General features: G+C 41.5%; 2 protein-coding genes and 1 pseudogene across 7 annotated transcripts, besides 6 other annotated features; 2 read left to right on the top strand and 1 right to left on the bottom strand.

Annotated features, from left to right (window-relative positions):
* Positions 21,780-21,894, top strand: RNA5SP511 (RNA, 5S ribosomal pseudogene 511; annotated as a pseudogene).
* RAB9B (RAB9B, member RAS oncogene family) lies at positions 40,434-96,367 on the top strand. Of its 3 annotated transcripts, NR_146560.2 has the most exons (7): positions 40,434-40,631; positions 76,705-76,776; positions 77,764-77,867; positions 78,418-78,590; positions 78,693-78,805; positions 79,953-80,010; positions 96,038-96,367. NR_146560.2 is itself a non-coding variant. In NM_016370.4 (3 exons), exon 3 carries the CDS (start codon positions 46,907-46,909, stop codon positions 47,510-47,512), a length of 606 nt encoding a protein of 201 aa, NP_057454.1. In that variant the 5' UTR covers positions 40,434-40,631; positions 45,613-45,686; positions 46,865-46,906; the 3' UTR covers positions 47,513-50,364. The 3 variants fall into 3 exon arrangements, 1 of the variants encoding a protein (NP_057454.1); NR_146558.2 differs by lacking the exons at positions 78,418-78,590; positions 78,693-78,805; NM_016370.4 differs by lacking the exons at positions 76,705-76,776; positions 77,764-77,867; positions 78,418-78,590; ... (1 more) ...; positions 79,953-80,010; positions 96,038-96,367 and adding exons at positions 45,613-45,686; positions 46,865-50,364.
* Positions 64,715-65,914: an enhancer, noted in NCBI's record as "CDK7 strongly-dependent group 2 enhancer chrX:103061708-103062907 (GRCh37/hg19 assembly coordinates)". NCBI's record gives its function as "activates an origin of replication core promoter dependent on BRD2, BRD4, P300/CBP, MED14 and CDK7 cofactors, with strong dependence on CDK7, by STARR-seq in HCT116 cells {active_cell/tissue: HCT116}" and the evidence as "EXISTENCE:reporter gene assay evidence [ECO:0000049][PMID:35650434]".
* Positions 80,072-96,185, bottom strand: PLP1 (proteolipid protein 1). Of its 4 annotated transcripts, NM_001128834.3 has the most exons (8): positions 96,044-96,185; positions 95,692-95,838; positions 86,923-87,109; positions 85,965-86,226; positions 84,725-84,893; positions 84,181-84,254; positions 83,293-83,358; positions 80,072-82,164 (listed from the first exon to the last, which is right to left on the bottom strand). In NM_001128834.3, the coding sequence occupies exons 2-8, from the start codon at positions 95,693-95,695 to the stop codon at positions 82,093-82,095; spliced, it is 834 nt and encodes a 277-aa protein (NP_001122306.1). In that variant the 5' UTR covers positions 95,696-95,838; positions 96,044-96,185; the 3' UTR covers positions 80,072-82,092. The 4 variants fall into 4 exon arrangements, with proteins under 4 accessions (NP_001122306.1, NP_000524.3, NP_955772.1 ...); NM_000533.5 differs by lacking the exon at positions 96,044-96,185 and having other exon boundaries at positions 95,692-95,851; NM_199478.3 differs by lacking the exon at positions 96,044-96,185 and having other exon boundaries at positions 86,070-86,226; positions 95,692-95,851.
* Positions 104,845-105,496: an enhancer, noted in NCBI's record as "OCT4-NANOG-H3K27ac-H3K4me1 hESC enhancer chrX:103022123-103022774 (GRCh37/hg19 assembly coordinates)". NCBI's record gives its function as "activates a minimal SCP1, AML or CMV promoter by ChIP-STARR-seq in naive H9 embryonic stem cells {active_cell/tissue: H9 hESC(naive)}" and the evidence as "EXISTENCE:reporter gene assay evidence [ECO:0000049][PMID:30033119]".
* Positions 106,149-106,800: an enhancer, noted in NCBI's record as "H3K27ac hESC enhancer chrX:103020819-103021470 (GRCh37/hg19 assembly coordinates)". NCBI's record gives its function as "activates a minimal SCP1, AML or CMV promoter by ChIP-STARR-seq in primed H9 embryonic stem cells {active_cell/tissue: H9 hESC(primed)}" and the evidence as "EXISTENCE:reporter gene assay evidence [ECO:0000049][PMID:30033119]".
* Positions 117,699-118,199: an enhancer, noted in NCBI's record as "H3K4me1 hESC enhancer chrX:103009420-103009920 (GRCh37/hg19 assembly coordinates)". NCBI's record gives its function as "activates a minimal SCP1, AML or CMV promoter by ChIP-STARR-seq in naive H9 embryonic stem cells {active_cell/tissue: H9 hESC(naive)}" and the evidence as "EXISTENCE:reporter gene assay evidence [ECO:0000049][PMID:30033119]".
* Positions 129,855-130,392: an enhancer, noted in NCBI's record as "OCT4-NANOG-H3K27ac-H3K4me1 hESC enhancer chrX:102997227-102997764 (GRCh37/hg19 assembly coordinates)". NCBI's record gives its function as "activates a minimal SCP1, AML or CMV promoter by ChIP-STARR-seq in naive and primed H9 embryonic stem cells {active_cell/tissue: H9 hESC(naive and primed)}" and the evidence as "EXISTENCE:reporter gene assay evidence [ECO:0000049][PMID:30033119]".
* Positions 130,393-130,928: an enhancer, noted in NCBI's record as "OCT4-NANOG-H3K27ac-H3K4me1 hESC enhancer chrX:102996691-102997226 (GRCh37/hg19 assembly coordinates)". NCBI's record gives its function as "activates a minimal SCP1, AML or CMV promoter by ChIP-STARR-seq in naive and primed H9 embryonic stem cells {active_cell/tissue: H9 hESC(naive and primed)}" and the evidence as "EXISTENCE:reporter gene assay evidence [ECO:0000049][PMID:30033119]".

Here is a 140,115-nt window from a genome sequence, read left to right as displayed (position 1 = left end):
GTCTCATTGTGGTCTTGATTTGCATTTCTCTGATGGCCAGTGATGGTGAGCATTTTTTCATGTGTTTTTTGGCTGCATAAATGTCTTCTTTTGAGAAGTGTCTGTTCACCTCCTTTGCCCACTTTTTGATGGAGTTCTTTGTTTATTTCTTGTAAATTTGTTTGAGTTCATTGTAGATTCTGGATATTAGCCCTTTGTCAGATGAGTAGGTTGCAAAAATTTTCTCCCATTTTGTAGGTTGCCTATTCGCTCTGATGGTAGTTTCTTTTGCTGTGCAGAAGCTCTTTAGTTTAATTAGATCCCATTTGTCAATTTTGGCTTTTGTTGCCATTGCTTTTGGTGTTTTAGACATGAAGTCCTTGCCCATGCCTATGTCCTGAATGGTAATGCCTAGGTTTTCTTCTAGGGTTTTTATGGTTTTAGGTCTAATGTTTAAGTCTTTATCCATCTTGAATTAATTTTTGTATAAGGTGTAAGGAAGGGATCCAGTTTCAGCTTTCTACATATGGCTAGCCAGTTTTCCCAGCACCATTTATTAAATAGGGAATCCCTTCCCCAGTGCTTGTTTTTCTCAGGTTTGTCAAAGATCAGATAGTTGTAGATATGTGGCGTTATTTCTGAGGGCTCTGCTCTGTTCCATTGATCTATATCTCTGTTTTGGTACCAGTACCATGCTGATTTGGTTACTGTAGCCTTGTAGCATAGTTTGAAGTCAGGTAGCGTGATGTCTCCAGCTTTGTTCTTTTGGCTTAGGATTGACTTGGCGATGCGGGCTCTTTTTTGGTTCCATATGAACTTTAAAGTAGTTTTTTCCAATTCTGTGAAGAAGGTCATTGGTAGCTTGATGGGGATGGCATTGAATCTATAAATTACCTTGGGCAGTATGGCCATTTTCATGATACTGATTCTTCCTACCTATGAGCATGGAATGTTCTTCCATTTGTTTGTATCCTCTTTTATTTCGTTGAGCAGTGGTTTGTAGTTCCCCTTGAAGAGGTCCTTCACATCCCTTGTAAGTTGGATTCTTAGGTATTTTATTCTCTTTGAAGCAATTGTGAATGGGAGTTCACTCATGATTTGGCTCTCTGTTTGTCTGATATTGGTGTATAAGAATGCTTGTGATTTTTGTACATTGATTTTGTATCCTGAGACTTTGCTAAAGTTGCTTATCAGCTTAAGGAGATTTGGGGCTGAGACAATGGGGTTTTCTAGATATACAATCATGTCATCTGCAAAGAGGGACAATTTGACTTCCTCTTTTCCTAATTGAATACCCTTTATTTCCTTCTTCTGCCTAATTGCCCTGGCCAGAACTTCCAACACTATGTTGAATAGGAGTGGTGAGAGAGGGCATCCCTGTCTTGTGCCAGTTTTCAAAGGGAATGCTTCCAGTTTTTGCCCATTCAGTATGATATTGGCTGTGGGTTTGTCATAGATAACTCTTATTATTTTGAGATACGTGCCATCAGTACCTAATTTCTTGCGAGTTTTTAGCATGAAGCATTGTTGAATTTTGTCAAAGGCCTTTTCTGCATCTATTGAGATACTCATGTGATTTTTGTCTTTGGTTCTGTTTATATGCTGGATTACATTTATTGATTTGCGTATATTGAACCAGCCTTGCATCCCAGGGATGAAGCCCACTTGATCATGGTGGATAAGCTTTTTGATGTGCTGCTGGATTCAGTTTGCCAGTATTTTATTGAGGATTTTTGCTTCAATGTTCATCAAGGATATTGGTCTAAAATTCTCTTTTATGGTTGTGTCTCTGCCTGGCTTTGGTATCAGGATGATGCTGGCCTCATAAAATGAGTTAGGGAGGATTCCCTCTTTTTCTATTGATTGGAATAGTTTCAGAAGGAATTGTACCAGGTCCTCCTTGTACCTCTGGTAGAATTCGGCTATGAATCCATCTGGTCCTGGACTCTTTTTGGTTGGTAAGCTATTGATTATTGCCACAATTTCAGCTCCTGTTATTGGTCTATTCAGAGATTCAACTTCTTCCTGGTTTAGTCTTGGGAGGGTGTATGTGTCGAGGAATTTATCCATTTCTTCCAGATTTTCTAGTTTATTTGCGTAGAGATGTTTGTAGTATTCTCTGATGGTAGTTTGTATTTCTGTGGGATTGGTGGTGATATCCCCTTTATCATTTTTTATTGCATCTATTTGATTCTTCTCTCTTTTCTTCTTTATTAGTCTTGCTAGTGGTCTATCAATTTTGTTGATCCTTTCAAAAAACCAGCTACTGGATTCATTAATTTTTTGAAGGGTTTTTTGTGTCTCTATTTCCTTCAGTTCTGCTCTGATTTTAGTTATTTCTTGCCTTCTGCTAGCTTTTGAATGTGTTTGCTCTTGCTTCTCTAGTTCTTTTAATTGTGATGTTAGGGTGTCAATTTTGGATCTTTCCTGCTTTCTCTTGTGGGCATTTAGTGCTATAAATTTCCCTCTACACACTGCTTTGAATGTGTCCCAGAGATTCTGGTATGTTGTGTCTTTGTTCTCGTTGGTTTCAAAGAACTTCTTTATTTCTGCCTTCATTTCGTTATGTACCCAGTAGTCATTCAGGAGCAGGTTGTTCAGTTTCCATGTAGTTGAGCGGTTTTGGGTGAGTTTCTTAATCCTGAGTTCTAGTTTGATTGCACTGTGGTCTGAGAGACAGTTTTTATAATTTCTGTTCTTTTACATTTGCTGAGGAAAGCTTTACTTCCAACTATGTGGTCAATTTTGGAATAGGTGTAGTGTGGTGCTGAAAAAAATGTATATTCTGTTGATTTGGGGTGGAGAGTTCTGTAGATGTCTATTAGGTCTGCTTGGTGCAGAGCTGAGTTCAATTCCTGGGTATCCTTGTTAACTTTCTGTCTCGCTGATCTGTCTAATATTGACAGTGGGGTGTTAAAGTCTCCCATTATTATTGTGTGGGAGTCTAAGTCTCTTTGTAGGTCATTCAGGACTTGCTTTATGAATCTGGGTGCTCCTGTATTGGGTGCATATATATTTAGGATAGTTAGCTCTTCTTGTTGAATTGATCCCTTTACCATTATGTAATGGCCTTCTTTGTCTCTTTTGACCTTTGTTGGTTTAAAGTCTGTTTTATCAGAGACTAGGATTGCAACCCCTGCCTTTTTTTGTTTTCCATTTGCTTGGTAGATCTTCCTCCATCTTTTTATTTTGAGCCTGTGTGTGTCTCTGCACGTGAGATGGGTTTCCTGAATACAGCACACTGATGGACCTTGACTCTATCCAATTTGCCAGTCTGTGTCTTTTAATTGGAGCATTTAGTCCATTTACATTTAAAGTTAATATTGTTATGTGTGAATTTGATCCTGTCATTATGATGTTAGCTGGTTATTTTGCTCGTTAGTTGATGCAGTTTCTTCCTAGTCTCGATGGTCTTTACAATTTGGCATGATTTTGCAGTGGCTGGTACTGGTTGTTCCTTTCCATGTTTAGTGCTTCCTTCAGGACCTCTTTTAGGGCAGGCCTGGTGCTGACAAAATCTCTCAGCATTTGCTTGTCTGTAAAGTATTTTATTTCTCCTTCACTTATGAAGCTTAGTTTGTCTGGATATGAAATTCTGGGTTGAAAATTCTTTTCTTTAAGAATGTTGAATATTCACCCCCGACTCTCTTCTGGCTTGTAGGGTTTCTGCCGAGAGATCCGCTGTTAGTCTGATGGGCTTCCCTTTGTGGGTAACCCGACCTTTCTCTCTGGCTGCCCTTAACATTTTTTCCTTCATTTCCACTTTGGTGAATCTGACAATTATGTGTCTTGGAGTTGTTCTTCTCGAGGAGTATCTTTGTGGCGTTCTCTGTATTTCCTGAATCTGAATGTTGGCCTGCCTTGCTAGATTGGGGAAGTTCTCCTGGATAATATCCTGCAGAGTGTTTTCCAACTTGGTTCCATTCTCCCCGTCACTTTCAAGTACACCAATCAGACATAGATTTGGTCTTTTTACATAGTCCCATATTTCTTGGAGGCTTTGTTCGTTTCTTTTTATTCTTTTTTCTCTAAACTTCCCTTCTCGCTTCATTTCATTCATTTCATCTTCCATCGCTGATACCCTTTCTTCCAGTTGATCGCATCAGCTCCTGAGGCTTCTGCATTCTTCATGTAGTTCTCGAGACTTGGCTTTCAGCTCCATCAGCTCCTTTAAGTACTTCTCTGTATTGGTTATTCTAATTATACATTTGTCTAAATTTTTTTCAAAGTTTTTAACTTCTTTGTCTTTGGTTTGAATTTCCTCCTGTAGCTCGGAGTAGTTTGATCGTCTGAAGACTTATTCTCTCAACTTGTCAAAGTCATCCTCCGTCCAGCTTTGTTCCGTTGCTGGTGAGGAACTGCATTCCTTTGGAGGAGGAGAGGCGCTCTGCTTTTTAGAGTTTCCAGTTTTTCTGCTCTGTTTTTTCCCCATCTTTGTGGTTTTACCTACTTTTGGTCTTTGATGATGGTGATGTATAGATGGGTTTTCGGTGTGGATGTCCTTTCTGTTTGTTAGTTTTCCTTCTAACAGACAGGACCCTCAGCTGCAGGTCTGTTGGAGTTTGCTAGAGGTCCACTCCAGACCCTGTTTGCCTGGGTATCAGCAGCGGTGTCTGCGGAACCGCGGATTTTCATGAACTGCGAATGCTGCTGTCTGATCATTCCTCTGGAAGTTTTGTCTCAGAGGAGTACCCGGCCGTGTGAGGTGTCAGTCTGCCCCTACTGGGGGGTGCCTCCCAGTTAGGCTGCTCGGGGGTCAGGGGTCAGGGACCCACTTGAGGCAGTCTGCCCATTCTCAGATCTCCAGTGCATGCTGGGAGAACCACTGCTCTCTTCAAAGCTGTCAGACAGGGACATTTAAGTCTGCAGAGGTTACTGCTGTCTTTTTGTTTGTGCCCTGCCCCCAGAGGTGGAGCCTACAGAGGCAGGCAGGCCTCCTTGAGCTGTGGTGGGCTCTTCCCTGTTGCTTTGTTTACCTAAGCAAGCCTGGGCAATGGCGGGCGCCGGATTCTAGTGTCTTAACTGTGACCACCCTAAACATTTTACAAACAATTGTCTTGTTTGAATCCTCTTCAAAAAATGATTTATAATCAACTATAAGACTTTAATAAATACTATCAAATACAGGTTTCTAATAACAGAAAAACATACGGAACTCATAAAAAACTTAAAATATTTACAAATATCAAACAGAACCAAAGTTAACAAAATAAACTGAACTAATAAAAAACTGAAAGAATGTTTTTAACTTTTACTTAGAAAGTTAAAACTTTTAACAACTAAGCAAAACATACTCCTATAAACAAAATTTAGAACATATTTATTTCTCTTTGCCTGGTTCCTCTAGAATTCAGAAACTGATTATGAATATTTTTAACTTACAACAATATACTTATTTACATCAATACAACAAAATCCATTTTATTTTACAACAGGACACAATTTTAAAAACTGGTTATTTTACAAGACTTTTACTTGAAAGATGTATTTCCCTTTAAAAAATCAAACTGGATTCACAAAACCAATAAAAGCCCTTTAAAACACTGGCCTCATACCTTGTCTACACAGTCCCCATACAGGGTTCCTAACCTGTGGTAAATAAAAAATATGACTTTCTAACAGGCCCAAGAACCCCATGTTCTTGGGACCTCAAGAAGAAAAGTGTTTACCCAACTCATAAATATTGAAAGATACAAACCCAAGACTAGACACAACTTTAAAAGGTCTTATCTAAAATTCCTCATGGAACAAAATTCCATCAAAACCAATTTTAATTTTAAAAGTCTATATAAAGATAATTATTCTGTGCTGGGCACGGTGGCTCATGCCTGTAATTCTAGCACTTTGGGAGGCCAAGGCGGGCAGATTGCCTGAGCTCAGGAATTCGAGACCAGCCTGGGCAACACGGTGAACCCCATCTCTACTAAAATACAAAAACTTAGCCAGGTGTGGTGGCGTGCGCCTGTAGTCCCAAATATTCAGGAGGCTGAGGAAGGAGAATTGCTTGAACTTGGGAGGCAGAGGTTGCAGTGAGCCGAGATCACGCCACTGCACTCCAGCCTGGACGACAGAGAGAGACTCCATCTCCAAAAAAAAAAAAAAAAAAAAAAAAAAAAAAAATATATATATATATATATATATATATATAATTATTCTTACTACTGTTTATACAAATAATCAAACCAAACATAAGACTAAAGTTTATTTTACAAACAACTCAATTCTATCCTATCATGATTTATTTTTAACAAAAATGAGGACTAAAGAGAAAGAAATTATGTTTCAAATTTTATCATACATTTGTCATTAAATTCTAATAGTTATTTTTAAGTTTTTGCCTACATTTTAAACTAACCCTACTTATTCCTGTGAACCAACCAATGATCTCCAACTATAACTTAAAAAAACAAAAAATAATAAATAATATAAAAACTAAAAACCTGTCTAATTCTAGACAAGTATCCTACAAATCCTACCAAATAATGAAAATAAATAGCATGCCCATAACCCAGAGGTTTATTTATTTAGAAAAACAAGACCAAAGAAACTAACAAAGCCCAAATACACCCAAATCTTAACAGACATAATTATAATCACCAATTGGCCTGGTGTGGTGGCTCACGCTTGTAATCCCAGCACTTTGGGAGGCTGAGGCAGGTGGATCACGAGGTCAGGAGATCAAGACCATCCTGGCTAACATGGTGAAACTCCGTCTCTACTAAAAATACAAAACAAAATTACCCAGGCGTGGTGGCGGGCGCCTGTAGTCCCAGCTACTCAGGAGGCTGAGGCAGGAGAATCGTGTGAACCCGGGAGGCAGAGCTTGCAGTGAGCCGGGATTGCGCCACTGCACTCCAGCCTGGGTGACAGAGTAAGACTCCGTCTCAAAAAAAAAAAAATTATAACCACCAATTATCAAAACATATCAACAGCCTCAAGATTTTTAAACTTGTCCTTACCCATGTTGTCTCATTTTAATACATGTCCTCTAATAACCCAAATTATTTCTTTTTATCTAAAAACTATCAAACTCCAAATAATAATACAAGTGAAATGATGCATAAACACCCCTTTCCTCTAAGAACCCTTAAACCAGCCCCAAGAAAAATCCTAACTACAGTTCCCTACACAACACCCCTCTCCAACAAAAAGTAGCCAAAAAAATTAACGCTCAATCTCCCTAACAACAGTTGAAGTCTCCACTTCTGAGGGAGGACTGAGAGAAGTTAACTAACTTGCCTTAGATAAACAAGAAAAGGGTCCCTAGAGAGCCCCTGACCCACAGGTCAGTGCCTCATCCTCACATAACACAGAAAAGCAGCCTGAAAAAAAAATCATACTACGGACGCCAGTAAGAGAACTAACATAGAAGATTGTGTCTGGAGACATACTCACGGCTACACACATAGGAGAACCTCCAGCCCATTCAGATAAAACCTTACAGAAATCTCTGACTCACTCAGATTAAAAAAAAAAAAAAAAAAAAAAAAAAAAAAAAAAACAAGGCCCAACATAAAAATGCGTTTGTCCTTTATAATCAACAGACTCCCAGGAAAAAGTTTCTTCTCCTTTTATAAACATTAACAAAATAAGCTCCAGTGGGTTCCAGTGTACACTTTCCTTTCCTTTTTAGACTGTAAACCCAGCCTCCATGAATCATCACTTCAACTCCTGATAAGTCCCAGACCAAATTGAAAAACCCTATAAATTGTCACTTCAACTCCTGATTAGCCCCGAACCAAAGTCACAGGCCAAACTGAATCATACTTTCTCCAAGACAACCCACAGACTAAACACATTCCTTCCTTTTCCCAATCCATAGAAACCCCAGACCCAAACCTCATAATGGACAACCCATTCAGGTCCCCCTCTCCACTACAAAAAACTTTCTTCTTTCACTTATTAAACTTTAACTCCAACCTCACCCTTGTGTCCATACTCCTTAATTCTCTTAGGCATGAAACAAAAAACTCTAAATACTATGTCAAACAATAAAACACTACTACATATTTTAATATGTGAATGAAACTACAACACTGATAATCAGGATTTTAATATTTTCCACTGTGGTAGCCCAGAAGAAATATTAGCTCACTAGCTGTTGCTCAGGCACTAGAAGAAAGTTAGCACAAGTCTCAAAGTCAAACCTGTCTTAGTTGGAATCCTGGTTTTACCACTTAATAGCTATGTGATCTTAGGCAATTTACTGAACATTTCTAAGCCTCAATTTCCTCATCTGTAAAATAGTGACAGTAATACCTATCATATGAGGTTATTACGAAGTGTCAATAAGATAATTTGATTCAGTTCAATTTGTGTACTGAATACCTTTTTAAAAATATGTTAAACTGTCTGACATGGTGCTAAGGTACATAATAATATAGTTACCCATTGTTTAATGTTTAACTATTATCGTTCCTAAACCTTGGCCTCATTTTCTAGGAGCTGATAACCAAGGTTTTTGGTTTTGCTTACTTGTTTGTTTTATACCAAAGGAGACCCCCTCACTACCAGATGACGAAAGTCCTTTATAATTGTGTTAAATGGAAAGCCTACCTTTTTGTCACCATCTCACCAAGAGAATCACTCTGGTTGGATTTTTCACCCAGAAAGAATACAAGTGGAAAAGAATTCTTGACCACGTGAGATCATGGAGCAAAAAAAAATTCACCTTTAATAGTAATTTAAAAATTCATATTTAATAATTATGAGTTACCATTTTTTTCATTACAAGGAAAAGATTTTTTAAAAAACATAATGTCCAATATTGGTGTGGATGCAAAAAATGGACACATCCATACATTACATTCTGTTGGTGATTAAATTGATACAAGCATTCTGGAGAACAATTAGGTGACATTCATCAAAAACAACTTACTAAGTCTCTTTGAGTCTCAGTTTTCTTATCTGTGAAATGGGAACAGCCATGTCTACTACACAGGGGTTGCATCAAGAGCTGAGAAAAGTCTGAGATTTTACCCTACTTGCAAGTTAACAAGTCATCTGGTGACAGTTTGATGGATGCTGATAGAAGACATGAGACTCCTGGTGGGGCACAGTGGTTCACACCTGTAATGCCAACACTTTGGGAGGCTGAGGCAAGTGAATCACTTGAGCCCATGAATTCAAGACCAGCCTGAGCAACCTGGCAAAAACTCATATCTACCAAAAATTTAAAAATTTCTGGATGATTTTTTGAACCTTGGAGGTCGAAGCTGCAGTGAGCTGAGATCACACTACTGTACTCCAGCCTGGGCGACAGAATGATACCCTGTCTCAAAAAAAAAAAAAAAACATGAGACTCCTTAGCCAGTGAAGAAAGTTTATTACTCATAGCCATGGAAGTAACCAGAATGTCAGCATTTTTACACTAGTTCCCAGAGCTCCAATTTCCAAAGGACAAAGTAAAGAGGTCCAGATGGCATCTATGTGCATTACAGGATAACATGTTGCATTATAGGAGACGAACCCTGAATTTAGAGAACTTTAATATTTTACAATGGGCAGCAATATGCCTACCCTTTGCTTCAGTGAAAGATATAATCTTTATCGTACTAAACAAAAAGCAGGTCTGCTTTCTGATCCTGATGGAGAAACTAGTTCTACCTTCTAAGGCCATTTGCTATACAAATATTTTTGTAAAGATAATACAAAGCAAAAGACATTCAGCTCCTTGTTTGAAAAAACATGCAGAGACTCAAGAGGATTATGGAGAATTATCTCCCAACAATATGTACTTTTCATTTTTACACAATCTTAGCTTCTGGTAAATTTCCCCATAAGTATACCACTCCATCAGCCTCTCTGACTACTCTGACTGACAGAGACTGGGACTACATCTGTTCAATTTGTATCATAGAACATTTAATTAAGGCTGCCACCAACAAAACAGGATTCCAAGCAGCAGGATAAGGGCAACCTGCAGTCTTGACTTCAACCGTGCCCCTCAGAATTCCAAACCAAATCAGCTAAACAAATCCTATAAACGACCTTAGAAAGCCATAAGTTTCTGTGTTGACCTTTTCCCTTTGCCTAGAGTATTAATACAAGTACAGCAGGATATATTAGTAATTTCACAGTTACTGTTGTCCTTAAGGAGGAATTCTAGGGCAGGTGTATCTTCTATAACAACCCTGGCCAATAAGTTGAACTTTACCCCAATGACTTCCAGGGCCAATGTGGTGCCATTTATCACTTTAGCTAAAGCCAGGGACAAATTTTATACCACAATTTCTAATTGAAAGGCTCTCACTGTAGGGAAAATTACCCACAGGATGCACATAAATAACAAGTCAGTTATCCCTCCAGCAAACTCCTCTGAGTAATCAAATTACTCTCATTTTGGAGCAGTATCTGCAGTGTTCTGAAGGCTACATTATCCACTGGTGGCATTTCCCTAAACACTTGGCTTCTTTTGCCAAAAAGGGTAAACTATCATTAGATTTCAAATACTCTGGAATGCTGAGATTCTTTTCAAGAGCCACAATAGTGTGGCTGGAGTCAGTTGGTTGGACTAGAACAGCAGTACCATAATGTGAAAAAAGTGTCAATAGAGGTGAGGTACCATTGATAGTCTTGAGGTAGGGCCAAAGGTTCGATGTAGCTAATCCAGAAATGGACAGGGCCCTATCCTATGTATTCTCTCTCACCATGAAACAACTAGGTCAACTTTTGGCAGGGATCACAAGTGTGTCATACAGTGGTGTCCTCTGCAATACAAACATCAAGTCCTTTTCTTTGTGCCCAGTCTCTGATGGTACATGTGATACAGGCAGCATTTCTGGCAATCTGGTCAGTGCAGACCTGAATAGCAGCTTGATTACAGTCTCATCAGAGAATGAGCCTTCACATGACATCTACATATGTGACTCTGATAGTGTGGTCAGTAGCTGCAAATAGTTTCCACAGCTTTCAGTCCCAAAGAGGGAAGTCTTTAATCAGTCTGTCTCTAGTTTTCCAAGTGGTAGACCAAACAGCTAGGCCATTGACAACAGTAAAAATATAACAACGTTCATCAAGAATAGTATTGCCAGAGTATGAGAATGACCTTGAGTTCTGTCCTTTAAGTAGAGTGACCGTGCCCATTTTCAGCTCTGTATAGCAGAAGCTGAGGTTGAACAGTTGTCACAGACCAGTGGACACCATTGGTTTCAGATTAGTGTAAATATAAGTGAATCAGGCCCAGGAATTTGGGGAAGCTATGTGAATTGAGGATTCCATGGAACCAGTGGCTTTGCTTCAGATGGCAGAGTGAGGAATAAATTTTCCCCCTTAGGGATAGCTGCCATTCTGTCATGTAAAGCCATGATGCTGCTGGAGCTAGGCTGGCTGCATTCTTGAATTCACCTTTTCTATTTGAAAAGTGAGGCTTGTTGAGTTTTCCTCACCTTATTAGTCATTGAGTCTAAGTTGACTCACCCCAAAGTGGAAATATCAGTCTGGATAGTCACAAGGCCTCCTTGGGTCAGGTGTTCAATTTTGACAAGAGCCCATTAGCAAGCTAATAGCTACTTTTCAAAAGAGGCATGTGTGGTAGCTTTATCAGGGGAACAGTGGGTTCAAAGCCCCAAAAGGTAAGAGGTTGCCTCCCTTCGCCAGATGATCTGATTGGAAAAATAATCAGTCACAGAGACTTGTAGCTTAAAGGGGTCATTAGGATTGTGAGGACCCAAAGATAGACAGCATGTCACAGCTTGCTGAAAAGATTCCAATTCAGCCTTTTGGCTTGGGCCCCACTCAAAGGATACTGATTTGAAGGACAGCTAATATGAAGGACCAAGTAGAATGCCCAAGAGAGACACATACTGTCTTCAATACCCAAAGAGTCAAAGAAGGTTTTTTTCTTTGATGCCTGGGGCCTAGGAAAAAACAGCTTTTTCTTGATTGCCAGAGGGATTAGGCAATGTGAATCTGCCCACATCATCCCAAGAAACTTCATTTGGCAAGTAGATCCCTAAATGTCTTTGGAGTTTATTAGCCTTTCTATTTGCAAAGGTGTGATAACACCAAAGTCAGAGCTATTGAGACTGAGGCGTCTGACTTAGCAACCAAGAGGACATCATCTATATCATGAAAACTATGGACTTCAGAGGGTAGAGACACTCATGCTAAATCCTGACCTATTCACTGGTGTCAAATGGCAGGGAAGTTTAAGTATCCCTAGAGGAAGACTACAAATACATGTTTGAGGTTTTGCTACATGAACACAAACTTTTATTGATCTTTGATACCTCTGATATGGCAAATAAGTCATTGGCAATGTTCAAAACAGCACACTAAGTGCCATAATTCCATGTAATGAATTCAGCTACAGTCACAATGTCTAGAGAGTTGGGGCTATGGGAACAAAAACTGAATCCAATGGGTAACAATTCACTGTAAGCTTCCTGCTCCTGTTAGTCTTTTTCACTGGCCATACAAGACTGGTGTGTTGAAATATTGTATCTTTTACTACCTCTGCTGCCTATAGGTATTAGTCAAGACAATTCCTCTTCTTCCAGGGATTCTATACTGTCTCTGTTGAACTGCACAGTAGGGGAAGAAAGCAATGAAAGTGTCTCACTACCACTTCTCTACATGTAGCTCTTTACAATTTAGAGAATCCCCACTTATGAGACAAAGAAGTACAAGAATATAGTGCATTAATTCCTACTATACATTCAGATGCAGAAACAGCATCATAGTACATTGAATTGGCCTAAAGGGTCCACCTAGAAGCTGACATTACTTTTCTGGCCCCAATGCAAACCCTACTTAAGCCCTATTACCTGAATCTGGGCACATTTTCCTTCTACAGGTTCAGGTTGAATAATGACTTCAGCACCCATATCCAATAAAACCACTAAAGTTCGAGTCCTTCCCCTCCCTCAAATTCCCCAGAATATTCAGATGATTGTGTATGGCCTTTTATCCCCCTTGGAATCAGTCACGTTTCTGTTTTTATTTTTAAAACATTTGAGATTGGGGTGCCTGGGGAGGGATCAGGTGGCATGTAAGGGAAGAGAAGCTGTGTGTCATTCAACAAGGCTTTGCATTAACTTTTAGTTTTTATTGGCATGGCAACTCATGACTCAACCAAATGAATTTCCAATGTTTTCAATTTGTCTAATGCTTTATATTGAGTGGCAAGGCACCAATAACTGACACCATTTATTTTAGCCTCAAGGACACGGACTCAGCAGCCACAGACACAGCAACAGACACATTGCTTTCTGGCTTGGACTGTGAGGTTTACATCCTCTGGCTGACCTAGGCTTCACTTAAACAACAGCAAATTGCCTTAACAAGTCAGCTTTAATCCAGGGCACCTAGAGCATCATTGCCATAACATCTCCTAAGTTTTGGGGCAATTTCAATATTAGAGTGAAGAGAGTTTTCTAAAACAGCAGGGCTGGTCACCAGAATTTATCTAGATTTATTTGGATCAATTTCTCATTCTCCAGTGGATCACCTTCATCAGCATCATGAACCAAATCCAGGCCAATAAGAACCTGACTACTAGTAAATACCTCATCTATGGTTTTCCATGGGAGTTTGGTTGTCTCAAGGAAATCTCTCAGAGAGTACCTAAACTTTCTTATAAGCAGCCAGGTTATAAGGTTGAATTGATAGGCTGAAGGAGCGGTTGATTTGTAAGATGGCCCAGCTATTGCTATTCTTCCTTAACAAGCGTTACATTCCCCACAAACCCAATCTCTAAGTGAAGCAGTCAACATTTTTAAAAAATCACCTGGTTTTGTAGCAGGACAAGCCGCAGACAAAACCCCTCAGACACCGAGTTAAAGAAGGAAGGGCTTTATTCAGCTGGGAGCTTCGGCAAGACTTACATCTCCAACAACCGAGCTCCCCGAGTGAGCAATTTCTGTGCTTTTTAAGGACTCACAACTGTAAGGGGGTCCACGTGAGAGGGTCGTGATCGATTGAGCAAGCAGGGGGTACGTGACTGGGGGCTGCATGCACTGGTAATTAGAACGGAACAGAACAGGACAGGGATTTTCACAATGCTTTCCTATACAATGTCTGTAATCTATAGATAACACAACCGATTAGGTCAGGGGTTGATCTTTAACTACCAGGTCCAGGGTGTGGCACCGGGCTGTCTGCCTGTGGATTTCATTTTGCCTTTTAGTTTTTACTTCTTCTTTCTTTGGAGGCAGAAATTGGGCATAAGACAATATGAGGGGTGGTCTCCTCCCTTAGTTTAGTTTGTACCCACAGTGGTTTTGTAACTGTTGTCTAAAAAAGGCAAGAACTTCTGCCCATCCAGGTTTCATCTTAGTGCTGATGGTTATAGTGGAGTGGGCCTTAGGGTAACCACCAGATTAATGAAGACATCCCTTTTGAGTAGGAGAGTTAGCAACAACCAGACCACTATTCAGGCAGAGGTCTTTAAACTCACTTTCCAATTATCAGCCTATAATCACCTCCCCAATGTCTCATTAACAGGAAGTAAAGTAAAGAACCATGTATTGCCTGGTTGACCATACAATTTGGTCAACAAGTTGCTACTGATTCACATAGATTTGCCCCAAATCCCATTTATTAGCCTATAAGGCCCTCAATCTTCCTCTTCTAGAAAATCTTGTCTCTATCAGCATCATTGCCAACTCATCACCACCTCATCATCAAAACTGTTAAGAACTGTGAATAACTATGAAAATTAGTTTGCCACAGTTTTATAGATGCTGGTAAACTACGTAACAGTCCTAGGGTAGGGACAAAGGACTGTTTATTACTAACGCAATAGCAGTAGTCAGAGTATCAGCATTTCATGTTGGTTTTTCAAGCCTCAGTTCCTACAGGGTAAGAGGAAGAGGGAAAAATGACACTTTCACACTCACTGAGTTGCATTAAAAGGAAAAAAATCTAAGCTTAGGGAACACAAAATTTTTATGCCCATCTTTTGCTCCAGAAGGATTCACTATTTCTATCTTCTAAGGCTATAAGCCTATTGGCCTTTCTTCCTTTGGAAGATACCTTCTCTATCTTGCAAGGTTGTTTCCTATACACATATTAGAGTTATTAAGAAATTATTTTAGGCAGATAGAGAGGATAAGGGGCCCTTGGTAAGATTTTTTTTTCTCCTTTTAAACAAGCTCCAGAAACATTTCTTGTCCCACAAGCTTTGATATGCAAATGCAGGCCATTAGAAACTGAGTCCATCCAATATGGCGATCCCCGCCTTCTTCTTCTTGTCACCACTTGTGCCTAGCATCACAGCCGCCCCCAGATATCCCCACATGTGTAGAACATCATGGCACCCTGCATTGGCATATTAAAAGGCTAGGGTGGGAGGCACAGTTTTTTCGCGGGCTACATGAATGACATATCTAGTCAAACCAATTCCCTGGGCCCTATGTAAATCAGACACCGCCTCCTCCAGCCTCCTAATATAACGAACTGTTTTCTGCCACACTCGGGCTTTCCTCTCTCTGCTTGGAGCTCCCTCCCTCTGTCTCTGTACGGGGAGCCTCTTTCTTCTTTCTTGCCTATTAAACTCTCCACTCCTTAAAACCACTCCACGTGTGTCCGTGTCGTTTTATTTAAATCAGCGTGAGACAAAGGACCCTGGTGTTCCTCCAGTCATCTGAGCCGTATCACAAAAACCCTTGAAAAGATAGTCCAGAACAAAAGGCAATCAGTGTTTTGTTTGTAAGACATGCAGAAACAAGAAAAATTCATGGAGAACTGTCTCCCAACATGATATTTTCAGGGTCAAACAATAAAATGTAAACTATAAGTGCTACACATGTTGTAGTTGCTTGATACATAACATCTAAATCTTAGATAAATTTGCCTCTACAAATGTTTCAAATGGGTATGAGAGAAAGAGAAGTTCTTTTGAATCTATAGAAAATCCATTCTATTTCTGATAGTCAGTTAAAATGTTTTCCTAAAAGAAAAATAGGCAAATTGAACAATTTAGTGTGGTTTTTGCAAAATGTATTTCTAAGAGGTCTGTGTTATAGGATAGGTTATAAAATTGCGAATAATAAAATAAAACAACTTTTTGGTGCCTGTTTCTTGGGACAGGGAGTTGAATGACAAAGCTGTTGGCACCTAAGGAAAATCCCTCTTATCTTATTGAACAGGTAACAAACAAGGATAAAATACATGTGATGTACATGCATGCATTTCATGTAAATAAAGGTTTTTATCAATCTTTTCCCTGCTACTCTAAAGTCACTAAACCTAGGTAATGAGGCTGATTACCTAGGTAAAGGAAAAATGGCATCAAAGATCATAAAGTACAAAAAAGTAAGATATGACCCAAATAAATTCTCATCTGACAGGAAGAGGAAATAAAAAGCTCTTCCACTGCTGCAAATTATTTAAAAGTTAACCTAACATCCCAGTAGCAATGGGCACACCTAGTGCCTAGATCATGGTTTCCAAAACCATTCTCCAACACAAGGAATGAAGGCTCCTTGGATAAAGGGCTGAGTCTATGATTGAGGCAGGAAATATACAAGATGAGCCTGAAGCATCTCAGAGTGTCAAAAAGTAATAAAGCACTCAAAAAATCCCACAATGATGAGGGTATCTCAAAGGGATATAAGAGCCAACTGAAAGAGGTCCCCATAACCAAAGCTGGAGCAATTTAAGCAACAGAATAAAAAGTATTATTGGATTATAACTCTAAGTATAAAGTAAGTAGGTGTTCATACTGCCATAAATAAATGGATGAATAAATAAATAGTCTCCCATGCAGAAGAATCCAAATATTTTATGTAGATACTCTCAAGGAGGTGAACCATAGCTCCCAATTGTCTAAGTGTGGGCTGTGCATAGTGACTTCCTTCCAAACAGTAGAGTACGAAAAGGGGGTAAAATGTATTCCTTTATAGTGAAGAAACCTGACACATAATACCTCAGCCTGGTGATCAAGATTGACATCAACAGGAATAAGCCATGTTGATAGTATGTACCTTTAATATAATGTAATGAAAATGGCATTTACCACTGTGACCTTCTTCCCCAAAACATGTAACCCCAATCTAATCATGAGAAAGACATTGGACACATCCCAATTGAGAGACATTCTACAAAATCCCTTACCAGTACTCGACTATGCTGTCAGCTTCATAAAGAACAAAGAAAATTTGAGAAATATCACAGACAAGAGAAGCCCAACATTTAAACATGACAACTCAATGTATTGTGGTATCTTGAATGAAGTCCTGGAAGAGAAAAACAATATTAGATAAAAACTATAAAAACCTGAATAAAGTATGGATTTTATTTCATAATAATTATCAATATTGGTTCATTAATTGTGACAAATATAACATACTAATGTAAGATGTTAAAATAGGGAAAACTGGTTGCAGAGTATATGGGAACTCTCTGTGCTAGCTTTGCAATTTTTCTGAAAATATAAAACTTTTAAAATAAAAAGCTTACATTTTATTATAACACACTTCATAATCTTGGCTAACAGCAATCCCTCTGCCTGAAATATCCTTCCTATTGTATTTGTCTATTAAAAATTCTACTTATCCTTCAGGGTCTCTCCATGAAGCTTTCCTTGACCTACATAGTCAGACATTCAGACATTTTCATTTCCCTCTTCTCAACCTCCAAAGCACTTTGCTTGTACCTTTCACATGCTAGTCATTATATTCTGCCTTTTACTATAGTTATTTATGTGAATCTCTTAGCTCACCTATTGGCTTGTAAATTTCTGGACGGAAGGGAGTGGGTCTTTAATTCTGCAAACATTTATTTAATTTTCAGTATATGCCAGGCACTCTGTTAGGGCCTGAAGGCTACAAAGATGAGTGAGATTCTCCCTCCTCTTAAGGAACTCACAATCCGAAGGGGGAGGCAGAATGCATACTATTATAATATAAATCACACTCTGGTAGGTGCTGTAGGGAACTAAGGTATTATGTGCCTTTCATGTACCGGGGACTTTACATGCTTTCCTTTATTTAATCCTCACAACAACCTGCATAATAAGCATTACAATTCTGTTTTATAAATGAGGAAGTTAAGACTATGAGAGGCTAAATAACTTGCAGAATATCAGGGATTCAAACCCAGGTGTACTGATGTCCAAAGCCTATACTGTTTTCGTTTTACCATGATTTAACACAATGCCTGGTATCTAGTAGGTGTTCAATAAATATCTGTTGAAAAATGACTAGAGCACTGGTGGTATTCATCAGCCTCAAATTATACATATGAAATATACACAGTATATGGAATAATTTAAAGAGATACAAACAAGAAGTTTACATTTTAGTCCCTACTTGTTAATTCTCCACTGCAATTCTCAACTGATACTTCACTACTCAATCTGGCCTTTTAATTATTGATAACTTACCTTGAAGTCTTCTAGGCTCCTTCATATAAATAACTCAGAATTGCTGAAGAGCTGTGATCCCTTACATCATTAAATAATGGTTTTCCACAGCTATTCCCTTCAACAAAGCTCTGAAGGCTTGGTGAAGTCAACTGAAGAGTTATAAGCAACAGTTAAGCATCCTTTCCTTTACTTTTACTCACTGGACACTCACCTAACAAATATTTATTTAACACCTCATGTGTGGCATATGCTCTACTAAGAGCCATCAGGAAAACAAAATTTGATTAATGGCATGCTTATCAAGCTGTTATTTTAGCTAGTTTTCTGTTTTTTTTTATTGTACTTTAAGTTCTAGGGTACATGTGCACAACGTGCAGGTTTGTTACATATGTATACATGTGCCATGTTGGTGTGCTGCACCTGTTAACCCGTCATTTACATTAGGTATATTTCCCAATGCTACCCCTACCCCCTACCCCCTACCCCGACCCCAGGACAGGCCACCATGTGTGATGTTTCCCACCCTGTGTCCAAGTGTTCTCATTGTTCAATTCCCACCTATGAGTGAGAACATGCGGTGTTTGGTTTTCTGTCCTTGCAATAGTTTGCTGAGAATGATGGTTTCTAGCTTCATCCATGTCCCTACAAAGGACATGAACTCATTCTTTTTATGACTGCATAGTATTCCATGGTGTATATGTGCCACATTTTCTTAATCCAGTCTATCATTGATGGACATTTGGGTTGGTTCCAAGTCTTTGCTATTGTGAATAGCGCCACAATAAACATGCATATGCATGTGTCTTTATAGCAGCATGATTTATAATCCTTTGGGTATATACCCAGTAATGGGATGGCTGGGTCAAATGGTATTTCCAGGTCAAGATCCCTGAGGAATCGCCACACCGTCTTCCACAATGATTGAACTAGTTTACAGTCCTACCAATAATGTAAAAGTGTTCCTATTTCTCCACATCCTCTCCAGCACCTGTTGTTTCCTGACTTGTTAATGATCACCATTCTAACTGGTGTGAGATGCTATCTCATTGTGGTTTTGATTTGCATTTCTCTGATGGCCAGTGATGATGAGCATTTTTTCATGTGTCTTTTGGCTGCATAAAATGTCTTCTTTTGAGAAGTGTCTGTTCATATCCTTCACCCACTTTTTGATGGGGTTGTTTGATTTTTTCTTGTAAATTTGTTTAGGTTCTTTGTAGATTCTGGATATTAGCCCTTTGTCAGATGGGTAGATTGCAAAAATTTTCTCCCATTCTGTAGGTTGCCTATTCACTCTGATGGTAGTTTCTTTTGCTGTGCAGAAGCTCTTTAGTTTAATTAGATCCCATTTGTCAATTTTGACTTTTGTTGCCGTTGCTTTTGGTGTTTTAGTCAAGAAGTCCTTGCCCATGCCTATGTCCTGAATGGCATTGCCTAGGTTTTCTTCTAGGGTTTTCATGGTTTTAGGTCTAACATTTAAGTCTTTAATCCGTCTCGAATTAATTTTTGTATAAGGTGTAAGGAAGGGATCCAGTTTCAGCTTTCTACATATGGTTAGCCAGTTTTCCGAGCACCATTTATTAAATAGGGAATCCTTTCCCCTTTTCTTGTTTTTGTCAGGTTTGTCAAAGATCAGATGTTTGTAGATGTGTGGTATTATTTGTGAGGGCTGTGTTCTGTTCCATTGGTCTATATCTCTGTTTTGGTACCAGTACCATGCTGCTTTGGTTACTGTAGCCTTGTAGTATAGTTTGAAGTCAGGTAGCGTGATGCCTCCAGCTTTGTTCTTTTGGCTTAGGATTTTCTTGGCAATGCGGGCTCTTTTTTGGTTCCATATGAACTTTAAAGTAGTTTTTTCCAATTCTGTGAAGAAAGTCATTGGTAGCTTGATGGGGATGGCATTGAATCTATAAATTACCTTGGGCAGTATGGCCATTTTCAAGATATTGATTCTTCCTGCCCATGAGCATGGAATGTTCTTCCATTTGTTTGTGTCCTCTTTTATTTTGTTGAGCAGTAGTTTGTAGTTCTCCTTGAAGAGGTCCTTCACATCCCTTGTAAGTTGGATTCCTAGGTATTTTATTCTCTTTGAAACAATTGTGAATGGGAGTTCACTCATGATTTGGCTCTCTGTTTGTCTGTTATTGCCGTATAGGAATGCTTGTGATTTTTGCACATGGATTTTGTATCCTGAGACTTTGCTGAAGTTGCTTATCAGCTTAAGGAGATTTGGGGCTGAGACGACGGGGTTTTCTAGATATACGATCATGTCATCTGCAAACAGGGACAATTTGACTTCCTCTTTTCCTAATTGAATACCCTTTATTTCTTTCTCCTGCCTGATTGCCCTGGCCAGAACTTCCAACACTATGTTGAATAGGAGTGGTGAGAGAGGGCATCCCTGTCTTGTGCCAGTTTTCAAAGGGAATGCTTCCAGTTTTTGCCCATTCAGTATGATATTGGCTGTGGGATTGTCATAAATAGCTCTTATTATTTTGAGATACGTCCCATCAATACCTCGTTTATTGAGAGTTTTTAACATGAAGGGCTGTTGAATTTTGTCAAAGGCCTTTTCTGCACCTATTGAGATATTCATGTGATTTTTATCTTTGGTTCTGTTTATATGATGGATTACGTTTATTGATTTGCATATGTTGAATCAGCCTTGCATCCCAGGGATGAAGCCCACTTGATCATGGTGGATAAGCTTTTTGATGTGCTGCTGGATTCGGTTTGCAAGTTCTCTAGTTCTTCTAATTGTGATGTTATGGTATCAGTTTTAGATCTTTCCTGCTTTCTCTTGTGGGCATTTAGTGCTATAAATTTCCCTCTACACACTGCTTTATATGTGTCCCAGAGATTCTGGTATGTTTTGTCTTTGTTCTCATTGGTTTCAAAGAACATGCTAGTTTTCTTTAGACCTTAAAACCCTGCAGTAACAACTTCATTATTCATCAGGGAAATGCAAGTTAAATCTACAACTATATACCACTGCACACTGAATAAAGTGCCTAAAATCAAAAACTGACAAAACCATGTGTTGGCAAGGAAGTGGAAAAACTGGAACTCTCATACACTGCACAAGGGAGTGAAAATTGGAACAACCACCTTGAAGAACTGTTTGGCAGTATCTACTAAAGCTAAGAATACACATATCCAGTGACCCAGCAGTTCCATTCCTGAGTATTTACCTAAAAGAAATGAGTGTATTTGTACCCCAGAAGACAAGTACGAGAAAGTTTATAGTCATACTATTCATGGTAGCCCCCAAATGGAAACAATTCAACAATAGAATGAATAAATAAGTGGCAGTATATCCATGCAATAGAATGGCAGTAAGAATAACTGTCATTCAGGGAGCAACAAATCTCACAAAAATAACAGTAAGAGAAAGAAATCAAACACAAAAGAGTACATGGTATTTTATTCCATTCACACAACGTCCAAAAACAGTCAAAACCAATCGATGCTGTTAGAAATGAGGATTGTGCTGTCTATGGCCATACCACCCTGAACGCATCCAATCTCATCTGATCACAGAAGCTAAGCAGCGTCAGACCTGGTTAGTATTTGGATGGGAGAAATGAGGATTGTGGCAACTCTTAGATGAAGTAGTTAAGGAGCATGGATGGGCACACTAGGGAGCTTCTAGGGTGCTGGTACTGTTCTTTTTCTTGATTTGGTGTGGATTACACAGGTGTGTTCACTTTGTAAAAATGCAATTTGTATGTATGTTTTACTTCAAGAAAAAATAAACCTTACAAACAGAACTCTGCATCATATTTCATTCTTTTAGTAGTGTCTCCTAAGCTTACCTGATTATAAGAATTGCTTGGGGCCTTTGTTTAAAAATGTAAATTTCCAGTCTTTATCCCAGATTTGCTGAATCAGAATCTATGGGCATGGGAGATTGCAGAGAATCATCATTTAAAAAACAATCTTCTAAGCATATTCTTGGTATGAGGCAAGTTTTATAAACCTTGCTCTATAACGTTCAAGAATGCTTTGATTTACTGAAACTTTCGTATCTGCTTCCCAGTGCTGAGTTTTGATATCTAACTACCCAGTGCTTTGTAGGCATAAACTATCTAGAAGGTCCTTTAGAGAGCCTTAATTTCAATCTTCTTCTTTTAGAGTAGGAACAGAGACCCATGTTAATTTTTAACTTACCCAAGATTGTAATAAAAATGTCAAAAAGACATGAGGTGTGGCAAGAAGACTGATTATAGTTTTGTATTCAAAGTGATAAAAGATCCAATTTATGAAGAATGCACGTGCCCCTGAAAAGATCTATGACAGAGAAAGTAATGTCTTACTCCAATATATAAAGAAAGATCAGGGACTGGGGAGAGATTTTCAAATGTCTTGGGAAAGAGAAGTAATCAGAATGACCTATGAAACCAAGTGGTTAACATTAGTATAATAAAGGATTGGAAGCACTGATTGAGATAAATTCATACCATCAATCCAGTTTACACTAAACCAAAAAATTAAAGATATCCATAAAATTGATAGGATTTATGTGAAAGAAATAACAAAAGTCTTGCAAAGTGCACTGAAAGTTGTCATCATTTCCAACCATGCTGTGTCAAGAATGTAAATTAAATTCTTAAAAGACTGGGAACTTGGAAGAGGTTTATGTAAACTCAGCAAATTCCTGATCTTAGAAGAATGAGAAATAAGCGGAATGATTGATGGCATATAAGCCCTGTTTATCTCTCAACATGTCAGAGCAGGATGTGTGTGTGGGGGCTGGGTATTTAATGTATGTTGGGTGGTGGTTATATAAAGAATATTCAAAATAAAGCAAAAGACTCTGAAGAGAAAATAGATCTAGTCTTCTGTAGAACCAAATAATGAGAGATACTGGACAGCTATGGGGAAAGAAAGAAAGAATGAGTATGGCCCGAATAACATATTATACATATTATCTACAGATCTCCTAGAGCTGTGATTTTCAAACTTTAGTGGGTATCAGCATCATCAAGGCCCTTAGGAGTCTGTGAAAAATAAAGATTTTTATGTCCCTCTCCCAAGGATCCTGATTTAGCAGGTCAATGTAGGGCAGAGGAAGCTGTATTTTAACAAAAACACTCCCCCGCCCCCCCACACCCACATACGTACATCATGCCAAGGAGTTTCAGTTGCACACTGAAGTTCTCCAACTATTAATACTAAACCATGCTATAGCCTGTGAAGGATGGTGAAACTATGGCTAGAGAGAAATTTCCAATTGCCCCTGTATCCACTTCCTCCACATTCAAAGTCATGGGAAGGAGCTAAACATCTAAGTCATGTAGCGGAACCTAGGTCATGTGCCTATAGCTGGGAGCAGGGAGTAGGAATGTTTGGCTCCTCTTGGTCTCTGTAATGAGAGGCAGGGCCTTTTCTTCCATCAAGATGTATGCAATGGGCTGGGTGTGGTGGCTCACGCTTGTAATTCCAGCACTTTGGGAGGCTGAGGCGGGCGGATCACCTGAGGCCGGGAATTTAAGACCAACCTGACCAACATGGAGAAACCCTGTCTCTACTAAAAATACAAAATTAACCAGGCGTGGTGGCGCATGCCTGTAATCCCAGCTACTCGGAAGGCTGAGTGAGGCAGGAGAATTGCTTGAAGCCAGGAGGTGGAGGTTGCAGTGAGCCGAGATCATGCCATTGTACTCCAGCCTGGGCAACAAGAGCAAAATCCGTCTCAAAAAAAAAAAATGCAATGGACAAGTCCTCCAAATTGGAAAGGGGTTCATATACTATGCAACCATAAAAAAAAGGCAGATATTTAACACAAGACAACACTGTGAAAACTTGATCAAGTTGTTGAAGAGAAGAGTCCTTAGGCTAGGTGGCCATTTTGAGAACAGTAAATATTAGTATTTTGAGATCAGTGGACCAATAATTGATATGAATTTAACGCTCAAACTCTCTGAGACTCGAGAGGTTAGGATGACTTGCTGAAGGTCACTTACTAGAAAGTGGCAGACTAGGATTAGCCAGACTCTATGGAGGAAGGAGGATTTCAGTTGGGCCTCAAAGTAAAAGGAAAATTGAAAACGGCAGAGAAGAATATGGGATTGGGGTGAGGAGGGAAACCCAGGGTTGGGGCACCTTATGAGTACAAGAATGAGTTAGGACTAATAAGGTGTGTTTAGGAAAAATTGAATAGCTCAGTTTAGCTTGACTGGAATATTTGTACAGTGAAGAAGCAGGGGAAGATAAAAAATAGACAAGAGCCAGATCCTAGAGGGCCTTGGATGAATATTTTGGGAAGAATAAACTGGTCAGAGTGTATCAGATTGCTTGGATCTGGATGCAGGGATACCACCAGAGTGGGGAAAAAAAAAAAAAGGAAACAAATCCATATAGTGTATTGAAGCCAAAGCTCTAGAGTCAGAAGGTTCTTGGGCATGTTACTTAAACTCTCTTAGCCTCATATTTGCAAATCTGTAAGATAGGGTTAATAGTAATATCTACCTCATAAGGTTGTGGTGAGAATTAAGGATGTGAAGGCTAATGAGTGTATTAGTCAGGGTGATTGCAAAAAACAGATGGCACATTTGTATGAGACAATTTAGGAAAATTTAATAAAAGTAATAAAAGGACTATTATGAAAGATGTGGGTAGGGTATAGGAAAATCACAAGGGATAGCAGAGGACCCCAGATGAATAATGGTGAGGTTATTACTACTCCCAGTCCTGTAGGAGGGAGAAGAGGAAGTGGGCAAAGTTAGTTGATGGGAGGTGGAGATATTGAGAGAGTCATCTATTAAGTATTGTGAATTTAGCCATCCCACAGAGACGCTGCAGAGAGTGAGCTGAGTGAATAAACACCCTGACCTCATTCGCCTTCCTCTCACAGATCTCCTGCCAGGACTTCTCAAAGGTGGAACCCAACAGAAAGCCAGGCTATAAGAAAGACCCTCCAAAAGCCAGAGAAGGGGGTCTGAGCCATAGTCACAGCTGCTTTAACCCACATCCATTCACCTAAAAATCACCCACACTGAACCATATTTCCTCAGTGTCAAAAAACTGTATTTCGCAACTATTATTCCCCAGAATATTTTCGCAACTCCTCTGGGGAAAAAAAAAAAAAAAACATATCCATTAGGATCATGTCACTCCAATTTCTTCTTGCAGCCCCTGGCAACCACCAATCTAGTTTTTGTCTCCATATAATTACCTATTTTGGACATTTCACATAAATAGAATTATTTCGTGACTGGCTTCTTTTACTTAGCTTAGTGTTTTCAAAGTTGATCCATGTTGTAGCATGTATCAGTATTTCATTCTTCTTCTGGCTGAATAATATTCTGTTGTATGGATACACAGTAGATAGACTTCACTTATCTGGAGGGGATATGTTCCAAGCCTCCCAGTGGATGCCTGAAACCTCAACAGTACTGAACTCAACTGCCATCAGTCAGAACATGTTTCTATTGATGTCTTCCACCTACAAATTTAATGACTTTTCCACCTTAGCTAAGCACTTAACAGGCACTGTGGCCATAACTTTTGCAGTTTGAGGTGTGACAGGAAAACTAGCACAAATTTATTTTTCCTTCTTCACAATTTCACAGATAGAAGATTCATTCCTACCGTAGATCTTAGCAATCTCAGCATACAATTTTTTTTCTTTCTGTATTAAGTCAAGAACTTTTACCTTTTAAGTGAAAAGAGGCACTTGATGGCTTCTCTTTAGCATATCTGAATCAGCATCACTACTCTTGCATTTTGGAGCCTTTATTAAGTAAAATAAGGATGACTTGAACATAAGCACTGTGATGCCTGAGATGACTAAGTGACTAGCAGGCAGGTAACATATAGTGTGGAGATGCTAGACAAAGGAATCATTCATGTCCCAGGCAGGACAGAGTGGGATGATGCCAGATTTCATCACACTCAGAATGGTATGCAATTTAAAGCATATGAATTGCTTATTTCTAGAATTTTCCATTTAATATTTTCAGACTGAAGTTTATCACAGATAACTGCAGCCACAGAAAGCAAGACCACAGATAAGGGGGCACTGCTTACCACATTTTGTTTATCCATTCACCAATTGATAGACATGTTGTTTTCATCTTTTGGGTATTGCCGCTATTTATCTCCATGTACAACTCTTTTGTGTGTACAGGTTTTCATTTCTCTTGGCTGTGTAACAAGGAACGGAATTGCTGGGTCACATTTTGAGAAATTGCCAAACTGTTTTCCAAAACAGTTGCTCCATTTACAATTCCATCAGCAGTTATGAAGGTTCTCATTTCTTCACATCGGTGTCAGCACTTGTTATTGTCTGTATCTTAGCCATCCTAAATAGCCATCCTTAACCATGAGGAGTGAGGTGGTATCTCATTATTGTTTGATTTACATTTCTCTGTTGACTAATGATGTTGAACATCTTTTTATATGCTTATTAGCTTTTGTATACTTTGGAGAAATGTCTATTCAGATCTTTTAACAATTTTTAATTGGGTCAGTCTTCTTTTTATTGTTCAGTTACAAGAATTATTTATATATTTTGTATACAAGTCCTTTATGAGATCAATGATTCACAAACATTTTCTCCTATTCTGGAGACTGTCTCTTTTCTTGATGATGTACCTTGAAACACAAAAGCCTTATATTTTGATGTCTCATTTTTCTGTTTTTTCTTTTGTTGCTTGTGCTTTTTTGTGTTATGTCTAAAAAACTATTTCTTAATCCAAGATCACAAACATTTACTCCTATGGGTTTTTTTTTTCTAAGGGTTTTAAAGTTTCAGCTCTTACATTTAGGTCTATGACTCATCTGAGTTAATTTTTATTATGTGGTGTGAAAAAAAGATTCCCCAACTAGTGGCTGCAAGCCAGCTTGCCCTATCTCTCAGGTTCAGGACTTTTCTTCCTGGTAGCCAGCCAGCTTTTTTTCCTGGTAGATTCCTATTGCACACAATTGGCTTTTTCTCATTACTAACACTAAATCTCTTTTTCATAACTTACATTGTCAAAATATTACTCAACTAAAACCTGATGACCTTGGGTTTTTCGTTTTGTTTTGTTTTCAGAGGAATGAAAGAAAAAATCCCTGAAGCTGATTGCGGCTGCAGTACATCCTTCCAACTTGGAGGAGAAATGGTAATAAAACAGCTTACTGCTGCCACCTGCCGTCAAGCATGGTTCAGACAATAACTGTCGCCCCAGAAGTTAGTGGCCAGGCTTAGCAAACTTAAACACTTTGGGAATAGGGTAAGCAGTAGGAGTGAGTAAAAGGTGCTGGTTAGGAACTATGTTGAATTGGCTAGCACCAGCCCAAATAAAGTAGGCAATAGCGCCTTACCTCCAAAGGATTATCACAGCAAGGGAACACTGGTCCAGTAAGAAGAGATCTTGAGGTGTTTTGTTTTTGTTTTTGTTTTCTTTTTTCAAGATAATTCAGAAGTCTACATTTTCAAAAAATGAGCTTTCCCAATTTTTAACTGACAATTTAAACAATGTAAGGGTCATGAGACCAAGCAAAGCAAGTCTCTAGGATAACAGTTTCCAACATCTCTTTCTTCTGAAACAGTCCCAAGGACTGTTTTAATAAATATGGGAGTCAAAATTAGAAGCTACTTGCTCTGATGAAGTTGAAGTGACATTAGTGGTGGCCCAGCATCTTCAGGCTGTCTGACTTATTCTGCAATCTGAAGACCTGGGCTTCTTTTGGGGTAGGGACCAAGTCTTCTTCACCTTTGTATCCCCATCAGTGAGTGTATTTCCCAGGGGAAGCAGATGCTCAGTCAACACAAGATAGATGAACAGGTTTGTGCTTTGGCCCTGCCACAGTACAGCTATATGACCTTGGGTGAATCAGTTAGCTTCTCTGAGTGCCCATTTCATCATCTATAAAATGTGAGTTATGAGGCTCTTTTTTGGTGAAAGTGGTCTTTTATCAAAGGTGACTGGATAATGGAATGTTTACATTCTCCAAGAAGAGATTCTTGAGTATACACTGGGTTAACTGCAGCTGAGAGGTCCTCAGATTTCAAGAAACCAAATGCCATGCTAAAAAGAACCCTTATGAAAATCAGCCTCAGAATAATTTAACACAGACTGAAAGTCGAAGTGCTTCAACTTGAACATAAATGAGGGTAAATTGGATGATTAAGGCTAAGTCCACAACTTTGCCTTCATTCACTACTCAAAACCTTCTGCCTAATTAATTTTATAAAATGTGAACATTTTAGTCTTTAAAATGCCATAAATTGTGGCAATTGTGAAGGGCAAGTGTCAAGATGGAAAGATGAGTGAGTTGCAAACCAGATGCAATGTCCCCCAAAACTACCTGATCATAATACACTCACGTTGCTGTGGGGCCTTGTTAAAATACAAATTCCCAGGCACCACACATCAAGATTATGATTTAGTAGGTCAGGTGGATAGAATTTGTTTTATCCGTATTTCACAAGGCCCCCAGGTGATTCATATGATCAGGCAAATTTGGAGAACTCTGAAGAGGACTTGATTTCTCATCTTGAGTCTAGGCTAGTAACATAAATTTGTAGAAGTTCTCTGCCTGTGATAAAATGAGAATCTGAATTACCAGATTTAGCTTTGATTATCAGGTTTTAAGGTTCCTTTAAGATCTAAAAATCTATATACTGGCCGGGTGTGGCGGCTCACACCTGTAATCCCAGCACTTTGGGAGGCCGAGGCGGACGGATCACAAGGTCAGGCGATTGAGACTATCCTGGCCAACACTGTGAAACCCTGTCTCTACTAAAAATACAAAAATTAACCGGGTGTGGTGGCGCGCACCTGTGGTCACAGCCACTCCAGAATAGTAGGCAGGCCAATCGCTTAAACCTGGGAGGCAGAGGTTGCAGTGAGCTGAGATCACGCCACTGCACTCCAGCCTGGTGATAGAGCAAAACTCCGTCTCAAAAAAAAAAAAAAAAAAAAAACAACAACAAAAAAAAAAACTATATACTGTGTTCATAAATCATATATCTGAAAAAAGACTAGCATACTCATTCCCTCCTTTTATTCCTACTGTTTCAGAAGTCTCACATCTCTAAAAAAGGAAAAACCATTTTGACCAGTCTCATATTCTTGAAGGCCTCTATTTAGACTTTTAATGTTTTTTCAGAAAGATTGTACATTCAGAAAGTCTAGTCCTAATTCCTGACATAAACTGACAAGATTAAAGAAAATGAAATTTATTAGACAACTTTAAACTTGTGTCTTATTACTAAACCATAGACAATAAAGAATATTACTGGTTACATTTTAAATTTTTTGTTTTGTAAATATATTATATTACATTATGTGGAAATTTTGGTGGTGATAGAAGTGTCAGTATGTTAAGTATAAACATTTTAAACATCTCACAATGTTTAGATCCTGTTTTGACATGTCTTTATTATTTTCTTTTAATATACCACAAGCCTGGAAAATGACAGTGATGGGCTAGGCATCTTTGGAACTCCAAGAGTCTCTGTCTCTAATTAGATACTGGAAACTTTCTTCCTCTTATCCAAAACTAATTGTTTCACTCATGCTCTTATCCCATTACTTCTAGAACCCTTATCCAAGATTTATTGCAGTGTCTCCTTCTTTAGGATCTCACCTGTATAACTGTTTCTTCTTGATCTTGTTAAGCAATCCTCTTTCTCCTCCAGTCCCCTAACTGGGGTTTTCCCAAGGATTCAGTTATAGCCAGTGCTCACAAACTCAGGTTCTCACAGGGGCCAGGCAGTAGACAAAAATGACGCAGCATCTGCTGGTGGTTTCTACTCATATGTCCCACCGTCATTTAATATGTCTACAAAGAAACTCAGCAACTTCTTTTGAAGCAGTTCTCCCTCCACTCCTGCTTTATAAATTTTTTTGTCAATGACATAATAATTCTCCTAATTCATCAATCTAGGATGACTGAAGTGTCCTGACAGAATAGTCAGAAAAAGGTTGTGCTAGTGACATCAACATAATAGTGATACTACCACAGATCTAGTCAGGATCCAGGATGAGGCAGGAAACGACCATCATAGTAATGGGCAATATCAGGTCCGCGTAAGTCATGGCAGCAGAGCAAGACTAGGTAGGATTTAGGTACATTATATAATACTAAAAAGGTGCCCCAAAGCCAGTCTCAAGCCGGTCTGTTCATAGCACCAAGAAAAGTTCTAAAGAAATAGTTGCCTCAACTAAGTTATCCAGTTACATTTCAATTAGGGCAGTTCAGGACTGCTGGCTGGCCTAAATCCCAGAGAAGGACCCTTCAGTGAGTGATTCTTAACCTTTTCTGGTCATGAACCCCTTTGAGAATCTGATGAAAGCTGTAGAATTTTTCCCTAGAAAAATGTAGAGATCCACACATTCATAAATTATTATTTAGAATTTTAGAGGTTTTATGAACCACTTGATCCTATTCATAGACCCTAGTCCAAAAACCTCTGCCACAGGCCTTAAAAGACCTTGGCTAAATAGAGCAATGCTGAATCTCCTTAGGAGTGGGGAAGGTCGAGGAAGGAATACTCTTTGCTTAGATGACTGAGCTTACCATCAGAAGTTCCTATGTCTTCCATGTTCTCTCTCGATAGATTCTGTTAATCTGGACTGCCAAAATATATTAAAGGAAGCCCTCATGCCTGGTGTTTTTAAGTTTTCTGTATCAAAAATATTATTAATTGACCATAAAGCTTATGATTTATGTATGAACTCTCAATTCTACTTCATTTGGTCTATATGTCTGTTGTTATGTCAGTACCATGCTATCTTGATTACTGTAGCTTTGTAGTATGCCTTGAAATCAAGAAGTATGAGTCCTACAATTTTGTTTTTCTTTCTTAAGAGTGATTTAACTAATTTGGTCCCTTGTATTTCCATATAAATTTTAGCATCAGCTTGTCAATTTCTGTAAAAAAAAAAAGGCAGATGTGATTTTCATAGGGAATGTGTACAATCTGTAGATTAGTTAGGGGAATATTACCATCTTAGCAATTTTAAATCTCCCAGTCCATAAACATGGGGTGTCTTTCCATTTATTTAGGTCTTCTCTAATTTCTTTCAATGATGTGGTTTTGCTTTCTGTGTACACATCTTGAACTTCTGTTAAATTTATTTTTAAGTGTTTCATTCCTTTTGATGCTATTATAAATGGAATTGTTTTCTTAATTTTCCTTTTAGATTGTTCATTGCTAATCTATGGAAACATTATTTATTTTTATATATTGGCTTTTACTCTGAAAACTTTCTGAACTCACTTATATTTAATCGTTTTTTAAATAAATGTTATTGCTTATATTTGAGGTATAAAACATGATGTTATGGGATATGTATAGATAGAAAAGCAGTTACTATAGTGAAGCAAATTAACGTACCTATTATCTTACATAGTTACTCTTATGCGTGTGTGACAAGAGCAGCTAAAATCTATTTAATAAAAATCTCTAATACAATACAATTTTATTAACTATAGTCTTTACGGTGTACATTCACTCTCTAGAGTTGTTCATCCTACATGTCTGCTACTTTGTATCCTTTGAATTAAAACTCCCCACCCCTGGTAACCACTGTTTTATTCTCTATCTCTATATATTTGACCTTTTTTTAAAAAGATTTCACATATAAGTGAGATCATGCAATATTTTTCTTTCTATGTCTGGCTTCTTTCACTTAGCATAATGTACTCCAGTACCATCCATATTGTGGCAAATGGCAGTCTCCTTTTTATGGCTAAATAGTACTCCACTGTGTATATGTACCACATTTTCTTTATTCATTTACCTATTGATGGACAGTTAGGTTGATTCCATATCTTGACTATTACAAATGATGCTACAATGAACAAGGGAGGGCAGATATCTTTCTAATGTGGTGATTTCATCTCCCTTGAGTTTATAATTCGGAGTAGGTTTGCTAGGTTATATGGTAGTTCTGTTTTAAATTTTTTTAGGACTCTCCATACTGATTCTTATAATGGTTGCACCAACCTATATTCTCACCAACAGTATACAAGGGTTCTCCTTTCTTCACACTCTCACCAAGATTTGTTATCTCTTGTCTTTTTTATTATAGCAATCCTAGTGAGTATGAGGTGATATCTCATAGTGGTTTGGATTTGCAGTTCCCTGATGATTAGTGAGGTTGAGCAATTTTTCATATTTGATGGCCATTTTTATGTTTTCTTATGAGAAATGTCTATTCTTCTTTAGAGAAATGACTGTTCAGGTTCTTTGCAAGCTTTAGTAGTTTTTTAATAGATTCCTTAGGATTTTCTATATTTATGAACATGTAATCTTTAAATAAAAATAGTTTTACTTCTTCCTTTCGATCTGGATACTTTTTGCTTCATCTTCTTGCCTAATGGCCCTGGCTACAACCTCCAATACAATGTTAAATTGGAGACGAGAATGGGCATCCTTGTCTTGTTCCTGATCTCAGATGAAAAGCATCTAGTCTTTTATCCTTAAATGTGATGCTCACAGTGGGTTTTTCATTTATGTCCTTTATAAGATTGAGGAATTTCTTTTATGCTTCTAGTTTGTTGATTTTTTTTTTATCAAGGAAAGGGTGTTGGATTTTGTCACCTACTTTTTCTGTGTCTACCGAAATGATTAATGCCACCTATAGACATCTCACTCCTCAGATTTTCCTTCTATGTTTTTATGTCAATTTCTTGTTTTCTCCCATTGTTATCGTTACCACAGGCAACTGCAATGTTAAACAATTGCTGCTGGTTGTTTTAGACAAATGCTCTGAGGAAAAGAGTATTCTGCTATGAGCAAGCTCTGAGTCAGGTGAATTAAAGAGAAACTCTGTGAGTGGGGGTTTCCAGGAAACTGCCAGACCAGTCAAATAATGACAATTCTCTGGGGATGAGGCTTTGGAAGTGTTCCAGTCCCATTCTGACCCCTCCAGTGACTGCAAGACTGCTGGTTTTCAGTGTGATTGTGAGTTGTTGGTTTTCAAGTTTACCACAGAAGTGAGGAGAGAGGATGGGAATAGGATGAGTTAAAATGCCAGAAATCTCCCTGGTCTTACTGAGATTCAGATGATTTTTTTTAATAAATGCTTTGTGAATTGATGCAAGTCCTTGATCAATTTCTAAGCGAGGCTAATATTGACCACTGGTTCAGGTTATAGCTATCATTTTTTAAGTCTGCATTGCTTGTTCTAGTGTGCTAGTTATTCTATCTTGTGGTAGCAGTTGGGGGTGAAAGAGAGAAGGGGACAGTGGGTGCACCTGAAGTGTATTTTTAACTGTTGGCATCATCACCAGTACTAATACCATATAATGCACAAGTTGAAAGCAATGTCATATTTCCTGGTATTTGCTGTCTGATACCTTGTAAATGACCAAGAAGGCATTAAGCTCATAACTGAGAATGCTAAAGACAGATAATCTCGAAAGAGGAATGTATTTGAAGGCCACTGGTTATATCTTCTAAACCTTGAAGCTTTTCATTATTTTTGAAGACTGAGTTTTTCCATGAGCTTACTCATCCTCAGTAATTTCAGTGCCAACAGGTGTCCTCCCGTAATCAGTGATATTATGTTAAATTGTGTTTTTATTTCAAAAAACTTATGTGATATTTCTGTTCATGTTGGCCCTAGAAAAGCTTCAAACAAATGCATCAGAAGTGTATAGACAACATAAAATACTAACAAAAAGATCATGACATACACTTTTCATACAAGCTGGAATAATTACGCAGTAAGAGCTATTTCAAAAGATGAAGTATTTTATTACTTTATTTTACCTTTGACTGAAATTCATCAGAAAAATAACTATTTCTACTTGCTCTTCATTTGGTCATGTGTTGGCATGATTTTGGGGAGAGAGGGTCATGATTTTTTTCAAAAATAGCTTTTGAAACTTTAAAGCATTATACAAATTGTAAAATTCCCTTATGGAAGAATTACAGAACTCTTTAACGGGGATGGCACCTTTCTACCCTATCTAGAATTAAAACACAATGACTAATTAATGTAAGAAATTTATATTTGTACTGCTTTTCATTTTCCAAGGTGCTTAGTGAACTTTGTCTCAGTTAGTTGGTCCCAGTAACATAATAATGATATCAGAGTAGGTAATATTAGTCTCTTTTTATAAATGAAGAAATTGTGGCCAAGAAGTCTAGTGATTTAGCAGAGTTCTCATATATCCTATATGACAGAGTTAGCCAGCACCAAAACCCAGGCATGCTGACAACTGGTTCCATGCATTTTGCATGAGGTCAACTGCCTCCTCCAAATAGTAATAGAAACAAATTTCACCCATATTCTATCCTAGCCCCCTTAATAAATTTAACTAACAATAACTATGAATCCCTCAGCATCCCTTCCAGTCTGTGGCTTAATGTACTGTACATTTGCTGTTTATCTACAGTATAGAATTTATACATAGTATTTCCTACTCTGGGAACTGAATGCTCGAGTGGGTTATTGTACTGACAGAAGATTGAATATATTTTCTTTGATAGGGAAGTAAAACCTTATTTTTTTCAGCAAGTGTATGAAACTCCTTACTCTTTAGCTATCAGTCCCCCAACATCCCTGTCTACCTGTCCCCTAGTCCTAAGTGATCACTAATCTATTTCTCTTTCTGTACATTTGCCAATTTTGTACATTTCATATACATGGAATCAAATAAGATGTAGTCTTTTATGACTGGCTTCTTTCACTTAGCGTAATGTTTTGAAGATACATACATGTTATAGCATGTATCAGTACTTCATCTCTTTTTAAGGCTGAATAATATTTCATTGTACGAATATATTACACTTTATTTAGACATTCATCAGTTGATGTACATTTGGGATTTTTCCACCTTTTGGCCATTATGAATGACGCTGCAATAAACAATCATGTAAAAGCTTTTGTGTAGATATATGTTTTTACTTCTCTTGGGTATATAACTGGAAGCGGAATTACTGGATCTTAAGGTAACTCTGTGCTTATCTTTTTTAAGACACTGCCAGCCTTTTCCAAAGTGGCTGCAGCATTTTTACAGTCCCATCAGCAGTGTATGAATGTTATGCTCTTCATTTCTTCCACATCCTCACCAACACTTGGTATTATCTAATTTTTATAGCCATCCTAATAAGTGTGAGATGGTATCTCATTGTGGTTTTGATTTGCATTTCCCTTATAATTAATGATGCTGAGCATCTTTTTATGTGCTTATTAATCATTTGTACATCTGCGAAGAAAAGTCTATTCAGATGCTTTGCTCATTTTTAAATTGGGTTATCTTTTTATCTTTGAGTTGTAAGATTTTTTTAAATATGTTCTAGATAACTTCCTTATCAAGTATATTATTTGCAAATATTTTCCCTTATTCTGTGAGTTGTCTTTTTACATTTCTGATAGTGTTCTTTGAAGCACAAACATTTCTCATTTTCATGAAGTCCAATTTATTTATTTTTTCTTTTGTTGCCCTTGCTTTTGGTGTCATATCTAAGAATCCATTGCCTAACTCAAGACCAGACTTACTACTGCTTTCTTCTAACAATTTTATAGTATAATCCATTTTTAGTTAATTTTGTATGTGCTGTGAGGTGAGGGTCCCACTTCATTCTTCTGCATGTGGCTATCCTGTTATTCCAGCACACTTTGTTGAAAAAATCTATTCTTTCCCCATTAAATGGCCTTGGCAGCTTTGTTGAAAATCAATTGACCATAGACACGTGTGTTTATTTCTGGATTCTCAATTATATTTTACTGATCTACATGTTAGCCTTATGCCAGTACCACACTATTTTGGTAACTGTAGTTTTGTAGTAAGTTTTGAAATTGAAAAGGCTGAGTTCTCTTGCGGGATTGTGTTGGCTATTCTGGGTTCCTTGAGTTTCCATAAGAATATTAGGATCAGCTTGTAAATTTCTACAAAGAAGCCAGCTGGGGTTCTGACAGGAATTGCGTTGAATCTGTAGATCAATTTGAAGAGTATTTCCACCTTATAAATATTGTCTTTCAATCCACAAACATATGATATCTTTCCGTTTATTTAGATCTTTTTTAATTTCTTTCAACAAAGTTTTGTGTTTTTAAGAGTGTTACTTTTGCACTTCTTTTTTTTGCACTTCTTTTTTAAAATTTACTTCTAAATATTTCATTCTCTTTGATGTCATTGTAAATGCATTCTTTTTAACTTTCATTTTTGTATTCTTTCTTAAAATTTATTTGTTGAAGAAACCACGTTTTTTTCTGCAGTTTCTCCCCCCTCAACACACAGACACACACACACACACCTGCACTCTAAACCACACACACACACACCTGCACTCTAAACCTAAGTCTGGATGTTGTTGCTTACATCCCTACAATGTTAACATATTTTTCCTTGTATTTTTCTAAAAATTCATAGTTATATCTAGGAGCTTGATAGGGTTCAAATTGCATTTTTTGACAAAAAATACTTTCTATGTGCTGCTGTGTTTTTCCATCAAGAGGCATATGATATATGGTTAACACTCCTTTTGTAATGTTAGAAGACATTAACTATTATTACCTAGATCCACTAATTCATTAAAGGTTGTAATTTTATCATTCCTTCATAATTTATTAGCTGGGAATCTTTTTAAAACACTTTCCTCGCCAACTCCTTTGTTACACCAAGGAATAATTTGTATTTAAAAAAAGCAGGTTAAATGTTTGAGTCACTCTCTTTATTTACCAGTTTTAAAATAATGAGCTAGCTTTCTAGGTTTGGCCAAATTGAGCAATTATGTTTTTAAGTGTTTTTATGAATTTGTATATTTAAACATATTTGATATATTTCAATTCATTGTAGTTATTATCTTTACTGATGCTCAAATTGCCCCGTGTTTGACTGATGACAGCCTCTTCAAGTCCTTTTGACTCAACTCTAATAATGTTTTTAGCTTCCTTGCTATCTGGTGTGACAAGATATTTTATGTTCATCTTGGATATTTCTTGCCACATATCTGAAGTCAGCCATTTATTTAAGTAATCCTGGGTCCTTTTATTGGGAAATAGCATTTAGAACCATCCTATGGGCACTATAGGTGAATTTGGACACTGAGATTTTCATTGTTTCTAAGTATTTTTAGTGGACAGAGCTTAAAAATTTTTTTTAAATGACTAAACTGAGTTCATACTGATGCCTTCCATAATTGGATAATCTTAAGAGATCTTTCCTTCAGGCTATGAAAAATCTGGCAAAGTATTCCTATTCCATAATATTATCCCTGTGTCAAATGATTTTTTAAAAAAATATTGTATCACCAGAAACTGTGACTTGCTCTTGGACAATGATAGGTAAATAGTTCACAAATTCTTACTAATTTCCTATTTACATATCTATGACTGCCATAATTTCTGAATAAAACATTAGATGATCTCATGAGTATTGTTGTAAAAATTAGGACAATAGGACAAAGTATTTGAAATCAGGACTATCTGGAAAATATAACGTGTATAGTTGCCACATAAATATTCTAGGACAAAGATGACAAATACGTTGGCCTATGAATATGTTCAATATTAATGATTAGGACAGTAGTTGCTAAATTGGGTCCTGAGCTGTTCTAGTCCTGCTAATAGATGTTCCATAAACAAAAGAAATTCATGTTCACAAAAGTTTTGGAAATGTAAGATTGAAAAACAACACAACAGATTTCTTTACTTCAGGACTCCAAGAGACGTTAATGTTTTAATATGCAACGTGACTCTTCTGGAAGGGAAATAGTATGCAGTGTTTATACACTTATTTGAATGCTTCACGGAACCCTCTTGTACATAACAACTTGTGACTGCTGGACCAGGCTGTTCTTTTAAATTAATCACATTACAATTATGTCTTCCTGAAGCTCAGGTCAATGTATTTCAAACTGATCAGGATGAGACTTTGGGAGATCTTGTTCATTGAATGTTGAAGAGCGTATGTGTGTGTGTGTGTGTGTGTGTGTGTGTGACTCTGAAGGTAACCCTATCTCTGGTATCCAAACGCAATCTTGGTTTGGCCTTCTATCTACCGACTACACTATGATTCTATTGTGTGTGTGTGTGTGTGTGTGTAACTGTGTTATAAAAATAGAATTTTTATTGTGTGTGAAGGACACTATTTGACAGATCTCAATGATTGACCATTGGGAATAGTCCCATCTGAGAGCCACAAAACCATCCACAGCTGTTACTTTGAATCTTCGTGCTGTCCATTTTTGCTGATCCCTCACAACTAGTGTTAGTCATGTTGCTTCCATTCTAGAAAGATAATAGTAGCTGCTTTTTAAGTGGCCTCTAGAGACTCTTTTAATATAGGATTTACATGTAGGAATCTTTGGTCTAACAAAGGATTTTTCTTACCTTTAGGTGTTCCAACATTCACTAAACGTGTGGTGCTTTCAGCAGTTGTGAGATCCTGACTACAGAACGAGGTAGCTTAGAAACTAAAAGATCCTTAAAACTTGCCAGTTGGTTTGGGGGTTTCTCAGAGATTTTTAAACTGTTGGAAAATGGCATCTATGAGAAAATGAAAAAGTAGTCTAGATTGTTACACCTAAAGACGAGTTACTCTAATATGAAGGACTGTTATTTAAAGCATTTCACAAAACTATTTATTGAGGTGCAAAAAGAAAACATTGGAACATCAATATATTTATTTTTCTCATTCTTTTAAAATTTCTGTGGAGTATTTTAATGTTTACTCATTAAAATGTATGTTTAAAGTAATGTGTAATGTATACATGTACAGTAGTACATGTATATAATCTATAAATCCTTATACATATGTTGGGGCCCATGCTCAATAGTTTTTTAATAGACTAAAATGTATGCGGAAAATTTGATTTAGAGGATTGTGTGAATCTCGTCTTCATCAGAAGAGTGTTTTAGAGTGTATGTGTGGGGAACGGGGTTGGTTTAAATAGGAGCACATGAGATTCAGTTACATCAATTTATTTTATTTAAATATAACAACTATTAGTGATACAGCATTCATTCATATTCAGCAAATATTTTCTGAGCATGTCCTATGCAGCAAGCATTGCCCTAGGCTCTGTGCATACGGTGGTGAACACAAACGTTGTCCTTGACCTCATAGTCCTTCCCCACTATAGTTTAGTAGGGAAGACAGCTGTCAACCAAATAATCATACACTTAAATGTACCACCAAAAATGGGTAAGTGTTATGAAGGAAAAATACAGCAAGTTACAGGAGGCTACAAGAGTATAAACTGGGGCACCATCTCTATTCTGAGATTATCGAGAAAGGTTATCCTGAGAAGTGACATTTAAGCTGGGGCCTGCGGAGATTGATTGCACGATTGCCTTGTCAAGAGACAGAGGAAGAGTGGCCTAGATGGAAGTAGCGGGTATGTGTGAGGGCCTGGACGGGGTCATGAGATGAGTGAGGGCCTGTGCCACAAGGTCACAGGGTTTCGGGCAATGGGGAAGCTTCAGAGATGGAGCTGCCTGACAGAGAGGTGGAGTGCAGGCTAAATGACCTCAGGAGCTTTGTCCTTCTTCAATTCCAGGGGGAAAATCACAAACTAGTTGGAAGTACCAGAGGGCTACAGAAAACAACAAAAAGAGACTAGCTGGTCGGCTAGGCACAATTAAAACATCAAATTCTGCCCCAGCAGCAATTCCGGGAAATTCAAGTAATGCCCCCTGTGTGGCCCTCTAGAACTGTATCTGGTAAGAGTAAAGGGCAGTGTGTCCTCTATGCCTGCGCTACAGATGTGGACATTTTTTTTAATTGCCTGAAAATTTCATAAGCTGTAGCCAGTTAGAGGGCCTAGCAATGTGTTGTGATCATGTGTTTTCCTGAGTTATTTGAAACAAGAGGGTGTATGTACTACCCTCTTGGCAAAATTAAAGGATTTTGAGCTAGGATAAATGAGGTAGATCAGAGGATAATTGCAGGAAGTGGGGCAGTGGCTAGCCCTGCTTGAGGGCTTAGGCCCAGGCTGCAGAGGAGCTAAGTGGAAGAGCAATATTTGACGGTCTATTGCCGCTGTGCCTACTAATCGGCTAGGGGAGGAGAAGGAGGACAAGGGAGACCAGGGTTGGACGATGAGCATGAAAGAAGAGTGGGCGAGCCAGGGAGCGCTTGCCACATGGAGGGCGGGAGGCGGCTACACCGGGTCCCCACCGCCGAGAAAGGGGCACGAGGAGGCGGCGCGGGCCCCGCCCCCTCCCCTGGCGGGCGCGGGCGCGGGCTCGAGACGCTGCGCGGCGGCAGCGGCGGGCGCGAGCGGCAGCTGTCAGGCCACCGAGGTCCAAGCCGCACTTGCTGCCCCATTGAGGACGAGGAGGCAGCAGGAGCAGTGACGGTGACTCTAAGGAGCCGGATTCCCGGCACGCAGAGCTGACCTGCCTGGCACCCGCGGCCCTCTCCTGTTTCCTTCCCATTGTGTTGGGTAAGGTGCCTGTGCGTGGGCAGGAACAGGGGCTAGGGGCTGGAGGACCCGGAAGGCCGGGAGGTGGGGGGCCTGTGAGAAGAGGGAGAAAGGAAAGTCTAGTTGATCCCCAGGACCACTCGTAGCTTGAGAAAAGGGACTGAGCCGCTCCCGAGGTCGGAGTCGGGGGCAGGTGACAGTGCAGGGGGGCGTTGCTGAGTAATCCCGAGCTGCTGCCAGAGCCGAGCAGAGAGGCGCAGGGCTCCGTGGGGAGCGGGTGTGGCTCAGTGCGCATGCGCCACAGCCGACTAGCTCTAAGAGCTGGGGGTGAGGTGAGAGGACCTGGGTCGGAGGTAGTTGGGACTATGTGTGACATCTCACTTTCTAGGTCCGTAATGCTAACAGTGCCCCTGTCGTAGAGATGCCAGCATTCTTGTCTCCCAAGGAAGCTTTTTTTCCTTGTGTTCAGCTCGCTTGATGTCATCCAAACCTTATCTACCTATCTGTCCCTGGGCAGTCTACTGAGGAAGAAGTGTCCTGGGGACGATGCCAGATTGCTATCTAGTGTGCCTTTGGGCTTATAGCCCTAGAGCTGTCGTTGTGAGCAGTGAAAGGTTAGATGTGGGACTCCACATTGGACCCTTTGAGTTGCATATAGGATATAAATGTGGGCATGAATGTAGGAATAGCGTTTCAGTGGCATGACAGCTGTGGCATTTGGAGTCGGCATGGATGTAGCTGATAACTTGTTAGCTCTGCAAAATGAATCCAGTGCGTCAGAGGGTTTCCGCGCTACGAAGCACCCACCACCAGCACCAACGCCAAGTATTGGGTTGTATTGGAAACACACTCAAACATTCAATCATTTCTCATCCGTGTTGAATTTTACATAAATATAGCCGCGCCCAATTCTTCAGTGCAATATTTCCAATTATTGTGCCAGCATTCAACAGTGAGTTGAGTAGCCCTTACCAGTGTGTCGCCACAAGATGGGCTTTCCCCACAGGTCCAACCATGGCTCCTCCCCTGTACAGACTTCCAACAGTGCCACTCTCATCCAGTGCCTAGCCCTCCCCAGTTGCTCTTCCCCTATCGATCCCTGCAGTACACATCCCTTTCAAGACTTGCCTCCGAGCAATCTGCACTACTGATTTTGAGCATCATTCCACTCCATGGCAACTGAACTGATGCGAATTTGCTTTTCTGCCTCTCTTCTCTCCATCATCATACTAAAATGTACTATTTTCAAAGGTTCAACTTCTTTTTCTTCATTGTACTGCCTCCTCCCCCACCTCCACTCCCACCTCTAAGCATTCCCAACTAAATACAATAATTTGAATAAGGCTTTGTGGGTACTGCAGATTCAGAAGGTTTCAAGTGTGTTAAAGAACAAAGAGCTGGGGAGTATTGGTTATGGAAATTCCTAATTCACCTTACTCTCCAAGACTGAGACCCTGATGGGAAAAAAAAAAGTTAGTAAACTATCCTTAGAGCATGCTCATTAATGAGTTTGTGGGGGTAGGAAAGGGGAATTGCGTCTCTCGAATATTTTACTCAGTTAGAGTCAGATCTTTCTCTGAATGGGATCAAAATCAGAATAAGCGTTTTGGTCCAAATGCTCGCCCGACAGAGGACCCATAAGGGATGCATACGTCATTTGACTTTCCTATTTACGTATTTAGTGTTATCAAAGAATTCATTTGCCTGCTTAATGTTACCTTGTTTAAAGGTTTGGATTAAATCCGGCATATTCTGGGGGAGGAAAAAATGATTTCATTTGCTTTTACACTGTGCTAGTTCTTTTTAATTTAAGTATGTACTAAAGGACATGACATTCATTTTCAAACAATGATAAATGATTGTGGAGAGGCCAGCACCCACCGACAACATCAACTGGATATCATTATTCTGCTCTTGTTTTGGGTAGGAATGGGGAAATGTATATACTTATTTTTAAAATGTGAGAGTAGGGGGAGGAAAACTGGAGCATTTCCCTTGACTTTCAACAGGTGGAATTCCCATTACTCCCCATCCAGAAAATGATCGAGTCAAGTTCATAACTTCTGCTCTTTAGTTACCTTATAAATAATAGTATTTTGGCATCTTACAGAACTATGGATCTATTGTACCTTGGCATCAATTCAGAGGCATTAATTCTGGGCACCTACCTAATCATTTAATTGGTAAACAAATATTTATTATCTCCATGGAGGATCCTGGTGCTGCACACTGAAGGGGCTTCAAAGATGTATACAGTGAGCTTACTATCTAGGAATTTAAAATTGATCATGTAAGAAAGACAGGAAAAGTTTGTTAACAAAATAAGTCAGTATAATGACATTATTTCAACTGTAAACAATGAGATCCTGAGCTTGCATGTTAATTTGTAAACTCCCTGAGGGCAAGACCTTGCCTTAAACATTTATTAATTCCCAACAGTATCTACATCCAATGGATGTTTGAGTGATGAAGCTTTGCAAAGTAGATTGAGTGGGGAGACACCAGAAGCAGGGAGAGAAGAACTTTCACAATAGATTAGATGTGAGAAATTGTGGGCCAAAATGAGGATGGTAGCACAGGACTAGAAAATGATACTTCAAGGGAAAATCAGCAGGATTGAATGAAGGCAAGGAGACAAATCTAAACTGTATTCATTTTTACTTCTAGAAAATAAATGGGAGTTGGAGACAGCAGAGGAGAGTGGAGGGTTTCCTTAGTAAGGACACAACACACAATAGGCACTGTAGTGTTTTCTCAAATATCAGTAGCAAGATTGGACCAGAAGACCCTGAAGGTCCCTTCAATGCTGAGATTCTGTGCCATATGCAGATGTTCAAGCTTGTTGAGGAACAAGGCATTCTCAAATATGGAAGAAAGAGAAAAGGAAGAATTCTTATACTTTCACTAGCAGGCCCTTTCTGAGAAGGGTTAATACTGAGCCACAAGGCCCCCACCAGTGCATGAAAGGAGGTGGAGGAGCCAGAGGAATAAAAATCTCAAACCAAATTTTTCAAAAAATGCTTACAAATCTTTGCAAACTTCATAAGCTTTTCATTCTCCCCCAAAATCCTGTTAAGTAGGGCAGGTATTATCTGCTCTATTTTTATGTAAGAAGATACTGAAACAGAAAGATTAAATGACCTGCCCAAGTTCATAAAATAAATGAATGGTGTAACAGTGATGAAGACCCTGGTGTCCTGATTACTGCCAGCTAGCTCAGTGCTCTTGACACTGAACCACATTGCTTTTCCTCTTTTTCCCTTGGCATAGAGCCTATAGGCCCAGAAGTTATGTGTGCACATAACCAAATAGGGAATGCACAAGCAACTGCAGCATTATCTCAGACAGTTATTAATACATCATCATTATTCCTGGAGCTGAGCATTTGGTTTCCATATTCACTCAGTCCTTGACCTGTCTATTGAGTTTATCTGCAACTGGGAGAATAGGGTCAGTGAGTCTTTTAATGATGTGAACGCCTGTTTGCTAGGAACTCAAGGAAGCTTGTGTGGCCTGGACGCTTAATACTAGCCATCAGAATCATGCCCAAGTTTGTACTTCTGTTGCTTTTCAAAATGAGAGTTCAAGAGTTTTGCTCTGTAAAATTATCCTACAGACCAGTATAAAAAAATAAAAAAGTGTGCTAACACTTGTTTCATCTCCATTTAAAGAAATGTTTGTTACTTGAGCTAATTCCAAAGACAGCAATTTGGGAGCAGGAAAAAGAGGACAAAAATTAGGAATTGTAGGAAACTTGAGAATTCTGTAGAGTGTATATAAACCAAGAAGGAGGATAAAGCCTATCCATTTAGGAGATATTATTTAAATTCATAATTACTGATTTAGATATCTAATGAATCCTTATTATAAGTTTTATCTATATTTAGAAAATAACATGTGATTATTAAGCAGCAGATTTTTTTTTAAAGCTTCGTTCTTCCTCAGTAAGAAATAACACTACACAGATCTAGGCACTGTTTTTCTTCTTAAACCAGTACTCTTGATGCTGCTTAAATAAGATTCTTGCCATAATTAATTATAATATTAGATGAATGTATATTTAAATTTAATAACACCAGCTAAATATTAAAACTGGTGTTTAAGACAGATGAACTGCCAGGTACAGCGGCTCACGCCTGTGAACCCAGCACTTTGGGAACATGAGGTGGGCAGATCGTTTGAACCCAGGAGTTTGAAACCAACCTGGGCAACATGGTGAAACCCCATCTCTACAAAAACTACAAAACTTAGCCGGGCATGGTGGTGCATGCCCGTAGTCCCAGCTACTCAGAAGGCTGAGGTGGGAAGATTACTTGAGCCCAGGAGGTCGAGGCTGCAGTGAGCCATGACTGCACCACTGCACTCCAGCCTGGGTGACAGAATGAGACCTTGTCTCAAATTTAAAAAATAAATAAAGAAAAGAAAAATGACCTAAACTAATTAATAAAATAATTAGCCAAGATAATATACTTTATTGTAAACAGGAAGCCCACAAACACAATTTTTTTCTGCTCTCTAATTATGTGGAATCAATTGCAGAGACAACCTTGAGACAGACTGGTGAGTGCACTAACAACTTTCTTGGAGATGGGAACGTTGGTAGGTATAAAAGGAAGAAGTTTCATCTCCGACTTAGGATTTCAGCATATCTTAGATTGCTCTGTACTTTCCTTTTCCTGAATGTCATCTATTGTGAATATCATCTTTCTTTAATTTGCTTTTACTTTGAATGGAGAATTCAATTGAGAGACAATATAAAATGTAAAAAATTATATAAATTACAAATTAGGATAAGTTAAAGTTCTTGGAATAAAATTATTTTGCTTATGTTAAGCATAGGTAGCATTTTGAACTTTTATTTTTGAAAAGCACCCTCTGTAGGTTACTTGAGGTTGCTGTGGGTTCTTTTTTTTTTTCTGACTTGAATATATTTTTATATAGAGCCTTAACGTTATTTTATTATAGATTTTTTTAAAATAATGTTTTCTATTCTGTTTTATAGCACCCTAAAAAGAAAGAATAAAACAACAACAGGAAAAAAAGGAAAATATTTAAATTGTGACAAAAACCCACTGGGTAGGTATTTCAAGGGGGCACACTGTGGATTTGGGATATTTTAATATTTGATCTCTTAAAAATGAATATTTAGAAAAATATATAGCTAGTACATAGGCATTCCAAAATCATTTTAAGGGCTACTAAATTTTGTAAAATTATATTCAAATGTGTGTGCTTCCAGAAACTGTTTTGCATGCACTCCTTCGATTAGTGATTCGTTTTCATCCCTTTGGGTCTATTGTATAAATATCATCCAATTAACCTCATCACCGTTGAGTTCCCACAATAGACCTAGTGGGAAAGTACCTAACAGAATATAGGAAAAGGTAGTATTTGTTCAGTAAGCATTTGATCTTTTTATTTTAAGACACATTCTAGGTGTTCCATGTGTAGACATGTTGTGGAGGTAACAAGTAGGGTACTGTATAAATATTAGCACTTTAAATTTTGCAGTATGTTTTCAAATGTTGCTATTATGGAATTAAAACCTGAATCCAAAAACTAATAAGCTATTCAAGATTTCCTTCCTTCATGACAGCTGTTATATTGATATCAGTCAATTGTCATCAACTTAAATGCCATTGTTCCATGAAGAAAAAAATATAGAAGATCCTTACTTGAGAGGGTGTTCCTATCAATGCAAGTATAATGGGGTAAATGCCTGAAGAAACGTAACCTTGTTCTCTCTTTCAAATTCTGGGGTGCAGTCTAATTCTGGCCCAGACCTCTACCGACAGAATCAAGAATCCAGTTTATGTAGCTTTCTCTTCTCAGTAATTTTTGTATCCATCAGGAGCAGACTTCAAACCCCAAGTCAATTTCATACTATTTGTCTATTGTTTGGAACTGTCCAAACCGGAAGCTAAAGTTGTCACACATTTGAGTGGCATTCCTGTTCTAGGCTTCCTCTCCTAGAATTGGGTCAGAACTGAACCAAATTACAGGACCATCTGCTAGTCCATTTACCCATGGCACTCAGCCATTTTCCTGGCACAACAAAAGACCTCAGAAAAACAAGACCTATTTTTCCCCTTATGCAAAATTAGTGTTATTTCTTCTGCTGTACTACATCAATTAATGAGCATAAATCAGAGAAGTTGAATGAGAAGGCCTTATAATTCAGAGAAATTTGCTATGAAGTTGATTTCAGTTTCAGGTTTAACTGTTTTCCCTCCTACTTTTCCTTTTATTTTCAGGTTCTCTTGGTTACAAACTCCTTCCCTTCTGGTGCTGCAAAAATGAGTGGGAAATCCCTGCTCTTAAAGGTCATTCTCTTGGGTGATGGTGGAGTTGGGAAAAGTTCGCTTATGAACCGTTACGTAACCAACAAATTTGACTCCCAGGCTTTTCACACCATAGGGGTAGAGTTCTTAAATCGAGATCTGGAGGTAGATGGACGCTTTGTAACCCTCCAGATCTGGGACACTGCAGGGCAGGAACGTTTCAAGAGCCTTAGGACACCCTTCTACAGGGGAGCAGACTGCTGCCTCTTGACCTTCAGCGTGGATGATCGGCAGAGCTTCGAGAATCTTGGTAACTGGCAGAAAGAATTTATTTACTATGCGGATGTGAAGGACCCTGAGCATTTCCCCTTTGTAGTTCTGGGTAACAAGGTAGACAAAGAGGATAGGCAAGTGACTACTGAGGAGGCACAAACCTGGTGCATGGAGAATGGGGATTACCCTTATTTAGAAACTAGTGCCAAAGATGATACTAATGTGACAGTGGCCTTTGAAGAAGCTGTCAGGCAGGTGCTGGCTGTAGAGGAACAGCTGGAGCATTGCATGTTGGGTCACACCATTGACTTGAACAGTGGCTCCAAAGCAGGGTCTTCGTGCTGTTAAAGATAGGGAGCCTTTTAAAAATGTGCCCCAAATTGATCAGTCAGTAGTGTAAGAATAACTGTGCCCCTCTAAGAGTGCACACACACGCACACAAGAGGGTAAGAGACAAGGTTCTGATTGTGAAACAGAGCCTTTCAAATTGAAGTGTAGATTGATTTAAAAAAATTAAAAATTAAAAAAAATGAAGCTCTATCAAGCCAAGTGTATTTTGCGTGATTTCTGCTATTTCCCCTTCTTGTGTGTCTCAGGACATATCAGAAAATTTTAGTCCTGAGACAGTTAAATATTTTTTAAATCACAGTTTAAACCTAGAACCCAGCTGCATGAAGGAGTTAAAGAGCTACAACTATTTCTTAAAGTGTTCCATTAATCAACTAACAAATGTCACTATCAGACTCTTGCCAAGCAGTTTCTGACATTTCTGCCAAAGGGGAAAAAAATCAGACTTTGAGCTGTATTACAATAAAAATAATAATGCAAATAAGGATTCCTAGGCTTGAATTAAAGAAGTTGTAATGATTAGGAGTGCAAAAGTATAATGATATACACTGACTTGTTTAAATCCTTATGTATGGTTCGCTCCCATCTGAGCTTTTCAAAAAATCCCATCTCAATAAGAGATACTCTAATGACACTGGCAATTGATTATACTTCTTGTGTTTGAAGTCATAGGATACTAGTGAATGGATTATGCTTAAATATGCCAACCACCTTTGCAAATAAATGGTTGGTCTGCTTTTAATTCCTAAGTCTACTTTTGCTGCATAGAGATGTTGCTTCTCTGACAACCTCTTACCAATTTAGCAATGCTGCTTAGTATATGAATTTGGATGCAGTGCTCTCTGCTCATCATTTAGATGGTCCTTTGATCCAACATGCTGGGCTCATGGAGAAGGCTTCATAAAAGATTGGGGGATAATGAACTTTTCTCACAAGGCTCCTTAACTCAAATATTTATTGCAGAAGAAGGAACTGGTTTCTTATATGTTGCACTGTATGTTCAACTAGCCTAATTAGGACATTGAAAGTGACAGAAGAGCAGATCTTAACCCAGTGTTAGAATGAATTTCCCATAAACAGAGTTGTCCAACAGTGGAATGGACTGCCTTAATAGTGAGCTCCCTGCCTCTGAAAATATTCACTGGATGACCATCTGTTAGAATACCATAAAAAGATTTTCTGTGCTGGCTACATGTTCAATATAAAGTCCTTTCTGGCTCTAAGTTCTATGAATATATAAACTACATCAGTGCCATGCTGTGGTTAGATTTATCTGATGATAACAGCTAAGACTATGGAGAGGGACTTTAAAAATTCTCAAACCATTCTGTGATCAATCTTTAACAGCAACTACATAGCTCTTCCTTTTGCTTTTGCACTGTGGCAGGAAAAATTCTTGAGCTCTGAGTAATCTTTATGTGACTGATAAAAAACATCTTAAAGCTCCCATGTTAAAATATAAAAATGGTTTGACAATTTTTGATTACCATGACTGTCAGTTATATACTATATTATGAATATGCAGTGTGGTTCTTGTTGGTTGATCTGTTTACCCTGCATAGATTTTAATCTGTACTTTAAAACATCTATGATAAAAATAGTGACAGACAGAAATTACCCCAAAAAGAGACCTAGGCCAGGAAGGGGGTGGGAGCTTTCATAGGAATACAGCCTAGAACTCTCCATTGTAGCCACGTATGGAATCAGCCTTACTTACATGTAGGACCTTTGTGCTTTAAGAGCTCTGGGACATATTGGCCAAATAGAAAAGAAGAGGACAGTATTTCAACTCAGTCATACTCAATATTTCCAATTAAGATATAATCCTGACACCATTGTTCAATTAACTTTGACGCCAGAAGTCAAAGCCAGAACTGGGACCCCACAGCTCTTAAGTACTGGTCCCTATCCTGCCTATGCCTATAGCCAGCCACACTGGTTTCCAAGTTCTGTGATCATTTTGCTACAATCATGTTAGGGTGAAAATCTGTACGTCAGAACTGTTAAATGCTAATTATTTTTAAGTGCATGAGACCTGGGGCCTTCTCTTTCTACTTGCACTCTGCTTATACTAGTTTCTATTTGTAGATCTCAGGCCTTCATCATAAAGACCTCTATCAACTCACAAAAGTATTTGTCTCTATTAGAGTGGCATGTGGTCATTTGAGTAAAAAAAAAAAAATTACATGGGTATCGGATTCATAGGCATCCTGTCCATCTAAGACAAGTGTTAATTTTATTGGCCCATCAGCTGGAGCCCCTTTCCTCTTAGCCATACCATTGTTTTCTACCAAATTACCACTCAATATCTTAATGAAAGCACTCAACATTAAGTGACATAAACAGTGGCATTTGGGTAAGCAACACTCAGTGGGGTGCTGACATACAGTTTGGGTAAGATTAAAAAACACCAAAGGCTGAAATCTGTGAGTACCAAGAACTGTGCATATAGGTTTAGAAATTGACTGTGTACCCTAGAATGTGCAGTGTAATATTTTCAATAGGTGTTTTTTTAAAGAACACTAGATTTTTGGAATAATATATTTCTAATTAGGACTATACTGTTTTTCAATGGTCTGTTAAAACATCATACAGAATATTTATTTAGTTTATTGTCATGTATTGGCTAACTTTCAGGGGCCTCAGATTCCATATGTCTTCAGTGGATTGATGAATATCAGGTTAATTTGTGCCTGCCCCAGCCATCTCTACTTTATTCTGAGGTATTCCACAATCCTCTTGTTGCAGGTGCTGCTAAAAAAAACTCAAAATTGTGTATCAAATATTTTCTTTCAACTGTAAAAAATCATCTGTGTTAAAGTGAATAAAAAGTGCATTTTGAATAACCAGCACACAATGTTTGTGTTTATTCCCTCCCTTTCTCTTTTTGAGAAATTGGTGGGTGTGATGGACAGTACTTATTAATCAAGTCACTCTTTCAGGCTGCACTGGATGTGGCCTCTGGATCATGTTTCATGTGGTACTCCAAGCAGCCACTATCTAGTGATCAGATATTTCTATACTGATTGTGAAGCAAACTCTAAAGATTGGGGCAGGGAGGTCCTTTTTATTTTATACCACTTTCTTTCTATTTATTTAGTTATTAGAGACAGGGTCCCTCCATTGCTCAGGCTGGAGTGCAGTGGCGCAATCATGGCTCATAGCAGCCTCAAACTCATGGGTTTAACCACTTTCTAATGCATGACGTGTATTGGGACTGGAAATTGAATCTTAACTTTCCACTTTATTTCTTTATTATAATTTAAAACCATTACTTAATGGATACAATGTACACTATTCTGGTGATGGGTACACTAAAAGCCCAGATTTCAATCTGCAATATACCCATATAACAAAACTGCACTTGTGCCCCCTAAATTTATACAAATAAAAGAAAAAATATTATAATAAACAACGTTGCATAAAAAATAAGATAAATGTTAAACCATCAAAAAATATAAACAGAGTAGACATATTCCCTTTATTTTCCTGACTGGTGAATTGTCCAGACCTTAGGAAAACATGAAAATATAGGTGAAACAAATAAGAAAAGCAAAGAATAATTTTGTTAAATATTCTGTTCTCTTGCCTCTCACATATTGGATTTTAAAGATACATTAGCACCCAATGGCTTGAATATACATAATGGCGGTTTTAAAATTATGGACACAAATCTTTCCACAGCATATATAGTTTCATTACATTGATTCCATCTGCCACAGATTTCACTCTCTTCTCTCTGTCTACTTTTGCCTGTTGCAACTTTGGGCAGTTGAAATTGGGGGTGGGGAATTTGTTGGGAAACAGATTTTTTTTTTTTTTTTTTGCCACATGTACCATTTCCATCTCTGAGGATTATAATTTAACACATTATCAGACCATGCTTCAAATGCAGCACCCCAAATCATTTTGACTAGTCTATAATGATGCAACTTTTAGAATATAGAAAGTCATAGATTTATAAGCCACTTAATAAGGATTTGCTCATTTGTAACTGATTATTTTTTTTTTTGAGACAGGGTCTCGCTCTTTTGCCCAGGCTAGAGTGTAGTGGCCTGATCTTGGCTCACTGCAACCTCCACCTCCTGAACTTAAGCAGTCCTTCCACCTCAGCCTCCTGAGTAGCTGGGATTACAGGCATGCACCAGCATGCCCAGCTAACTTTGTGTGTGTGTGTGTGTGTGTGTGTGTGTGTATGTGTGTGTGTGTGTGTGTGTGTGTGTGTGTTTGAGACAGGGTCTTGCTCTGTTGCCCAGGCTGGAGTGCAGTGGCCTGATCTTGGCTAACTGCAACCTCGGCCTCCCGGACTCAAGCGATTCTCATGCCTCAGCCTCCCTAATAGCTGGGATTACAGGCGCCCGCCACCACACCTGGCTAATTTTTGTATTTGTTGTAGAGACAGGGCTTCACCATGTTGGCCAGGCTGGTCTTGAACTCCTGGCCTCAAGTGATCCACCCACCTGGCCTCCCAAAGTTCTGGGATTACAGGTGTGAGCCAATGCACCGGGGCCCATAACTGATATTTTAAAAACAGAATGCCAACTTCCTGTCTTTAATGTTTTTCTGCCTCATTCATAACCCAGTGGGAAATCTCCTCATGATGTCTTAAGAAACAGTACGGTCTCATTTTTTGGAAATGGTTTGGCGATAGTCCTTCCAGAAACAGGAAGGTGTGGAATACATAATTTGTCTTCCATCTTGTAACTGTAGTTTTAAAACACACTGGAAAATCGAGGTATCAATTTGAGTAATTTCAAGCTGGGAGGTGGGATGGACATCTCTACTTTCATTTGAATTACCCAAAGTAGATCTTGCAGCAATTTTTTTTCCTCAGTGATCTAGATAATCATTTCACTTTTTTTCTCTCTTTGCTGTGGAAATGTAAAATTTACTACAGTGCAGTGTTTTTCTTACACTTGATTTTAGGGCAGATAAACTGTAATATACTGTCTTAGCCCATTTGGGCTGCCCTAACAAAATACCATAAGCTTGGTAGGCTATAAACTACAGAATTTCATTTCTCAGCTCTGGAGGCTAGGAAGTCCAAAATCAAGGCATCCGCACATTCAGGGTCTGGTGAGGTCTTGATTTCTGGTTCACAGATGGCACCTTCCAGCTCTGTGGAAGGGGGAAGGGGTTTCTCCTGGGCCTCTTTTATAAGGACACTAATCCCATTTATGAGGGCTTCACCCTTGTGACCTAATCACCTTCCAAAGGCCCCATCTCCTTATAATGCCATAACCTTGGGGGGTTAGGATTTCAACCTATGAATTTTGGAGGGGGACAAAAAGATTCAGAGCATAGCATACACCTTTTGATAAAACGTTAATGTGCATGATTTGGGATATTCACTAATGTTTTCTTTTTCCAAACTGGTCATTTTAATTTCCTCAAGTTTCCATCACCAAAAGAGCTCTCATTCTTTACTACTTTCTCTTTAAGAGAAGGAAGGGATAATGACAAAAGCTAGGCATGTTTATGGAATAAAGGAAAAATTATTAAATGCCTTCTTACTGATATGCTTGCCAAAACTGGTGAGCAAGGATCTCTTATTCTGCTAGTGATGGTAGTGGTAATAATGTGTGAAAGGGTTTTTTTTTAAGGGGGCAAGAAGTTACTTAATATTTTCCCAGTGAAAATAAGCATCTTCACAGCTCAAGATGTGGCGTCGTCACCTGTAGTCATATAGAAACTGCTGCAGTGATCTTTGTGTCTTCATAAATCTCTTTGCCTTCTCCAAGGAAACACAGAGAATGATGATTCAGTTATATATAAATGTCTTTTTAAACAGTGGGTTTTGTGTGTGCAAGCATGTGTATTTTTAAGTAATCTGTCAGTTCCTTTCGTGCTGTATGAACTATGGGTAAATGTATAATGGTCTCACTATAACACTCCTGAATTTTAATCAGACCTGCCAAGCTGTGCCACATCTAGTTAACTGATTGATAAAAAGAATTGGGAAATGCTGCCTTAATGAAAGAAATAGCTCTTAATTCAACATTAGCTATATTGATTAGAGTAAAAATACAAATCACACTTTCCTGTGGTGCATTCATGAGGAAGCAAGAAACAGGCTCATATCATCTCTTTTCTCTTACGTTGTTCCTGGCTGCCTTAGAAACGACATATCCAAGGGTGTGTCCTGTAATATATTGCTCAACATAGAGTCTGTTAATAGATGAACAAGTGCCAGTAGCCTCTGAGTTCTCTCTTTTTCCATTTGTTCCCTGCTAGAAAACTTAGAGTGACCGATAAATGCTTTAAAATGTTCTTTTTTTCTGATTACAAAAGCCATACACATCCACCGTAGAAAAATGAAGTAATGAAAGAAATAGAAAAGCAAGATTTAAAAAATTAAAGTCATCTGTAATGTAATCCTATTAACCTGAGATAAGCAGATTTTAACATTTTAGTGTAGATTTTAATATATTTATGTATTTTTAAAATTGATTTGATACTGCACACACTGTAATCTTTTTTACTTAATATATATCTATAGTACTTAACTTTTCTCTAAGACATATATTCTTCTAAGATTATATTTGCTGTTTGCATAATATTGTATTGAAGGGTTTACCACAATTACCCATATTGCTAAACTTTTAATAAAACACTTATTGCTAGACATTTAGGTTGTTTTACAGCTGCCTTCTTTTCATAAAATAAAGCATCAGTGAAGTTCCTTAATATCAATCTTAACTCTCACCTCTGTTTATTTCCTACTAGTAAAATTTCTAGGTCAAAGATTATGAATTTTTTATTAATTTTAATATATACTGGCAAATTGGCCTCTAGAAACTTATCCCAAATGACATCAACACCAGTAGAATAAGAGGAAGACTATCTTTCCAACACCCAAACGTATGGACTATTATCTTCCTTTTTAACCCCATATGTGCAGTCTGATGGGTGAAAAAATGATCTCATGCTGTCATTTACATTTATTTAATTTTTTGAGAGTAATTGTTTATACATTCATTGGCCATTTTTATTTTTCCTTGAGTGAATGGACCCTTATGGGGGTTGGGGAACATTCATTTTTGTTTCTTATTGATTCCAAGGAAATCTTTTTTTATATTGTGGGTATTAACCTTTGATCTTATCCACATTGCTAGTTTTCTGCAATCCCCTCCCATAGATCTTGCCTTTTAATTTTGTTTATGGTATTTTAAAAATATACTGCCATATTATAGAAAAGGTTATGTTCTGATAAATTAGAAAACTGGTGGGTTGGGGAAAGAGAGGTGCTTATTTGATTTGTCCTTTGTTTCTGATTATACTCGAGACTACTTTTGTTTAGAAAGGTTATGAATCTAAGCTTTGGTCACCATGATAAAAGAATTGCTAGAAATAAAAAATATTCATTCATCCAGATGCTTTAATTGCATGATGTCAAATGACTGGTTTGAATTGAGTCTACTGCTGTAATAATCAGATTATTCTGAAGCCTTGTGTTAAATATAAATGCAGAGATAGAAACAGTTCCACTTTCAACCACAAGGGGGCAATAAAGACCGGTTAGTGTTCCGCCATAGACTAAACTTATATATATGTGTGCATATATATAGTATATATAGAGAGAGTATATATATATATTATATGTATACTTTAATTTCTGGGTTACATGTGCAGAACGTGCACATTTGTAACATAGGTATACACGTGCCATGGTGGTTTGCTGCACCCTTCATCCCATCACCTACATTAGGTAGTTCTCCTAATGTTATCCCTCCCCTAGCCCCCAACCCTTGACAGGCCACAGTGTGTGATGTTCCCCTCCCTGTGTCCACGTGTTCTTATTGTTCGACTCCCACTTATGAGTAAGAACATGCGGCGTTTGGTTTTCTGATCTTGTGATAGTTTGCTGAGAATGATAGTTTCCAGCTTCATCCATGTCCCACAAGAGGACACAAACTCATCCTTTTTCATGGCTGCATAGTATTCCATGGTGTATATGTGCCACATCTTCTTAATCCAGTCTATCATTGATGGACATTTGGGTTGGTTCCAAGTCTTTTCTACTGTGAATAGTGCCACAATAATCATACGTGTACATGTGTCTTTATAACAGAATGATTTATAATCCTTTGGGTACATGTCCTGTAATAGAATTGCTGGGTCAAAAGGTATTTCTAGTTCTAGATCCTTGAGGAATTGCCACACCATCTTCCACAATGGTTGAACTAATTTATACTCCCACCAACAGTGTAAAAGCGTTTCTATTTTTCCACAACCTTTCCAGCATCTGTTGTTTCCTAACTTTGTAATGATTGCCATTCTAACTGGCTTGAGAAGGTATCTCATTGTGGTTTTGATTTGCATTTCTCTAATGACCAGTGATGATGAGCATTTTTATATGTATGTTGGCTGAATAAATGTCTTCTTTTGAGAAGTGTCTGTTCATATCCTTCACCCACTTTTTGATGGGGTTGTTTGATTTTTTCTTGTAAATTTGTTTAAATTCTGTATAGATTCTGGATATTAGCCCTTTGTCAGATGGATAGATTGCAAAAATTTTCTCCCATTCTGTAGGTTGCCTGTTCACTCTGATAATAGTTTATTTTTCTGTGCAGAAGCTCTTTAGTTTAATTAGATCCCATTTGTCAATTTTGGCTTTTGTTGCCATTGCTTTTGGTGTTTTAGACTTGAAGTCTTTGCCCATGCCTATGTCCTGAATGGTATTGCTCAGGTTTTTTTCTAGGATGTTTATGGTCCTAGGTCTTACGTTTAAGACTTTAATCCATCTTGAATTAATTTTTGTATAAGGTGTAAGGAAGGGGTCTAGTTTCAGCTTTCCACATATGGCTAGCCAGTTTTCCCAGCACCATTTATTAAATAGGGAATCCTTTCCCCATTTCTTATTTTTGTCAGGTTTGCCAAAGATCAGATGGTGGTAGATGTGTGGTGTTATTTCTGAGACCTCTGTTCTGTTCCATTGGTCTATATATCTGTTTTGGTACCGGTACCATGCTGTTTTGGTTACTGTAGTCTTGTAGTAAAGTTTGAAGTCAGGTAGCTTGATGCCTGCAGCTTTGTTCGTCTTGCCCAGGATTGTCTTGGCTATGCGAGCTCTTTTTTGGTTCCATATGAAGTATAAAGTAGTTTTTTCCAACTCTGTGAAGAAAGTCATTGATAGCTTGATGGGGATAGCATCGAATCTATAAATTACTTTGGGCGGTAAGACCATTTTCATGATATTGATTCTTCATATCCATGTGCGTGGAATGTTTTTCCATTTGTTTGTGTCCTCTCTTATTTCCTTGAGCAGTGGTTTGTAGTTCTTGAAGGGGTCCTTCACATCCTGTGTAAGTTGTATTCCTAGGCACTTTATTCTCTTTGTAGCAATGGTGAATGGGAGTTCACTCATAGTTTGGCTCTCTGTTTGTCTGTTATTGGTGTATAGGAATGCTTGTGATTTTTGCACATTGATTTTGTATCCTTAGACTTTGCTGAAGTTGCTCATCAGCTTGAGAAGATTTTGGGCTGAGACAATGGTGTTTTCTAAATATACAATCATGGCATCTGCAAACAGAGACAATTTGACTTCCTCTCTTCCTATTTGAATACCCTGTATTGCTTTTTCTTGCCTGATTGCCCTGGCCAGAACTTCTAATACTATGTTGAATAGGAGTGGTGAGAGAGGGCATCCTTGTCTTGTGCCAGTTTTCCAAGGGAATGCTTCCTGTTTTTGCCCATTCAGTATGATATTGGCTGTGGGTTTGTCATAAATAGCTCTTATTATTTTGGGATACGTTCCATCGATATTGAGAGTTTTTAGCATGAAATGCTGTTGAATTTTGTCAAAGGACTTTTCTGCATCTATGGATATAATCATGTGGTTTTTATCATTGGTTCTGTTTATGTGATGGATTACCTTTATTGATATGTGTATGTTGAACCAGCCTTGCATCCCAGGGATGAAGCCAACTTGATTGCAGAGGATAAGGTTTTTGATGTGCTGCTGGACTCGGTTTGCCAGTATTTTGTTGAGGATTTTCACATCGATGTTCATCAGGGATACTGGCCTAAAATTCTCTTTTTTTGTTGTGTCTGTCTCTGCCAGGCTTTGGTATCAGGATGATGCTGGTCTCATAAAATGAGTTAGGGAGGATTCCCTCTTTTTCTATTGTTTGTAATAGTTTCAGAAGGAATGGTGCCATCTCCCCTTTGTACCTCTGGTAGAATTCGGCTGTGAATCCATCTAGTCCTGGACTTTTTTTTGGTTGGTAGGCTATTAATTATTGTCTCAATTTCAGAACCTGTTATTGGTCTATTCAGAGATTCAACTTCTTTGTGGTTTGTCTTGGGAGGGTGTATGTGTCCAGGAATTTATCCATTTCTTCTAGATTTTCTAGTTAATTTGCATAGAGGTGTTATAGTATTCTCTGATGGTAGTTTGTATTTCTGTGGGATCAGGGGTGATATCCCATTTATCATTTTTTATTGCGTGTATTTGATTCTTCTCTCTTTTCTTCTTTATTAATCTTGCTAGCAGTCTACCTATTTTGTTGGTCTTTTCAAAAAAACACCTCCTGGATTCATTGATTTTTTTAAGGGTTTTTTGTGTCTCTATCTCCTTCAGTTCTGATCTGATCTTAGTTACTTCTTGTCTTCTGCTAGCTTTTGAATTTGTTTGCTCTTCCTTTTCTAGTTCTTTAAATTGTGATGTTAGGGTGTCGATTTTAGATCTCTCCTGCTTTCTCTTGTGGACATTTAGTGCTATAAATTTCCCTCTAAACCCTGCTTTAAATGTGTCCAGGAGATTCTGGTATGTTGTGCCTTTGTTCTCATTGGTTTCAAAGAACATCTTTATCTCTGCTTTCATTTCGTTATTTACCCAGTAGTCATTCAGGAGCAGGTTGTTCAGTTTCCATGTAGTTGTGCGGTTTTGAGTGAGATTCTTAATCCTGAGTTCTAATTTGATTGCACTGTGGTCTGAGAGACAGTTTGTTGTAATTTCTGTTCTTTTACATTTGCTAAGGAGTCTTTTACTTCCAATTATGTGGTCAATTTTAGAATAAGTGTGATGTGGTGCTGAGAAGAATGTATATTCTGTTGATTTGGGGTGGAGAGTTCTGTAGATGTCTATTAGGTCTGCTTGGTCCAGAGCTGAGTTCAAGTCCTGAATATCCTTGTTAATTTTCTGTCTCATTGATCTGTCTAATATTGACAATGAGGTGTTAAAGTCTCCCATTATTATTGTGTGGGAGTCTAAATATCTTTGTAGGTCACTTAGAACTTGCTTTATGAATCAGGGTGCTCCTGTATTGGGTGCATATATATTTAGGATAGTTAGCTCTTCTTGTTGAATTGATCCCTTTACCATTATGTAATGGCCTTATTTGTCTCTTTTGATCTTTGTTGGTTTAAAGTCTGTTTTCTCAGAGACCAGGATTGCCACTCCTGCTTTTTTTTTTTTTTTTTTTTTTTTTTGCTTTCCATTTGCATGGTAGATCTTCCTCCATCCCTTTATTTTGAGCTTACGTTTGCCTTTGCACATGAGATGGGTCTCCTGAATACAGCACACTGATGGATCTTGACTCTTTATCCAATTTGCCAGTCGTCGTCTTTTAATTGGGGCATTTAGCCCATTTACATTTAAGGTTAATAGTGTTATGTGTGAATAAGACGGAGGTTGCAGTGAGCCAAGATCACGCCACTGCCCTCCAGCCTAGAGACAGAGCAAGACTCTGTCTCAAAAACAAACGAACAAACAAAAACAAAAACAAACAGTTCTTGTGATATCATTGGCGACAGATTGCAGTATTTAATAGATGCAAAAAGGTCTCTTTAAAACAAACAGGTTTTTTAGAAAAATTCTAAAAAAGGAAGGTTGAGTCCAGTTTAGGGGTGAGGTGCAGAAAATATGGTGATATGTGTGCCATTTTAGGTCAAATGTTGGAACAGACTCTAAGATGCTTAGATCCAATCCCTTCTTTTTATAGACAATAAAACTGATGCTGGACGTGCTGGCTCAAGCTTATAATCCCAGCACTTTGGGAGGCCAAGGCAGGCAGATCACAAGATGAGGAGATCGAGACCATCCTGGCCAACACGGTGAAACCCCGTCTCTACTAAAAATACAAAAATTAGCCAGGCGTGGTGGCATGTCCTGTAATCTCAGCTACTCAGGAGGCTGAAGCACAATAAACACTTGAACCCAGGAGGTGTATCACACCACTGCACTCCAGCCTGGGTGACAGAGCAATATTCTGCCTCAAAAAAAAAAAATTTAAAAATTAAAAAAAAAAAAAACTCAGGAACCGAGAAGTTAAGCAAATTGCTAAAGGCAATCTGGGGCTATGGTTTTAACACTGTAGTTTGGAGGACACAGAGAGTTAGGGATGGGGAAGTAATGAAACCTGAGATGCAAAAAAAGGAAAGGTTTGGTTTTAAGCAAAGCAGGGTTTAGGCATCAGACAGTGGAAGGGGCAGAAGCAAACAGTAGCAAGCAGCTCTGGCCTGGAAGAAATTTTCCCAGAGTCTGTCATATCCTTGTTGCTCCTCCCAAAAGGAAGTAACCCTAGGAACTACTGAGAAGTTGTGCCTCCACAATAGTCTCTGACTTACTGAATAAACAAAAGCTACAGAAAATTGTTGTTAAAATCAGAGTTGTTGGTTTTCGTTAGTGACCCAAGTCTTTAAAAGTCTGATTTAAAATTACCTAAATGATACAATCTAAGTGTCCATACTAAATAGAACAAAGAAAGAGGTACTTGACAGGGAGGATCACCAAGATCCTACTACTCAGTCCCACACTCTCCTTGTTTCTTTCATGTAGAGATAAAATAAGAAAAATAGCTATTGGCAATGAACTGTGGAAATTGGTGTTTAATTGACAACTATGCAGCAGTTTTTGGTTGCTATTGGCTGAATATATCTCCCTAATTAATATGTTAAAAACTTAATCTTCCATGTGATGGTATTTGGTGGTGGAGTCTTTAGGAGGTAATTACAGTTAGCTATTAATTCGTGAGAGTGGAGCCTTCATAATGGGATTCGTGCCCTTATAAGAAGAGAAAGAGGGTATGGTGGCACATACCTGTTTTCCCAGCTACTTCAAAGGCTGAAGCAGGAGGATTGCTTGAGCCTAGGAGGTCCAGGCTGCAATGAGTCATGTTCATGCCACTGCACTCCAGCCTGGGTGACAGAGAGAAACTCCTTGCCCCCGCTTTCCATAAAAGAGAGAGAGAGAGAAAGAGAGGAGACCTCTCTTTCTCTCTCTTTTTCTGCTTTGAGGATACAAGAAGAGGGTAGCTATCTGTAAACCAGGAAGGGGGCCCCACCAGACACTGAATCTGCCAAGACCTTGATCTTGAAGGCTCTTTCCCAGCCTTCAGAACTATGAGAAATAAATTTCTGTTGTTAAGCCATCCCGTCTATGGTATTTTTATAGCCACCTAAGAAGACTAAGTCATTAGCTTTTGTTATTAGCTGTATTTCAGCCAAATGAGTCTTCTAATCTGTAGTGTTATTCTTTAGATTGTGATGGCATGGCTCTTTGTCCTAAGGTAATTTTTTTGTATATACTAAATTGAGTTGGAAAGCTATTGTGTCTCTGCATGATACATTTTTAAATTTTTTTTCTAGAATATTTCTTTAGTTACAGTAATAAAGCATGTTTATTTGACATTCTGGCAGAGATTTTAACTGGCATTTCCACATGTCACTATTATAATAAAAATTAATGTTTATAACGGGAACCCCTAGACATTGCAAGAGCCCAAATTAATTTCTGGATCATCAAAGAAAAACTAAGGGTTATTATTATTAGGTCTATTTTATGGTATGGAGAATAAGCATTTCATGCATGTTGCATAGTGACATGATAATTAACCACAATATTCTATTTCCCTGGAATGGAGAGATTATTTTCTTCCCCTCTTCACTTTTACTTCCTCATAGAATCCTGTGATTTCACTAGTAGGTTGTTTTGTCCAAATTCCACCCAATGCTTGAGTATTTTCACCCAATGCTTGAGTATTTTCACCAAATGCCTGCCACAGAGTCAATGCTAGAATACCTCAGGAGACAGAAAACTTACCATTTTTTGAAGCAGATCATTATATCTTGCAAAAATGGCACATGATCCCTTATATTGAGTAAATTCTGACTTCTTATGACTTCCACTCCTTGGTCCTAGGGCCACTCAAAACAAGGATTCCACATGACACAGGACTTCCGATAACTAAAGACAGTTCTTTCCCTCCTGGACATGATTTTTATAACTTGAAATATCCCCAGGTTTTTCAGTGAAATATGACATATTTAAGTCCCATTACTGTAGCAATTAAATAAATATCTGTTCAATGTCTTCCCAGCGTCAGGTACTGTTTGAGGTATGAAGGTGAAGAGAGTAAATGGGAAGTGGCAGAAGCATGATTGATACCATGTTAAGAAATGGGGATCTATTGTGAAAGGAAAAAGGAATAAAAGAAGGTGTTCTAAGCAAAGGGGTAGGAAGCTTAGGTTTGGGTTAGAGAATGATTACTCATGTTGTGGAGGATAGGTGTGGTGGGAGTGGGCATGAGAAGCCTAGAGGAAGGTGACTAGCGAGACAGCTATAACAATAGACAGGAAAAGCTGAAGAGTCACGCAGGTTATGCCATGGCATTTAGACTTTATCCTGCCAGTGCCTTCAAAGAAGCATTCACAGAACAGCAGACTACTTGTAGCAGATCCACCTGGGGGCTTTGTTAAAATGCAGATTCCTGGACCCCACCATGACCTGCTTAAAGTCTCAAAGGGTGGTGCAGCCCAGGCATCTGCATCTTATCAAGTTTTTCTGGTGACTCTGATGCAAAGCCCAGATGGCAGTAGTCAGAGAGTTTGTTAGGGCAGTAGAAGCCAACAGGCATCCAGACCTCAAAAAGCCACACTCTGCTAAGACAAAAGAGTTTGGAAATGCCCTGCCTGGGAAGCAGGAATTCACTTCATCCCTCCACCTGCACCAATCTCCCCTTCACTATTTGCCTAGCTGGTGCCTTCTTTTTCTTGGTGTCCAGACTTAAACATCACCCCCTTGGAGTTCTTTCCTGGCCCCTTACTCAGTCTTATAGGTGTTCACAATATCCTGGGGTTTAAAAAATTCTATTGTGTCTCACTTTCCATGTGTATGATTCTTCAGCAAGGCTCCTTCCTACTAGCCACTAAGCGCCACAAAGTTGAGGCCTGGGCCTACTGTGCACCCTACAGCACCTAGTGCAGGGCCAGGCATAGGGTAGGTGCCAGCTAAAGATTTTTTAATTAAGCCAGGTACAGTGGCACATACTTGCAGTCCCAGCTACTTTGGAGGTCGAGGTGGGAGGATCATTTGATCCCAGGAGTATGACTTCAGCCTGGGCAACAAAGAGAGACCCTGCCTCTGAGAAAAAAAAAAAAAGAATGAATACCTGAAAGAATGGATGGGAGGCACTGGTGCCTGCCCCAGCTTGAACTACCATGCTGCATGGCAGTGGCTCCATGGGGGTTCATCTTAGCTGCTCTGGTGGCAAGGTTTCTTGCAGCATCATTGTCTTAGTCAGCTCAGGCAGCAATAAAAAATATCACAGGCTAGGTGGTTAAAAACAACAGAAATTAAGCCGAGCATGGTGGGTCACGCCTGTAATCCCAGCACTTTGGGAGGCCAAGGCAGGCAGATCACCTGAGGTCAGGAGTTCAAGACCAGCCTGACCAACATGGAGAAATGCTGTCTCTATTAAAAATACAAAATTAGCCGGGTGTGGTGGCCCATGCCTGTAATCCCAGCTACTCGGGAGGCTGAGGCAGGAGAATTGCTTGAACCCAGGAGGCGGAGGTTGTGGTGAGCCAAGATTGAGCCATTGCACTCCAGCCTGGGCAACAAGAGCAAAACTCCATAAAAAAAGAAAGAAAGAAAGAAATTTATCTCTTACAGTTCTGGAGGCTGGAAATCCCAGACTAGGATGGTCAGGCTCTCCAGAGGGCCCTTTTACTAGCTTGCAGATGGCCACCATCTTATTGTTTCCTCACATAACAGAGAGAGAGCGAGAGAGACAGAGAGAGAGAAATCATGCTCTGGTCTCTCCCTTTTCTTATAAGGACACCAATGTCATTGTGAGGACCCCACCCTCATGACCTCATCTAAACCTAATTACCTCCCAAAGATCCCCTTCTCCAAATACCATCCTATAAGGGGTTAGAGCTTCAACATATGAATTTCACTAGCATTCATTCCATAACAACCATTAATAGGCTTGAAAGGTGACAAAGAAAGGGCCTGGGCCCCTTCTTCATGGGTCCTAGTCTCTAGGCAGAATATGAAGTCAATCCCAACATGTACAGCAAACAGGAAAGCCAAGCTAGCCAGGTCTTGGGCAAGAAGCCACAGGCAAAGGTGCATTTCCAGCCAGTTAGCTGGATCCCCGAAGCCCAGGGGGAAGGGGGCCCTGTTTCTTACTGACCCTCTTGCCCTGGCCCCAGCTCACCTGGCCTCTGGCTCCCCAGCCTTCCTGTCTCCCTGAGAGTGGGCCCTCAGAGTTTCTCTTACAGCTGCTGTGTACAGAATCATGAGAAGGTGGCTTCTAAAGCTCAGGAGCACTGGGCTCCAAGGCAGTGTTTTCAAGGGTGCAGAGAAAACGAGGGGTGGGTCATGTGCCTTTGCATGGCATCACGTGTGATGTGTATCGATCTAAACATATTCTGAAGGGATGGCTCAGGCTACCTGCAAACAGCCTCTTCTGGGAGACGATATGGCCAGAATGTCACATTCCTTCCAGAAAGACAGACCTGACAGTTTACGGCTCAACAAACCAAGTTCTGGAGAACGAGGCTCTCTGATGAGAGACCAGTAGCTGACATTTATTGGGTGTTTATTAAGGCCATGTGCTGAGTGCTTTATGTGCATTTTCAACAATCGTCTGAGGTAGGTACTGTTGTTGCCCCCATTTTACAGATGAGGAGACTAAGGCTTTGTCAAGCTAAATGGTTTTTCAAGGTTACATATCTTGGAAGAAACAGAGGCCTGCAGCCTGGCAGCAGAGCCCATGGTCTTCATGGCATCAGCATGTGTGTTGCCTTCTGTGTACTAGCAAACAAAGACTCAAAGAGAAGGCAGGCAATATCCCTGGGGTCACACAGCCAGTTAATACCAGAGCTAGAACTAGAAATGCAGTCTTCTCTCCCCCACTCTGGCTCTCCTCCTGACATGGCCTCAGTCACTCAAGGTACAATAGGGATAACTCGTCCCATTTTACACAGCTGAGGTCTCTTCCATCCCATGACTGGATTTTCTATGACTGCTCAGTGCTCAGAAGATTCCAGGACTGGGAATCAATGGTGGAAACAGGCCTCTGGGTTTGACCACAGCTGTGGAGAAAGATGACAGCCCAGATGAGCACCATGGTCACCCCAGGGCCATGAGTCTCTAGAGGTGCCATTCAGCTTCCCAAGTCCCTGGGTTTTGGGGACTCCCTGTCACAGCCCTTTGGGGGAGCCTCCCACCCCTGCCACTGCATCTCTTCCTCCCCTTGGCTTCTCTCTGTCTAGTTGTGAGGGCTGGGCTGAGTAGGTCACTCCCAACCAGGGCTTTTAATGAGAAGTTTTGCCATACCAAGGCAGCAAAGATGAATAATTCAGTGAAGAAGCCCAGGGAATGTTATTCTTTCAGAGAAGAGTCCCTTGACAGTGGGAAAGGCAGGGAGGGTCTGCTTCTTATTATGGGAGGAGTGGGGGCTGGGGTGACAGCAGTAGAGAGAGGTGAAGAGGAGGAAAGCCCCACAGAAATCACTGACTGTGCTTGCTTTCAGTAAAAAGTTTTAAACAGAAAAGTGATTGGAGATCAGAATTGCCTTTTTAAAGAGTAGTCTGACGGCAGTGAGGAGATAGATCAGACTTGGGGCTAGAAGAGGGGTAGGAGGAGCAGAGATGAGGCTGTTTCAATCATTCAGGTTTCAGTTATAATAAGAGGAAAAAGGTAGGACTGACAGAACTAGGTATGACTCATGAAGGAAGAGTCTAGAATGATTCTTTGGTTTCTGAGCACTTCAAAGCAAACTCTCATTTGTTCATTTCTCTCTTAAAATATCTCGTTTTAGGAGTGTTTGGAACATCAAAGAGTAAAATGCAACCATGAGCTGCTCTTCCCACCAGCATGGAATCTAGTGACAGCCTATGTCCTGGCATGTGGAAGATAAGGCAGGCTTTGGGCCACGAGGACCGCCCCCTCCCTGCCCCATCTTTTAACTTTTCCTTCCTCAGGAACTTATTTGCTAAGGCCCACATAACTATATTATCAAATAGTCAATGTTTTTCCATCTTAGCCTTGAGACTAACATGAAGAGATCTGGTTAAATCTCTTCTGCGGTCTGAGTACATTCTTTTATCACCTTGGGTAAACAAGTTGAACAACCTTCAAAAATCTATCCCATATATGCACCTAACAATAGAGCCTCAAAATACATAATGCAAAAAGCTGATAGAATGGAAGGGAGAAATGGACAATTCAACAATAATAATAGTTAAAGACTTCAATATCTTACTTGAAATAATGAGTAGAAAAACTAGGCAACTAAACAACTAAGAAAGGACTTGAATAACACTATATACCAACCAGACCTAACAGGCATCTACAGAAAACTCTACCCCCAAACAGCAGTATACATATTCTTCTCCAGTGCAGAATGAACATTCTCCAGGATAGATTATATGTTAAGCCATAACAAAAGTCTCAATAAACTTTAAAAGATTTACATTATCTAAAGAATATTCTCTGATCATGGTACAACGAAATTAGAAATCAACAACTGAAGGAAATTTGGGAAATTCACAAATATGTGGAAATTAACACCCACCTAAATAACCAATAGATAAAAGGATAAATCACATGAAAAATTAGAAAATACCTTGAGATGAATAAAAATGAAATTACAACCTGACTAAACTTACCGGATACAGGAAAAGCAGTGCTTAGAGGAAATTTATACTGTATCTGTAAGTACCTATATTTAAAAGGAAGAAAGATCTCAAATCAATAACCAACTTTTCATCTTAAAACTAGGAAAAGAAGAGTAAACTAAATCCAAAGCAAGCAGAAAGAAGTAAATAACAAAGATTAGAGCTGGGTGCAGTGAGTCACACTTGTAATCCCAGCTACTTGGGAGGCTAAGGTGAAAAAATCACTTGAGTCCAGAAGTTCAAGGTTTCAGTGAGCTCTGATTGCACCATTGTACTCTAGCCTGGGTGACAGAGTGAGACCCTGTTTCTCAAAAGCAATCAAACAAAAAGATTAGAGGTAAACAAATGAAATAGAGAATAGAAAAGCAATAGAGAAAATCAACAAAATCAAAAGTTGGTTCTTTGAAAAGATCAACAAAATTTAGCTAGACCTACCAAGAAAAGAGACAAGAGTTGACTTACAAAAATCAGAAATAAAGTATCACCTTAAAGAATTTTTTTAATTATAAAGAAAATTATTTTTAAAAAAACCTAGTAAACAAATTAAATAATTTAAATGAAATAAACACATTTCTAGAAAGGCACACACTGCCAAGCCTGACTGAAGAAGAAACAGAAAATTTTAGAGATTAAATTAATAATGAGAAAAACCTCCCACAAAGTCCAGGACCAGACAGCTTAACTGGTGAATTCCACCAGGCTTTTACACCAGTTCTTCACAAATTCTTCCAAAAATAGAGGGAACATTTCCCAACTCATTCTATGAGACCATTACTCTCCTGATACCAAAGCCAGGTAAAAGAGAAAACGAGAAAAGAAAAATACAGACCAACAACCTTCACAAATATAGATGCAAACATCCTCAATAAAGTAGTAGAAAACTGAGTCAGGCAACATATAAAAAGGATCATACACCATGACCAACTAGGACTTATCCCAGAAATGCAAACCTGGTTCACATATGAAAGCCAGTCAATAGAATACACCATATTATTAGAATAAGGGTAAAAAATGTATCATCATCTTAATAGATGACAAAATTGAACACCCTTTCTTGATAAAAGAAAACACTCAACAGACTAGGAATACAGGGAATTTCCTTAACCTCATAAAGGGCACTTATGAAAAATCTGCAGTTAACATTCTACTTAATGGGGAAAGACTGCAAGCTTTCCTTCTATGATCAAGAAAAAGACAAGATGTTCACTCTTTCCACTTTTATTTAACATTGTAATGGAAGTTCTAACCAGGTCAATTAGGCAGAAGCAATATACAAGAGGCCTCCAAAGTGGAAAGGAAGATGTAAGATAATCTCTATTCACAGATGATGTGATTTTATATATTAAAAAATTGTAAAGAAGCCCCAAAAATCTATTAGAGCTAATAAATGAGTTCAGCGGGACACAAGATCAACACACAAAAATCAGTCATATTTCTATACACTAGCAATAAGCAATCCAAAAAGAAAATTAAAAATATAATTTCATTTATAATAGCATCAAAAATACTTAGAAAAAAATTGACAAAAAAGTGCAAGAGTTGTACACAGAAAATGACAAAACTTCATTGAAATAAGTTAAACAAGACCTAAATAAACGGAAAGGTGTTCTGTTTTCATGAATTGAAAGGCTCAATATTGTTAAGGTGGCAATATTCCCCAAATTGATCTATAGAATCAATATAATCCCTGGCAAAATCCAAGCTGTTTTGTTTTGTCTTGTTTTGTTTGCAAAAACTGACAAGCTGATGCTGAAATTGATGTTGAAATTGATATGGAAGTGCAAAGAGCTCAGAATAGCTAATACAAACTCGGAAAAGAATAAAGTTGGAGGACTCACATTTGTTGATTTCAAAACTTACTACAAAACTACAGTAATCAAGACAGTGTAATAATGACATAATAATAGACACATAGGTCAATGGGATAGAATTGAGAACCAAGAAATAAACCCTTACATTTATGATGAATCTATTTTCAAAAAGACTGCCAGGATAATTTAATGGGGGAAAGAATAATCTTTTCAACAAATGTGCTGGGATGCCTGAATATCCACATGGAAAACAATGAAATTGGACTCCTGCCTCACAGTATAAACAAAAATTAACTCAAAATGAATTATAGATGTAAAGGTAAGTGTTAAAACTATAAAACTCTTAGAAGAAAACATAGGTAAAAATCTGTGTGACCTTAGATTAGGCAATGATTTCTTAGATATGATAGCAAAAACAAGAGCGACAAAAGAAAAAATAGATAAATTTGACTTCATCTAAGTTAAATACTTTTTTGCTTCAAAGCCACCATCAAGAAAGTTAAGACAACACAAAGAATGGGAGAAAATATTTGAAAATCATGTATCTGACAAGGAACTGGTAGCTAAAATATGTAAAGTAGGCCAAACGCGGTGGCTCACGCCTGTAATCCCAGCACTTTGGGAGTCTGAGGCGGGTGGATCACGAGATGAGGAGATGGAGGCCATCCTGGCCAACATGGTAAAACTCCGTCTCTACTAAAAATACAAAAATTAGCTGGCCTGATGGCATGTGCATGTAATCCCATCTACTCAGGAAGCTGAGGCAGGAGAATTACCTGAACCAGGGAGTCGGAGGCTGCAGTGAGCTGAGATCATGCCACTGCACTCCAGCCTGGGCGACAGAGCGAGACTCAGTCTCAAAAATAAATAAGTAAATAAAAATATGTAAAGTACTCATAACACAATAATAGACAAATAATTTTAAAATTGGCAAAATATCTCATAGACATTTCTCTAAAGATATACAAATGGACCATAAGTACATGAAAAGATGTTTAACATCATTAGTCATCAGGGAAATGCAAAACAAAACCATAATGAGATTTCACTTCATACCCAGTAGGATGGCTATAATTAAAAAGCCAGATAATAACAAGTGTTGACAAGGATGTGGAGAAATTACAACCTTCATACATTGTTATTGGAAATGTAGAATGTTGCAGCCACTATGGAAAACAGTCTGACAGTTCCTCAAAAAGTTAAACATAAAATTATCATATGTCTCAGCAATTCTACTCCTAGGCATAAATCCATTAGAATTGAAAACATATGTTCACACAAAAACTTGTACAGGAATGTTTGTTGCAGCACTATTATAACAGCAAAGAAACAGATAAACCCCAAATGCTCATTAACTGAAGAATAGATAAACAAAATGTGTCATACCCATGCAATCGAATATATATTATTCAGCAATTGAAATATATATTATTTGACAATAAAATGGAACAAAGTACTGATACATGCTACAACATGAATGAACCTCAAAAATATTATGTTAAAGGAAGTAAGCCAGTCACAAAAGACCACATAGTATATGATGCTATTTATATGAACTGCCCAGAACAGACAAATCCACAGAGACAGAAGGTGGATTAGTGATTGCCTAGTGTTGGGGGTGTGAGGGTGAAAGAATAGGGAAACATTGCTAGTGGGTATGGATCTTCATTTGGGGGTGATGAAAATGTTCTAAGATTGGTTGTGGTCATAGTTGCACAACTCTGTGAGCATACTATTAATAAAACTCATTGGATTGCACACTTTAAATGGGTCAATTGTATATGAATTATATAACCATAAAGTTGTAAAAAAGTAACCTATCATACACTGATAGCTGGTGATATGAGTTTATTTTCACATGTAACTGCAAAGAAAAGCAGAGGCAAAGAATAACCTAGTCATTTCCCAGTAAAGCAAAGGCTACATCAAGGTTCATTCCTATGTAGCCACTTCCTAAACTGTAGTCCTGCTTACCCTTAATATGTATCAGAAACTCTATGTATCCAACTAGAAAAATTATCAGTGCCCTCAAGAGCAAAGGATGCCATTCCAGGTCAATCATTTGTTTGTTTAATTTGAACCTCAGGTGGCTGAGAATTGAGTTGATCGTATTTCTGAGTTCTTAGTATATTTTCATTATCATTTCAGGCAAGGTCCCTCTCTCTCTATCTTCACCCCCGCCTCTCTCTCTCTCTCTCTCTCTGTCTCTCTCCCTTTTTTTCTCTCTCTCTCTCTGTCTCTCTCTCTCTTTCTCTCTCTCTCTCTCTTTCTTCTTCTATCATCCCTACCCCTATTTTCCTCTCTCACCTCAGGCACCCACTTCGATCCATTTAATATTGTCCTTAAACATGCTGGTATCTTCGTAAGTTATCCACTGGTGTTTATGTATTATGTACTTTTTAACTGTTAATTTCTTGATAAAATTTGTTCTGTATTTAGTGGTTACATAAGTTGCACAGTGGCATTGACTCCCCTCATGGTAGAGACTAGGTGTTCCAAGTTCTGATTAGCCTGTTCTGGCCCTCAGTGTTCTGTTCTCATTAATCTCATTTTGTCCTTGACATGCCCCTCTCCCAGGACAACAAACAGGAAAGTTTGTTATATAAAATGTTTTCTTTCATTTTAAAGACTTCCTCCCCTGTGATAGGATGTATCCCTGTGCTGGGAGAACCATAGAGCAGTGGTTAAGTAAAGAGACTCTGGAATGTGACTACCTAAGTTTAAAACATAGTTCTACCACTTACCAGCCTGTAACTTTGGGTAACGCAGTTAACCTATCTGTGCCTCAGTTGCTTCATCTTTAAAATTAGAATGATGATAATAATAGTGCTCATCTCTGGACTGTTATGAGGCTTTTATGAGTTAATATCTGCAAAGTACAAACAACAATGCTGGTACATAATCAAAGTCATATTGTTTGCCATTGTTAGATTCCCAGGTTGTCAGTTCCAGGATCTCAGGATCTTCTGGTGAAACAATAATTTATTCACACTCAGTAAGGTGGACAGAGTGCAGATGCTAGGCCCAATGACAAACAAACCTAGAGAACATCAGGCCGTGGTCTTTAGGAGGCCTGTCACCACTTGGCAGGAACAGTATACCTGGGAAAGTGGTGGGACCAAATGATAGGAGCCTAGGAGCCACACTCCTAGGAGGGGATTGGAGCAATAAGTGTAAAGTGATCTGAAGTGGGGACAACCCTACTATAAATGGTAAACAAGGTGGGTACTCAGACTAGGAGAATGGGGTGCTGGAACACTGTGGAGGAGGGGTCATGAGTGTCCACGGTAACAGGAAACCTAGTCCTGGAGACATCATCATACTCCACTGTAAGCCCAGGAAGACAGAAGGGGAGAGAATGAGGCAGAGCTTACAATGGATCTATGCTTGTTGGTAACCCTGTTTTAAAGCAATAATCCCCAAATACTTTAGAATTGAAAACTATCACTTCTTTTATTTTAGTTTATCTCATTCTTTTTTCCTAAAGGTGTATGGTATATGCATTTAAAATTGAACTGCATTAAAGTCTTATTTGTATCATTTTCCTAATACTCTTTGAAACAATTGGAGTTGTCCCAGCATGTTGAAAACAGCCCTGGAAATGAGCTACCCTAGGCTTTTACTGTGGGGAAAAAAGATAGTGAACGATATCAAAAGCCTTTCTTACCTGTGAAGGTAAAAGCTTTTGACATGGAGCCATTTCAAGTCAAATTTATACCTATTTCTCCAAGTTTTTGCCAGACAAGGTCTCTCACGCAGATACATTAAAATGAGTAAAGAGCTTAGAGTTCTTATTAGGGCTGGAGTATACAGATCTGATTGAGAGAAGATGTTAATTCACCATACTTGAATCCATCTATTAACTTACTGACAAAACCACATCTAAGTCCAGTGTTTTACGGTTTTCTGAATTCTAGAGTTTGAAATGAGGGTGAGGGAAGAAGAGACCTAGAACTGTTTTCTTTCTTCTTTCAATTCTGACCACCTTTCACACTTCCACAGAAAAGAGAGGGGAAAGAGAAAGAAAAAGAACCCAACAAAGTAAGAGGTGGTTTTGGAAACTTCACTTGGTTTCAACAACTCAGCAAGATTAAATTACTAAAGCAATGAATGTGTTCTGCCCCCCACCCCCACCAAAAGAAATCCAAAACACATCAGGAATCATAATAACAGTCTGCTCTTACTTCAACACTCAAATAAAGCACAACTAGTTTTGATACTAGACTGTAGAGAAATATGTCCCCTGTAGCCTTCTGGATAAATATAGTATAATGAATGACACCCACAAAAACATGACCATAGTAAACATAGCCACTGTTGCATAGGACGGCTTTTAAAAAATGGTCCTTAATACAGGTCACTGACATCACAAAACAGAGCAATTTAGTAAAAATAATTCCAAGATGGCCACTGTGAAGCAATTCAAGTATTATGTTGCTACCTATTGGTCTGGCATAAATCAGGAAGATGTTTTAGACTCTAAAGTAGAGCAATCCCCAAGCTTTGTCCTCTGTCCTCTTGGGGGTAGAGTAGAAAATGCAGGTGTTGCTGCAAGGAGTCCCCCGCCCCGCATCCATCTGAACACCAAGGATTGTCAGTAAAATGAATGAATGATATGTCTTCATCTGTGTGGACATCAATAGAATACAAACTCATTTTAAAATGTTACTCAATATTGATCATTACTGAAGCTGAGTAATGGTTGCATGAGGCTCTTTGCATTTAGGGACTCTCTTTACTTTTGTGTATGTTTGAAATTTTCTGTAAGAAAAAATTTTAAAACAGCGTTATTGAATTGGTTGTATATTTTAAATGTTTTCTCAACCAATGGGTAATTCCCTCCACCTGTTATGGTAGAGGCCTGAAAAACTTATCACCTTAGAAAGAGATTTCCACCCTCAAAATGTTTTGGAGAAACTTCTACACAGTATGACCTCTAATGTGAGATGTGTGTGCACTCTGTGGTGATTGCAACATGATTCATTTGAACTAGTATTTGTACTAATTTTTAATCTTAAAATAAGAATAAAGTTTTATTAATATCTAATATCAATAAATATTAAAAAGATTGACTCTGGTGTTCTCACTCTGCTGATTTGTCAAGGAAATATGCCTTTTTAACAATCAGTGAGAAAGTAAGTGCCTTTCAAAGGAAATATGCCATACAGAGAGAATTTGAAAACAGATATGCGGAGATACCTTCATCAGCTTGTGACTTTGCTGCTGAAAACTATGTGTGTCACTTCTTTTCCCTATATATATATATAAATTTGAGCAGATTTGCTGTGTGTAATTATATAAAATGTATTAAAATATATATATTAAACATATGCTTTAAATATTGACATTATATTCATGTACTGCTGTTCTAATATACACATATAAGGCATGAAAAACAGAACACTTAAAAGTATAAAATTATATATATATATATTTAAAGTAACAGGGCATGTTTAACTTGCCTAAAACAACCTACTCTAATAGCTTGAACTCATTTGTAAAAATATTTTAGTTTGGGTCGGGCTCGGTGGCTCACGCTTGTAATCCCAGCACTTTGGGAGGCTGAGGCGGGCAAATCACGAGATTGGGAGTTTGAGACCAGCCTGGCCAACATGGTGAAACCCCGTCTCTACTAAAAATAAAAAATTAGCCGGGTGTGGTGATGCATGCCTGTAATCCTAGCTACTCAGGAGACTGAGGCAGGAGAATTGTTTGAACCTGGGAGGCGGAGGTTGCAGTGAGCCGAGATCGCACCCCTACACTCCAGCCTGGGTGACAGAGTGAGACTCCATCTCAAAAAAAAAAAAAAAATTGTAGTTTGCAAGGGCCACTAAATGATGGCAGGGAGAGTGAAAATTTGATAGTCAAATTTCAACAAAAATCTTTGCATAACTGCAAAGTGAGGCTGAAAATTTAACGTAATTTATTGAACACTGCCAATGTCATACTGCATCCATTTACATCTATGAATCTTTGTAAGTTATTATTTTCAGCTATAACATCCATTCGAGCCAAGGGCAGTTTAAACTGAACTCAGTATTCTAAAATGTTAAACCATGATTTCAAAATTAATGAGGCATATTCAGTCACATTGTTCTCACTAAAATATTAATAATATCATGTTTCAAATAAGATATAAATTGTGTAAGTATATATTATCAAATAAAACATATTTTAAAATATTACTTCATATTTATCTTATACTTTTAAATGTTGTTTTCCATGCTTTGTAATGTGTATATTAGAACAGCAGTACATGAATATAATGTCAATATTTAAAGCATATGTTTAATATATATTTCAGTACATTTTATATAATGACACACAGCAAATCTGCTCAAATTTTAATATGTATACAAATCGTCCTGGGATCTTGTTAAAGTGCAGTTTCTGATTCAGTGGGTGTAGATCAGGCTGAGATTCTGCATTTCTAACTAGCTCCCGGGTGATCCTGATGCTCCTTGTTCTAAGACCACACTTAGAGCAGCAAGGTCATGGCGGGGGGATGTGGGCTCCAACATGTTTTACTCATAGTATTGCACAATAAAAAATATTTGGAGATGACTGGGGAATGAATGGAGTACACTTCCTTCAGGTTATCCCCCCTTAACCACTGCTTCTCTCAATGGAGTTTTTGGCAGGTACTATGACAAATGTGAACCTGAAATAGGCAGTGCTCCAAAATGGATCCTGAGTGGCTAACTGGGCCTAAATTTTAAATAGAGCCAAGTGGCCATCTGCCAACTATAGGTCAGAGGTCTCAAGTTCCTCCAAAACCCACACCTCTGTTCAACTTTGGGACTTCCAGAGCTCACCTGAACCAACCAATCTGAGATCATCTGCCTTGACCAATCATGGCTTAGCTGCCTCAACCAATCAGGCTCAGTTGCCTTGACCAATCAGGGCTCAGTTCTATCAACCAGTCAGAACTAGGTGAGTTTGAATACTTCATTTGCATAAACTTTTGCTGTAAAAGTATAACCCTAGCTTTGCTCTCTGGAGCACACCTTCATTTTACACCTAAGGCTGTGTGTCTCTGGTGTCCAAACTGTTCTCTGGAATAAAGTCTCTTTCCTTGGGGCTGGGAGCAGTGGCTCATGCCTGTAATCCCAGCTCTTTGGGAGGCTGAGGTGGGCCAGGAATTCGAGACAGCCTGGGCAACATGGCAAAACCACGTCTCTACAAAAAATTTTTTTTAAATTAGCACTGAGCATGGTGCAGTCGCCTGTAGTCCCAGCTACTCTGGAGGCTGAGGTGAGAGGATCACTTGAGCCCAGGAGGTCAAGGCTGTAGTGAACCGAGACGGTGCCACTGCACTATAGCCTGGGCAACAGAGTGAGACCCTGTTTCAAAAAAAAAAAAAAAAAAGGTCTCTTTCCTCTAAATTCCTTTTTATTTTTAATAATTTTGTTTGTTTTATTTTTTATTCAAGACAGGGTCTCGCTCTGTTGCCCAGGACGGAGTGTAATGGTGCAATCACAGCTCACTGCACCCGCAGCCTCTGGGGCTACAGCTATACTCCCACCTCAGCCTCCAGAGTAGTTGGGACTACAGGCACTAGGTACCATGCTGGAGTACTTTTTTTTTTTTTTTTTTTTTTTTTTTTTTGTAGAGGCGGTGTCTCGCTTTGTGGCCCCTTTTCAGAGAACTTTTGTTCACTATACTGAGCTACAATGATAGTGGTTCTGCTCCCTGACAAATACCGGGATTCAGCTAATCTCTGCAGCTTTGCCAGTCAGCTGAGCTAGGATAGGATTAACATGCTCATGTGTAAACTGATGTGACCAACAAGGCCACATGCTCCAGCATGGAACTGAAGGATAATAGTTGCTTCTGCCTCATAAGACTGATGTGAGGATAAAATGAGATGTGTAAAGTACTTTGCAGATACAGTGCTTGATAAAGTGCAGCTATTATTGTTGGAGGCAAGGCTGCTTACAGTCCGGGCCAAGTTTATCTTCAGGCAATTATTATTATTATTATTTCTGAGACAGGGTCTCCCTCTGTTGCCCAGACTGGAGTGCAGTGGCACAATCTCGGCACACTGCAACCTCTGCCTCCCAGGCTCAAGCATTCTTGTTCCTCAGCCTCCTGAGTAGCTGGAATTATAGGCTTGAACCACCACGCCTGGCTAATTTTTGTATTTTTAGTTTTGCAATGTTGGCCAGACTGGTCTTGAACTCCTGACCTCAAGCTCAAGTGATATGCCCTCTTTGGCCTCCCAAAGTGCTGGGATTACAGGCATGAGCCACCATGCCCTGCCCAGACAATTATTTTGAATCTTCTTTAACACCAAGACAAATAGGGCATAAAGCATGACTTAAAATTTTTTAACCTGGAAATATTTTAAAGTAGTTGTAACCCGCTAAGCTATTAAAGACAAACAAACAACAACACATGTGCAGAAATTCCATAAGCACCCATATATTACCTGGCTTTGAGAAATGTAATTTACTTTTGTCCTTTCAGATAAGCCAGCTGCAGAATATATCCTGAGGTACCTGCTTTATGGAATTATTCACACTATTCACCAACAGGAAGGTAGGAACATCTACTGAAAATGACAAATTTTTTTTTTAGGAAAGCTGATATGTATACTTTCTTCCTAGCAGTAATTAGCTGAGCCATTTGTTTGCTAAGACCACTCTGAGCTTGTGATAATATCATCTGCGTATAGGATAATTTGTGTGTTTCTGTTCACTTGTGATAATATCATCTGCATATAGGATAATTTTTATGTTTCTCTTCACTTTTTTTTGGATAATGTGGGCTGATTTAATATTTTAAGTCAAATGAGATTTCACCAAATTTCTATCTGGTACATGTTGGGGACATGGAAGGAAGCTTTGATTGCAAGAGCCACATTTCCCTGTTGTTTTTTAAAGTTGGTCTACATGTGAATTCATCATCAACTAGAATTAAAACCATCTATACACTTTCAGATATCAGTTGGCTTGTTTGGTTTTAATATTGTAACCCTCAGAATCAGCTTTGTATTTTGCCCCTTTGATGCTTGAAAGATAGGGTTTCACATAATATATAGAAGATCCATGAAGCTAGTTCCTTTGGAACCTAGAGCTGGGTGACTTTCCACATTGGGGGGCAAAACAGTCCAAGCCTATTTAATGTTTTTCAATCTTAAATACCATTGCATTTATCTAAATACAGACTTACATGTCTATATCTTTTTTTTTTTTAACATGACTCTTTGTTTCTCATGGGACTGTGCAAGTTTCTCCCTGATTCTATCTTTTCCACTGTTTCTGTGGAAGGATGTTAGCCTCATTCTTCACCATGCTCCCTGTCTCCCTGCCTACCCCTTTCTGTCTTTAGTTGAGCTCCATGAGGGCTGAGACTGTATCTCTTTTATTAACTGCTATACCACAAACACTTTGCATAATACTTGGCACAGATAATTTATCAAATAAATATTTTTTGAGAGTTTGAGTAAAATGTTAAGACTGGATTTCTTTGGACTGATCCATAATCAGTAAAACACTCATTACCTTATCTGATATTTTCCTTTAGAATAAAGTCAATCAATTCAAGGAGTCTCAGAACAGGAGCACATAGACACCAAACTTTGTGGGACAACAAATATAATGAAGAGTATGTTTGCGTCTTTCAAACAAGTGAGTGAACGAGGAAAATCTTTCCCAATATATAAATATTGACTTGAAGTCCTTACCTGCTTATTGATGTAGGAATGGCCAAGTATTGATTTCGTAAATATAATAATGAGTATTTCTTTTATTTGTTACTTAATATTCATGAAGTTAACTGTTAATGTCAAAATAGCCACACTACCTGTGTTCACAGTTAAGGAAATCCAAACAGAGAAGGACTTGGTATCTTTTTTGTTGTTGTTGTATAAATTTAGGGGATACAAGTGCAGTTTTGATATGTTATATCTTACATTACCCTTCCTTGGCTTCTCAGACTTAGCCTGGATAGAGACAAAAGGCCAGACTGAATAGCTTGTGTTTATATCAATCTTGATTCATGTGCCCTCTGACTCCCCAAATGATTGAGTGGGTGGAAGCACGCACATGCATTGAGCCAGTGTGTGCATAAATGCTGTCACATGTAAGGCAAGAAGCAGGGTGACACAGAAAGAGCAAGTCACAAGTTGTCAGGACTCTAAATTGAAGTTTTGTTTGTATCCATGCCCTAAAAACCCAGAGCCACGTGAAGTCAAGGCCCTTAACACCCACCCCTCCCACATACTGAGGGGAGAATTCAGATGCCCACTGGAGTCAGCCGATCAGACTGCCTTTTGCACACTCCTTGCCTCCACTCCAGTTTACCGTGGAAGACCTGTCTGCTATGGCTGAATCTGAGAGAGATCCTTGAGTGTAAGATCTGGTCTTGATCACCTTTCTACCCACACTGCCCCCAAACTTGAACTTCCTGGGGTTTAACACAATACTTAGTAGTTTCTCAATGAATGTTCACAGAACGAATTAAGGAATGAACAAATGTTGCTCTGGACAAAGCTGCAGCTTCCACGTCCTGCATAACTGCACTCAGTACTGACCCTGAAGATAGGAAAAGCAATACAACTGGTGCTGTAAGAAAATGTTTCTTGTTTATACTGCTGCATCTTGATCTTCGGCTGATCTCAGCACAAAGAGAGCTCTTTCAGTTAGAAAAAAGGAGGTTTATGGTGTGTGGGAGAGCTAAGAACAATGGGTTCAATTGATAGACTGGAGATGCTCTCAGCTTCTGAGAGCCTAGAAACTCCATCTATAGATTCATCCCAGAGGCAGAGCCAAATAAGGGCAGATGGAAAACATAGCTTTCTTGGGAACTGGCTTTCGGTTCCTCTGAGGCAAAAATACAATCACTCTGTAGAACCCTGAATCAATTCTCCAAAATATGGTGCTGTGTCCTTGTTTGCAGTGTCTTAAAATAAGTCCCTGTCATATTTTTATTCTTTATGTCTTAAAGTCGTTCAACCAGACTCGCTTGCAGAATATTAATTGTGGTTAAGCAGAAATCAGGAAATTAAATTGAAACTGCTTTTGAATGGAGCTCCTTAACTGATGACTGACTTGTCATCCCTCCAGCTAAAGATTCCTTTCTCTCCAGTCATTTGCCAGCTGCAACTATGGGGCAATGAAATGATTTTAAGACAGCTTTCTTTAAGCTGGTCATCAGAGTGCTGTCCAAGGGTGCCAAATTCTAACCTAGGGTTGTGAAAGGGCTTTAATGCTATGTCCCCGGTGGGCTAGTAGGCTGGCCATCCAGGGTGGTAGGTGTCACTAATTTATTTTAGTACTGCCCTGCCACAGCCTGTTTACATTTACGTTGCCCTTTCCATACCTGCTCTGTCCTTTAAGTACTAAACCTTCCATCCAGTACTATCCAAATAAAACTAAATATTAGTCACGTATGAATTACTAAGGGATCATTACTGGAATATCCAAACAATTTAAAGAGAAGGTAACAATAACTTAAATCTAAATGCACCGGGGACTGGGGCACCACTAAGGTATTGAAAAAGTAACCATAGTTGACTCTGAACATTCTGAAACCCAACTTCGAAGAGAAAAGAAACCTTTAAGTAGGCAATAAATTGGTTTCAATATCTGCGTTTTAACACAAGCTCAGACATGTACTTACTGGATTTCTTTGGGCAAATTACTTTGCTTCTATTTCTTAGTGTCTTCAACTATAAAAGTAGAAGTAATCTATTCATATACTATTTATTTCAGAGAAATGTTATGAGAATGACTTGGATGAGCTGAAAAATGAATGATCTCCTTGAACAAGGTACGATTATTAAGTTTCTATTGTGAAGTCAAATAGAACAATTCACTCAAAGGACACGATGTTTGATTGAGAACATTCTTAATTTTATTTTCTTTAATTTTATAAAATACACTTTGTAAGATAAGTTTCTAAAAGTTTATCCTTTATGTGTGTTAAAATTGCAATTCTATATCAGAAATGAAGGAAACACTTTCAGTTGATTAACTCTCTTTGTGTGTGTATATATGTGTATGTATGCATGTGAGGTTTTCAGGGAAGGGTTGGTTATTTGTTATGTTATTAAATCAAAACAAAACACAAGGTACGGATTACTTCACTGTCCTTTATCTTGATTGGTTTCTTACAAAACATTTTCCCTCTCCTCCTTCTATGCAGCCTGGAAGCTTATCTTGTATACTGGTTTGAAAACAAGTATCAAGTGTCTTTTTGTAAAGCTCTTACATCTCCTTAAATATTGCTGAAACCACTTTGGGGGAAAAGAACAACACAACTCTTTACAACAAAAGAACTGTAGTACAAATCTTTCCTTCAATTAAAACCAATCAGACTTTTTTTTTTTTTAACCCAAAGTTAACAAAAACAGGAAAAGACTGAAATCTGGGAGCTATTCAGGTCTCAAACTCTTTCTGCCTGTCCTTTTTCCTGGAAGCTTACCAACTGAATAGCTGATGACTGGTGCATTCTGTTATGTGATCTATATCAGGAGAAAATAACCTTTATGTTAAACCTAACTCTTAACACACCAAGATAACATTGCTAAGTAAAATCATTTTCCATTAGCTAGAAAGAACGATCAGATTACTCAAATTGAGATTCAAATTCACCAAATCTGTTTCTGCAAAGGCAGAATACTTGTAGAAAATCCCAATAGATTCAACTAGCCAATTTTTAATATCATTTGTGATGCTTAATGTCCAATTTTCCTAGTTTAAAAAACAGTCATAATCAAAGAATTATTCTCCAGACATTTCTGATGCAACCCCAAATAAGTAATAAACAAACTGGAATACATGAAATGTGCATCATTCTAAAACAAATCAAGACCTTCAAATCACCTACGATGACTGAATGGATAATACCCCATGAAATGAGCACCATTGTGAAGATATGACAGAGGCCAGAGTACACAACTAATTAACAGAAAAAAAGACATGCTATCCAAAGAGTTATCTATCCTGTGTCTACCAGAGGGCCATCTCAGGTTACACCATTAGCCACCAGCAACTGCTGCTCCTCAGGCCAGTCTGTTCTCATGTAAGCTAGTTTCCTTCTATTCTCAGCTCCTTGGAAACCACAGGGTTGTCATGGTAGCTGTTATCAAGGAGAAGGGAGTGAGAAGATGCTGACAACACCCTGTTTCTCTTCCCTAACGAGGTGTAAGGCCAGATGCCCCCTTCGTCTACACAGATTCTACGCTCCCTTATGCTGTAAGTAAGGTTGGCTGAGTTAGGGCTTCAGTAGTCCATCGCCATCGGGGTCAGTGCTCTCTTTCTGTGGGTGAAAGATCCTTGCTTTGACCCCCTTCTCCCAGCTGCAATAGGCAGATTTGGGCAAACGCTCTTATTGTTTTTCTGACATTCTTTTTTCTTCTATCTTCAGTGGTAATAGAGAGACCAGAATGAATTCCATTTTGTACACCAAAGAGAATATATTTGGCCCCTATAGATGGCAAGAGGACCAAAGACATTCCTTCTCTGTACCTGAGCATCTTTCCTTCCACTTTGTTTCCATCAGTGGAAGTACCCTTTGAGAAGAAATTACTTTCTGATCCTCAGGAGATGCTTGAAAATTCAATTAGAGCCTCCATTCCTTTGTGACTTGCAGTTGGGAAGTCATCTTCTTAGGCATTTCCCATTTCTAGCAGGAACCAGCTATGAAGCAAAATGACTAAAAGAGGTACATAAGAGGGGAGAGTCCAAAGAGAGACCTTAATCACTGCAAGACTCTCCTTTCTTGTTACACTCATCAAGTAAGAAGAGGGCCAGTTGGTGGCAAAGGCAAAGAGTTAAGATGGGAGACGCAGCATTGTAGGCTGTGTGGTTAGAGCCTCGCTATTAGAGAAAGGGGGATTTCTACGGGGGATCAGAACTTGGTGCCTCGGCCCATGAGTTTAAGGACGGCAAAGTTGTAAGTGGCAGCAATCATGAAGGTGAGCTGTAGGGAACAGAAGAGAGAATGTGAATGAGAGTAGAAAAGAAAGCACTCCCTCCTCAAATCCCTTTGGGAATGAGGAAGGGTAGAAATAAAATCATAACTAAATAAGGGAAAAACCCATGCTCTGCAAAAAGCAGTACATCCCAGGCTTGGCTTTCTCCATATACACTTGACTGGAAGTCCGATGTCTCTGAGGCATCATGGGTCTCATGGCCCAGGCCCAGAGAATCAAATCATAAAGATTTATTCCACACCTCTGTTTGATCTAGCACTGAGTTTTCCTCAGGGAAGTGAACAATATTTGGGCTTTGCCACATCAATATGTCCGAGTGACTTAGAGTCATAGGGTGCTTGCTGTAGACACACAGCCACATCATGCAGTAGAGCTCTCCCCTGGTTAATGAATCAATTCGTTTTACAAGGTGAGAAATTACTTGACTCTGTATGGAAACCTCAGCAGTAGGGGCCAGGAGTTCTGTGAGCTCATCTTGTCTGATCACTGCTTATAAAATAACTTCAGATAAATCACTTCACCCTTCAGTGCCTTAGGTTTTTAATCTGCACAATGAGCACACTACATTCACAGGGCACTGTAGCACTATCAGCAAGACCTGGGACATAGCATTGTATTATAATCATAACAATTCTAATAATGTTAGGAGGTCCTCCCAGTATTTCCATATGAGTAACTAAATCCACTGGAGAGTATCCAAAGTGGATTCATATTGATAGTATATAGAATTCCAGGCTATAGCAAGTCATGTTTCGTGATGTTTCAGTGTTTTGTCACTGATCTGATCAAAATGTATTGAGAATTAACCGTAATTTATGACTGCAAAGTACTTGGCAACATTACATGTTCTATAAATACTAAATATTATCATTCGTGTCTATGAATCTCTTACCTCTTTCCTCATACCACTTTTCTTGTTCCCATCTAATTTGTGATGTCTTTCTGCCTTGCCAATGCAAGTAGAAGTACGGAGCCTCCACCCTTTGCTATCTTCCCAGAAGCTTCCCTCCAGCATTTCAAGGATGGAAGCAGTCTACCTTCTTGCCTTTCAGAATAGCTGTACCCACACTATCTCAGGCCTATTTACTTGCCAAGATCATTCAAAGTCAACTCACCAGGGAAACCAGTGTAGCTGCAGCCCCCACAAATGCAGCAATAAACAGGTGGAAGGTCATTTGGAACTGCAGGAAAATGAAAGAGGAAGAACTGTTTCTTGCAACAGCAGTAATATGCTCCACTGTAAATCATGAATACAGCTTTCTGAATGTGTTGATATCTTTCTTGTGTGCTAATTCCACATCTCTAACTAAGTTTTCACTTCCCTAAATGTGGGCCTCCCAGTCTTCAGTGTACACCATAGCACCTGGCCCATTAACACCCAGATCACAGAATAGTCATGAAATAGTACAGTACTCCAAAATAATTAACTGGTTCCCTACAGTTGTGCCCAGGGGCCCAAAATTTAAAGTCAACATTTTGCTGTCAAAGAAATAATTTACTGCCTGTCTCCCCCGGATTTACTTTTATTCCCCTGCCTCATTTGTATATAATATCTGTTCTCAATACAGTGCTTTCCCTTTCAAATGTACTTATTTTACCTCTCATTTGAGATAAAGAAGTTCCAAATTGAAAATGTTTTCATAAAACCTATGAATGCCTCTGTGCACAGCCCATTTTCTTGATATGGTTTTTAACTAAAGGAATGAAAATTTTCATGTGGGGGATTTTGCCATTAGGCTCTATCTTTACCTAAAGCTACAAACTTCTCTTTTAAGAGGGGAAGGGTTGGAAAGGAAGTCTTTCTATGCAACTCTAGAGAAAACAGGTGTTTTACCTTCTATGCTCATTGGCTCAGGCACACTTAGCCAACATGTTGTAGAAGGCAATCGGCTAATTCAAAATCCAGCAAAGGGAAACTTTCAGTCCTTAAAATTGAAGGCCATGGGTGTAATTTGTATGGTATTAGCTACTCCCTTGTAAAATAACCCAAATAACCCACTCACCTCAGCTGTTTTGCAGATGGACAGAAGGTTGGAGCCACAAACCTTGCCAGGGAAAGCATTCCATGGGAGAACACCTAAGTAAGACACAAAAAGCAAGCAGGGTAAGCTTTATGGAGTTACGGGGCCACATGGAGACTTTCCCCCAGAGCCCTTCTTCCATCTCTAATTATCCTGGCTGTAAAGTTGGATTCTACCAACAATCAGGATCCTCTTTTCTACAGGTTTACAAAAAAGAGAAGGTGGTATTGAACAGTGGTGAAACCTTGTGTTTGTTATTGAAATGTGCTGCTTTGGGGTTGTGAACAGCAGTCAACTAGAGTAGGCCAATGTGAATGGCCAAGAAAACTCCCACCACTTCCAAGTTCCCTTCCCGGGGAAGAAACCTCTCTGGTTTCAGTAGGGAAGGATTAATAAACTAAGACCCAATCATTCATCATCTTATATTTTTCTCATAATCACCACCCTCCTTACACTAAGAAAATAACCAAATATATAGTGCTTCCATAGTGGGTAGGAGAGCCAAAGCACCCGTACCCTAACTCACCATACATTCTGGCATCAGCACAGAGACTGCCTATACTGGCAGAGGTCTTGCTGGGGAAGGCAATAGACTGGCAGGTGGTCCAGGTGTTGAAGTAAATGTACACAGGCACAGCAGAGCAGGCAAACACCAGGAGCCACACAACGGTCAGGGCATAGGTGATGCCCACAAACTAAAATGATTGACATGGGGTGGTTAGAAATCAGCATCAGCCTGCAGATGTAGAAACACAAACTGGGAGATCCTGGAGTGGCGTGTGCCAGACATTAAAACCAGGTTCCAGGGCTCTCCTTCAAATGAAATTAGTGAGCAGGGCACCTCTGCCAAGGGTAATTGGCAGTATCTACTAGATAACTGGCCCCAGTATAACGGAGGGTGGGGGGAATGGGTAGGGGAAGAGTGAGGAGGATCCCTGGGTTAGAGAGGCTTCAGAGGATGTTTTTGGGCAGATAAGGTGTAAAGAAATCAAAACAGATCTTGAAAGAAAGTCGTGCCATTTTGTGCCTTAGGCTGAGCTTAGAACATGTTCCTTGCCATAGGAACATTTTTGTTCCCTAGCCATTGAACAAAGCCAATAGGAGATTAAAATTTCAGATACAAAACCTTTCTAAGCTAACTGCTGGCCACAAAAAGACATTGCTGGAACCCACACATGTTCAGCCGCCAAAGGATCTTTAACTCCAGAGACTGAAAACAAATGTGCACCTCACTCAAAGCATGGATAACCCTCAGGCAATAAAACATTCAACATGCAGATCTACTCCAATTCCCTCTGGGACCTCGAACTGTGCAGGATCCCAGAACATTGTAAATTTCACCTTGGAGTTAATTATTTAATTTTTATTATCCATCCTCCCTCTCAGATCAGGTGCCCAAGTCTCAATCACATGAGCAGCATTTTAGACTCTTGTCCAGTTAGATCCACTCTTGTGGTACCTACTAGGAAGGGAACAAAGGGATACCAACAGATGGCTTAGAAATGGTCTGATTGTACAAAGCATCCCACAAAACTCATGCTTTCTGTTTTGAGAAGAAATTTGCTTAGGGAACCTTTGAAAGGTGAGGCTAAGCCAGCTGGGCACCACGTTCTTCCTGACCTTCTCGTTCGGCTGCAGCCATCGCTTCCTCACTCAAATGCCAGGCCCCTAGAGAGGACCCAGCCTTGGGTGGGGACGAGGCCACAGACTCGCGCCCAATTTTCCCCCACCCCTTGTTATTGCCACAAAATCCTGAGGATGATCACCTTGTCGGGATGTCCTAGCCATTTTCCCAAACAATGACACACCCGCTCCAAAGAATGAGCTTGATGTTGGCCTCTGGAACCCCTCCCCTTCTGGCCCCCTGTTACCGTTGCGCTCAGGCCCTTGCCGCAGATGGTGGTCTTGTAGTCGCCAAAGATCTGCCTGACTGCGCCGGTGGTGTAGAAGCCCTCAGCCAGCAGGAGGGCCCCATAAAGGAAGAAGAAAGAGGCAGTTCCATAGATGACATACTGGAAGGCATGGATCCTGCATTAACAGGTAGACAAACGAGACCAGGGAATCTTATTAATTGAAGACCTGGCTTCTTTCCCGACATAAGTGAGGTATACACCAGAGCGAGCACCTTAACAAGGCTAGGGATTTTCTAGAGGAATCACCAGGTTCCTCCTGCATGCTTTCACCTTATCTTTGTTGAAATAAGTGAAGACAGGGTGTATGTGACCAGAAACATATGCCCCTCCCGCCACACCTTGCTTACCCTGGGACCTGGAGAACCAGGGACCTACTCTCCCTGCCCCACCCTTCAGACATGCTAACTCACAGGAGTAGGGAGCTAGACAAGAAGAAAGGTGGGTGAAGGAACAGGAGCCTAACTTGTTCTAGGAACAGGAGAGGCTTAGTGCCTCCCTTGGCTTCTCCATACCTACTACGCTGGAGGCTCCAACTTGGGCAATATGAACCACACCTAGCAGAAGTCAGAACACGTGTAAGAAAACAAGGGGGCGGGGGTGGGAGGGGCTGACAGGCAGGCAGGCAGACCCCTCCTTTCTGAATGGGCTTCGAATGTGGAGCAGGAGAGATCTGCACAGAGGGAAGACTCGGGAATCCGGTCTGGCTCCACCCCAGTCCCCTGCTAGTTACTAAGGTACTGAAGAGTTCTCTATCTCCAGGATGGAGAGAGGGAAAAAAAAGATGGGTCTGTGTGGGAGGGCAGGTACTTACACATTGATGAGATACTCATAGTCTTGGTAGTTTTTGGAGAAATAGGTCTCAATTAGCTTTTCTGTGCCAGTGAGGGCTTCATGTCCACAGCCACAGAACAGTGCCACCCCAAAGAAACACAATCCAGTGGCCACCAGGGAAGCAAAGGGGGCCCCTACCAGACATCTTGCACAGCACTCTAACAAGCCTGGGGAAGAAGAAGGGGAAACAGTCAGGCACATCCAGTAGGTAGCTCATGCCACTCAAACCCCTCTGCCAGGCCCTGTGCTCACAGGCTCGGAGATAGTGGGCACTCCGAAGTCAAAAAGCAGGAGCGGCTAGAGGTTTTGGCTTTCAGCATGTGAGATTGACCCAGAATCCTTACTTTGTTTCATTCTTGAAAATAAATCTTTGGCCGGGCACGGTGGCTCATGCCTGTAATCCCAGCACTTTGGGAGGCTGAGGCAGGTGGATCACATGAGGTCAGGAGTTCAAGACCAGCCTGGCCAACATGGCAAAACCCCGTCTCTACTAAAAATACAAAAATTAGCCGGGCATGGGCGTATGCCTGTAATCCCAGCTACTCAGGAGGCTGAGACAGGAGAATCTGTTAAACCCAGGAGGAGGCGGAGGTTGCCGTGAGCCAAGATTGCGCCATTGTACTCCAGCCTGGGCAGTAAGAGCGAGACTCTGTCTCAAGAAAAAAAAAAAGAAAGAAAGAAAATAAATCCTTACCTTTTATTGCCAGAATTTAAAAAATATTTAATAAATAATAATAATTCAGCAATTCAAATAGCAAGCCAGAGAGATTATGAAATCAGTCCCTTCTTTCTTATTGTTCTAGTCTGTTTGTTTGCTTGCTTATTTTAGTCATTCATCAACTATTTATGGAATACTCACTATATGCCCAGCATTATGCTGGGTGTTATACGGGATATGAAGAGAGAAAAGACACAGACTCTGCCATATGGGAGTCTTTAATTTCCTGAGGAAGAATTAGCTAAGTAGACCTAATATTTTCAACTAACAATTCAGGCAGCCAAGTAAGTGGTAACAGAGGGTAAATGCACTTGGAGTTCCAGGAAGGGATGAGTGCAGGCCAGAGATGCTGGTATTGTCAGACAGGATTTTAGCATGAAGAGCATTCCAGGTGGAGGAAACTTTGGAAATTGGATGCTCCTGGACATTTTTGAGCATCGTGTGTATTTGTTGCAAAGAATGCTTGATTCTTCTTAGTTTACATATGGGAGGAGCAGTCCAAACAGGATGGAGCTAGCACAGGACAAGAAATGAAAATTGGAAAATAGGAGGTTTGATATTACTCCCAATAATAAAAATGCAGGCTTAATGATTTTGGACACTTTGTATGGCAGTTTTGTCCTCCTATAATGCAGCTTGGCTAATGTCCCCACCCTCAGTTATACGCTGAGATTCTGTCAAAACAGCTACAAACAGACTTTATACAAAGTCAGCAAAGCATGAAACATCTTTCTGGCACTAGAGGAACACACCAGGGCCTGGGAACACATGTGTCTTAAAGTGCTAAGAGTCCCTGAGATCCCCAGACCTGGTATCCCAGGCCCTATGCCAGTGTTGCTGAGAAACAGGAGAGGCACACAAGAAGTCACAGGCTCTGAAAGCAGCTGTGTTCCAAGTACTAGTCCCATGCTCTAAGATGTCATATGGAGTGAACCTTAGCAAATGCCAAGTAGATGACTGACTAGATGAGGAAAAGAATGGCTTCCTCTGGCCTCTCGGCCAGATCCCTAAAATGTAGAAGAAATGAGAATGTTAAGCTCTTCAGAAAAAATGTCTTAATTCATATGTATGTATATATATAAATATATGTATATATACCCACTGATTTTATATATCTATAAACACAGTATACACATGCACACACACAAATACTCAGCAAATGTACTGGGAAGCTGCTATTTTTGAATAAGCAGGTTGTGACAGCTTGTACAATAAAAATAAATTGTATTAATTACTTAGGCTTGGATTTTTGTATTCAAGCATTTCTCCAAGCCACACTCACTTTTCTATAGGGTACCAGGGAAAGGGGACTCCTTTTCCTGATTCTGTTAACATTAGTTACAGTTTGTTTTTAGCCCAGAGAGCATGAATACCTAGTGATTTACATGGCTGAATTGCATCAGTGTGAACAGATTTGGAAAGATCAAATTATCTCTGTCATGGGAAAATCGAGGTAGAGGCATTTGCCTCTGTTCTCAGAGACACAAAAGGAGTGAGTCCTATTACCCACCATCCCCTGAAATGACAGCCCTTTCTTGGCCTTCAAAGAGTGTCACACCAAAGATGAGCCTCAGAAGCCCAAGCCAAACAAAGTAAGCAGCTAACATTTGGAGCAGAACTTCCTTTTCCAAGAACTAAAGCATTGCTGCCAGGAAACTTGGCCTCTATAAGAAGCAATCTGTAGCTGTGCTGCTGTGAGTGGAGGCTGAGTTTACTCAGCATGAACTTTGCAAACGTGCTTGGGAAGAGTGTCTTTTCAGAGCTGGCCCATGGGTGTGTCTGTGTGTGTGCACACGCACATGCATGCATGTGTACAAATGTGCACATACACACATGTATACCACAGAGAAAAACACAACAACTGAAATCGATTGTTGTTCTCAGAAAACATTCCAGAAATTGATCTTCCTCTTTCTCAACAGGTTAAGATACTAGATTCAGCCTATAAGTCAAGAAAAGGAGCTTAGAAGTAAACAGTACTGCCATTTTCCTTCTCTGCCTATCCAACTCCTCCCCACCCCCAAACTCTTAGACTTTTCTAGTAAAGAAAGTCTCTGAAGCCTGGGGATGGGGGGAGAAGAAGGTCAGTGACCCCACTGTTCCCTTTCTCCCCAGCACAGGGTCAGGGCTTGGACAGAGCCCTCCATAGCTCCCCCGGACAAAGAAGCCTTGTTCTTTCCTGAGATCTCAGGAGCCTGATTGGTATTCCACAGGGGCCTGCAGCCGGGGGGTGGGGAGGGGGTCAGACTCAGGGAACAATGGCAGGACTGTTTGTTTAGCCGAGGGTAAGAAGAGCCATCCACCCTAGCAAGTGACCATCTTGGGCCTACTCACTCATCCCAGCATTTTCATCTGGGAAGGGCTAAGTGCTTGTGCAGGTATGGTCAGGGATGGAGGAACTTGAACTCTTGCTAGCCAAAAGAGAACTCCACTTTAAGCGTTAGGTGATGCCACCTCTAGGGTTGCAAAGATGAGAGGGAAACATCCTCTTGAGTGTATCTGATCCCTCAATCATCATCCAAATAACCTGAGAGTGTCATGGATTGTGTTCTTACTGGGTGATAAATGGCTAAGCCTTAGGAGCAATTCTGAGTCACCAGATCATAGCCTTTCTTTTTACATCCATTTTTCCTCTATTTTCTTAGAACTTGAATAACTTAGCATCCCCTTTTCTGCTCCACTACAGCTCAAAGCAAGGGACAAGAAAGAAGTAGGCTTTAATGAGTTTCTAATGTAAAGTCTGAAATAAATGACTTTAGATAAATCTATCACTATTAAGCTATAAACAATTCAGTAATATCAGCATAAGCATCAGATGTTCATCTCTTCACAACCTAGATGAAATGTTTGCTTTGGGGGCATTTAAGTTCAGCAGAAGTGAAGAATCTCAGTCAGTCTGTCCAAGCAAGAATCAGATTTTAGATTCTAACTGAGAAAAACTCAGAGCCTGCAAGAAATTATTTTTTCATCAAAGTAGTTGACAATCAAAGCATTCTGAGAAAAGATCCATTGGGCTCCCTTTGATTTTTCACAGTCCAAGAAATGTCCCTTGGGTATGTGTGAACAATAGCCTAAAGCCAAAAGCTCTCCATTTCAGAACCCCTCCTGGTTGAAAGGGTGTGAGTTTGATTCAAGAAGGCTGGAAGAGATTCTAGGGGAGAAGTTCCTTGGCTCTCTCAAGAGACATTCTCACATTTCCAGTCTAAGTACAGACTGCGAGATGAGAGAGTTGGCATAAAAGAACCATATAGTAATAACATTTCTCAATGCAACTCAGTCAGATTAAGCCACCTGACTTTGATGAAAGGTCATAGAGAAAAATAATGACCCCCTCCAGTGTTTTTCTTTCATTTCTGTTTATGTGAATTCAGTACAAGAATTAAGCACACTAGCAGTGACATAGACATTAGGAGAAACAGAAGGGAATTAAAAGGCCAGTCCCTTTCTTTAGAAAACTTGAAATCCTGTTGGGGTGAACAAACATATGTCTGTGAATCAAAATCTAAAGCTACCTATAAGCAAGTGTTAAAATGGATATAACGAAGTTGTGTGGGCAAAATGTAAGCAAAGGGAAAAGATCATGTCATGGTTGGCTACATTTGTATACAAACTCCCAAAACAAGTCTAATCAATCTGTGATAGTTGATACTCCAACTTTAAGCCCTTCTCACCAGCGCTCTTCACAGCGGTCTGACAGAGATCAACAGAACCAATGTGACTTACACAGATCCAGGTTCATCAAGGGACTGTGTTGATCCTGATGCTGTCTCTTTAAGCAGGCACCAAGAGCTCCCAACCCTCCCTCCCTCCTTTCCCATGCCCTGGGCCCGCCTCAAGGACCAGCTCCATGATGGAAATTCAGTGTGAATCTGGGAACTCATCAAAGGAAGGAGAGGAAGGGCTTTCATCGAAAGGAATGGTAGAAAGAGACCAATTGTACCCTGCACAATTCCCAGCCTGTCCCTTGAATCCAGCTGACAAAGGGAGAGATAGAAGAACCCTATACAATAGAGCTAAACAACAGGCAGGCTCATTGAGTGAGAAACTGGCCCCACCTCCCTAGGTCTCGAATCTGCACTACAGTCTTACCCTCCTCCCAGAACCCACCCCTTAACCTTACCCCATGAACAGAGGCCTCCTTGATCAGGGCCTGCAGTAGTTGACAAGGCCGAAATGCTAGAGCAGCCGTGACTGGTACTAGGGATGGATGGGGATCAGTGGGTGGGTTCTAGGAGTAAAACAACAATTATCAAGAGGTGCCAGAGACAAACAAAGACTTTTGCTTCGGGCCTCGTCCTGGTCAGACAATGCCCTGCCTATAATCTTGTCTTTCCTACATATCCCTTTTGATATCAGCACTTATATACCACATTCAAGTGCTGGAAAACAGTCCCGAAGTCTCTGGGGCCTGGGAATCCAAGCCTGCTGGATAGTCAAATCATGTGGACAAGGTTAACTAAAAAGGAATCTCAGCCTCCTCTTTGGACACGATTTAGTATTACCACGGCAACAGCATCTGGACTATCTTGTTTCCTATACTCCCCACTCCTCTTCAGACGCGCACACACACACACACACACACACACACACAGAGAGAGACAGAATGAATGATGTACACATTCCAATTTATGTGCAAGCATTGGGAAGCTGAGGTAGGACTTTGATTGTTAAAACTTATCCTTGGCACATTGTCTCCACCTTGCCCACGAATGGGAAGATGAAAGGGAAGTAACTGGTACTAGAGACAATAGTAGCCATACCTTGTTCCTCAGGTCAGTCTCCCACCATTTCCTCCTCTCTCCTTGTTGCAGTGTGAAGCTGATTTGGGGAACCTTATTCTCTTCCTTGGGACTCTTTTCTAGAGCCCTGCCTGGCAGACAGCTCAGAGGCCAGTGCAGAGCTGAGAGATAGCCCTCAGGGCCATTTTGCCGTAGGCAAGAGGGATTAATCAATCAGTACTTGCTGAGCTTTTGATGTAAGTTTGGCACTGAGTAGGCTCTGAAAGCAGGAAAGGAAGGAAAAGCTGCTCCATTCACCTACCATGGCTGCTGTGACCCTTCCTGATCATGTCACTGTCCTCACTTGGTCTTCTTTAGACCTGAAGTGCTGTGGGCAGGGAAGGCATTTCTACTGTTGCTTTCTTTCAAGACAAAGACCTGTACCCAGGGGATGGCTTTCAAGGCTTCAGGACGATAGACAAAAGCAATGGGGGAAAGTGATGTTACTGGCTGGAGTTCTACCTTAATGGGTTTGGAGACTATATTTCCCCTCCCACCCACCTCCCAGGGTTGAGGTTGTTATTACTCAGATCGCTCTGAGAGAGCAGTTCCAGTTGTCAGCCTGTTAAGTAAACTTCTGGCTTTCCTAGCTCAGAGCCAAGCCCAAGGCCCCCTAAAGCAGGGTAGACCTTTCAAACTGCCTGGCTTTCCAAGAACTCCTCTGGCTCTGCACGGCCAAAGGGAGAAGTGAGGTAGAGAAGGCTGCACTTGATTATTTTAGTCAGTGTCTCCAGGAAGACTAGGTGAACATGCTGGCTGGGATCTGGTTTATTTTTGGCTCCTGGTATTCTTGGGGCATTCTTGCCATTTTGATGGGACTCAGTTAGTCTTCGGGCATTTTATAAAACTGGACCCCCGCTCTGCCGCCACACTTTTTGCCTGGGCTACACCCACTTACTGCAAGCCAGCCAAAACTACACTGCTTGGCAAACAGCCACTTTTGGATGGAGGCATCACAGTCTGGTTACCAGGGTAACAGCCACTGTTCTCAGACGACAACAGGCTTGCAGACAATGTTTTGCTGTTCAATAATGGCATTGTGTTTCAGAGCAGAGAATAATCAGCTACTGCTCTTTTGCTCCTTTCTGGTTCCATCATTATCCCAAAGACTCACTTGGAACATTCCCCTTCCAAATCAAGGCAAAAATTAATGAGCTATCATTTTCCCCATAAATCTTTTGTGCAGACACTACTGAATCAGTGTTCCTCCTTGCTTCCAATCCTAAGGGATTCTATATGGTTGAAGTAGTAAGTTCCCTGTTCCTGGAGGTGATTAAGCAGAGGCTGTACGAACATTTAATTGGTTGTTGTAAAAATGAATCCCGCATTGAAGGTTGGCTCAGACAACTTCTAAAGTTCCTTCCAATCCCGGATTCCATGATACAATGTGTTTACTGCAATTGTTGAACAGCAGTGCACTCCACATCAGAAGTAGTGGCAGTCCAGTACCTTGTTAGAGATGATCTATAATTCAAAGTACTTTAGATACTCTGTTATTGAATAAATGAAAACTCAGTGGCTGCTCCATCATATGTACCTGGCCCAAGTATCGTCCACCCTTAGGACCTGGGACCCAATGTGCATCCTCAATCGTGCCCTTATCTGTGGCACTCTTCCTCTGGAGGAAACCACCCAGCCTCCATAACAGGCAATTGTCCCTGTGGTCACTTTATTTGTTCCTGCCTTTCCTCAGGGATTTCATCCCCTGAGGAAGTAATATTCAACATCCTTCTTTACTCCCTCTCTGTTTTTAATGCACAACCTATCCAGTCAGCTCGGCTGACATTAGATAGGATTCCTGATGTTACCCAGGGCAGGAATTGAGTTCCTCCAACATTCACCTCTCATCTGGTCACACATAATTGGTCAAATGATTCTGACCCAAGCACGCAAAGAAAACCCAACCACCCTGGAAAGAGGAAGAGTTCGCCTGTATACACATTATTGTCTAATAGTAGGTATTATCATGATTTACAGTTGTTATAGATCTTGCCCATTTTCAAAGGACTTTGACATTATTGTTACTTGATTCTCACAACCCTGAAAGTAGACAAAGTAGTTATTGCTGTCCCCATTTTCCAGATGAGGAAGTGGTGATTCAGTGACCTGTCCAAGGTCACATAGTTCATAAGTAGCAGATCTGGGATTTGAATCTGATTTTTCCGACTCCCTGTCCAGTGCTCTCCCTCCTGTTTTACCTGAACACATGCTTCAAAGTGTTCTCTCTGTGTTTCATGATGAAACAACCTAAAGGCTGAACCAGCTCAGTATAATTGCAAATTGATCTCTGTGGATGTTGTCTACTGGATGCTACATTTGATAGGGAATACATGGGGCAACTGAGTCTCATTTCATTTAGGATGTGTTTAAGCTGCTATCTTTGTTTTGCCAAATGTTAGCAATGTCTACAGGACTCTGTGGAGTCCAATAGGGACAAAGACCCTTGTGCTCTGCACACATTACTCTGAGTAGAAACTACCACCAGAACTTCATAGCTTCTGTCTTTGTTCACGGAACCTAGAAAAGCCCTCAATACTCAGCCAACTTAGCAAGAGCCCTAATGTCCCAGCATCCTCCTTGTCACAGCAAAGAGCCTTCAGGAAAGCTGTGTCTGTGATATTTGCTAGAAATGATCAACCCTATATGTGCACACACATGCACATATGCACATACACACACACACTCCTACCCATATCTGTTTCCCATGGTCAAGCCATTGAGGACTTTACTTTCATTTCCTGAACCTGAGAATGGCCTCCTCAGCCATAGCCAAGCCTGAGTCCAGCTTGCCCGATCCCCAGCTTCCTATTAATGCCAAACATGGTTCAAAGTTTGCATCAAGCAAGCAGTTATTTTGTACATCTGAGGGCTAGACAGTGCTCAGTGGCCTCCAGCAGAACCAGGAGGGCAAGCTGACCCAACCGTTGCCAGGGCCTTGGAACCAAGGGAAAAGAGAAGATAGAGGGAAGTGAGGGGGTAGGAGGACACATGACCACATCCATCCAGCTGGGCACTCTCTCCAGAGATCTGTGGGACTCTCCACGTGCTGCTGGAATTCTTTGGTAATAAAGCATCATGCTTAGTACAGCGGAGAAGGAGTTAATCTAACTGAATGTTAAGGAATTTAAAAAGAAAACAAGTGCCAAAACACGACTCATTTAAACCATGGAACCCCCGAACCCCAAAGTTGGAAATTCTCTTGTGAATTCCTGTGTCCTCTTGAATCTTCAATGCTAAAGTTTTTGAAACTTACCCATGTCTTTGGGACTCTGACTCCAATTGTAGCCGGCTGGCTAGTCTGCTTTGTGGCTGACTTTGTTCAGCTGGAAGGATCCTGGTCTCTCCAGCCTCCTTCTTCGGTCTTTTACTTTTTCTCTCTGAGTATCTTTGTCCTCTTCTCCTGCAATGAAAAGGGCTTTCTGATTGACAGCCAACCCCCTTAAAGGGACAGGCCTGCTTTCCTCCTCCTCTCCTCCTCCCTTCTCCTCCCCTTTTCCCCACCTACTCAGGGATACTCCCTTCTCTAAGGGCTCCATCTTCTCTTTCTGCCTTTCACTGCCAATTGTTTCATTTTCTTTGTTTTTCCTTTTTTCCCTAAGGCTTGCCTGGAATTTCGCTTTGCTGCAGAGACATCTGGAAATGTGGATTGAGGGTGGAAATAAAATGAAGATGTCCTGGAAACTTCCAACTGATCCTTGGGTCTAATTGGTGTGGGATATGCAGCACAAGCGTGAGAAGCCATGAAGTGAGAGCCCCAACAGGGGCTCAGAGTCAAAAACCTAGATATTAGCTCCCAAAGTCCTTCCGAATCTGCTCCAGCTCCCCACATCACTCCTAGCTGCCCTTGGCCCTCTCCACCTTTCCCCTCCCGATTCCTTGGAAAATAAGCGTTCCTCCCCCACCCCCACCCCCAGCTCTACGAACACAATAGAGAAGAAAAAATTGTCTTTTAAGATAATTTCCTCCAAATCCTTCTCAGTTTCAACTGCATGAAGACAAAATGCAGGCTGTCAATTCGATGAACAGATTGTGATTAGGCTGGGGGAGGCTAGAATTGTAATAATTTTATAGCTACAATAATAAAGACCCAGAAGTGGGCAAGACCTATGCAAGTTCACAGACTAGGTTAAAGAAAAGGCCAGCGTTGAAGATGTGGGTGATTTCCAAGAAGGATAATCGACTTCGAGACAAGTCAAGAACACGATCTGGGAATCAGGTAGTCAGTATTCTATCCTGAGAGTGTAATATCTTCATCAGAGAGCTTAAGCCAGGCAGACAAGAGGCAGGGAGTGGGTTAGAGTGAAGCAGCAGGTGGCAGTGAGGGTGGAGAGAAGAAACGAAATATAGTCCTTGCCACAGAGAAAGAAGCGGTAAGACAAAAATGGCTAAGCAGCAAAAACAGGGAAATACTATATAAAACCTGCCTTAGCAATAAGCTATTTCTAAAGACTGTGAAGGTATTTAAATGCCCACTGCTAGATGGGATCAGCCTGGGAAGGTTTTCTAGAACAGGTGAATCTTAAACAGTGTCTGTCTGGGCTCCTTGTCAGTCCTGTCTCCCTTCACAGCTCCCTTGACCTAGAGGCCGGTGTCCTCCCATGGATGGCCTTTAAAACAACTGGCTGGCATATAATAAGAGGGGCACCTGTTGGAAGACTCCGGAGAAGGAAGGTATGGTCTCCTGGAACTTTTCCTGTGATTTTGCCTTGGGAGAGGAGAGAAGAGGAGGGAGATACTGAGCAGAGACTAGTACCTTCCTGGGGTGGGAGAAAGGCAAGATTGTGTCTTACAGTTTTCTCTTTGGGCTGTGACTTTGGACATGTTACTGGCTTGGGCTCTGCTGTTAGGAAATGGACGAGTCTTTGGCAGATGCCCCTGTGGGCCCACTGGGGCCAAATCCTGCACCGTTTGAGGCTTGCTTAGAGTACTAGAACTCTAGATCCTTTGCTCTTGTATCAGCCCCAAGAAAAAAGGATCTCTGGAAATGCTGCCCCTTGCAAAACGGTATAATAGTAGCTTTCCAGAGCAGACGAGACTAAGGCCATGTGACTGATGGAAAAGGGTCCTAGAGCCCCTCGCCCTCCCCAGCCCTGCTCGCCAGCCACAGACTATGCCTGCTTTGGAAGCTCAACTGTAGGATTGAGCCAGCAATAAACTTCTGGATGGTCACTGTCGGAATGGCCCTGGAGAAGGGGGAGGACCAAGAGCAAGAAATCGCCAAATGTGTCTCCTCAGCTCATCAGATGGCAGGAGTGAGCCCAAACTTTGGGAGTTCAGATTTAGAGGATGAGGCAAATGATCCTTCACAGCTCGAATAGATGAGACAGCTCTCCACACAGGGGACATCACTCAGACTGAGCCCTCTCACAAAGCTTCCCCTGAGTTCTCAGCAGCAGCTCTGGGGACAGCAACTCTACTGGAAAGAAAATATGTGTTCCCAATAAACCCACAGATACCAATTTATCAACCACATTCCCTTAACACACATTTCTCTTCTCCTTTCTTCCATCTCCATTGCCTTAATATTCATTCTATCCTCTCCCCAAGTCTCAATCTCTTTGTCTCTGTTACCTGTCTCTGTCTCTGTTTCTCTCTATGTGTCTGTCTCTGTTTCCTTTTTCTCTCTCCACATTCCCTGTCTTCGCCTTGTTCTTATGCTTGTTCTTATGCCCAGGGCCAGAAAAGGGACCCAGCCAGGTGACCGTGTCTCACTCATCCCAGTGCCTTAAGGTTCCCAACTCCCTAGAATCTAGTGTGTTCTCATTGCTCTGTACATCCCGACACTCTGCCTCAGTACCTCGTCAGCAGACCTTTCCTGAGGGCTCCCTACAGACCTCATAGGGTATCTTCCCAGGTCCTCCAGAGCCCATTTTTATCTACATACCCCCACCTATTTCTGTGATTCTGCTTCCATTGGTTCTGCTGGGTGCCCTTGGCAAAATATTCTTGAGTCCAGCTAGGCTCCTGCACTGCCAAGGGATTCCTCAAGAGGCACTGCCAGCCTTCTTGGTGCAGCCTGCTGCCTGTACTGGGTGCCTGTGGGAACAATGCAGGATTGTATAAAACTCGTAAACAGTTTGCTTCATGCAATTCTGATGGTACCTCAGAGAATCTGGGCCCCCTTGATCATGGCTTGGTTTGACTGTGCAGCTTTCTTGCAAATAACTCGAAAACACTTGAATATTACCTCCACTCTCTGCTCTATGATCCCATAGTATCAGATTATTGAAGGCCACAGATCAAGTGGGTTCTCCTTGCTTCATTGTGTAGACTGAACTCTAAAACTCAGAGAAGTCCAGTGAATTTCTCCCAGGAAAAACTAGATAAGGGATCAAGTGCCCAATCTAGTGGCCAACTTCTCCCTGAGCACAGAGAAGAACATAAAGGGGAAGAGAGAAGCGCGTACCAGTGAAAGCCTGGGTCATCTGCTATTATTTGGGCTTCTAGAGCTGAGGCTTTGCTTCTCATTCCCAGGATAATGTCTTCCCAGACCAAATTTTGGAAGGCAGCTTTCCTAGCCCTGGCATAGAAGACTGGCTGGCTGGCAGGCAGGCAGTATATTATGTCCTATGTACTGTGGCTAGAACTTTCCACACCCAACTTCATGCCGATTGGCTAGACTATGCCTTTCTGGCCAAGAGAACCGAGGGCTGAGGGCCAGAGATGTCACATACTTTGAGCTGGCAGACAGGGGTAGAGAGTGGAGGGTGATCTTCTGCCTTTCCTGAAGGTTCAAGGAACAATGGGAGGATGGATAGGGGCAGGCCATGGGGTGTATTTGTGAGGGGGAGATGCCCGTGGCTTGGGATGGAGTAAAGAGTAGCCTGGAAGCCAAAATAATCACATGAAAAATCTCAGCTAAAGAATGCCTGAGGAGCACCACATAGCTACTAGCAATGTGAAGAAACAAGCTGTCCACAGAACCCACCTCCACCAACATAAAAACTTGGCCAGCTTTTGCAGGGTTGCCCCTGCAGGGAGGATGCTTGTTTGATGTGATTTCTGAGCAAAGTAGAAATAAAACTAGTATTATTTCTGGGGAACCAATGTTATTTGTTCAATTTGACTGATGGGATACTGAGACAATTTTCCCAATGGCACCTAGCAAGCAAAGACCAGAGCCATCTCTAGAGAATGCCTGTCTCCAGACTCTTATTGCTTGGAAGTTGCTTGGGAGGTTGTTCTGCTGTGAAAAAATGTGTGAATAGAGAGCCTTTGCCCTGAGCAACAACAGCCGGGGGCTGGGGGAGGATGGACAGGCTTCGGGCTGCTGTAGCCCAAGTTTTCAACCTTCTACACTTCTCAGGTTAAGTAGGAGGCCGCTATTTGAAACCCAGGGCAGAGGCAAACTTCCGGCAGTTTGTAGGATCAGTGGGGTTCCAAATTAGTCAGTAACTAGTCAACATGGTGAAACCCTGTCTCTACTAAAACTATAAAAATTAGCCAGGCATGGTGGTGCATGCCTGTAATTCCAGCTGCTCGGGAGGTTGAGGCACAAGAAGTGCTTGAACCTGGAAGGCAGAGGTTACAGTGAGGCGAGATGGTGCCACTGCGCTCCGACAGATCTCAAAAAAAAAAAAAAAAAAAGATTACACAAGATACTGAACATAAAATTCTTACCATAGTGCCTATGCTCAAGTATAATAACAATAATAATAATAATCACCAGATGGGGTGACAGAGTATCTCTGCAAATGTTTGATAAGCATTTAAAAAATAGAGGCTGAACTTTAGTGATCTCTAGAACCAACACCTTTCAGATCCAGGATTCCTATACTTCCCCTGAACCTGCCTATCTTTAAAATGGAGCCAAGGATATGTGCTTTGAAGAAATGTTGAGACTCTTTGAGACACACCTAGCAGTTTCTTTGTGTATTTGTTGTCTTCTAACATCTCCACCAGCACCTCTGGGTATGTCTATCACTAGGGTGACCAATCACCAATCATCCCGGTTTGCCAGGAACGAAGAGATCCCAAGATGTGGGACTTTCAGTGCTAAAAATGGGTACGGCCTGGGAAAACCAAAACAAGTTGGTCAGCCTACACCAGCACTGGAACACTGCCTTAAGCATTGTGCTTGAAGCAGTTGCCTCAAGGGCTGCCAACAACAAAAGCAGGTGTTAGGTTCCCCTTGCTGAAATCACTAAATGGGAAGTCCCCAAAGCCCCCCATTCCTCTGCTCTTTGAAATATCACGCCCAGGCAAGTAGGGTTGTCAGATAAAATACATGATGCTCAACTCAATTAAATTTGACTTTCAGATAAACAATGAATAATCATTTAAGTATATCCGAAATACTGGATGGGTCATACTTATACTGAGAAATTGCTCATTGTTTGTCTGAAAGTCTAATTTAACTGAATGCCTTGTATTTTTATTAGTGAATCCGGCAGCCCTACAGGCAAGGGCAGTCTGCTGTGGCAAGACAAGCTGGCTTTTGGGGTGTGAGCCACGAGAATGGCTAGGGAAATCTCACACAGGAAATCATGTTCCCTATGGACACACCTTCTTCTCTGCATCTCAGCCCTCAATCTCTTCATCTTGTGAGCCTGCCCTGGGCACCCCAGTCATGCTTTGTTCTGGGGAGGATCATCTGGGGCAAGGCAAGATGAGATGGGTCCTGAAGCAGGATACATAATCCATAATGGTTAGGAGTTTAGGCTTTGTAGGTAGCCAAATTGGGTTCATATCCCCCCTCAGCCTGGGACATAGCACAGTAAATGGCAATTCCCTGTTAATACTTAGAGGCCACCAGGCACAGTGGCTCACACCTGTAATCCCAACACTTTGGGAAGCCTAAGGGAGGAGGATCACTTGAGGCCAGGAGTTCAAGACCAACCTGGGCAACATAGTGAGACCCCCGTCTCTACAAAAAATTTAAAGATTAGCTGGGCGTCATGGTGCATGCCTGTAGTCCCAGCTACTCAGAAGCTGATGTGGGAGGATCACTTGAGCCCGAGAGGTCAAGGTTGCAGTGAGCCCTCATTGTGCCACTGCACTCCAGCCTGGGCAAAAAAGTGAGACCCTCTCTCAAAAAAAAAAAAAATTACTTAGTTGCAGACCTTTGTCTTTTCTTTTCTCTTCTTATCCTGTATCTAGCACTTTGCCAGACATCGAGGGGAAAACAGAGAAATGAGATGGTTTCCGGATGCAACCCTTGTTCTGAGAGAGCTTACAGCCTCCTCTGGAAGGAATATTACAGGCGTTAACAAAATGAAAATTCAGACAAAACTAACATTGAGCACCTATGCTGTGCTTGCCCTGCCCTAAGTGCACAAGTAAGCCAAATGTCAGCAGAGTGTCATCCTGTCCATTCCAGTTCAAATATAATTGGTTCAAGTTCCATGTTACCCCTTACCAGGGAAGTCCAGTGTCTTCCTCAAGATTTCTGAGAATTCTGAAAGGGCTCAGAATCTGAAAAGGCTCATCCTGCAACATAATGAGCAGAACAGACTTATTCTAGTCCTACTACAAATTACAACCTCTTTTTTTTTTTTCCCCAAGACAGGGTCTCACTCTGTCACCTAGGCTGGAGTGCAGTGGCGTGATCTCAGCTCACTGCAACCTCTGCCTACGGATCCCATGTGATCCTCCCACCCCAGCCTCCCAAGTGGCTGAGACTACAGGCACAAGCCACCACGCTTGGCTAATTTTTTGTATTTTTGTAGAGATGAGTTTTCGTCATGTTGCCCAGGCTGGTCTCAAACTCCTGAGCTCAAGCAATCTGCCCGCCTCGGCCTTCCAAAATGCTGGGATTACAGGCGTGAGTCACCATGCAGGCCCAGATTACATTCTCTAAACAACCTCCTGATCAGCAAAATCTTGGCAATGGTGAAAACCTGTATATCATTGATTAATTATCTGCAGCTTGACTTTGTCGGCCCTTGGCTATAAGGGAGGCACTAAGAAAGAAACAAGCAGCCCCCTGTCAGCTAGGACCTGGCCTGGCCCTATCAGTTGGGACTTACTGTTCTACTGCTAAACAATTTCACAGAATATCAACATCAGACAAGGCCACTCCGTGACCATGATGGATCAAGACATAACAACACCACTGTGTAATCAGATCTGAACACAGATAAAACATAAACAGTGTTTAAACCATAAACGTGATCAAACTTCCCTCTATTCTGGGGAATATGAATGGCTGCTTCTTCTTTAATTACATCTTTATCTTTGCTCTAATCATCCGTCCTTATAGATAGCACTTATTGAAATACCCAATTATAGAACTACCCTGCTTCCTGACAGCATCCAATCAAGAGTAAAGCCCCACTTCCTTAGACCCTCCCCAAAATCACTTAAATCCAAATCCTATAAGTCATTCCTAACACTGTCTTACTGAGGTTCCCCGATTCCTCATAGTGTGCACTCTCCCTTACTGCAATTTATTATCTCACTTTTATCCCACAAGAAAGAAATGATGGTCACCCCCATTTTACAGATAATAAAAGTGAGGCTCAGAATTTAACATTCCCAAGACTGATCAGCTAGTCAGCTGAGAAACCATACAAGAACTAGGACTTGCTTTTTGCAGTGTGCCACACTGCCCTTAAAAGAGTGCTTAAAGGGGGATTCTATTACATTCCTGGCTATTTCTCTAAAGAAAATTTCATTTTCCAACAGTCTGCATCTTACTATTAGTTGACATATTGGCATATCATCCCTTCCATGATTATCCCTGGCCACTTTGCTCTCATTTACCTGGCACACTATAGTTGCTCATTTAACTCTGTGTGTGTGTGTGTGTGTGTGTGTGTGTGTGTGTGTGTGTGTGTGTCTGGAGCTGTGCCTGGTTACTAGAATCACCCCGACCATATCTGCACAGAACAAAAACAGGCAGAATCTTTTTCTTCAGGTCCCTTCCAGGCTGGCCCTAACAGAGCTGAGAACTTGGCAGGCTATGGTGAGGCTGCTGCTAGCTCAGCACAGGAGTTTCAAGAGAGCGTGAAGAAAGGGGCCCAAGCTGCCTCTGCAGAGCTTCTGACTGTTTAGTGCTGACAGTGGAAAATCACCATCAGTCATCCAGCAAAGATGGAGTGGATTCTTACTGCCATCAGCCTCCTGCCCACCATGTGCTGGACACAAGAGGAGCAGGAAGGGGTTCAGAAGGGGTATAACATATGGCTTCTACTCTGGGAAGCTTACCTCAGCCTCCCCTACTGAGACTGTCTCCTGCCTTCTCTTGTTTCCTTCTCATGTGGGACCAAGTGTTGAGATGCTAAAAGAAATACTCCTGGGGGCAGAGGGTAGATATGCTGGCGGATGTGGGCATGAAGCACAGGCATAAGAGACCTTAGATGAAAACTGTAAGCATTCGGGTCGGGGGCAGTGGCTCACTCCTGTAATCCCAGCACTTTGGGAGGCTGAGGCGGGTGGATCACGAGGTCAGGAGTTTGAGACCATCCTGGCCAACATGGTGAAACCCCATCTCTACTAAAAATACAAAAATTAGCCAGGCGTGGTGGCGGGTGCCTGTAATCCCAGCTACTTAGGAGGCTGAGGCAGAGAATTGCTTGAACCTGGGAGGCAGACTTTGCAGTGAGCTGGGATCGCACCACTGCACTCCAGCCTGGGCGACAGAGCAAGACTCCGTCTCAAAAAAAAAAAAAAAAAAAATGTAAGCATTCATTGACCTAGGCATGTCAGCTCTAGGATAAAGACCAGACAAGAAGGTCTCCAGGGCTGGGGAGGTGAGAGAAAGGGAAGGAGGAGAGGAACAAAGTAGGGAAGGAGGAGGGCAACAAAGTTTTAGGCATTTTATGCAGCAGGGGCTTAGGGACAGCTATCTGAAATGTGTCTTAGGGGAACAAGGGAGTGTGCCTTTTCCCTTTTTTGAATTATGCATTCATTTTGGGTGGCTTGCTGAGCAGTTGGTAGCTTGTATCAGTAAAAGTAGAGCTAAAGCTGCTCTAAGGTGTTGTGAAAGGAAAATAAATCTCAGGACCCCAAAGTCACTAAGCCCGGGGAAGAGTCAAGCTGGGAATTATGTCAAGCAAACCTGCCTCCCATTTTATTCCTAAGTAAGATAGCTACAAAGATAAAAAGCTACATACCTCCCTCATAATTTGTCACAAGGAAATTTCTTGTGGGATTCAAGATCTTTACCCTAAAAGAGCTCTGTTTAATTTCACCCTGGCAATGTAAACTGATAGCTTATCTTCATAGGTACCAGAAAACAGACAGAACTCAAAGTTATAGCTCCGCTCACCTGAGACAAATGCATATCTGATCACGTCCTCTGCCTTATTGTTTATGTAAAAATGCAGATTCACAAAGCCAGACTAAGGCATAAGTGATTACTCCTCTATCCACCTCTCACATGTAAATTGTGTATTCAGTGAAAGACTAATCAGAGACTCAAAAGAATGCAACCATTTTTCTTTTATCTACCTATGACCTAGAAGCCCCCTTCTTTGACTTCGAGTAGCCCGGCCTTTCTGGACTGAACCAATGTACATCTTACGTATATTGATTGATATCTCATGTCTCCCTAAAATGTAGTATAAAATCAAGCTGTGCCCCAACCACCTTGAAAACATGTTGTCAGAACTCCTAAGGCTGTGTCACAGGCACGAACTTAAACTTGGCAAAATAAACTTTCTAAATTTATTGAGATCTCTCTCAGATACTTTTGGTTCACAGTGTCATGAGAGTGACTCCTTCCCTGGGCCAGGCAGGAAACCGAGGAAGCTAATGAGATGGGACCAAGGAGGAGGGTCTGGAGTTTTGAGAAGGGGCTGCCAGGTTCCAAACTGTGTCAGATTCAGTGCCTTTTTCCTGAGAATCAGCTGAGTCAGTGGCTGCTATGGGCTGTCCGAGATTGTACTCAGAACCTTCCCTCAAGGGCACTGTGGCTGCTAGGGGTAGAGATGTGTGCTGGACAGAGCCCACATGTAGGAGCTATAAGCACAAGACATCCTCTCCCCACAAAGCCCTAGCCTAGTGTTAGGCCTCTGAGCCCAAGCCTGCACGTATACGTCCAGATGGCCTGAAGCAAGTGAAGAATCACAAAAGAAGTGAAAATGGCTGGTTCCTCCCTTAACTGGTGACATTACCTTGTGAAATTCCTTCTCCTGGCTCATCCTGGCTCAAAAGCTCCCCCACTGAGCACCTTGTGACCCCCACCCCAGCCAGCCAGAGAACAACCCCCTTTGACTGTAATTTTCCACTACCTACCCAAATCCTGTAAAACAGCCCCACCCCTGTCTCCCTTCTCTGACTCTCTTTTCGGACACAGCCCGCCGGCAGCCAGGTGATTAGAAAGCTTTATTGCTCACACAAAGCCTGTTTGGTGGTCTCTTCATACAGACGCATCTGAAATTTGGTGCCATGACTCGAATCGGGGGACCTCCCTTGGAAGATCAATCCCCTGTCCTCCTGCTCTTTACTCCATGAGAAAGATCCACCTACAACCTCTGGTCCTCAGGCCAACCAGCCCAAGGAACATCTCACCAATTTTATATCCGGTAAGCAGCCTCTCTTTACTCTCTTCTCCAACCTCTCTCACTATCCCTCAACCTCTTTCTCCTTTCAATCTTGGTGCCACACTTCAATTTCTCCCTTCTCTTATTTTCAGTTTCTTTCCTTTTCTGGTAGAGACAGAGGAGATGCGTTTTATCCGTGAACCCAAAACGCCGGCTCCAGTCACGGACTCGGAAAGAAAGTCTTCCCTTGGTGTTTAATTACTGTGGGGACGCCTGCTTGATTATTCACCCACATTTCAGAGGTGTCTGATCACCATGGGGACGCCTGCCTTGATCCTTCACCCTTAGTGGCAAGCACCACTTTTTGGGGGTCAAGCACCCCCCACCCTTTCTCTCTGTGTCTCTACCCTCTCTTTTCTCTCTACTTTCCTGGGGGGCAAGCACCCCCCACCCCTTCTCCACTTTCCTGGGGGGCAAGCATCCCCCACCCCTTCTCTCCATGTCTCTACCTTCTCTTTTCTCTGGACTTGCCTCCTTCACTATAGGCAGGCTTCCACCCTCCATTCCTCCTTCTTCTCCCTTAGCCTGTGTTCTCAAGAACTTAAAACCTCTTCAACTCACACCTGACCTAAAACCTAAATGCCTTATTTTCTTCTGCAATGCTGCTTAACCCCAGTACAAACTCGACAGTGGTTCCAAATAGCAAGAAAACGGCACTTTCGATTTTTCCATCCTACAAGATCTAGATAATTCTTGTCATAAAATGGGCAAACGGTCTGAGGTGCCTGACATACAGGCATTCTTTTACACATCGGTCCGTCCCTAGTCTCTGTTCCCAATGCAGCTCCTCCCAAATCTTCCTTCTTTCCCTCCTGCCTGTCCCCTCAGTCCCAACCCCAAGTGTTGCTGAGTCTTTCCAATCTTCCTTTTTTATGGACCCATCTGACCTCTGCCCTCCTCCCCAGGCTGCTCCTCACCAGGCCAAGCCAGGTCCCAATTCTTCCTCAGCTCTGCTCCCCCACTCTATAATCTTTTGATCACCTCCCCTCCTCACACCCAGTCCAGCTTACAGTTTCGTTATGTGCCCTCCCCCACCAGCCCAGCAATTTCCTCTTAAAATGGTAGCTGGAACTACAGGCATAGTCAAGGTTAATGCTCCTTTTTCTTTATCCAACCTCTCCAAAATCAGTTAGCGTTTAGGCTCTTTTTCATCAAATATAAAAACCCAGCCCAGTTCATGGCTCATCTGGCAGCAACCCTGAGACGCTTTACAGCCCTAGACCCTAAAAGGTCAAGGGCCGTCTTATTCTCAATATACATGTTATTACCCAATCCGCTCCCAACATTAAATAAAACTCCAAAAATTAAATTCCAGCCCTCAAACCCCACAACAGGACTTAATTAACCTCACCTTCAAGGTGTACAATAATAGAGTAGAGGCAGCCAAGTAGCAACATATTTCTGAGTTGCAATTCCTTGCCTCCAGTGTGGGAGAAACCCCAGCCACATCTCCAGCACACAGGAACTTCCAAACACATAAACCGCAGTGGCCAGGCATTCCTCCAGGACCACCTCCACCAGGAACTTGCTTCAAGTGCTGGAAATCTGGCCACTGGGCCAAGGAATGCCCACAGCCCAGGATTCCTCCTAAGCTGTGCCCCATCTGTGCAGGTACCCACTGGAAATTGGACTCTCCAACTCACCCGGCAGCCACTCCCAGAGCCACTGGAACTCTGGCCCAACGCTCTCTGACTGACTCCTTCCCAGATCATCTCAGCTTAGCGGCTGAAGATTGATGCTGCCCAATCACCTCAGAAGCTTCCTGGACCATCACATACGCTTTGGGTAACTCTTACAGTGGAGGGTAAGTCCGTCCCCTTCTTAATCAATACGGAGGCTACCCACTCCACATTACCTTCTTTTCAAGGGCCTATTTCCCTTGCCCCATGACTGTTATGGTTATTGATGGCCAGGCTTCTAAACCTCTTAAAACTCCCCAACTCTGGTGCCAACTTGGACAATATTCTTTTATGCACTCCTTTTTAGTTATCCCCACCTGCCCAGTTCCCTTATTAGGCTGAGACATTTTAACTAAATTATCTGCTTCCCTGACTATTCCTAGGCTACAGCCACACCTCATTGCCACCCTTTTCCCCAGTTCAAACACTCCTTCACATCCTCCCCTTGTATCTCACCACCTTAATCCACAAGTATAGGACACCTCTACTCCATCCATGGTGACCGATCATGCACCCCTTATCATTCCATTAAAACCTAATCACCCTTACCCAACTCAACGCCAATATCCCATCCCACAGCAGCCTTTAAAAGGAGTAAAGCCTGTTATCACTTGCCTGTTACAGTGTGGCCTTTTAAAGCCTATAAACTCTCCTTACAATCCCCCCATTTTACCTATCCAAAAACCAGACAAGTCTTACAGGTTAGTTCAGGATCTGCACCTTATCAACCAAATTATCTTGCCTATCCACCCCATGGTGCCAAACCCATATACTCTCCTATCCTCAATACCTCCCTCCACAACCCATTATTCTGTTCTGTGTGGCAAACATGCTTTCTTTACTATTCCTTTGCACCCTTCATCCCAGCCTGTCTTCGCTTTCACTTGGACTGACCCTGACACCATCAGGCTCGGCAAATTACCTGGGCTGTACTGCCACAAGGCTTCACAGACAGCCCCCATTACTTCAGTCAAGCCCGAATTTCTTAATCTGTTACCTATCTCGGCATAATTCTTCATAAAAACACAGGTGCTCTCCCTGCCGATCCTGTCCAACTGATCTCTCAAACCCCAACCCCTTCTACAAAACAACAACTCCTTTCCTTCCTGGGCATGGTTGGATACTTTTACCTTTGGATACCTGGTTTTGCCATCCTAACAAAACCATTATGTAAACTCACAAAAGAAAACCTAGCTGATGCCATAGATCCTAAATCCTTTTCCCACTCCTCTTTCCGTTCCTTGAAGACAGCATTAGAGAATGCTTCCACACTAGCTCTCCCTGACTCATCCCAACCCTTTTTCATTACACACAGCCGAAGTGCAGGGCTGTGTGGTCGAAATTCTTACACAAGGACTGGGACCGCTCCCTGTGGCCTTTTTATCCAAACAACTTGAGCTTACTGTTTTAGCCTAGCCCTCATGTCTGCATGCGGCAGCTGCCTCTGTTTTAATACTTTTAGAGGCCCTCAAAATCACAAACTGTGCTCAACTCACTCTCTACAGTTCTCATAACTTCCAAAATCTATTTTCTTCCTCACACCAGATGCACATACTTTCTGCCCCCCTCCACTACCTCTCAGCAAGCCGAACTCATTGCCTTAACTAGAGCCCTCACTCTTGCAAAAGGACTACGCATCAATATTTATACTGACTCTAAATATGCCTTCTATATTCTGCACCACCATGCTGTTATAAGGGCAGAAAGAGGTTTCCTCACTACGCAAGGGTCCTCCATCATTAATTCCTCTTTAATAAAAACTCTTCTCAAGGCTGCTTTACTTCCAAAGGAAGCTGGAGTCATTCACTGCAAGGGCCGTCAAAAGGCGTCAGATCCCATCGCTCAGGGCAACGCTTATGCTGATAAGGTAGCTAAAAAAGCAGCTAGAGTACAACTTCGTCCCTCAAGGCCAGTTTTTCTCCTTCTCATCGGTCACTCCTACCTACTCCCCTACTGAAACTTCCACCTATCAATCTCTTCCCACACAAGGCAAATGGTTCTTGAACCAAGGAAAATATCTCCTTCCTGGTGGGTGCCTGTAATCCCAGCTACTCAGGAGGCTGAGACAGGAGAATCCCTTGAACTCAGTAGGCTGAGGTTGCAGTGAGCCAAGATCATGCCACTGCACTCCAGCATGGGTTACAGGAGCAAGACTCTGTCTCAAAAAAATAAATAAATAAAATAAAATCTCTCTTATTTAAAAAAAAAAAAACAAAAAGAAAAAAAAAGAAAATATCTCCTTCCAGCCTCACAGGCCGATTCTATTCTGTCGTCATTTCATAGCCTCTTCCATGTAGGTTACAAGCCACTAGCCCGCCTCTTAGAACCTCTCATTTCCTTTCCACCGTGGAAATCTATCCTCAAGGAAATCACTTCTCAGTGTTCCATCTGCTATTCTACTACTCCTCAGGGATTGTTCAGGCCCCCTCCCTTCCCTACACATCAAGCTCGGGGATTTGCCCCTGCCCAGGACTGGCAAATTGACTTTACTCACATGCCTCGAGTCAGGAAACTAAAATACCTCTTGGTCTGGGTGGGTAGAGGCCTTTCCCACAGGGTCTGAAAAGGCTACTGCGGTCATTTCTTCCTTTCTGTAAGACATAATTCCTTGGTTTGGCCTTCCCACCTCTATACAGTCCAATAACGGACCGGCCTTTACTAGTTAAATCACCCAAGCAGTTTCTCAGGCTCTTGGTATTCAGTGAAACCCTCATACCTCTTACCATCCTCAATCTTCAGAAAAGGTAGAATGGACTAATGGTCTTTTAAAAACGCACCTCACCAAGCTCAGCCACCAACTAAAAAATGACTAGACAATACTTTTACCACTTTCCCTTCTCAAAATTCGGGCCTGTCCTCGGAATGCTACAGGTTACAGCCCATTTGAGCTCCTGTATAGACACTCCTTTTTATTAGGCCCCCGTCTCATTCCAGACACCAGCCCAACTTGGGCTGTGCCCCAAAAACTTGTCATCCCTACTATCTTCTGTCTAGTCATAATCCTATTCACCGTTCTCAACTACTCATACATGCCCTGCTCTTGTTTACACTGCCGGTTTACACTGTTTCTCCAAGCCATCACAGCTGATATCTCCTGGTGCTATCCCCAAACCGCCCACCACTCTTAACTCCCTCTTAAAGTAAATAAATAATCTTTACTGGCAGGGCTATGCTGAACCTCCTTGGGCACTCTCTAATTGGATGTCCTGGGTCCTCCCAATTGTTAGTCCTTTAATACCTGTTTTTCTCCTCTTATTCGGACCTTGTGTCTTCCGTTTAGTTTTTCAATTCATACAAAACCGCACCCAGGCCATCACCAATCATTCTATACAACAAGTGTTTCTTCTAACAACCCCACAATATCACCCCTTATCACAAAATCTTCCTTCAGCTTAATCTCTCCCACTCTAGGTTCCCACGCCTCCCCTAATCCCGCTTGAAGCAGCCCTGAGAAACATCGCCCATTATATCTCCATACCACCCCCCAAAAGTTATTGCTGCCCCAACACTTCAACACTATTTTATTTTATTTTTCTTATCAATATAAGAAGACAGGAATGTCAGATCTCTGAGCCCAAGCCTGCATATATACATCCAGATGGCCTGAAGCAAGTAAAGAATCACAAAAGAAGTGAAAATGGCCAGTTCCTGCCTTAACTGGTGACATTACCTTGTGAAATTCCTTCTCCTGGCTCATCCTGACTCAAAAGCTCCCCCACTGAGCACCTTGTGACCCCCACCCCAGCCAGCCAGAGAACAACCCCCTTTGACTGTAATTTTCCACTACCTACCAAAATCCTATAAAACAGCCCCACCCCTATCTCCCTTATCTGACTCTTTTCGGATTCAGCCTGCCTGCACCCAGGTGATTAAAAAGCTTTATTGCTCACACAAAGCCTGTTTGGTGATTTCACATGGACGCGCATGAAACCTAGTATGGTGCCTTGTTTGTGGCTGGCCTTTATTAAATAACCAGAGAACATCCTCCCATCTCTGTTCATATATATAGGAGGACAGTAGGATCATTGGTGTTCTTGAGATTAGGTCCTTCAAGCTTTCATCCAGGAATTACAATAGAGGGCTGACTTGGTCCATCTGGACATCCATCCTGTTGTTCATCCCACAACCACCATAACCACCAGCATAGTTTCTACTCCTCCTCTTAGAAAGCCCAAATTCCAACAAAGATACAATGTCTCTTTCCCTTTCCCCAGCAGCCCTGATGATACAGTCTCTATTTTTAAAGAGAACCTCCCTCAACTTCTTCTCCAAATAGGAGCTAATGAATAGGAAAGAAAGTATTGCCAGGCCCAGTGGTTCATGCCTGTAATCCCAGCACTTTGGGAGGCCAAGGTGGGTGGATTGCTTGAGCTCACAAGTTCAAGACCAGCCTGGGCAACATGGCAAAACCCTGTCTCTACAAAAAATACAAAAATTTGCCAGGTATGATGGTGCGTACCTGTAGTCCCAGCTACTCGGGAGGCTAAGGGGGAGGATGGCTTGCGCCCAGGAGGTGTAGGTTGCAGTGAGCTGAGATCATGCCACTGCACTCCAGCCTGGGCAACAGAGACAGACCTTGTCTCAAAAAAAAAAAAAAAAAAGTATTAATTGACATCAAATTGAAACATTTTTAAGGCAGTGACAAATGTTACTAGAGCCCCTCACTGGAAGGAGAGTGGAGTTTCCCAAAGCATGACCAGAGATTGTCATCTCCACTGGATGGTGAAAGGTCTAATGTTAAAAAAAAAAAAAAAAAAAAAAAAAAAAAAAAAAAAAAAATCTGCAGGCAAATATATTTGGGGAAGCCTGGGTTAACCAAAGTTTTTTGTTTTTGTTTTGTTTTGTTTGTTTGTTTGTTTGTTTGTTTTAGTGTCTCTGTAGCCAGGCATGGTGGTACGCACTTCTAGTCCTAGCTACTTGAAGAGTCTGAAGCAGGACTGCTTGATCCCAGGAGTTTAAAACTGCCATGAGCTAGGAGCATGCCACTGCACTGTCACCTGGGCAATAGAGTGAGACACTGACTCTTAAAAAAAATTTTTTTTCGGCAGGGCGCGGTGGCTCAACGCCTGTAATCCCAGCACTTTGGGAGGCTGAGGGGGGCGGATCACAAGGTCAGGAGATCAAGACCATTCTGGTTAACACGGTGAAACCCCGTCTCTACTAAAAAATACAAAAAAAATTAGCCGGGCATGGTGGCAGGCGCCTGTAGTCCCAGCTACTCTGGAGGCTAAGGCAGGAGAATAGCGTGAACCCAGGAGGCGGAGCTTGCAGTGAGCCGAGATCACACCACTGCACTCCAGCCTTGGTTACAGAGCGAGACTCCGTCTCAAGGAAAAAAAAAAATAATGATTTTTTTTTGGCCGGGCACAGTGGCTCATGCCTGTAATCCCAGTACTTTGGAAGGCCAAAGTGGGCAGATCACCTGAGGTCGGGAGTTCAAGACCAGCCTGACCAACCTGAAGAAACCCCGTCTCTACTAAATATGCAAAAACTAGCCAGGCGTGGTGGCATACGCCTGTAGTCTCAGCTACTTGGGAGACTTTACAAAACCTCCACTATGCTAACATGCATTATGGCCTCTAAAAGACAGAGATGATAGAGTTTGCAGCTTGATGCCATTAGTTAAGTACTTACTGTGTGCTAGGCTCTGTACTAAGTGCTTCACTTGCATTAATCCTTATCAAATCCAATAGATATTGCTGTTATCTTCGTTCTTTAATTCCTTCCCACATTCCAATAGCCCAAGGTCTGGCTTGAGTTGGCAGGCTTCTTGTCTCAGTTACTAGCATCCGGCTCCCTCCTGGCCAGTGTCTTCTTGGCAGCATTTTCCCTAATCTCACCCTCAGGAACTAGTCCATGCTCCATCCTCATCCTATCCCAGACAAATGTCAAAGTCCCAAGTGAAGCTATAACTACCTGATATGGTTTGGCTCTGTGTCCCCATCCAAATCTCACCTTGAATTGTAATCTCCATAATCCCCATGTGTCAAGGGCAGGAACAGGTGGAGGTAATCAGATCATGGGGGCGGTTTGCCTCATTCAATTCTTGTAATAGTGAGTCTCATGAGATCTAATGGTTTTAGAATCATCTGGCATTTCCTCTGTTTGCACTTATTCTCTCTTCTGCATCCCTGTGAAGTGGTGCCTTCCACCATGATTGTATGTTTCCTGAGGCCTCCCTAGCCATGCAGAACTGTGAGTCAATTAAGCTTCTTTTCTTTATAAATTACCCAGTCTCAGGTATTTCCTCACAGCAGTGTGAGAATGGACTAATACACCACCCAAGGCATTCTTCTTGCCTGCTACCTAGATACAGCCAATTTATCAAGACAGGGGAATTGCAATAGAGAAAGTTTAATACATGCAGAGCCAGCTAAACAGGAGACTGGAGTTTTATTATTAGTCTAATCAGCCTCCCTGAAAATTTGAAGGGTAAGGTTTTTCAAGGATGGTTTGGTTCTGTGTGAACTCTGGCAGTTATCAACCTGCTTTTTTGTCCCGCTACTCCCTCCCCTTTGAAAAACTGGTAGCAGTAAACCTTATAGCCAAAAGAGGAAATGGGAATAGGAAGAATACAGATATGGATATTCAAGAGACAATCATAGGGCTGTGGAAAATGGTCCTTATGTGCTGAGTCCACTTCTGCTTGGGACCACAGAGGAGTCGCTGTTCCAGGTGGAGTCATCCAGTCAGTTGTCAGAAATGTAAAAGTCTGAAAAGACATCTTAAAAAGCCAATCTTAAGTTCCACAATAGTGATGTTATTTACAGGAGCAATTGGCAATGTTGCAAATCTTGTGATCTCTGGAACAATGGCTATTAATCATTTCACTACACCTGTATCTTAGCAGAATTCAGGCCCCTTTCATAATCTTAAACTTGTGGCCTTGTATTAGTTTTATAAAGGCAGTTTAGTTTTGGGAAGGGCTATTACCATTCAATCTATAAATTTCTACCAAAGTTAGCTTGGCCCACACCCAGGAATAATCAAGGGCAGTTTGGAGGTTAAAGGCAAGATGGAGTTGGTTAGGTAAGATCTCTTTCACTGTCATAATTTTATCACTGTTAAAATTTTTGCAAAGGCAGTTTCAAAGAGGTCCTCTCTACTGAGGACCTCTTTAGAAGTCTTTGTGGGATGGGTAATGTCCCTCTTCCAGACTCAAGCCCTCAGCTCCAACCTCCTCTGGAGTCCTCTGAGCTGACCGCTGTGGCTGAGCTGGGCCAGGGGTATGCTGCCTCCCTCCACTACCAGTGTCCAGTTGAATGCACAAGGACCAGATGTGTATTCTTCAAGTGTGAGCCAATCTGGTGCCACTGAATCCTGCAAAGAGGCATGCCCAGGCCCTGGAAATGTTATAGTAGGTAGTCAGACATGAGCAGGGCAGGAGAGGGCTCCCCCAAAACTAGGAATGTCAGGTGACCATCAGGTGATGGTCAGGTGATTGTTAAACTGTCTCTCTAAAATAATAATTGGTTGCAGTTGGCACCAGGGAATGTCTCCCAATAGATAGAAAAACCTAAAACTGGTGATCAGCAGCTTCCTGATAAGATCTCAGGAGCTGGGCTAGTGGGTTCAAGCATGTGCACTAAGAGGCAAAATGGCAGAGTTTAACTGGTATATGGCCTTCCTCTAGAACACTCAACTGATAAGGAAAGAACGCCTCATGTGAGCATGCTTACAACTTCAGTAAACGTACTGTGCATACGGCCCCTCCCAAATGCTGGCAGGCCAGTGCACATGTGGACAGCCCACCCCAAGGGAAGAATCAAGAGAGAAGAGATGCAAACCCCCAGAAGCGTGCCAACATATAAAACCCCAAGTCGAAGGTCAAACCATGCATTTGAACCTCTCAAGTCGCCTGCTTGGTCTTCTTACAAGTATACGTTACATCCTTTTGTTCCTACACTAAAACTTCTTCAGAAACTTTCACTCCTCCTCTAAAACTTGCCTCAGTCTTTCCCTTTGCCTTATGACCCTCCATCGAATTCTTTCTTCTGAGGAGTCGAGAATTGAGGTTGCTGCAGACCCGTACAGATTTGCCACTAGCAGGAAGACCAGAAGTTGCAACAGCTGCAGGCAGAGAGTAGGGGTGAGGTGCTCAGTGCAAAGAGAATTCTGGTGGCAAGGGGATCCTTGATCTGTGGTGGTGTGTGACCACTCTGGGCAGTGATCCAAAAAATTGAATTCACACACACTCACTTCTTCCTGGAGCAAGCAGAACAAATGTTTCTTGCATCCTGCTCAGCTCCAGCCCTCCTCAAGCTCCAACCACCCCCCACCACACCAAATAAAAAAAAAAGAGATTTAAAGCTCAGCTATTTTTAATTTTTTGCTTCTCCAAAAGTTGGCCTGGAGCTCACAGCTATTTTTCCTCTTTTCTCTACACTGGAGTTTTCATCGATTTGAAACTCTCTTAATCCTTTAGGCCATGGGCTGATGAACCTTCTGAGGTAACCTCTTTGGCAAACTGCATAGGTGGGTGTCAGTGGGGATCATGCTCTTGTTGAGGGCAAGAAGGGCCTTCCTCAGCCCTTGCAAGACAAGACTCCCTCTCTGACCCTTTTCTGGCATTTCCTGCTGTTCTTGGCTATACTATTCCTAAAATCTTTACAATCTTCAAAGTGATGCTTTTTTGTATGCTAATGAGTTGACTTATGGCTGGCAGCAGGTAGGTAGCCTCAGGATGGGAGTTGATCACCAAAAAGACCAAGGCAGAATTAGAGGATTGTGATGTTCAGCCACACCCCCAGCCTCCTAGGAGGGGAGAAGGGCTGAAAGTTAAGTTAATCACTGATGGCCAATGATTTAATCAATCAAGCCTACATAATAAAGCCTTCATAAAAACCCAGAAAGACAGGGTTTGAAAAGCCTGTGGATAGCCATACATGGAGTTTGAACATCTGCCCACCAGGAGGATGGCATATCCCAACTCCACAGAGACAGAAGCTCCTGTGCTCAGGACTTTAGCTCTCACCCTGTGTATCTCTTCATCTGGCCATTCATTTGTATCCTTTAAAATCTCCTTTCTAACTGGTAAAATTAAGTAAGTGCTTCCCTGAGTTCTGTGAGCTGCTCTAGCAAACTGATCAAACCTGCGGAAGGGTTCATGGGAACCCCGATTTATAGCCAGTCAGTCAGAAGCAGAGGCAAAATAACCTGGGGCTTGTGATTGGCACTGGAAGTGGGAGACAGGCTTGGGGACTGAGCCCTCAACCTGCAGGATCTGACGCTATCTCCAGGTAGGTAGCATCAGAATTGAATCGGAGGACATCCAGCTGGTGTCTCCTGCAGAGTTGCTTGCTTGGTGTGTGAGAAATTGGGAAACACACCACACATTTGGTCACAGAAGTGTTCCATGTTGAATGTTGTTGGGTAAGAGCATAAGAATAACAGCTTATGTTTTTTTTCTACTCAGGCATCTACCTCTTCCCCAAATCTAGTTCCTTCTGCCCTCTGTGTGGAGAAGACTACTGGGCCTTAAGCTCCTGAAGGAATCACAGCATTGGAGCCAGCACAAGCAGCACTTCCTAGAAATCTCCAAGGCTTCAGAGCTGATCACACTTGGCTAGGGCTGAGCCCAAGTTCCATGGAAAGAAACCTTTACAAGGTGCCATGGCACCTGCCTTAAAGAGGGCAGGCACCCTCATCAGGGCAGGCAACTAATAGGAGTCCCTGGCAGCTTGGGAGTTGGAAACAAATCTTAGAAGACAGACTGAAACTAATAGCTAATAGTTTTTGATTACTTGGTATATGTCCAGCCCTGTTCTAACTGCTTTATAGATAATTATGCATTGATTCTGTGAAACACTCTTATAAGGAAGGTACTGTTATCTCCATTTTATAGGCAAGGCAACTGAGGCACAGAGAGGTTACATTGGTGGTAGAATACGGAACAACATTATGAAGCTAGACAATCTGTCATCAGATCCCAGGTTCTTTTTTTTTTTTTTCTTTTTTTGAGACGGAATCTCGCTCTGTCACCCAGGCTGGAGTGCAGTGGCGCGATCTCGGCTCACTGTAACCTCTGCCTCTTGGGTTCAAGCAATTCTCCTGCCTCAGCCTCCCAAGTAGCTGGGATTACAGGCATGTGCTGATCCCAGGCTCCTAACCACTAGGCACACGACATGTACATGAGTCCCCTCTCCTGAATCTCCACTTCCAGATTTAGTCCTTCACTCAGGACCTGGTTCCTGATGCCTGCAGGGTTTTTAGTGTTTTGCTGCAGTCGGGCTCTGGGACAGTGTAGCCTTAGGGCATAGAGCAAGGAGAGAGCCCCTCCAATGAATCTGCAGGAGGGCCAGGATAGGAAAGGAGGGAGGGCAGCAAAAGCAAATACCTGGAAGCAGCTAGTAAGATAACAGAACAGCGAGAATCCTCTCCTCCCCAGGCAATACACCTGCATCCCCCACCTCTCCCAAGTACACAGATATGCATGCACTCGCATGCACATACATCTGTGCTCAATTATTCCAGTGGAAGGGCAGAGCAGGGCTGCCAGAGAAGAGATTGCTTGTCAGTGAAGGAGTTTGGCAGATGTGCCCTCCAGCTCTGTTTTTGAAAGAAGCCAGAGCTTTGGGGGCTGGGTTACCTGCAGAACTCCAGGAGCTTAGAGAGTGCCTCCAGAGAGGGCAGATGCTGAGAGGACCTCGGGCTGCGCTGCAGGATAGGCTCATTCAAAACTCTGTGAGCCAAGCTTTGTGGACAGCCTCCTGGACTCTTCTTGATCAAGTTCTAAGACTCCATTCTGGAACCTTCCTAAGGCAGGCTTAGTGGCAATTTTTCTCTTGGCCCTGATTATTCTGCAGAAACCCCTCCATCTTCTCAATCAGTGGGCTACCTGAAAACAGAACTCAGTCTTCATCAGTTCCTTAGGCTTTGACTCCTCTGCATAAAAATAGTCTTGGTGACCCCTCAGTTTTCCAAGAATAAGCTGGCTAAACATGAAAGCAAGGTCTTCCCATAGTGCTTCTCTCCCAAAAGCTCACTGTACTGTGTGGTTAGAACCTGTCTACCTCACATCATCAGACATCTCTGCAATTGGCACCTACTCTTCTATTTTTATTCTTACTTTTACAGGCTCGCGTGTACTTATGCGACTCAGTTCACTAAAATAAGGATGGTACTGTCCTGTATATCTCCTAGAAGTTTTGAAAATCTGATGAGATAAAGTCCTGTATGCCCTTGTGAAGTACACGAAGTGCTCTATGTGCTAGAAAACACATCCATCTCACCCACCAGCCTGTTAGCTTCTTGTCTGAGTGTTCCCTTCCTAGTGCCCAACAGAGTACTTTGTACATAGTAGACTCCCAATAAAATGGCTCTTCATTAATTCAAGATATGACTGGGAGGAAGTGCAGCATTTTAGGATTGCAAATGACTATCAAGCCTCTGTTACTGTGAGTTGCTTCATGGCCCACGCCTTGGACTAGGCCCTACCCGTAGTCCCCAAGAGCATCATCAGATGACACAAGTGAAGCCAACTTCACAACTTTTTCTTTAGAAGGGTACACTGGGAGTAGGGCTATGCTGGGCTATGAGGAGATTGCGTTAAGGCCCTGTCTCTCCCCTCATTAATAACAAGGAGGTGGGAATGAGAGCAATACCTGGGACCAACACTGTGATGGTAGAAGGTGAGGGAAGACAGAAGAAGGCATGGGGACTTTGGGACTCTAGCTTCTTGTTCATTCCAAACTATTTCAGATCCATTCGATGTAAGCAGAATGAAGGGAGAAGGCTGAGTGGGACCATCTCCCTCTAGCAGCAGGCAGACAGCCTAAGACTCAGAGAGGGGAAATGATCACAGCCCCATAGACCTGCAGGAGCCCTTTGAGGCCACCTCCTTCAGTTTATAGTTGAGGCCCAGAAACCTGAAGTAATTTTATCCAAGGTCAAGAACCAGGGAAGGACACAGCCATGACTGGAACCCAGGCAGCCCAGCTCATAGATCAGGCTTTGATTCCCTACCCTCACACAAAGGGAAATGGTTCTTTATTATTCCATATGCCTTAACCAGTTTGACCTTCACAGCAAGCCCAGTAGTCAGGCAAAGGGCCATCATTCCCATTTTATACCAGAGGAATCTGGGGCCCAAACAGATTTTTTCACTAATAGTACATATTGGGCCAGGTGTGGTGGCTCACGCCTGTAATCCCAGCACTTTGGGAGGCTGAGGCGGGTGGATCACCTGAGGTCAGGAATTTGAGACCAGCCTGACCAACATGGAGAAACCCCATCTCTACTAAAAATACAAAATTACCTGGGCGTGATGGTGCATGCCTGTAATCCCAGCTACTCGGGAGGCTGAGGCAGGAGAATCACTTGAACCCAGGAGATGGAGATTGCAGTGAGCTGAGATTGCACCATTGCACTCCAGCCTGGGCAACAAGAGGGAAACTCCGTCTCAAAAAATAAATAAATAAATAAATAAATAAAATAGCATATATTGGTGACATGGCCAGGAACATTAACTAGTGCTCTTAACAGAGCAGCTGTTAAGGGCATTACAGCTAGTCAGCCAAACCTGGGTTTGAATCTTGGCTCAACATTATTACTGTCTGTGAGACCCTGAGGGAAGTTGCTTATCCTCTTTGGGGCTCAGTATTCTCAACTATAAACTAGGGAACGATAATATTACTAACCTCACAGCCTGTTGTGAGCACGAAGTAAAGCAATATATGTAGAGTTCCTGACATGGTTGGAGGCATGTAGTGAGTTCTCCATAACACAGTAATTCTTCCTTTCTCTCTGCACCCACCCCAACCTCAGTGCCTCTCTCTTCAGGAGTCCAGGAGGATGGGGAGGGGCAGTTGGTAATAGAGTTGAAGAAGTATGCTTTGGGACACATAACCAGCAATATTCCCTTATCACCTGGCCCTAGCTCCTCCTGCCTCCCTCCCTCATCCCACCAAGGACATTGGACGAAAGAGTATCCAGAGCGCACTGGTACTCCATTTGTGTTCCTGAGCTGGCAGCATGCAAAACCTTTAAATACAAATTTTAAATCAGCAAATCCCAATTGCCTGATCTTGGAGGCAAAAAAGACAGATAGACAACAGATGTAGAGAAAGGAGCCAGGAGGACCAAATACCCCACAGCTTGGGGTTGGGGGAGGAGGTAGAGATAAAGACGAAATGAAGGCGAGGAGACAAGTGCACACAAATAGGGATGCTTACCATGTGGCCGAATTCCTTTTCCCCTAGGCAGACAGTCAAGCAGCTTTGTGGCCTGGTAGGACCAGGCCTCCTTGTTTCTCGGTATTGCTAAAACCAAGGTTAATGTCAGGTCCTGACACTGGCCCAATGACAATCCTAGCCAGCAGGAGCTTGGCTCAGAAGAAGTGAAAAAAAAATGATAAGCAAGTGCTCTTTGCAGAAGTCTTTCCCTTTTATGACCCCATATATATTTGTCTGTTCCTTTGTCATCTATACCATTTTCTTAGTTTGTAGAAAACTGGCCTGCTTCTGTCTTGGGACCACTGCAAGGGAATGTTATTCCCCAGCAATAAAGTAGGTCAGAGCCAGACTGGAGACTTGCATTCCTGTGTGGTTGTCTCCATTGTCACCACTCAAGTCTCAGGGATTGCTCTTCCTAAAACCATGTCCTTGGGAGCAAGGCTTTGCCCATTGTTTTCTCTTCTCTTCTCTTCTCTAGCAGAAGGTCTCTAAAGGCTACTATCCCTAGAACTGGCCATCTTCAGGCTGAAGCTAGGTTGGGCTAAAATGATCAGCCTTCAGTAGAAATCAAGGCTGAAACAGGTAAAAAGCAGGCTGTCTGAGCATTTCCCTACCAGAGACCCTTCAGCTAAGTGTCTGGGTATACTCAGTCAAACACCATCCCTGCCTTTGTGTTCATATTCTGTGTCCCTATTCAAGAAAGGTAGTTTTCTTTCTTTCTCTCTTTCTTTCTTTTCTTTCTTTCCTTTTCTTTCTTTCTTTTCTCTCTCTCTCTTTCTTCCCGTCTTTCTTTCTCTCTCTTTCTTTCTTTCCTTTCTTTCTTTTTTTTTTTTTTTGAGACGGAGTTTTGCTCTTGTTGCCCAGGCTGGAGTGCAACTGCGCAATCTCGGCTAACCACAACCTCTGCCTCCCGGGTTCAAGCCATTCTCCCGCCTCAGCCTCCGGGGTAGCTGGGATTACAGGCATGCACCATCATGCCCGGATAATTCTGTATTTTTTAGTAGAGACGGGATTTCTCCATATTGGTCTGGCTGGTCTCGAATTCCAAACCTCAGGTATCCACCCGCCTCAGCCTCCCAAAGTAGTGGGATTACAGGCGTGAGCCACCATGCCCGGCCTGGCAGTTTCCTTAAACCAGCTGTCAGGTGTCTCGGCCCTCAGCTTCCTGAGCTATGCTGCCCATTTCTCAGAGCAGCCAGGGGAATCTCTGGGCAAGTGTAGTGTTGCATCTGTCAGAAGAAGAAATAAAGCTTTTTAATGATCCTTGAGTGAATAGAGAGGTTAGTTTCATTAAATACAGGACTGCCAAGCTGGCAGCCTTACTGATTAGGCTCCTTGGATCAAGTTCTCAGCACAAAGATGGTGGAATTGGGATTAAGAGGAACAAAGGGAGCCCACATCCCAATGAGAAACATTCAGGATGTGGAGGCCCCTTGCTGGTCTCCAATGAGGTGTTTTTGTTTCACTTTTGGTGCCCTTCAGCAGGGGCACCTCCTCCAGGTGGACCAATTGACATCCAAGGACACGTTTAAATGTTCAGGTGCCATGGACTCGATGTGTTCCTTAAAATTCATATGCTGGAAATTAATCTCCAAAGTGACAGTGTTGGAATATGGGCCTTTTGGGAGGCTCCAACCACATGAATGGATTAATGTCAACTATAAAAAGGGCTTGTGGGAGTCGGTTCACTCTCAAGTCCTTCTGCCTTATCCGTTTCAATGCTGGGGACACAGCAAGGCCCCATCTTGGAACCAGAGACCAAATCTATTGGCGCCTTGATCCTGAACTCTCCAGCTTCTAGAACTATGGAAATAAATTTATGTTCTTTATAAATTACCTAGTCTTTGGTTTTCTGTTATAGCAGCACAAAACAGACTAAGACAACAGATGTTTAGTTTCTGGGCTCTTAGTATTCCCTGCTCACTACCACTTCCCTCTCAAGGAAGAAGAAGGGTGAAGCAGGAAAATGGAAACTTGCATTTGCTGAGCAAGTATTGGTTGCCAGACACTGCTTTGGGCACTTTCCTATACCTTATCTCATTTCTTTCTTTTTTTTTTTCTTTCAGGGTAAGGGATGTGCTTCAGGTGCAAAGAATTTCATTGACTGGAATACTGTTAGAGTCATATTATCATCATCAGTTTATGCATGGCCCACTTTGTATCATTTTATTTCTATTTTTATTTATTTTTACTTTATTTATTTCCCTCTTTATCACCCTTCCCAATCCCATCTCCTTTCATGATGGATATGCACTCTTTTTTTTGAGACAGAATTTCACGCTTGTTGCCCAGGCTGCAGTGCAATGATGCAATCTTGGCTCACTGCAACCTCCGCCTCCCAGGTTCAAGCGATTCTCCTGTCTTAGCCTCCAGAGTAGCTGGGATTACAGGCATCCACCACCATGCATGGCTAATTTTTTGTATTTTTAATAGAGACAGGGTTTCACCATGTTGGCCAGGCTGGTCTCAAACTCCTGACCTCAGGTGATCCACCCGCCTTGGCCTCCCAAAGTGCTGGGATTACAGGCGTGAGCCACTGCACCCGGCCAGATATGCACTCTTGTGTGTTTGATTTACATAAATGGTATTGTTCTGTACATCTTCTCTGCTTCTTTGTTTCATGTAATATTATAATTATTGAGAGCTAATTCTGTTGATAACTGTGAAAGTAATATGTTCATTTTAACCACTATATAATATTCCATGATTTGCATATTTTGCATTTTATTTATCCATTCCTCTGTTGATGGACATTTAGGTTGTTTTCAATTTCTCTGTATTACAATATTGCAACAAACATTTCATGCAAGCTACTTTGTGTACCTGTGAGAGTAGTTCTAGGGGGATATAGAAATGTTGGCCAGGCATGGTGGCTCACGCCTGTAATCCCAGCACTTTGGGAGCCGAGCGGCGGATCACGAGGTCAGGAGTTCGAAACCAGCCTGACCAACATGGAGAAACCCTGTCTCTACCAAAAATTTAGTAGAGACGGGGTTTCTCCACGTTGGCCAGGCTCGTGTAGGACTCTTGACGTACTGATCCGCGTGCCTCGGCGTCCCAAAGTGCTGGGATTACAGGCGTGAGCCACCGCGCCCGGCCTCTCCAATATTTCTATAGTTGTATAGTTTTGCCTTTCATGTTTAAGTGTGCAGTACCTCTAATGTTTATTACGTACGTGGCATGACATAAGCATTTAATCTTGTTTTTCTATGTTATAAGCCAATTTCTCCTATTTTATGCCTGTTATTCATAGCATGGACCTTTCCTGTGGCTCTTGCTTCATGAGCAGTAAATCAAGATACATTCACCAAGTTCCCATCGTATTCAGAGCCCTGAAGAAGCGGGATTCTAGTGGAGTTTATGACACAGAACCTGCCTTCAGGAAATATGCCATCTTGCTGGGAAAATAAACCCATGGAGAGAAGAAAAGGTTTTGAGAGTATACATAAAGCAATACCTAAGTGAGGATAAATAGAAACCTTGGAAACTGAGAATACATGTTTGGAGGGTCAAAAAGGGAGCAGGGTACCCATTCCTAGGCTGGGATGGATAAAAGGATTGAACTAGAAGTACAGGGACACCATTGGATATTTTCACTGTGAGATGATCCTCGAATCAAGGTAGCTTTATGCAGTTGCCACAGAATGAAAGAGGAGATAGGAGACACTGAGACTTCACCATTGGCCATTATCTGGCCTTGCTGGTCCGCTCAGAGTTTCCTTCCCATGCCCTTCTCCTTTCTTATTGCTCCTCAGCCCCAGATTACTAATTAATAAGGAAGCAAGGTCATTTTTTAGTGCAGTTCAGGTACCCAGTCCAAAAAATCTCCCTGAATCAGCTGTCTCCATTCTCAGAGCCATGGATTAAATTGAAGGGAACTAATTTAAAATAATAATAATAACACAAAAACACTAATAACAACAGGAATAATTGTAACATAATAACCTCACACCCTTTCAGGAGCTCATATCTTCTCTATGAATATGATCTACCTTGCTCACCAGTGGGAAGAGAGGAAGCTGATTGAAGGAGATTTTGTGGAGCGGGTGCCTGGACTCTGGTAGAAAGGGATCTTGGGGTGTGGCAGACACAAGACAGAAGGTCAGGACTTAGCTGCCTTTCTCAGCCTAAACTGGCTTTTAGTTTGCCTGTGACTTTCCTATTTGGCCAGAAAGGAAAAAGTGTGGAGGCTTCAGAGAGCTTCAACGCCCCCTCCTCCCCTAGCAGGCCCCCTCTGCCTCAGGATGCTGTGCCATGCCACAAAGGTGGTACATCTTGCCTTCCAAACTTGGCTCTCCCAGAGTCTACATTACAAAGTGTACACCAATTACCCTCAGCAGGGCAGCCTGGATTTAGTGTAGCCCACGTCAGGAGCTGATTTTGCTCCTAGTAATCTCCTTCTGCTTTAGTGGTTTGAGACTCTGGAGGGGTAGGTGGGAGGGGAACAGGGGGGCAGGTGGGTGGAGGAAGAAAAGCAAACAAAACTCATCAAAACTAACAAACAAAAAAACTCCAGCTCTCTGCTCATTAATCCTCTCAGGGCCTACTTCTTACCATGGCAACCAGTAAGCCTCCAGGCCTCCTCAGTCCTCACTCCAGTTGTTAGTAAAGAGAGGAGGCTGGCTGCTTTGCCTGGGATGATTTCAATACTGGACAAATTAAACTGGTCCTGGGGAGCTGTGGAAGTTGAAGGAGGAAAGCGGTAGAGAGAGGAAAGGGAATGCTGAAGTGAGGAATGGCAAGTTTCCATTAGGCAGCATGTCTCAGGATCTCTCTTGGGAAGGTGGTAAGGGCCTCCAATGCCAACTTGTGTTAACCCTCAACGGTCTTGATGAAGGCCAACCCTGCCCACTCTCTTCCCCATTCCCCAAAGGCAAGATGATGCAGTGTGTGGGGGTGTCAGTCAGCTCTTTGCAGCACAAAGTGATTTGCTCCGTCTTGAACCAAAGGCAAGAAGAGGAGACAGAAAGTCAAAGTCAGCAGGGTACTTACTTTCACTTCACCCAGAAGGCAGCTGGTCATTGGTGAGAGTGCAACTCTCTAAAGAAACAGAAGACACATTCCTCAGGAAAGGTTCAGGGCAACTTAGCTTCTCTGACCTCCAACTCTGCCTCACCAAGCCTCCCAAAGGCACCATTGCCACAGCCCTCATTTGGTTCAATCTGATCACAGGTCACTGAGCCCCATGGATGGATAACCATCTGCCAAGGTGGGCAGTTTTTCAAGTTATATCAGAGGCTGTGTAACTCCCACTGGCTTCTTTCCTAAGAAACTGAGGCTGGAGCCAGATTCCTTGACCCACAATGAACTGGGACTTGACTATGATATCACTCCTGAGGCTAGTTTCCAGGCAATTCACATTGGTCCTACAACACGGAGGTATGAATGAATTCTTAGGTCCTTTCTTAAATTCCTGCTTTGACAAGGAAAAGGCAGAATGTTGGAAAGGAAGGACTCAGGTGAGGCCCCTTGGTGTTTTTGTCCTGTCCACAGCTAGTGAATGGTTATTTGTTCATTTTGTTTCCTTATTTGGTTTGGTTTTTCCTATTACAAAGGGAAGTAGTACTACTTTCTCCCTAAAAACACTATCTTTCTTCCTCTGTATGTCCTCCTGTGCCTGATACTATCTGCACACTTTCCCATTCCTTTAGTGAGTACCTGAGTCCCAGAGTCTAAAAAAAAATCATCTCCGCTTCAGCCTCAGCCTCCAAGACCTTAATAGCTTAGGCATATTAATTTCTGAGCCAGAATAGAGTCTTGCTTTCACTTACTCCCAAATGCTTGTTGAAAGTCAGGTAATTTGGCTACCACTGTATCTCTAGTATTCCTTGGCACATGGTTGGCATTCAGTAAAGATCCTTTTTTTTTTTTTTTTTTTTGAGACAGGGTCTGACTGTGTCGCTCAGGCTGGGGAGTGCAGTGGTGCAATCATGGCTTACTGCAGCCTTGACCTTCTCTGCTCAAGTGATCCTCCCACCTCAGCCTCCGAAGTAGTTAGGTGGGACTGCAGATGCTCACCCCCACACCTGGCTAATTTTTTTAATTTTTTTGTACAGATGGGGTCTCATTATATTGCCCAGACTATAGTGAAGAAATTTTAAACGAATCTTAGTATATGTATAATCTCAGAGTTTTTCGCTCACTTAAAATAACAGCAGCATCTAAAGCTTCCATTTATTGAAAAGCTACTGTGTCAGACAGAGCCTGTGCTATGGACTACATATGGACATTCTAATTTAAAACTTAGGACATTTTTGAGGGACAGAAACTGTTATTAATTCTGTTCCACAGATGACAATCATGAGGCTCAAGAATGTTGATTAATTTTCCCACATAGTTAATAAATGGCAGAACCTAGTACCAAACTCAGATACCTTGGACTCCAAAGATTGCCTCTCTATGCCTCTGGTGATAGGAAAGTGCCATTGAGACTAAGATCACTATTTGGCTTTCTGACATGCCAGTTAGGTTTGCACAGAAACAGTTCCATGGCTACATACTTTGTTCTCAACCCTAGCAAATCAGTTTATCCAAAGGGGCTCAGGTGAGAGTGTGCTAAGTAGAGAGAAGTTGCCAAGTACCCTTTTCTACTTGTAAATATCCCTTACATATGTACAAAGTTTCCGTTTAAAAAAATACTTTTTTATTTCCTACAGTCTTCACAGCAAGCATGAGAGAGTTTTGTTACAGCTACTCAGTTTTTAAATAAGGACACTGAAGATCAGGGAAGTGTTATAAATTGTCTAAGGTCACACAGCCAAGAAGTAGTAGAACAGGGGCTAAAATCCACTCTTCTTATTCTAGAGCACCAGAGTATAAGCCACTGGATCCTTTTGGCACATAAAGCATTAGAAACCTTGCTTTGTGTCAGATGCCAACTCCCACAAAAAGATTACTGCTTGCTGGTGGCCTATGCCTGTATTCCTGGCTACCTAGGAGGCTGAGGGGAGGATATCTTGAGCCCAGGAATTTGAGATCAGCCAGAGCAACACAGAAAGATTCCATCTAAAAAGACTGCTGCATTTTATTCAGACAAGGGGGAACTAGAGCCCCAGTTCTATGTCCCAAATGGCTAACTGACAATTGAGAAGAAGGCTTGCATCTCATATGTTCTGTCAGAATTCGAAAGACATCATCAGGAAAACCTTTTTATATCTTCTGAAAGTTGCTGTCTAAGTATTAGCAACCCCCCTGCCACCCCACAACAGGCATTGAATGAGGACTGGGAATGCACATCACTCCCCTCCATCTGTCCTCTTTCCCCTTTGAGCAGTCTTAATCATTTTGAAATTTCAATGAATTAAGAAAACAGGCCATCACCCCTAGATATAACAACACCTCTCTTTGGAAGGAGGCATTGGTCATAAAGAGATCACTGCTTTATGGGGCAAAAGCCATCAGATTACTGGGGATTTTGCACCAGCCTAAGTAGGCTTAACTCCTAAATGGCAAAGAGGCTTTGACAAGGATCCCTCAGAATTCTGCTAGTGATTCATGTGGGGCTTTCCTCCTCCTCACCTCTCTCTACTTCTGTCACCCCAGCCCCCACTCCTCCCATAATAAGCAGTCCTTCCCTGCCTCTCCCACTGTCAAGGGACTCTTCTGTGAAAGAATAACATTCCCAGCCGGGCAAGATGGCTCAAGCCTATAATCCCAGCACTTTCGGAGGCCGAGACGAGTGGATCACCTGAGGTCAGGAGTTCGAGACCAGCCTGGCCCACATGGTGAAACCCCGTCTCTACTAAAAATACAAAAATTAGCAGGGCGTGGTGGTGGGTGCCTGTAGTCCCAGCTACTCGGGAGGCTGAGGCAGGAGAATCACTTGAATCCGTGAGGTGGAGGTTGCAGTGAGCTGAGATCGTGCCACTGCACTCCAGCCTGGGTGACAGAGCGAGACTCCATCTCAAAAAAAAAAAAAAAAAAAAAAGGCAGGGCGTGGTGGCTCATGCCTGTAATCCCACCAGTTTGGGAGGCCGAGGCAGGCGGACCACCTGAGGTCAGGAGTTCGAGAACAGCCTGACCAACTTGGAGAAACCCAGCCTCTACTAAAGATACAAAATTAGCCGGGCATGGAGGCTCATGCCTGTAATCCCAGCTACTCGGGAGGCTGAGGCAAGAGAATCACTTGAACCTGGGAGCAGAGACTGCGGCGAGCCAAGATTGCGCCATTACACTCCAGCCTGGGCAGCAAGAGTAAAACTCTGTCTCAAAAAAAAAAAAAAAAAAAAAAGAATAACATTCCTTCTTCACTGAATTATTCATCTTTGCTGCCTTGGTATGGCAAAACTTCTCATTAAAAGCCCTGGGTGAGGCCGGGCGCGGTGGCTCATGCCTGTAATCCCAGCACTTTGGGAGCCCAAGGCAGGCGGATCACAAGGTCAGGAGTTTGAGACCAGCCTGGCCAATATGGTGAAACCCCGTCTCTACTAAAAATACAAAAATTAGCAGGAGGTGATGGCAGGCGCCTGTAGTCCCAGCTACTCGAAAGGCTGAGGCAGGATAATCACTTGACTCCGGGAGGCGGAGGTTGCAGTGAGTTCAGGCCACTGCACTCCAGCCTGAGCAACAGAGCAAGACTCTGTCTCAAAAAAAAAAAAAAAAAAAGCCCTCAGTGGGAGTGACCTACTTAGCGCAGCACTCACAATTAGACAGAGAGAAGACAAGGGGAGGAAGAGATGCAGTGGCAGGGGTGGGAGGCTACCCCAAAGGGGTTGTGACAGGGAGTCCCCAAAACCCAGGGACTTGAGAGACTGAATGGCACCTCTGGAGGCTCCTGGCTGCGGGGATGACCACGGTGCGCTGCTTACCTTTCATTCTTCATTCACTTGTACACATGAGAGGCGGCACACATGCTGCTGCCATGAAGACCATGGGCTCTGGGGCCAGGCTGCTGGGTTTACATCCCACATATCTTCCGAGATATGTGACCCTGAAAAACCATTTAAACTAGCCATGGTGGTTCATGCCTGTAATCCCAACACTTTGGAAGGCAGAGGCAGGAGGATCACTTGAGCCCAGGAGTTCTAGAGCAGCCTGGGCAACATAGTGACACCCCAGCCCTAAAAGAAAACAAAACAAAAAATTTAATTAGCCGGGTGTGGTGGCAAGTGCCTGTAGTCTCAGCTACTCGGGAGGCTGAGGTGGGAGGATCGCTTGAGCCAGGAAGGTTGAGACTGCAGTGAGCTGTGATCACACCACGGCACTCCAGCCTGGGCGACAGAATGAGACACTATCTCAAAAAAATAATAAAATAAAAGTAAGAGGAAGAGACTAGGGTGCACGCGCTCTCTCTCTCTTACAGAAAGAATGGGGGCCTGGAGTGGCAAAACAGGTTAATGAGAGAAAGAAGAGGAGGCCTGGCCAGCAAATGCAGTCTTGTTATGTAAATGAAACCTCACAAGTAGCAGCTCTCACAGAGAATAGGTGGTAAATGTTCCTTTCAGACCTTTAAAGTTGTCAGAATCTCAGTTAATCGTTCCTAGATCCCAAAAAGGAAAGGCCTTTGGAAAGTCTGGCTGCAGCGATGCAGGTTTTCTCTACAAATGCAAATCTCCCCTACAGAAGACAGCTTTGCAAGGCTACTTGAGTTTGCAGGCCCTCTGAGCAGTCATTTCAAAATATGTCAAAAAATTATATTTTGGGGTAAAATATTTTGATTTCCTTCACTAGAAAGAGGGCCCTCAGCAGATCCTGACCATCTTGGCACCCTGGTCTTGGATTTCCAACCTCCAGAACTGTGAGAACTAAATTTCGCTTATTTTTTAGTCACCCAGTCAGTGGTATTTTTTTATGGCCTCCCTAGCTGACTAAGACAATGATGCTGCAAGAAACCTTGCCACCAGAGCAGCTAAGATGAGCCCCCATGGAGCAACTGACACTCAGCACTGTTGTCCAAGCTAGGGCAGGCACCAGTGCCTCCTCATCCATTCTTGTATTTATTCATTCATGTATTCATTTACAAATGTTTAGCTGGCACCTACCCTGTGCCTGGCCCTAAGCTAGGTGCTGTAGGGTGCACAGCAATGAGAAAATCAGGCCCAGGCCTCACCCTCGTGGAGCTTAGAAGCTACTAAGGAGGAGCATCTCTGAAGAATCACACACATGAATGTGAGACACAATAGAGTTTTTTAAAAACCCAAGATGTTGTGAGCACCAATAAGATTGGGTAAGGGGCCAGGAAAAAACTCCAAGGCAGCTGGGTGAGGTCGCTCATGCCTGTAATCCCAGCATTTTGGGAGCCTGAGGTGGGTGGATCACATGAGGTCAGGAGTTGGAGACCAGCCTGGCCAACATGGCAAAACCCCGTCTCTACAAAAATACAAAAATTTGCTAGGCCTGGTGGCAGGCGCCTATAAACCCAGCTACTCAGGAGCCTGAGGCAGAATTGCTTGAGCCCGGGAGGCAGAGGTTGCAGTGAGCCAAGGTGCACCACTGCACTCCAGCCTGGGTGACAGAAGGAGACTCCATGTCAAAAAACACATAAATAAATAAGAACGCCAAAGAGATGATGTTTAAATCTGGACACTGAGAAAGAAAGAGAAGGCATCAAACAGGCAAAGAGTGAAGGAGAAGTTGGTGCAGGTGGAAGGGCAAGGTGAGTTCCTTTCCCTGGCCCAGGTCATTTCCAAACGGTTTTGTCTTAGAGGAGTGAGGCTCTCTGAGGTCTGGATGCTTATTGGCTTCCACTTGTCAAACTCTGACTGCCACCACATGGGCTTTCCCAAAGCCTAGCCCACATACGACGTGTATCAGAGTCACCAGGAAAACTTGATAAGATACAGATACCTAGGCTGCACTCGCCTGAGAGCATTTTAGTGAGCAGTCATAGTGGGGCCCAAGAATGGTGGGGCCCAAGCAGTAATGATGGGGCCCAAGAATGCATTTTAACAAGGACCCCAAGAGGTTGCTCAAGCTTGGAGAATTTCTTTTTGTTTTTTGTTTTTTTTTTGAGGCAGAGTCTCGTCTGTCACCCAGGCTGGAGTGCAGTGGTGCAATTTTGGCTCACTGCAACCTCTGCCCCACTGGGTTCAAGTGATTCTCCTGCCTCAGCCTCCCGAGTAGCTGGGACTACAGGCATGCACCACCACGCCCAGCTAATTTTTGTATTTTTAGTAGGGATGGGGTTTCACCATGTTGGCCAGGCTGGTCTCAAACTCCTGACCTTAGGTGATCCACCTGCCTTGGCCTCCCGAAGTGCTGGGACTGCAGGCATGACCCACCGTGCCTGGCCGGGAATCTCTTGACATACTACATAGTATGAGGAAAATGGGTTGGTGGCAAAAACTGAGCTAGTAAACCACCGCCCATGTTTACAAGCCTGGGTTTAATAGTGACTTTCTCTCAAAAGCTATCTCTGGTCTCTGCATGTCGTTTTTTCTAATATCAGGCTCGGAAGAGTGTAGGCTCTCTTTAGCTTGGAGTTTCTTTTTTTTTTTTTTTTTTTAAGACAGAGTTTCACTCCTGTTGCCCAGGCTGGAGTGCAATGGTGCAATCTCGGCTCACCACAACCTCCGCCTCCCAGGTTCAAGAGATTCTTCTGCCTCAGCCTCCCAAGTAGCTGGGATTACTGCCATGCGCCACCACGTCCGGCTAATTGTGTTTGTTTTGTTTGTTTGTATTTTTAGTAGAGAAGGGGTTTCTCCATGTTGGTCAGGCTGGTCTCAAACTCCTGACCTCAGGTGATCCACCCGCCTCGGCCTCCCAAAGTGCTGGGATTATAGGCTTAAGCCACCGCGCCCAGCCAGCTTGGAATTTCTAAGTGGATTTTTTCTTAAGGAGACCAACCCTCCTGGTTTGCCTGGTACTCTCCCAGTTTTAGCATTAAAAATTCTGTGTCCCAGGAAATCCTCAGTCTTGATATTAATTGGATCCCTAATATCTTTGGCAAATGAGGATGACTGGTTAACCTAGTGTCCTAGAGAAGTGCCTAGCTGGATTCACCTAGAAAAGGGAGGAGTCACTAAAAGTCTCCCCAGTCTCCCTACTGCCAAGGTGCTCCCACCTGCCAAACTTGCCTTCTCATCCATGTGACAAGAGGTACACAGAAGAGTCTTCTCCCTCCAACTCCCCAGCATGCATGCTTTCTCCTGTTTGTTTCTGGACAGTGTCATATCAAAAAGGAGACATGACAATAAGCCAGTAGGTCCCACAGCATAACCAATGTGTTTGAGATGGGAATGATCAAAGCTTTACCAAGGGCTAAGCCCTGGTCTTAGAAACTGGAGCAGAAAGAAACTATCAGCTAACATATTCACAGGGTAATAGAAAAGATGACATATAGCATCGCCATGGCAACCAGCCTCCAAAGGCCCCCAGCACCTGCTCCATTCTACACAATATTTCCCCAAACAGGGATATTTCTTACTTCCTTGTTTTTCTTTTCAATAAAGATGTTAATTTTATTCCCCCTCATTTGTGCTTAATGTTCCAGTAGCAATTTAGCTCCTTCTGGGCTTTCCTAGCCCCTCCCTGTCTCTCCCAAACCTTTTCTTCTCCTGTCTCCCATCCTTCCTTTCCCTTCGATCTCTTTTTTTTCTCTGTCCCCACAATTCCTGTCCCTGCTTCCCTAGACAAATATTTCCAACCACCTCTCTTCTCCCAGAGCTAAGCCCTCTTCCAGGATATTTTATCAGCTGCGGTTCTGATGGCCTAGTAAGTGTTGGTCTTTGCATTGGGTGAGTTCTCTATGGTGCTCTCTTGAAATCCCACGCCCTCTCTTCTGGTGTCTCACCACACCACCACCATCCCATCTCCCTGAGCTAGGGGACACAGTTTAGTAAAACCATTTTAGCCCACAGAGCAGATGAAGGGAAACAAAGGCTGCAAGGTGGAGAATAGTAACAGTTGGGGTTTTTTGAGTGTTGATCATATGCCTGACCCTACTTTAGAGCTTTATATCTATTGTCACATTTAATCTTCATGACAATTCTGATGGCATAGGTTTTATTGACTGATTGATTGATTGAGACAGACTCTCGATCCATCACCCAGGCTGGAGTACAGTGGCCCGATCTTAGCTCACTACAACCTCTGCCTCCCGGGTTCAAGCGATTCTCCTGCTTCAGCCTCCCAAGTAGCTGAGACTACAGGCACCAGCTGCCACATCCTGCTAATTTTTGTATTTTTAGTAGAGATGGGGTTTCACCATGTTGGCCAGGCTTGTCTCGATCTCCCGATCTCAAGTGATCCCCCTGCCTCGGCCTTGTAGGTATTATTTATGACTTCACTTCACACATAGGGAAACGGAGACTTAGACTGGTTATGACACTTGGAAAAGGTCATGGAGCTAGTTAGTAGTAGTGTCAGGATTTAAACCTAGGCAGTCTGACAGCCAAGTCTGCCCCCTTTCATGAAGAGGTTTCAAAAGAAGATCCTGTCTGCATTCATTGAATGGGAATGGGGTCCTGGCAAACCCTTTCATCAGCATTATTTGAAGGGTGCCCCTGGTCAATAAAACTGTCCTGTAAAAAAAACACATGTCCTTCTGCTTAGGTCCATGGGAGCAGTGAAGCAGAAAGGGAGTGGAGGAGCTCTCACCCTGAGCCTCTTCTCTCTTCAGTTCGTTCACACAGTCTCTCATTTGTTCATTCATGCAACACACGTTTAGCAAGTATTTCCCATGAGTTAGGCTCTGCCCAGCCTATCCATAGGAAACTGTGTTGTGGAGAGACCGCTGAGTGTCAGGAATCCTGTCTATGAAGTCTGTCTCTCCACTTGCCATTTCTGAGCTTGTTTCTGGGGACAATGATGCTTACGAGTTGACAGAAATCACGGCTATGGAAACACCTAACATGATGCCTGACATAGAGGGGTTAATTTTTTAGAGGCAGAATCACTTCTACATGGGAAAGTTGTACCAGAAACAAAGCAGGGTGGTGCTGAATTTTCCCAGAGGTGAGATGGGCCTGAAGGTGCTTGGCTCCTACCAACTCTCAGGGTTGGCTCTCTCAAAGCAGGGAAACCCAAGGCTGCCCATGGCATGCCCCTACTTATCTCTTAGAGTAAGCAGCTTCCTCTTTCCAGATGGTTTACTTCTTGTGGTAGAAAAAGAGACCCAGCCCTCTGCAAAGCAAGAATTTGGTTCCAAAACCAATCTTCTGGGCTGACAAAGTCTCTAGATACAGACAGACACTGCTGAGGCAACATTATTATTATTATATTGAGACAATGTATGCCCAGGGTTGCAAGGGAAGGTGGTTCCACAGAACAGACATTAAATAAATTATTTGGGTAAGGGAGGAGAGTACAAACAATTTTAAGGAAATCTGGCCATTTCCATTTCTCTCTCTTGCTTTCTCCTCTCTTATCCTCTTTATTCTCTCAGCTCTGATTTAAGAAGGAGAATGAGTTACTGAGTAAATAGTGGAGGAAGTAGTTTGTGTGTGGATACTTTAGCTGACTTTTGGCTTAATATTAAAGGACCCCCTTGGCCCCACTGCTGAACATTTTCTGCAACTTGGGAAGGCCAGATTGCCTGGGCCTGTGCCTGTCAGGGAGAGTTCATGGCTACACGGTGCAGTGCACTGTGTATAGGAGTGCACATGGGTGCCTTGTGGAGAGAGGCCAAGGGGAAATGTCACAAAGCACAAAGCAGAGGACAGGTTTGAGCTTTTGGGGGAAAGCAGTAATGTGACGGGGGCAGCTGGCCTGGAAGCCAAAGTTTCTGAGATCTAATCTAAACCCTGCACCAAATCACGGATCACCTTGAGCCTGTCATTTCACCCTTCTGTGGCCTTCAAAAAGAGGAGACTGAATTAGATCTTTAATATCTGGTCATTTCTAACGTTATATAACTTGGTGGTTTTGCATGAGATGTTGGGGAGTATGGGGGATTCTAGCCCTTCTTGTTCCTTTGCCCCATGCAAGAATCTCCACTTGAATTTCAGTCTTTTTCCCTTTCCTCACCAAATCAATATATTTCAGGCACCAAATAGAAGCCACAAGGCACTTCTAAATTGTCGAAAATTACAGTCAAGGCTACTTCCATCTCTGCTCATGGTAGTGCTAGGCCAAGCTATAGGGCAGGGTTGAAGAGGGTTGGTGGCAGGAGTCAGGAAGTGGTGGAGCAAAGAAGATTTAACCCCTTAAAAAAAAAAAAAACCACCATATTCATTTCATCCATGATTTGTCTAGTGGCTGAAATGATCCCCTTACTAGGATGGAGACAACTTCACCGTAAGTCACAGCAAAGTTTCATTTGGGAGGAAGTATTGATCACAACTACTCACTGTTACTTAATATTTAAGGATCCAGTTTCTTCTTACTTGACTGGAGCAGCCAGTTGGGGGATAGGCCTACGTGGCTTTGTCTCTTGACTTGATGATGAACTTGTTTGACTTTGGGAAAAAGGCCTATGCCATCGCCAAGCTCTGTGGAATGCAGGCTGGAGAAAGTTTAGTTTCTTCCTACAAAAGTCTCCAGGAGGTCAGGAACAGTGGCTCACACCTGTAATCCCAGCATTTTGGGAGGCTGAGGCAGGAGGATCACTTGAACCCAAGTTTCAAGACCAGTCTAGGCAATAAAGTGAGACCCCCATCTCTACACAATAAAAACTTAGGTATGGTGGAATGCACCTGTAGTCCCAGCTACTCTTGAAGCCGAAGTGGGAGGATTGCTTGAGTCCGGAAGGTCAAGGCTACAGTGAGCCTGTGGCTGTACCACTGTGCTCCAGCCTGGGTGACAGAATGAGACCCTGTCTCAAAAAAAAAAAGAGTCTCCAGGGGGCCTTTGATTCCTAGGAAAGCAGGATGCTTATCCTTTCTCTACTCTCTACTCATCTGCTGAGCCCAAAGGGAGCTGCATGGCAGAATCAAGGCTCATGAACAGATCATTCTATACTTCCTATTGCCCCATTCTTCAGATGAAGAGAATGACCTTGATTCCTATTGGGTATCAGGAGACTTCAGTTGATCTCTGGAAGATGATACTCTGAACCTGCAGGTGAGTAGAGGTCTGAGTAGATGCAGAGCAGTGGAGAGGCCAAAGACTGAATATGAAACTGGACATGAGACACACATCTAAATATTTTCAGAACACTAACTACAAAAAGAAGCCTTGCATTATTTCTGCTCCAGTCTATCTTTTTGGTTGGCTTGATTTTCACCAACTTGCAAACATGGTATTAGTTATGTTTGGGAAAGTGGAGTTGGAATGAGAGTGAAAGTATAAAATGTGAGGCAGAGAAGACAGAGATGTATAGTTTTTAGTCTTCTTTTTCCCATCTGTAAAATGAATCTAAGAAAGACCGATAATAGTAGATCACATTCAAACTAGGAGTTAAAGACACTGAAATTGATTGAATAATTGATATGTATTCCATCAACTTGAAACAAAGGATTTTCCTGATCTCTGATAATTTGGACACACATGAGGGCCAGAAACTTCTCTTTCATAGTAACTAGAATGACTTTCCAGTCTTCATAGGGTCAAAAGAATCTTTTTGGGGTAAAGAAATGGGGAGGGACCTATGGAACCATTAGAATCTATGGTGAACTGAGCTCTACACTAGGATTATTATTATTATTATTTTGAGACAGAGTCTTGCTCTTATCAACCAGGCTGCAGTGCAATGGTGCGATCTCAGCTCACTGCAACCTCCACCTCCTGGGTTCAAGCGATTCTCCTCCCTCAGTCTCCCGAGTAGCTGGGATTACAGGCGCCCGCCACCACGCCCAGCTAATTTTTGTATTTTTAGTAGAGACAGTGGTTTCACCATGCTGACCAGCTGGTCTCGAACTCCTGACCTCAGATAATCCGCCTGTCTCGACTTCCCAAAGTGCTGGGATTACAGGCGTGAGCCACCGTGCCCGGCCTACACCAGGATTTAATTAATGCAATTAACATGAGCTAAGACTCCCCAGGCCCTGGTCTTCTTAGCACTGATTAACAGCTGCTCCAGGATTTGGTCTCTGGTCTGAGGCTTATCTCTTTAGTTTAGCCTTCTCTGGGAATCTTCTGACTGCTGCTGGTTGCTACTTTATCTTGAACAGAATCTCAGCAAACATTTAGCCAGAATCAGAGCCATCAGAAAAGAGCCACTTCAAATTCTCTACCTCCAGAGCTCAGGATGAGCTGAGCTCCCTGGCCCTCACTTCCAGTTTCCTCCTGGGTGTTTCTCTGCAGTGCTAAAATGTTCATCCCTACTCAGTGAACTTTCTAAATAGTCCTCTTCTACTTTATCCTACCATTTCATATACCTGGTTCTGTACACGGAAAATAATTTGGTCTCCCAAGTGCTTTTGCTTAAGGTGATGCAACTGAGCAGACTTCCTGGATCTATGCCATGGCTTGTCTGAAAATGTCAAGTCCTCAGCATCCTATTTGTCTTTCCTGAAACTGGCCCATAATTGAGGCTGATTGTACTGGATTTGCAGTTGTGAAACAGCACCTGCCTTTGACTCAGCAGTGGGCACACTGCTGTGGAAAGTGAGGGGATTATAGAACACGTGGGATTTAATGTGTGGTTAGAAAGGCAATGTAAAGGTTACAGAAAGAAACTGACAATGGGCAGGAAAGAAAAGTCAGAGTTCTCAAAGCAACACTCTCTTAGTGTCTGACGATGATGTTGCTGACAGTGCAGGAGTGGGTGGCAGCAAAAGCTCATGTGTGTGACCTGCTATGTGGTTTGGAGTTGCCTATTGTCTGATTAGTATCTGAGATGACTCTTTAGGAGTGCCTGTCATTGATTAGAATCTGTGATTTGGGGCCATATGCGACATAACTCTGCAAAATGAATACCTCCCCTACCTTGTACAAAGAGAAGTGGCTCAATTTGGCATCTTACCTAGGGATTCCAATTATTCTGGGCAAGTGACTGGCTAGAAGCACTTCATTAGCACAGTAAATGTAGAGACCTCAGCCACAAAACAAAGACAAGATCTACCTGTACTCAGGATAAAATGGACTAGTCATCACACTCCAATTTCTTTGGCCACACACTCTTGGATAATAATTGTTAGCAACAGGGATATCATCTTCAGATTATCAAGGAGAGTTCTGTGTGTGTGTGTGTGTCTGCATGCACACGTGTATACTCAGATAATGAACACTACAGAAGTGCAAATTTAGGCTAGTACATCATTTGTAATGTTAAATTTATAATTTTGGCATATAACATTTGCCAACTATAACTATGTGATTGGTGTTAGTAATGCAAATTCAGATTTGTGCACAATTCTATGTAGTAATCAACCAAACTGTTCTTTACTTTAGTGTCCAGTGTCCTATTACAACAAACATTAAATTTATTCATAGTAAAACCAAAAAAGAAAAACAGAAGAAAAGACAGGAGAACAGACAGAAAGATAGACTGAAGGAAAGATAAAGTGAAAAGATTGAAGGGGGAAGAAGGAAGGAAGGAAGGATCCTAAATAATTGGAAACCACTCAGAGAAGCACCACAGCTAAGGATGCTGTTAATCTCGCCTAACTCTTCTAGTGAGGAAGGTGCTTATTAACAGTTGCAGACAAATATGTATGCATCATGAGATAATCATGAGATTATCTTTTCAGGGTTCTTGGGCATGCGTGTTCTGTAGGGTTGGATTATTGAAGGATAAGCTTCTTGAAAGGGTGTCTAGCAGGTGATGACCTGTGTGATGTGACTAGCAGAAAGATTCTGGGATAGATAAAAATGAAGCTCATTACTGCCTGCTGAAAAAAATAGTCTATTTTCTAGGCCATATAATAAATGCCCTACTCATATGCTGTGAGAGGCACTCAGGCCCTGGGGCATTGCTGATGACTCAGGCAGAAGCCTTCTTTGGGAAGGAATTACATTAGTGACCCACTAGAATCTAAGCTACATGAGGGCATGGACTCCATCTGCTTTTTTCACTGTTGTATCTCCAGAGCCTAGAATATCTGGCATCTGGCATATGATTTGCACTCAATAAATATTTGTTGAATGCATGCATGAATTAGCGGGAGTGTGATCCATTCCACACAGTAAATATTCATTTTTCCAAGTTCTGTTGCTTTTATGTTATGTAAGGGCTTCATGCCTTACATAGCATGCATTATCACAATCCCCAAATGAGTAAAATAAGATATTCATGAACATGATCACAAGCAAAAACCAATTTACCTTTGAGGAGAGGCATGACATGGTCCTATCATCCCCTAACAAGAATGTTGCAGAGTTACAAGAGCCAAGAGACAAGGAAAGTCAATGCAAACTCTGTGGAAACCTTAATGAAACTCTTCTGCACAGCTAGTGAATTGCTCTCAAGTGGCTGATGTGATGAGTAACGATTCTGAAGGTCCATTCAGAAGGAGAGAAATGATGCATATCTGGATGCTAGTCACTACACCTTCCCTAGCTGGAGCTTCACCACTCTGTT

Source organism: Homo sapiens, chromosome X (assembly GCF_000001405.40).
Source record: "Homo sapiens chromosome X, GRCh38.p14 Primary Assembly".
NCBI classification, from domain to species: domain Eukaryota; kingdom Metazoa; phylum Chordata; class Mammalia; order Primates; family Hominidae; genus Homo; species Homo sapiens.
Note: the sequence above shows the minus strand (reverse complement) of the source record. Positions and strands in the feature narration are given on the sequence as shown.

What these genes read in the sequence shown, in the direction of transcription:
- RAB9B (NM_016370.4), top strand. Translation starts at nt 46,907, where the DNA reads ATGAGTGGGAAATCCCTGCTCTTAAAGGTCATTCTCTTGGGTGATGGT.
- PLP1 (NM_001128834.3), bottom strand. An exon ending in GGCTAGGACATCCCGACAAG is followed by an intron (nt 84,894 to 85,964) that starts GTGATCATCCTC and finishes CAATCATTTTAG; the next exon opens with TTTGTGGGCATCACCTATGC. An exon ending in CCATCTGCAAAACAGCTGAG is followed by an intron (nt 83,359 to 84,180) that starts GTGAGTGGGTTA and finishes ATTTTCCTGCAG; the next exon opens with TTCCAAATGACCTTCCACCT.